We start from the raw sequence: 115,764 nt of genomic DNA, 5'->3' as shown, positions 1-115,764 counted from the left end.
CACTGACCCACCGCTCCTCTTTCCCGGTGCTGGTTCCTCGTCGTCTCTGAGTACTTTTGTGCCACAATGTATTTTGGTTTTGTACTAGATTTAAGTACGGAAAGGCTCATAAAGGGCACATCTTAAAATGTTAAAGAAAAAGCGCAGAGCCAGGACAGGAATGAAGTCCCGTGGGAGAGGAGGTGAGTGCCAACACTCCAGGACGGCGACCGAGGGGCACGCGCTATGCCCTAGGACGCCGTCCTTCGGAGACTCGCACACACCCGGGCAGTTTCACGTGTGTTCCTAAAGTGGACATGAAGATTGGAACCTCTAGATCTGCATGATTTTGTGGGGGTTTCTGGGTCCAGGGGACAGCGATCCATTTTCAGAGTTCACTTCGGGCCCGTACGGGAAGGGGACCAGTCACTTACTCTTAAGTGACAGTTTGGTTGAGCATATGACCTTTTTTCTGGGAAATGATTCCTGTAGAAAGACCTTTTTTTAAAAAAACACCAGGGGCGGGGCGCCTGGGTGGCTCAGTCGGTTGGGCCTCTGACTTCAGCTCAGGTCGTGATCTCATGGTCCGTGGGTTCGAGCCCTGCATCTGGCTCTGTGCTGACAGCTCGGAGCCTGGAGCCTGCTTCCGATTCTGTGTCTCCCTCTCTCTCTGCCTCTCCCCTGCTCATGCTCTGTCTCTGTCTCAAAAATTAAAAAAAAAAAACACACCACAAAAACCACACACCAGGGGGCACCTGGGTGGCTCAGTTGGTTGAGCGTCTGACTCTTGGTTTTGGCTCAGGTCATGATCTCACGGTTTGTGGGATCGAGCCCCGCGTCAGACTCTGTGCTGACAGCGTGGAGCCTGCTTGGGATTCTCTCTCTCTCCCTCCCTCTCTTCCCCCCCTGCTCGCACACTCTCTCTCTCAAAATAAATAAATAAACTTAAAAAAAACTCAAACACTCAGAAGACGGGAATATAGCCATAAGTTGCCCACGGGACACGTCTTGTACGTACGGTGACTGTGAACGAGGCTCAGATGAAGGTGTTTTGACCCACGGTAGAAACTTTACTCAGACTCACCCCAACAATAACGTTAAAATTTAAATCCAGCCCCTGTACAGAGTTCACAATTACACGAGAATGTGTCATTTTTAATCCAATGAGAGTTTATTTTTGCAAACGTTTTGAGTTATAACTTGTTAATTCCACTTCTTATAGTCTGAACTATTCGTACGATCAGACCGTTTGCAAAGCGTTTTTACAACTGCAAGTAGTTCCCTGGGCCCTTCAGCCCCTGGAGGCACCCGGACTGTGAGCATAAGTCTGCTAGTCCCTGGGGCCATCGTAGAAACCGCCAAGAGGCGCACCTGAACTGCCTCTTTGCTGCCGGGTCCCGGTGCGGTGCCCCATGGGCCCGGATTAGGTCCATGTAGCGTCATGACCAGTACGTAACCTGAGAGCTAAGTGTCGTTTGCCATTTTACAGATGAGGACACTGAGGTTTCCAGAGACTGAAATCAAACGGTCCAACGCCATACGGTTATTTAAGTGGCCGATGCGGCTTCCCACCGGGTCCTGTGTGACTCCAAGTCTGTGATTTTAGACACCCTGGTTTATAACTTTTCAGAGACTGAAGTCCTTTTTTTTAATGTTTATTATTTGAGAGAGAGAGAGAGAGACAGAGAGAGAGAGAGAGACAGAGAGACAGAGAGCAAGCAGGGGAGGGGCAGAGAGAGAGGGAGACACAGAATCCGAAGCAGGCTCCAGGCTCCGAGCTGTCAGCGCAGAGCCAGACGCGGGGCTCGAACCCACGGACCATGAGATCATGACCCGAGCTGAAGTCGGCCGCCCAACTGACTGAGGGCCACCCAGGCGCCCCTCAAAGACTGAAGTTCTTAAACACCAAATAGGCTTTATTTTAGAGGCAGGCTTTGGCCGGTGAAGTCAGGCTTGTTGAAAATTCCCTCGATTTTTTATTGCCCTGTTATCTTTTCAAAAAGACATTCTCAGACGGGCTGAAGATTCCTGACTTAGGTTGCTGGCGTTACCCGATCGCGTCCACCAGGATCTGTGCACGCCTCTGGCCGTCCTGAGGCCCGGCCGGTGTTGGGGGCACAGACTGACCGACCGCCCCATCTACTGGTCACATTCGGCCCACGTCCCCAGCATCACAGGCTGCTTCTCCAAAGACACACGTCCTAGAGGTGATGGAGTCACGGTGCGTGTGGCTTCTGAGAGCAGCTGTGTGGCTCAGCTCTGGGTCCCCTGCGCCCCGGGGAACAGCCAGGCTGTCATGTGGTTCAGCGAGTCTGTTAGTCCCCCCAGAGAGGCTCCCCCCGGATGCGCATGTGTCCCTGCCGGGACTGTTGAGGCCCTGCCGAGGGACACTGTGGCTTATAACCCTCTCGTGGGCGCCTGGGACTTCTGGTAGACCTCAACTGGGGTGGAGAATCTGCTCGTTAGTGGACACCTGTGCATTTGTGTCCACACAGAGAGCCAGATAAGCGGATTCCAGTCCTCACATGCTTCTAGGGGATGATGAAACCCTTCTTGAGGGTTTTTAGGGCATCAACCCCCCCCAAGGGTGCACTCGAGCGACCAGCAAAAGTGATTGCGATCCTGTGGGGACCCACAGAGTTACCGTTGTTGCTGTCTCTGCTCAGGCGTTCCCCCCCCCAGGCCTCCCCTCGCTCCAAGAGACCCACTCACTTCTGGCCAGAAGCATGAATTTCACGTCTTGTACTTCTGGCCGAGTGATCGGGACCCGAGCTGCCTTCCTGCCAGAAACAAGTATTTCTATTTCAGACACTTTAACAACGCACAGTCCAGGGCTGTGGTCCCTGAGGAAAAAGAAGCTCGTGAGGCCAGCCCCATTTGCCCTGAGTCTGTCTGGGGATTCCTTTTGGACTTGGTGTCATCAGGCTCTGAGCTGGGGAGGCAGAGGTCAGAGTTTTAGGCTGTTGGTGTGGCTTGAGTCCAAGGCTGAGCAGGGGACCGGAGAGGAGGCGGTGGGGGGCCATGGATGCTGTGGGACATAGAGGTCAAGGGGACAGCATGGACGGCTCAAAAGTAACCCCACATGTATGTGGTTAATTGATTTTTGACAAAGGGGCAGAGATAATTAAACGGGGAGAGTATGGCCTACTTCACTAGAATAAACCGGAGATCCATACGGGGAAAAAAAAAAAGCTTATGACCTTATTTCATAATACACACACAAAGTAACCCAAAATAGCTTGTGGGTTTAAATGTAAAAGGTAAAATCATAAAATTTACATAAAAAATATGGAAGAAAAACTTCTGAAACCTTGCATTAAGCAAAAAGCACAGAAAGCACAAAACAAAGAAAAAAGTGATGAATTGAATTTTGCATTAGAATTTCACTTTTTGAGAGACGCCATTAAGGTCCTCTGTCCCCCCTCTCTCTGCACCGCCCCCCACCCCCGCTCACGCTCCCTCTTAATCCAATGTAATATGACAAGCAACACAATTAAAATGGGCTGAAGACTTGGTTCGATGCTTCACAAAAGAAAATATACAAATGGCCCAAAAGCACACGAAAAGAAGCTCCTCATTAGTCATGAGACGATGCAGGCATTCCCAGGTATGCAGCACCTGGGGCTCCTGTACGTGGCTGGCAGGAACGTGAAATGGTATAACCACTTTGGAGAATGGTTTGGCAATTTTTTAGAAACGTAAACAGACATGAACCAAATGACCCAGCAGTTCTGTTTCTAGATATTTACCAAAGAGAATGAAAATCCATACTCGGAAAAAGACTTCACCGCGTGAATGGTCACAGTGGGCTCGTTGGTAGGAGTGGGGCCAGGGAACAAGCCAGATGTCTGTGAGGGGAAGGTTTGGACAACGAGTGGTGCTCGGCAGCAAGAAAGTGTCACCGATAGAAGCAGGAACGTGAATTTCAGCAACATCACGCTGAGCAAAAGAAGTTTGCAGACATGGAAGACACAGCAGCGTTCATGCTGTTGGGTTTCATGTCTCTGACACTAGAGCCTGTTAGTATAGGAAGTGGATCGGTGGTTGGCAGATGCTGGGCTGACCGGTGTGTGGGGGTAGGATGTGGCTGTGGTGGACCTGCCGGTGTTTATGAGAGTTTATGCATTTGTCAAAACCCAAACAACTTCCTGCTTAAGATGTGCGACGCCCTGAACGGCGCTGATTAAACGGGTAAAGTGTGCACAGCGGGGACAGCTTCTCACCTGCACGAGATACTCGCGTCTCTGAGTTCCCGTCTCTCTGTCTGCAAACTGGGACGATCACTGCATCGATTTCACAGGGGTGTTGGCACGGTTTAGTAAGATGCAACGTGCCGTCCTCTCAGGATCTGGCACGGAACTTATCATTAGTGGGGTTTTCCCAATGACATCATGCAGGGATGTGGTTCCTGGCTCGTTCACTGACCAAGAGCTGCCTCTGCAGACCTGGGGGTGGACAGGCACATCCGCCCACCAGCCATGGGTCACACACATCACACCCTGGACAAGCTCCTCCTTTTATGCCAGCTCTCAGCAGGGGAGTGACGTCACCTTCCTGCCCCAGCTGCACTGTGACATCTGCATACCTCAATCCAGAGAAGGCACCCAGCCCTGTGGGAAGAAGCGAACTTTCTTTGGGACGGTGGCTGCCCCGGTGAGACCCAGGCTGATGTGATTGCAGTGGACTCATCGGACCCAGCGACGTATCGGCACAACACGTGTCTCTGGGATCTGTGCGTGCTGTCCTCTGTCACTGAGCGTTGCTGCCCTCCTTGTCTGTGACTCCTGCCCGCCGTCTGCCCTGACACTCGCCTCAGGATTCCTACCCCATGACAACGCCCGTGTCACTGGCCCCTGCCTCCCCTGTGCACTCCCGCTACGTCACTCCTGAGCCATCTGCCCCGCCCCACTCTCCTGGAGTTGCCTCCAGACTCTAGTTCTCTGCCCACACCTGCGAGGAGCTGGACGGGTTTTGTTTTGTCTGTCTGTTTGTTTCTTTATTTTTGAGGGGGGAGGGGCAGAGAGAGTGAGACAGAGGATCCAAAGAGAGCTCTGCACTGACAGCGTCCCCCCCACCCCCACGCAGGACTCGAACTCACGAACCCGTGAGATCATGACCTGAGTGGAAGTCAGACGCTTAACTGGCTGAGCCCCCAGGCGGTCCTGGAGGGGCCGTTGACCTCAAGCCAAGCTGAACTCCTGACCTCAGGCATCCGAGCTGCCTCCCCTGCGGCCCACACGGGGTTTCGTCTAAGATGAGCGTGGAGGGCGCGTCACAGGGTGAGGGTGAGGCCCAGGGCGGGGTGCAGGGGTGAATAACGGGGTGAGGGTGAGGCCCGGGGCGCGAAGCCGGGTCTGGCACTTCGTTTGTCTTTGTGTCTCCTGTCCGAGGGAAGCCCTTCCGCGTGCGGCTTTCCTCTATTTTGACTCTTAATTCCCCTCCTGGGGTTCCGCCCAAGTTAACTTAAAAACACAGCAGGCCATGACAGCAGACGGAATGTCGTGCTCATTCCTTTGGGCAGTTTGCTGAGGCGCAGAGTGTGGCCTCAGGCAGGCATGGATCCGACCATCAGCTCTGCTGGATATCAGCTACACGACCTGGGGTGACATCTTCCACCAGCCGCCAGCCGCCCTGGGCTTTCTGCACCCAGGGCGCTGGGCTCACTTCTGCCCCAGGGTTTAGCATTTGCTGTTCCCTCTGCCCGGCCCGGCCCGGCCCGGCCCGTTCATCCCAGTCTGCTGAGGGCAGTTCCTTATTCAGATCTCACTTTAAATGCCATGCCTTCAGATGGAACTTTCTGGACCTCCATTTCTAAAACACTTACCTCATGTGTTCTCGACGGCGTCGTCTTAATTCCTTCCCAGCACATGTCCTACTTACTGGTTTATCATCTGTCACCCTCGGTGAGAGCGAGAGCATCCAGAGGTCAGGGCAGGGTGGCATCCGCCTGTCTCACCGCGATTTCCCCGGGGCCTAGGGTTGTCCTGGCACGTGTGGTTCTTAGTAGTTACTGAGTGGATCAGAGAGTCCGCGCCTCAAAGCTTTAGCTTCTCTGTCTGTGCGATCCTATACAGGATGTCGTACATCCCTGTAAAGTTGGCGAAAATTATATGAGAAAACGTGCACCTGAGTGGAGGTACAGAAGGGGTGAAGGGCAGCAGGGCAGTGAAGGGTCAGCGGCGTAGTGATTAAGAACACAGACTCTAGGGGCGCCTGGGTGGCTCAGTCGGTTGAGTGTCTGACCTCGGCTCAGGTCATGATCTTGTGGTTCATGAGTCCGAGCCCCGCATCGGGCTTTGTGCTGACAGCTCAGAGCCTCATCTGCCTGCTTCGGATTCTGTGTCCCCCTCTCTCTCTGTCCCACCCCTGCTTGTGCTCTGTCTCTCTCTGTCTTTCAAAAATGAATAAATGTAAAAAAAAAATTAAAAAAAACAACACACACAGACTCTAGGCTCAAATCCCAGCTTCTGCCACTCATCAGCTGGGACACTCCAGGCCAGTCACTTAACCTCTCTGGGCCTCAGCTTCCTCATTCATAAAATGAGGATAATAAAAGCACAGCCTCACGGCTACCGTGGCGATGAAAAGACTCCCAGCACACGGGGTTCTTAAAGTCACGCCTTCGCCTCAGTAAGCGGACCTCATTCCACACAGATGCGCCCCAGGAAGGTCTCGGCTGATATCAGAGATTCGGTAGTGTCTACTGAGTTAACCCGAAAAGCTGTATGTAAATTTATTTTTTTTTTGATAAATAAAAGCATATATTTTTTTAAGTTTTCTTTCTTTCCTTAAGTAATCTCCACACCCAATATGAGTCTCAAACTCACGACCCCGAGATTAAGCGTCGCATGGTTCCCTGATGGAGCTGGCCAGGGGCCCCAGAAGAAGCATATTTTAAAAAAATTTTTATTTCTGTTTATTTATTTTTGAGAGACAGAGAGAGACAGAGCATGAGCAGGGGAGGGGCAGAGAGAGAGGGAGACACAGAATCCGAAGCAGGCTGCAGGCTCTGAGCTGTCAGCACAGAGCCCGACGCAGGGCTTGAACTCTTGAACCACAAAATCATGACCTGAGCCGAAGTCGGACATCTAACCGACGGAAGCCACCCCGGTGCCCCGCCAGTATTCCAATATTCTAAGAGAGACCAGGAAGAAATGCATGCACACTTCTCACTGTGTGAGAAGTTCCTTTGCACCGGGGCCATGGAGGCCACGGCAGCCTCTGCAGATGGCCACGGGCTTCGTGTCGCCTTCTCAGTGGAAGCGTCTATTGTCTGCACGTTAGAGCTAGACGTCTCTTGCCCGTCCACCGTGAAGTCTCAACTTAACCTTCTGAAATGTATCTCATCAAGGAGATTTTCTTTATTTTCAAGCCCTGTTAGAATTATAGATACAGTTCTTCACGGATGCTGCCCCACGGGCAAGTGGCGTTCCAGCAGTGGGCTCGGTTCCGTGGATCTTCTGTCCCCTTCAACCCAAACCTCCTGTGGCCATGGGATTGGGAAAACGTGCAAAACATTGGCTGCTTAGGGGACTGAGCCACCCAGGCGCCCCAGAACATTGGCTGCTATGGACTAGTTGTGTCCCCTCAAAACTCACGTGTTGAAGCCTTAACCCACAGCGTGATGGCATTTGGAGGAGGGGCCTTTGGAAGATAATTACGCTTATGTGAGTCACGGGGGGTGGGGCCCCCGTACTGGGAACACCGCTGGCGGGCACCTTGGTCTTACACTTCCTGGCCTCCAGAACTGTGAAAAAATAAGTCCCTGTAGTTTCTGCCACCTGGTCCGTGATTTTCCGTTATGGAAGCAAGCTGACTACTGCGGTGGCTTTGACCACACGAGCTACAGACAGACCAAATCATTCATCGTCCACTCTTTTGTTCGCACGCTAACCCTGCACTAGCGTGTCCTGGGCCCCGTGTTAGGTAGTGAAGAGCCAGTAGTAAACAGGGATGCGTCCCTGCTCTACCGTTGGCGGTCCTGTGGGAGAGACACATTAACTGAATGACACTGGTGATGCAAACCAGTCTGAAGAGGCAGTGGTGACAGGTGAGGTCCTTGGGGCTATGCTGCAGCCTGTACTGGGGGCAACAGGGGGGCAAAGATGCTGTAGCTGGGTCTCAGAGTGGGAGGGGTCTGGGGAGGGGGGACAGACACTCAGGGCCTGGACGAGGCGTTAAGGAGGGGCTGGAAGCGGCCCGTCCCCCAGCCCACGTGGTAGCATGAAGGATGGCGGTTGGTGGTGTCCCTGGGGACACGGCGAGTGGACAGAGCTTGCGGCCAGAATGCGTGTCGGAGGCGAGGACAAGAACGTCGAGCATGGCTTGGGCGTGTCTGGCCTGAGAAAACGGATGAACACTCGTGCAGATACCGTAGAAGCCCGGGACTGCGGAGAGGGGCCATGGATTGGGTTTTAGACAAGTCGCACTTGCAATGCTTTGAGATGGCCAAGAGGACCGTCCAGCGGGAGCTGGACATGACTGGACGGGGTCCCCAGCCCGTTCAGTGCAACTTTCTGTGACGGTGGACGTATTCCGTACCTACGCGGTCTAGCATGGTAGTCACGACCCACACGGGGCCATGTACATTAAACTAATTAAAATTAGCAGTTTACACCTAAAACTAATCTAACGCTGTATGTTAAGCACACTGGCATTAGAACGTAAAAAGTTAGGATCTTAGCTTCTCGGCTGCACCGGCACATTCCATGGCTGTACGCGGTTTGGGACGTCGCGCTCGGCAGCGCATTTCTGGAGCCCAGAGAAACCTTCCAGGAAGAACACACAAAACTTCAATCCATGGGGAGGCAAGGTCAAGGTTGGTGAGGAAGAACGCCCTTCAGAGACAAAGAGAAGGAGCAGTCAGGGGAGGAGGAAGAAACCACCGGAGCGCTGTCCCAAAGTCAAGTGAAAAGTGTGTATCGCGAGGAGGGGACAGGCAACATCTCCGTGCTTCTGGAAGGCCAAGGAAGACGGAGACTGAACGTGTTTACTGCACCCGTGAGATGAGGGTCCCTGGTGACCTTGGCTGTTTCAGGGGAGGCCTGGGGCCGACAGGCCAGCTGCACAAGGGGAGGCGAGGTGCTGGAGAGAGAACTGAACGGAGCGTAAGACGTCGCGAGCTCCTTGCTCCATAAGTCGTCAGTCAGGCAGGGAATTATTTAAACAAATCAAGGGACGGCCAATGGCACAGACAGATGTCTTCGAAGCCCCGAGAGTGTCCTACAAAGTTACCAAGCTTGAGTCTTTTGTCAGGAACACAGGGAGGTGCACAACGCAGCTGGTCCTGCGGACCCTAACTCTCGGAGGCCAGGCACGAGCTAGCTCAGGCAGGGCCTCGGAGGCCACGTCAACAGCATGCTGCCCCAACAGCACTGGACAGCAACTGAAGGCTTTCATTCTTCTGTTTTGAAAACATCGTATTATCTTGGGGCGCCGGGGAGGCTCAGTCGCTTGAGCGTCTGACTCTTGATTTCGGCTCAGGTCGTGATCTCACTGTTGGTGAGTTCGAGCCCCTCATCGGGCTCCATGCTGGGCCAGGAGCCTGCTTTGGATTCTCTCTCTCCCTCTCTCTCTGCCCCTCCCCCTTGAACAGATAATAAAAACATTGTATTATCTAGAAGTTAGAGCAAACACAAGAAGACAGAAAAGTATAATAAACGTCCGAGCACGACCCCAGTGCCCTTCGACCCTCTATCCTGCCCATCACAGGCCCACCTGCCTCACTGAAGACTGTTAATTGTGGCAGTGACACCCTTCCACTTCTGCTAAAAAGGTCATTGTTGCTGCTAGAGCAGGGGTGGGGGGGGGGGCTTCCTCTTTAAGGAGCCAGATGGTACATATTTTAGGCTTTGCAGCCCACGCAACTGCCATCACGACTACTCAGTCCTGCCTGCCGCGGTAGATGATATGGAAACAGGTAAGAGCGGCTGTGTTCCAATAAAACTTTACTTAAGGACCCTGAAGTTTGAACCTGATTTTCGCTTGTCACAACATCTCCTTTCTTTGCTTCCTCCCCGCGACCCCGACGGTTGAAAAGTGTGGAAGCCATCTTTGCTCACAGGCAATACAAACACGGGCGGAGGGGCCAGATTTGGCCTAGAAGTTGCCAACCGCTCGGGTGAGACGACACACCCAGGAAGACCCTCCCCAGGCTCCTGCGGGAGCTGGGGACAAAACTGAACCAAATCCGCAGAGAGAAGCGAGAAGGTAAGCTTACGATGGTGCTATTTAGGTACCATCAATTCCACATTTATTGATGACCTACTATGCCCTAAGCGCAATGTTAGGGCTGAAGATAGACAAATAAATGAATAGCAAATGGTTTTTGCCATCGAGTCAATTTGGGGTGACAGGTGGCTTGTTTTCTATATCATGTTTTCTATATCATGTGGTAAGTCCCATGATAAATAAAAAAGCAAACTGTATACACGTGTACATATTCATATATCCATGCATATATATAAATGGCCACGGAATATGATGAGATCTGGATTAATTCTGCTTGAGAAACATCCAACATGACCTCCAGGGAAGGAAGGGCCTTCGGTTTAGGTAGGCACTTAAAGATGAGTCAAGGTACGGCAAGGGGGAAGGTATTTAAGGCAAGGGAAAAACATGGATAGATGTCGGGAGGCTTCGGACGGAAGCCTGGGCCCCATCTCACTCTTGAATCATGGTGGTCTCGAGGGGACTTCAGGACTAAGTCTGGAGGTGAGGCACCTGGAAAAATGGAGACTCTGACGCTTCAGGAGGGAGGGCATTTGGTGGAACCTTAAATGGTGTTACGTGGTCCAGGCCGGCTGCTTTCTCCACCTCTGATCTGACAACTCCCCTGCTCGGTCGCTCGGCTCCAGCCCCGCTGACCTTTTTGATGCTTAGGACGCCGCACACCCCTCCTCAGGCCCTTTGCCCTTACTCTTCCCACCACCTGAAGTCTGAATCCCCCCTCCTTTGTCCTCAGATGCCCTCTCTGACCACCCTGTCTTAAACAGATAACGTCCTCTCAGGTTTACCGGTCGCTTCCCCCCCCTTCTCTTACCGTCTAGCTCCCCACTAGAACACGAGCTTCATGACGTCAGAGTGTGTGTGCCCTTTGCCGTTGTATCTCTAGAGTGCAGACCAGTGCCTCGCAAAATACAGACATAAGAATGTCAGTGGGAAGAAAGTCTCGAAGGACACAGGAGGGTGGCCAGGAGTGCCAGGCCCGGGAGCTGGCCTTGCAGGGGCTAAGGAGGACCCTCACCTTCCGAGACAGGGCAGCAGTGAGTGCAAGGCTTGGACCTGCTGAGGGTGTTGGGCGCTCAGGCCCAGAAGGTAATTAGTCGCACTGGGGGCGAGGTGAGCTTGTGCTACACCACCCAGCCTGGGCTGATCTCTGGAGGCTGCGGACGGAATCCCAGAGCGGGGAGAAGCGGGGAGAGGCCCCGGACTGAGCAGGCAGGCGCGGGCGGGAGTAAACAAAGTGAAACTTGGAAGGGACAAAGCAACCCATCCGAGAGCCAGACACGAACTGCACGGCATTCGAGAGAATGAAAGGAAAGCAGAGACAAGATTTATTTGGTTTCACGCTTCTATGATTAAAAAAAACAAAAAAAGGAAAACAAACAAACAAAACCAAACCCTCAACACAGGCAGCAGGGAGTTCTCATCGCTGGGAGTGAGAGTGAGTTTCGGGACGAGGTGCCAGCTGCTGGCCCCGCCCCTGTGTCCTTCCCTCTGCGCCCTTGGCAAGGGCTTTTGTGACAACAGACAGTGGTAGGACCGCGCCATCTTATTACAGATTTCCTTTCCTTGCTTCTATTTCCATTTTGGTCATTTAATTAATAAGTCAGGACGGTCCATGCTCGTGCTAAATATAAGGTACTGTAGCATGTGACCTGCTGCCGGGGGATAGAGACAGCTTTTCCATTGTTGAGGACTGGAGGTTTAGGGACCAACGCCCAGAATTCTCTTTCTAGAAGACTGTGGATCCTGGTATCTTAGGCTGTTTCTGAGATTTCTTTGTGTGCAAGAAAATAACGAAAACCAGTGTAATAGGAGGTTGTTTTTTTTGTGTTTTATTTAGTGCTAAATGGTCCCTTTATGAGCTGCGGGCTGCCAGAAAAGACTCCCTGTGCGCAAACGTGCTGGCCTTCAGGGTGTGATGCCCACTCATGGGCTTCATCCCCCAAGATGAACACTTTGGACTTCTCCCTGCCTTCTTTCTCTCATATTCCGTGTCTAACCTGTCAGGAAATTCTATGGGGCTGGCCTTCAAAACACACCCCAACCTGACCCCCTTCAGCACGGCCAGGGGGTCCTGCCCCAGCCACTTCCCAAGAGCTTTGCGCAGGTTCGGAGACAGGAGTCAGGTCATCTGCTCCACACCTCCCCAGATCTCTCCATTTGGGCGGGCGCGAGGCCAAAGCCCTCAGGCTGGCCCACCGGTGCGAACGCCCGCGGCCCTTGGGTCACCCTGCTGTCCCCCTGTGGTCCCCGCAGCTGTCCCAGAACAGCCAGGTGGGCTCCTCGAGAGGCCTTCATGCTTGCCGGTCCCTCCTCCCGGAAGCCTTCCCTCCACTGCCAGGCTCAGGTGGCTCAGGTGGGGCTCAGGTGGCTCAGGCGGCCTGCCTGGTCACCATCTGTCAAACCGCAGCTGCTGGCTCCTCCCCTGACCCCCTTAATTCTGTCCTTATAATCGAACTGGTAATTCATGTAATCGTTGGCTATTGATCTACTTCGCTATTGGTTTTCCCGTCCATCCGAGTTCTGTTTGATGCGTCGGTGGCACTCGGGACATCTGCACTCAGAACACGTGGCCAAAGTTTCATAAATTCGTGCTGAAATGAACCACGCGGTGGAGTCTCTTTGCTGAACTCAGGACCATGAACCTCGGGTTTGGAGAAGTCTGCTTTCTAATGGCATTAGCACACTTCACTACTGCCAGGTGTGGAGGCCTGTGGGGGGTCGCCAGGTGTACGGCGTGGGGGAGGGGGGGGGGTGTGTGCGGTCCTGGAGGCCAGGCGCCGGCAGGTGCTCTCCGCACCCCACTTCTCAGGCTCTTGGAAGAGGCCGGGCTCCGCGGGAGCGCCCCGCACCGGGGTTACGCCATCCCCCACTCCGGGCTGCGCCCCCCCCAGGAGGTGACCCCAGCGGGACGGCACCCCCCTGGGGGCTGCACCATCCCCCACTCAGGGTTGCGCCCCCCAGGAGGTGCCCCCACCCACAGGGCTGCGCCCCCCCTCCAATCCGGGACTGCCCCCTATCCACGGAGCGTGACCCCCCCCCCCACCGGGGTTACGCTATCCCCCACTCCGGGCTGCGCCCCCCGAGGAGGTGACCCCACCGGGACTGCACCACCTTTCCGGACATCGCGCCTTCCCCCGGGGCTGCCCCCACCTGAGCATCCGTGAGCCCTGCAGCCCCCCACGGCCCGCCATCGGGGGCTGGGGTAGCGAGCCGAGTCCCCGACCCGCGTGAGCGGCAAAGAAGCGGCCCCTCCGAAGTCGCTCCACACACTTTTAGGCGTTTTGGAGGCTTGTTTATTGTGACTGCGATAAGAATACGCAGGCTCCACCCTGGGAGTCACTTTTAAGTGTATTCGTGTCTAACCTAAAGCCACGCAGACCTGAGTCCTACACTGGACGACGGGCGATGACCAGGGTGAAGGCGGGCAGCCGCGAGCCACCGCGGTGGGACGCGGAACCCCGCCGCTCTTGCGCAGGCGCGTCCTCCGCGCCCGGTCCCGCCCCGCCCTCACAAGACGTGCGGAGGTGGGTGGGGCGGGGGAGCGCGGGGGGCGGAGCGTGGAGGGCGCGCGGGGGGCGGGGCGGAGGGCGCGCGGGGCGGGGGGAGCGCGCGCGCTGGGCGCGGGGGGCGGAGCGCGGGCCGTCGTGGGCTCTGAGGAGACAAAGCCGCGTCGGGGCCGCGGGGGGTGGGCCCTGGGCTCGGTGGCGCCCCCGCCCGCGGGGAGGGCTGCGCCGACCGCCGACGCCGCGGCCGCCTCGCCTCGCAACAGGTCGGCCGCCTTCCGGGAGCCTCGCTCTGCGCCGCCGCCCCCCGCTCCCGAGACCCGGGCGCCCCGCTCGGCTCGGGCCGCGGCTCCCATGCGGTTCGGGTCCAACATGATGCCGGTAAGCGCGCGGGCCGGCGGCTAGTCCCCAGGCCGCGGCCCCCTCTCCCATCCCCCACCCGCCCCCTCCCCCCCATCCCCCCGACCCCTGCGGGCAGGGAGCCGCCGACGCGCAACCGCCCAAACTTTCCTGGCGCGTCCGCCTGCGTCCTCACCCCGTGCGGGTCTCGCGCGTCGAGACTTGGGGCCCCCGGCTGTCGGGTGCTTTGTCTTTTTAAAAACTTTTTGTTGGGAGTGAAGCGGAGCCTGCTGAGGTCCGATTGCCTGTCGCTCCTGGTGTGCGAGGGCGCCCGCGCGGGGTTGGGGGGGTCGTCAGGTCGCTGGAGACCCGAGTGCCCGCGGCGCGTTCGGCCCTCGGCCCCCACCCCCCCCGGAGGCCCCCCCCTCCCCCCCCCGGAGGCCCCCAACCCCCCCCCCCCAGCCCCCGGCTCCTCGAGCTTCTGAACCCCCCGAGCCCCAGGCCCCCCGCCCCTTGCTCCCCCTCCTCTGAGCCTCGAACCGGCGGGTTCCCTGATCCCGCCCCTCCCCCTCTCCCAGACCCTGGAGGCCCCCGGCGGCCGCAGGGCTGACGCAGGAGCGCCGAGGCGCTTCCCTTCGGCTCCCGCGGGTTGGGTGGGGGGGCTGGGCTGCGGGCTCGTGCACGCGCCCCCCACCCCCACCCCCACCCCCAGGAGGTTGTGGTCGCGCCTCTCCCAGGGTCCAGGGGTCCTTTTGCGGTCCGCGGTGTTTTCCTAGGGCTTCCCGTGTTCAGACAAAGGAGCGGGCAACTTTCCACCGTCTGCGGAACGGAGCGACGGCGCGTTTCGGTCGTTCGCAGTTACGGGTGCAGAGTAGAAAATTCTGTGCCCCGGCTGCCCACCTGGGTCCTCACTTTTCGCTGCCTCGGCCGACTTAGTTCATTGCGCTTGGTAATTGACTTTCGACGGCTTTGGGATGCTGTTTTGGCCCGCGAGGATTCAAGGAATTAGAGTGTGCGCGGTGTCCTGCACCCTATTTTAGTTTAGTACCGGCTTATGAAGTCAGGTTTGTGATGTGAATGGACCATGGGGGAGGGTGAAGGAATTTGCAATTAAAATTTGTATCCTGGGATTTACGTTTTCCTTTCTTTGGAAGGGACTTCTGCAGTTGTCTCTGAATTTTCCTACAAATTAAGGAGCAAGACCAGTACTGGTTGTTGCAGGTGATTTCTTAAGGATGGTTTCACGGTATCCTTTGGGCTTTTTTAAAACTTGGGAGAGTTTTGGGGCGTCTGGGGGGCCCAGTGGGGTACGCCTCCATCTCTTGATCTCAACTCAGGTCTTGATCTAGGGTGGTGAGTTCGAGCCCCGTGCTGGGCATGAAGCCTGCTTAAAAACAAAACAGGAGACTTTCCCTTGTCGCAGCCGGACACCGGCTGACCAGTTTGTAAAGAGCTGCTGGCCCTGGAGGCTGGTACGGTTCTTCCCATCCATGCACACCAGCCTGGAGCCAGAGCCTCGGTGTTTGCTCAGCCCCCTTTGTGACCAGAACTACCTTCTTGTTTTGAAAAGTGATTCGTCTCCCGGTCTCACCATCTGTAAAGTGGGGACGATGGTAACACCAGCTCTCAGGGTGGTTGTGAGGAGCGGGGTCCCTGTTTCTGAAGCCCCAGCTTGGGGTAGGTGCTAGATAAGAGCTCGTGCAGGATTTGCACGACTGGCCACCTCAGACGTTTGTGGCCTGTGTGTCACGTAACCACGTGAAGCAGGTGTTCATTCAGTAACACCACTCTCTCTGTGTCTTTATCCTGTAATAGTTGGGGTGCCTGAAAATGAGCCTATTTTCTTAAATATATTTCTCCTCTCTGGCTTTTAATATACAGCACTTGGATTTTAATTTTAGCATTGAGCGAAGTTTTGCATTTTATCACTTAACCAGTTATTAAAAATCTTAACCCAATTTATTAGGACAAGCGTTGGGATTCATATGAACAGATGGATCGGCGCAGGATGTAGACCGTTGTCTTGATGTGCTTTTTTTGGTTGTGGTTAAATGTACATAACAAAAATTGCCCTTTTAACCATTTTTAAGTGTGTAGCTCTGTGGCATTAAGAACACATTCCATGCATTGCCTTTAAAGACATTCTGAAAATAACAGCTGGCTACTTAGACAGTGTTATATTAAAAGTGTACAGATAAATGTGTTTGTGTATTTTCTCACCAAATGGTAGAGAATCAAGTGACTTTCATGTGGGACATGAAGCGATAATTGGACGCAAAACCAGAAGGGGAAGGTGCATTTTAGTAGGCTAACTAAAAATAAGTAGGCAAACGCTGAGAGGGTAGGGGTAATGATAGGGTACAGCAGAGCAGGCGAGATCATTAACACTCATTTCCAGATACCCACCACAGTGTCTCTGATTCTCTGATAATTTCTACAACTTGGTAAGAAGAAACGGATTAATGTTTCATCCTTGACACTTTATTTTCCCTCATTGAAGAACGAATTGTTCGCAGGTTGAATGTCACTTTTTTTAAGTGAGCCATCGTCGTTGTATTTGGTTATCAGATAAAGATAATTTAAAAGCAAAATTTCTCAGCTATTTAAAATTGTATCGGATATCTTTTTTATACTTTCATTTTGGAAAGCATTACATTCAAAGAAAGCATATATTCAGAAATATTTCTATGAGAGAGGTTAGCTAACTCTGAAAGCATTCAGATATGACTTGATAAACATTTGTACCTGCTACCAAAATGGTAGATTAAAAAGAGCAAAAACCGGGGCGCCTGGGTGGCTCCGTCGGTTTAGGGGCCGACTTCGGCTCAGGTCATGATCTCGCGGTCCGTGAGTTCGAGCCCCGCGTCGGGCACTGTGCTGACAGCTCAGAGCCTGGAGCCTGTTTCAGATTCTGTGTCTCCCTCTCTCTGACCCTCCCCCATTCATGCTCTGTCTCTCTCTGTCTGAAAAATAAATAAATATTTAAAAAAAAAATTAAAAAAAAAAAAAGAGCAAAAACCAAAACTACACACAGAACCGCACACAGTATTCTGCAGAACCACATGGAGGGCCGGAGGACTCGAATGTGTCTCTGGTAGATATCCTCTCTCGGGCATGGATGTCCCGTGTCCCTGTGGCCAGCATGGGGGCCACCAGCCACCTGCAGCTTCAGCACTTGGCATGCGACTAATGGGACTGAAATTTTAAAAAGATTATTTAGTTTAAATATATCTAGATAGCTGATGTGCCTGGTGGCCACTGTGTGGGCAGGGCAGTCTGACAAGGTAGCACAGAGAAGAACTTCACCCTTGAGTGATGTATTTGCAGCTTCACGTTCCCGTTAATGCTTTAAAACCAAATAGTGATGGCCTGTTTACCCCTAATGACTTGGAAAATGTGTTTTCCAACTATTTGGTGTTCTCTTTGAACAAATCTCATCATACAGCCCTGCTGCAGATAATGTTTTCAAGAAAATGATTGCTTATTTTAAAAAGCTCAATTGACCTGATCATGGTTTAAGTCTTTTTTTTTTTTTAAGTTTATTTATTTATTTTGAGAGAGAGAGAGCGCGCACAGGTGTACGGGTGTGAGTCGGGGAGGGGCAGAGAGAGGGAGTGAAAATCCCGAGTAGGCTCCACGCTGTCAGCACAGAGCCCTATGCGGGACTCAAACTCCTGAACCGAGATCGTGACTTGAGCGGACATCAAGAGTCGGAGGCTTCACTGAAAGCTACCCAGGCGCCCTGATGATGATTTAAGTTTTAAATTTGTGACATTTTACCTTCCAGTGCTGCAGAGGTGTCCTCATTATTTCTAGTTGTTCCATGATGCTGCTGTAAGATAATATCTGATGGTCTGAGCTTCTGGTTTGGGGAGTCTAGCAAAAAAAAAAAAAATGGGCATGGGGCACCTGGGCGGCTCAGTTGGTTAAGCGTCCAACTCATGATTTCAGTTCAGGTCGTGATCACACGCGGTTCGTGGGATCCAGCTCTGCATGGGGCTCTATGCTGACATTGTGGAACCTGCTTGGGATTTTCTCTTTCTCTCTCTCAAGGTAAATTAAAAAAAAAAAAAAGTGAGCCAACTTCAGAGTTAAAAAAAAAATGGGTTCTTACAGTATCTCCTTTAGGAGTCTGACACCTGCTCAGTAGGATTTCTGTATTTCTATAGGAGACTGCACCTGGGGCACCTCACAGACCAAAGGCATGACTTCTGCTCAAATGCTTGTATTATTTTCATGTAAAAAAAGTCTTATTTGCACATATTTCCAAACTGAAATTAGGTGTTGAGATTAGAAAGGTTTCAAGTTCTAGCATTAGAACGTTGTATATGATTATACCTTGTGGTGAAAGAATTTCTTGTTGTTGAGTAAGCAAGCTTAGGTTTTATTCCAGAGTAAAGTTTAAGGTAGGTTCTCTGTCTTTATAGGATTGTAATTCTCAAAGGCTCTTAAACACATCCTCTGTTTTAAAAAATGTGGCAAAAGCCTCACATTTTATGTGCTATAGTGAGATTTGTTGCCTTATGACTTCTGCTGTATTAATTAAAAGCTCAAAAGCATTAAAATTTTTTTTTTTGTATTTTTATGTTTCAGGGGAACGTTTTAGACTTTAAAAAGAAACTGAGCACGAGCATACACCTGCTTGTATTTTAACAGCTGCAGAGAATTTATTTATCTAGAAGGGACATTTATCTGCAGGACCCAAAAACAGAGGGTCATTTAGTCATGCACTGCTTCCAGGAAGAGCTGTTTTCTCTCCCTCTTTGTGTCACCGTCCCCCAAAGGTAGAAAGTAGCAGCAGTAAAACACGATCTCTCTCTTCTGAAGCCTGTAAGGAATGCCGAGACTTTTATCGTCCGGTGACCTGTCAGGGTGTGTGGCAGGCGTTCCCTGAGTCTGTCCAAAGCCGACCTCACGCATCCTCGGCCCTGCCGGTGGGGGGGTGCCATCCTGGGCTGTGAACCTCTCACCAACTCCCACTACGTTATCAAAGGATAAGGAGAGTGGGAGAGAGAGTTTAGGAATCCAGAGTGTTCTTTTCAGCTCATGCCACTTAGTCAAGTCAAACATTATTTAAATACTTGCTTTTTGATGGTGTGCTATGGACTGAAGAGAGCATTTTTCTTTAATGAGTTGTAATTGAGAAAAGAAAACACAGGTGATAGTTTCTGAAATATTTACTTACTTTGGAGTGCCGAGTGAGACATTAAAATTTTACATTCTGTTGGGGAGAGCCAAGGAGAGGTTGTGGTCAGGAGGGGATCCCCGCAGAAGTACTGGGCCACACGGAGGCATAACTCCAAAAACTTTCTGTGTAAGGTCTCAGCAAAAGAAAGTTATTTCAGCGGAGAAACGCAAATTGTAAACATAGATCATCTGTAGGAAAAGTAGCTTCCCACAACTTGTGGTCATTTTGATTTTTTTCTACATAAAATATATCCAAAATCGAGTGATTTATTGGGATGCTAATAGGACTAGACATTCGTTGAAAATATTTATTGAGCCAGTAAATACTGAACTTTTACTTCTGAAATGCCTACCTCACTGGTTTCTCTAGAAACAGGTTTTTAACTTAGTACTACTTTAAGTTTCCAACATTTCAAATAAAAGCGTGTAAGATGCAAGTTGAGAAAAGCAGTAGAAAACCATAATGCATGAATTGTTGCAGGATTCCAGTTTAAAGTGCTCTCCAGTCGGAGCTGGGTGGGACAGCAGCGGAGAGGACACTTCCTGAGTGACGTGTGTCCTGGGCTCCTGCTTTTTCCCCCGGGACGGGAAGCAGCCTCTCCTGAGACTGCACAGTGCCCGCTGGTGTAGGCTGGCAATCCTGTCTGGTTTCTGTGCGACCATGGGGGTCACTTTCTCTTCAGGGTTCTGTAGACAGGGCTCCAAGGCGATGATGCCGATGATGCGGGGAAGGAAGGAAGGGTCGGGAGTGGCAGGCGGAGGGACGGGGACCTCCCAGCGCCTGCGAGAGAAGGGTCCCGGGTGGCACAGCAGTGACCTGCCCGGCACGGTGTCACCAGGAAGCCGAGATGGGTGCCGAGTGAGCAAGGAAGAGCGATTCAGCCCGGTGATGTGAGTTTATCGGAAGTAAACAAGGGACTGAATTTAGATGGAATCCCCTTAAATCATGGTGCTTCATTCTTCCCCATTTACCCATTGGTTGTATTTGGATGGCCACTCTGGGCCAGCTCCTGGTGAGAAAATACTTAGTAACCGTCTGCTGTGTGTGTGGGGCACTGGTGGGTGCAGGAAAGGGTACCCCACTTGCTGGGAGCTCCCCTTCCCTGAGCTAGTTTCGGGGTGGAAAATACGGAAGAGAAGGTGAGGCTGGGATTTCAGCAGGATAAGGTGGCCGGGATGGTCACTCTAGACTGGACGCGGGTTGGGCCGGGCCTGCTGAGACGGAGTGGAACCTGTCACCTAGTCAGAACCGCAGGCCTATGGAGCCTGTCACCTAGTCAGAACTGTGGGCCGCGTGCATAGGCCGAGTGGCCTGCAGGGAATGCAGTGCCCCTGAGGGGGGACAGCAGGGAGGGGCCGGCATCTCCTCGATGAGCACAGACCCCTGCGCTGCTGTGTGGAGAGTAGGTTGTGGAGGTGCGGGGAGGGGGGAAGGGGAGGAGTGGGGGGTGGAAGGTCCATGGACAGCTGCCTGGAATGGGGAAGAGCCACACCTTGTCACCCCAAGGGCCCAGCGCATAGTGTGAACTGGGCGGGAACTTGTCAACCTTAGGTAAAACTGGCAGGAATGTGTTTATTTGGAAATAACAACAGAATTGCAGGTTGGGGACAGGCTGGCTTTGGGACAACCATAGGCAGGTCCAACAAAGAGGAGAGGAACGTTATTTTATGGACAAAAAGGAAGTTGGGAGGGGTTGTTTTGAACCAAAGTCCACTGGAGAAGCAGTGGGGTTGAGGGTGATGGTGGTTTCTCAGTGGCTGAGCTGTGGGGGGGCGGGGGGATGCCCACACATCTTCCCCATGGGGCCTGGAATTCAGGATGCTTTCCTGTTGGGTCTGTAATTGACAGTTCTTCCTGTGATTGACCTTGAGCGGTACAGCTCCCCCTTCCAGGCTCCCCTTCTGCATCCAGAATCCGCTTTAGGGATGTTTCTCTGTATTAATCTTCACAACACTCAATTGACACATCTTGTCACCTGCTTGAATAACTTGCTCGGGTGGTACAGATGCGGAGAAGTGTCAGGGTGAGAGTGGAGACAGGACGGCCTGCCTGGGGTGGGGAACAGGGCCGGATGTAGTAAGGGGAGACCTCTCCGAACCCACAGGCTCCTCCCTGCGGGACCGAGGGGAAACCAGACTTCGTAGAAGAAGAAAGTTCTAAAGAGCTCAAGACGAGCCTACGTCTCTGTGGTTCTGTGAAACCGAGCGGGGCCAATCCGGTTTCCTGAGGAAGCCCTAACCTTGAAAACGTTTGACCACGGGACCACACCACCTGGATGGCTTCTGATGGTTTCACCTAAAAGTTCCTTTACCAGTTGTTTTTAATTCCAAGATGCTTCGTTTTATTGCCAGAGATACGTGTAGCCTGACATCTGGGAGATTACAGTCCGAGTTGTCGTAGTTCTACAGGGTGTCCTGCCATTGCTTCTCTGAACCACAGCAAGATGTGGAGGGTTTGTGATACGTGGGTAATTGTTAGTAACTTGCTGATTTCCAGAAAAGGGGCACTATTTTGGGTCACTTTCATTTTAAAGGCAGAAAAGTCTTTCCCCAGTACCTGTGGCTTGCTGCTCTCAGCAGCTGGAGACCTGGGTGTTGTGGCCAGTTCTTTCTGCTTTTCCTGTTTTTTAATGTTTATTTTTGAGAGAGAGAGAGAGGCAGCGTGAGCAGGGGAGGGGCAGAGAGAGGGAGAGACAGAATCCGAAGCAGGCTCCAGGGTCAGAGCTGTCAGCACAGAGTGCAGTGCAGGGCTCGAACTCCTCAACTCGCTGAAGTTGGATGCCTAACTGACTGAGGCACCCAGGCGCCCCTTCTGCTTTTCCATCCGCCCCTCCCCCCCCCCCCCCCCCCCCCCCCCCCCGCCGCGCCACCTGTGTCATGGGCCCTCTCCTGCGCTGTCACTCCGCTGCCTAGGCCCTCTCCTTGCCATCTTCGTCCCCGCCCTGCTCTCTGCCCCTTTAGTCTGTTCCACGCACTTCCTCCGTGTGGTTTTTCCTGAACCGAAGTCTGCGTCTTCCTTCTCCAGCATGCTCCAAGACTGATTTCTGTTACGGCATATGGGAGAAGCTCCCTCTGCAGAGACGGAGTGTCCGTCATCCAGCCCAGTGGGTTTCGGCCCTTTGGTGTCATCCGGACACTTCGTTCCAGGGTGTCAGGCCTCGCAGAGGAAGTGGTAGAGTCAGAACACCGAACAAGGCCGTGTCGGTCGTGCCGCCGCTCGCTGGCCTGCCTTCGGAATTGTGTTGTCCTCCTAAGATCCGCTCACACCTGGGGTGTGCTCCCCGGGGGGTCTGCGTGAGGACCGTGGGCAGGGCCGAGGCCAGCGTTCCTCTTGTCACAGCAGGCATACGCCGTCGTACGTTTCTGCCCATGACGCTCTGCTCCCCGTGACCGTGACCGTGCTGTAGCTGTGTGCGCGTGTGAGATGAGGCCCGTGCGCCGGGGCGTCCGCAGCATGCCTGTGCCTCACGGGCCGAGCGGTGACCCGTCCCTGCCTGTCCGTCCAACCTCACTCTGCCTGCACGGCCCAGCAGCCCCGGAGTGCAGTCGTCACCGCACGCCGCTGTGCTTGTGTGCTGTCTCTGCCCGGATGTTCCTCTTCCTGCTCGGCTCACTCCTGTCGGTTCCAGTTCAGCGGCACGGTGACAGGGTGGCCTGTCTCTGTCCCAGGACGCTGTGCGCACCCCGCGGGCGGTTCTCCCGTGCGTCCGCCTGTCGGCCCTGCGTACACCTGTGCGTTTTGGCACCCGGAGCGTGCTGGACTCTTGTGGGGACTTGGTGCACATCGTTCCGGCGATTGTCCTTGGGGACGCTAGTTCTCGCCCGCTTCGTATATGTCCATCGTTGGCTTGGCTTTGAGCTTCCTCAGGGTTCCCAGAGCTGACGTCTCGGAGGACAGAGTCGGAGGCGCTGGGGGGAGAACTGGAAGCAGTGGGTTGCTCGTGCTCCCGGTGTCCTGGTGGATCAGGAAGATCGTGTGCTCGGTGCGGAAGAGCAAAGAACAGGACGAGGAAGTGCCTTTACGTGCAGTGGCTGCGGTGCCCAGTTTAGAGGAGAGCATTGGCAGCGGCAGGGAAGGAGGGGTTGCAGGTGCGGAATGACGCAGTTCAGAGTTTAGTCCTCTTACTTTATTTGTTGTTTATGACGGATGGTGAGTACAGAGCGGCCTGGAGCGAGTGTACTTGGGGTTTGAAGTCTAAGTCTGGCGTCGGGCACGGTTGAAAAGGAGGGAACAGATTTTCCTTCTTTATCATTTTTGTTTTTAACTTTAGAGACCACAAATGGGGAAGGGGTAGAGGGGGAGGGGGAGAGAGAGAGAATCTTAGGCAGGCTCCATGCTCAATGTGGAGCCCGATGCGGGCCTTGAACTCGTGAATGGCGAGATCATGACCTGAGTCGAAGTCAAGAATTCAACACTCAACAGACTGAGCCACCTAGGCGCCCCTGGAACAGATTCCTCAAGTTACCCTCAAATAAGCAGAGTGCTCTGTTTCTTCTTAGAGACGGCGTCTGGCTTTGAGAAAGCTCACAGAAGTTGCACCGTGTGTTCGGGTAGTAGCTCACTCTTTTTTTTTTCTTTTTAAATGTTTCTTTCTTTATTTTGACAGAGAACCCCAAGCAGGCTCTGCTCTCTTAGTGCACAGCCCAAAGCGGGTCTGCATCTCATGACCATAAGATCATGACCTGAGCTGAAATCGAGAGTCGGATACTTGACCGGCTGAGCCCCCCCAGGCGCCCCGGAGCTCACTCTGGGTCGTGTTTTGCTCTCCTGCTGACTGCCGTGTGCCGTGGAGCTTCGCCTCTCTGACCCACAGTGTCCGTGCAGCTCAGCGAGCATGTTTGCGGTTTGTGATACTAAGATAGCAAGGTAGTTCGGGGGTGGAGGAAACCTTAGGGCCAAAGCCTCCGGTCCTAAAGGAATGTGTAGACCAGTGAGGCAGATAAGACAGGATACAAACAAGTGCAGTGTGAGTAGATGTTGGACAAAGAGAGTTTTCTTCTGGCTGGAGGGTGTGTGTGTGCGTGCGTGTGAGTGTGTGTGCGCGTGGAGGAGGAGGAGGAGCTGGAGGCACTTTTAAGGTCTCTGAATTATCCTAGAAGGATGGGGTGGCTTAGACGGTAGGGAACAGGGTGTAGGGAACAGCTGAGCTAATCTAGGGAGGTGAGTGAGGAAAATTGTGGGTGTTTAGATTTCTAATTTGATGATTTGAGGCTGTCACTTAAACTACGTTCCGTGAAATTTGGACTGTGCAGAGGTAAATGCCAGGGCACATGGAGGTGGTGTTTCCATAGTGTTATCAGGTTAGCTCCTGGCGCCGTGATCGTTCCCGACTCAGCCCTCGTGTGCGGCGTCTTCCCCTGGAGCGTCCTCGCCCCTGCTGGCTGTGACAGAGGTCATTCAGCAGTTGGGACTGGGAGGGCTCAGAACCAGGAGCTTCTCCAGAGGGACTCACGTTGGGAGGAGGACCAAGTCCCGGAGGTGACTGCTCTGTCGCTGCGGGTACGAAGTGGGGGTGTGATCTAACACCCGAGACCAGCGTGCAGCGTTCTGAGACCCTCTTTCTGTATGTAGAGAACATTTCTCCACAATAAAGTAGCCACTTCTACTTGTTTTATCGTTTTTTTCTGGCAGGGTGATCATCTCAGACAGTGACGGCGCTCTGGATGACACTCAGTGGGTCCTGAGTGTTCAGTGATTGGTATCGAGACTTCATGTGTTGTTGATTTCTAGATTCTATTCACTGGCTGTAGTGACCAAAAGAGTAAAAAAAAGACACCCAGTGATGATTTTATGATTTTGCTTTAAATAAGTCAGATTTGGCCTTAGAAACTGATGGACTGATTTTGAAACACACCATAAGAAAAAGCAGTGCGCTTAGCGTAGGTCTCAGTGTCGCCGGCCCTTGGTGGAGCCTGGGACATGTAGCTCCTGGAAATTGGGAGGTTTTAAAAAGCAGCTTTAGGGCCTTGAGGGTAAACTGCAGGCAGGAGTCCTCGCGGCTTTCACGGCAGCGGTGCTGACTCTGAACACGCAGGATGGTGGCCGGTCCGGGGTGGCCAGCCTGGGAGGGGGCGGGGCGGAAAACCCCAGGAGCCAGGGAGGCCCTGAGTCTCATTTCTGCCTGGGCCCGGTGTCTGGGTGCGTTTGAGAGGTTGAAGAAGCTTTGGCTGATGTTCCTTGTCTTAATCGAGTCCCCTCTCTAAGTGATCGTGTGGAGGGAGGTGTTTGTCTTGACCAGGTTACGGGAGGCCTGGTGGCAGTCTCTTCTGGAGGGTACTCGGGGGCCCTCCTCCAGGAGGGGTAGCGCACAGTGTAGAAGTGAGGTGACGGTTTCCGTTTCTCTCTGCACAGCTGAATATTAAAGCCCAAGCCATGCAGACCCTTCCCTGATCCTCCAGCCGGGAAGTCCTTAGCTGGCTGTCCTTCCGGCGAGTTTCCTGTGCGTTGTAAGGTCTGGGGAGGATTCATATCACCCCTTTTATAGGTCGTTCATTTTTCTCGAAAGGACATTTTTTTTCCGCTCGTATTCTTTTTTCTCTTCGGTAGACCTGAGGGATCTCAGTTTTGAGAAGTCAAAACTCGAAGGTGTTGGTGCAAAGCTTTGTTGCCTTTCGGTGACCAGGAGCATCTTCCGCTGCTGGTTCCTTTTTCTTTCTGTGGAACTTGACGTCGCTCTTTAAATCCCAGGAATAAACTTTAGCCTCTGGCACAAAGTTAATTTCTTGTAAATGCCGTAGCCGGTTTTTTTGTATTTCCTCTTGGGAAAGTCTTCCAAATTTTAATCGGAGATAATGCCTCCTTGAAGATGAATCATTCTTATGTAAATAGCAGAACATTATAGTCACAGCGAATACAAGTTCTCTAAAAAGGGAGCTCTTAAAAATAAGTCTGTGACCCATTCTTTTTAAACGAAAATTGTCTGGGACTTTGGATTTTTGGAAGGGCAAGTCTCCTTCAGACGTGACTTGGGCACGAATGGCTGTGCAGAGTGTGGAGGGCTGGGCGCCACTTAGTGTGAGGAGTGCGTGTCTTCTCCGGAACCTTCTTTCCTTTCAGATGGAGCACCTGACGAAGTAGATGCAAATAATGGTCACGGTTGCATTTTTAATGAAGTGTTTTCACATTCTTTCATCACAGTGTATGTTAAGGGTACTTTTCAACTGAAATTACCGTGAAAATATATTAACGTTGAGATTGTAAAAATATTAAAGTGACATCTATCCCTTTTCTCCTAATCAGTGATTTTGTTTATTCCATACAAGCCAGTTTGTATGTATGTGTAATTTAAGTGCTTATAATCCACAACTTGACGTGTTTCTATTTGGTAACTTTATTTTCACCGCTGACCCCGTATTCATAGTAGTTGGTCGCTGGATCATAATCCTTCCAGCAAAGGTATTTAAACTTACTTTCTATGTCGCTGGATATTTAGTTTTCCAAATTACTGTTCATGGATCTAACACCGTAGGGAAAATCTTCAGGCATTTAGAACTTTTCTTCGTTTCAGTTATTTCTTTGGGATGCATTACCGGATGTAAGGTCGTGAGGTATACATAATTCTATGGCTTTTGACACATGACCATTTTACTTTCCAAAAGGGTTTTGACAGTGTATGTACAGTGCCATCATCATGTCAGGGGTGAACCGCTGTCCTACAGTCTCATCTCTGTCGGATCTTTTAATCAAATTATGAATTTAATGGTCGTAAGTGGTACTTCATTGTTGTAATTTATTTAAAACCATTATGTTCTCCCAGGGATTGCCATTCGTGTTACCTCATGTCCTCCGTCTGTTGTGTCCTCTGCTCTGATAGAGTTTATTGTTCATTGAATAATCTCTTTGTGGCTCATCTGATGAAAAGTGAAGTTCCTGATTGACGGGTTGGGCAGGTTGGGCAGGTTGGAAAGAAGTCAGCATGTCTCTGCCCCTGAGAGGGGCTGGTCTGGGGTTGGCTTCTCCCGTCTCCCACGTTGTCCACCGCGGCGGTTCACGGCCCTGGCGCTGTAAGGTGCATCTGCGAGGGCTCACGGGCCTCCTTGACCTGGTTGGTGCTGCACACTTCGTGATGAACGTGGGTCACCTCCGAGGCTCCAGGAGGTGCAGCTCCGCCTGTAGCTGGGGTTGGCCAGAGCGGTCAGGATGGGGGAGCGGCTTCTGAGGGCCCCATTTCTCTTGCTTCCCTGTGGGGAAGGGTGTGATGAAGTTATTTCCGTGTTCTTGAAAATACAGTGTTTTACCAACGTGTCGGGAAAAGATGGTATATTTGGAAGTAAGTTTACTATAGATTACTTTTTATTCTTATAATTTCCATTAATTTGTGCATCTGCTGAAACGTCAGTGTGTCTCCAGTCATGTTCAGTTTTTTAATTTCTGAATTTACATGTTACCTTCAGTCTCCTCCATCTAGCTTAGTAGTAAATTGCTGTCTCCTGTTTCCACGTGCAAATTTTGTCTCCCTTAGATTTTATATCTTACATAGTGTGAGAAATGAGCCCACCGACCCATTCAAGGGGGGGAAGCGGAGCCTCGGAGCACAGTGAAACGAGGCTTTAACGAAAGTTCTTGCAAGAGCAGGTGTCTGCCGCGGACAGGCACACCCAGGGCTGTTACAGCAGACAGTTTATCCCCGAGCGGGACGCTGCACCTCTGGCTCCTCATTGGCTGATACTGCAGAGGTTACAGCCTTCCCCGGAAGTCGCCTGTGCCCACGGAAGGCGAAAAGTAGTCTGATTGGGACAAGCGTACGTTCCTTGAGGTGACACAGAGACTTCAGTTCTTTGGCACATGCTCGTTGCAAAGCCTGTGAAAATAAGCCCAGGAAACGGAGGGGAAGAGCCAGGAAGTGAAGTTTCTAGGGGTTTGGGACTCCATTGTGGGGAGGGGGAGGGTGTCACACACATTTCCCATGGGTCGTAAACCTATTGTTTACTGGACAGCACAGCTTTTATTCGGTATTTCCGAAAATTAATCATCTCATTTCTCACAATCCTCTTTGCTAAGTTGATTCCCTTTTCATTTATAGGCTATTTTGGGCACAAGACACAGACATTTGTTTCTTAAGAGGAATCTTACGCCCGAGGGGTTTGCTGTGGTCAGAAGCTCCCACCCAGCATTGTTCTAGAATATGTGTGCTTTGTTTTATTTTTTCCCCCCACTCAGGGACCTCAGGGCCTAACCTTTTCCCTCTCTGCCTACTGAACTCCATCTTTTCTGTCATATTCCCCCCTTTGAACATGTGACTCCTAACTGCCATTAGGAATTGGGACAACCCACCTTAACTGCTTCCTGCTAGAAGGGGGGCGGTGACAGGGGTACGGCAGTCAGGGCAGGTTCAGAGGTCGATCCAGAGGTTCAAAATAACGGGAGGGCATCAGGAATGTCTGGGCTAGTAGAATTTTCTTATTTTTCTGGCGTATGCAGTGGCTTCTACAAATGACATGAAAAAAGAATATTAGACCAGCAAGCGTTACTATTCCAAATGCAATGCCTCCTAGGGAGGAGGTCACACCATGGGAAGTAGCCATCCAGAGAGTCCCTGACGTGTGTGGTCAGGTTTTTTTTGTTTTTTTTGTTTTAAATTTAACTAGCTTTTCCTCCCTCTTCCACATTTATTTGGATCTTTTGATATTATTGCTTAGAATAATTAAGCATTTGAACTAGTTTTTGGTTCTCGATCCTCAATCTTCCTTTGGCCATCCGGTTTCCATAGGAATAGCTCCACAAGGAGTATTTAACTTTACCTCGAGGAAAGATTGATCTTCGATATCCAGATTACTCTAAGTTCAGGCAGTTGTTTATCCGTCCTGGAGCTAGCAGCACTGTCGTCCCTAATTCAGTCAAGTGTCCCTTTCTAGCAAGGGAGTGGGGCTGTCTGACATTATCAAAAAGAATGTGGAAAAAAAAAATCTCTCCACATGCACCCTGGGGGCAGAGAGAAAAATTTAGTCATACGTTTTCTAGAAACGCGTCTAACTGTTAACGCTGTGTTTGGATGGTTGGCCTGGAGTGGAAAGGAGGACAGAAAAGGCGGCTCCAGAGTCAAGAAGGAACTCAATTCCTTCTATTTCCAGAGTTACCCGAGGCTCTGGGTTTCCAGTGGACAGTTGGTTCAGGGGAGCCACCATGATGAGCCCCCCAGGACCCATCCATTCCCTTCAGGGACACGGGTTATCTGAGCTCTGGCAGATTGAGATCCCCGAGGGCATGCAGATCTCCAGTGACTGTCTCCACACAAGGGGCACAGCTTACGGGGTTTCCACTTCTGTTGTCCCCTCTGAGAACATTCTTGTTTCCAGTGCCCTGAATGGCCACGTAAGTGGCACTTGGTGCCAGGACCTCGGTCGGGAAGTCTGATCTGACATAGTACGCAAGGTCGCGATGAAGGCCTTAGATTTTTCTTTTTAAGCCTCCTTTCCTGTTCCGGATTCTCCTCTTGATCTCGGTTGTAGTAGATCCACTTGTTAGCTCATAAGAGCTCCTCCAGGGTCCCTTCCGGGCCAACAGCCAATTTTTGCAGCTTCCTTCGAATATCTGGGGCTGGTTGAGTGACAGATCTGTCCATTAAAATCATCTCAGCTTCAGGGGGTCTCGGCTAAATATAGCCGTATTTTAACCTTTAACCTTTCCAGGAAGGCTCTCGTCCTGTGTCTGTAAAATAGCGACCGACTTAGCATAATTTAAGGGTTTCACCTCAGACGTCCTTTAATTTCTCCAACATACAAGCTTGGAAATGGTAGTGATACAGTTCCCCAGTGGGATTATCATAGTTCCAAATTAGGATGTTGGGGCAGAACTGCCTGAACCCCAGTAGGGAACTGGGAGTTCTTGAAGGACCTCCAGCCCCATGGTAATTAAGGAGCTCCTCGTCCCCATATCTCTCAGCAGCTGCCAGAACACCACACTTCCCTGTCTCATTAAGAGTCTGATTCAACAAAAGCATTGTATCTTTCCAGGTCAACTCAGGAACATAACTAATATTCTGAAAAGTCTCTATATACCTATGAGGGTCATCAGAAAACGTACCTATTCTTTTATCTGTCTTAAATCTTGCAATGAAGAAGGTACTTGTAATCTTATGGTGGTGCCTCCCTGTGTCCCCCACTTCCTGCACCCTAGCTTCTTGTAGGGGAAACACGCCTGTTACACTACGGGGAGGGCCTGGGTAAGGTGGGCAGCAGGGAGCAAAAGTGCACGGTTTTTAAGTCTGGATATGTAGATTGAGGACCTGAGCAGGGGGAGGTGGAGGTGGAAGTCTTCCCCTCTCCTGTCTCTGGTCTGCTGTGGGTGCAGCAAGGCGCCCTTAGTTCCCTCCTTTCATTGTTGTGAGCCCTTGGAAAGGGTTGCCAGTAGGCCGGGATCGACCTTGTACGTCCCTCGATTTTCTCTAAGGCTCCAAACACACTGAACCTAGGGACTTCTCCCTGTTTCCCTTCACGTTTGCAAAACAGGTCACACTGTAGGATAGCATTATAATTGATAACTTCCCCCTGGCGGCCAGGTTTCTTCCTCCAGTTTGTATCAGGGCCAGGCCTCGGTGCAAAAGAAAAGGAGTCCCTTTTTCTGTAGGGTTTGTGGATCAAAACCATGCCAGGTTTTCAGAATGCATCCTAAAGGGGTATTGGCCTTGGTTGGGGAATTGCCCATCTATAGGAAGGAGGAGGAAAAGGTGGCCTTCATCTCAGTTTCCTATAGCTGGCCAGGAGAGGCCTCATCTTTTGACCCTGTTGGCCAGGAGAAGCCTCATCTCCTGCCCCTGCGTTTTGGCTGTTTGACTGGTAACAGAAAGCCCTACTTTCTGTCAGTCTTGTGCAGAGAGCAGTGGCTCCTACCCAGGCTTGACTCTGCCTCCGAGAGCTGATCTGTCTTCCCCAGTTTCTCCTCCATGCTGTATCCCGCCTACAGGACGTTGGGGGTATGGACTGTGACCAAGCAAGACTCCCCTTGGTTGTAGGATGCACTGGTTTTCTTTTGGCCCGACAGTAATTTACATATCGATAGTTGGCTGTTGAGGAGGGGTTAAAAGGGCCAAGGTCTTTAAAAGGGCCAAGGTCTGTTCCCCTGCCTTTTTCAGCAGTGCCCTGGTAAACGTGTTCCAGCCATGTGGATATGCATTTTCGGCATACACTGGGCTAAGTGTAGCAAAATGGCCCCATGAATCCCAGTAAAAGCCCTTTGTCCGTCCCCCATGTCGTTCTAGTATGCTGGAGGAAAGGGATTATGCTCTCTGAGACTGAGGACATGTGGGATCTTCTTTAGTCCCCAAGGACTCTCCCTTGGGATGCCTTTTAACCCACTGGAATCCATTCAGATTGCAAGATCTAAAAACAAAACAAGATGAAACTGATCTTTTTTTGTAATACTGGCCTCAGTTCTCCTTAGGAGATGAGGAAAAATGGCCCATTAACGGGACACTGCATTTTAATACAAATCTCTTCTGTAAGAAGTAGGGCAAGTGGACTGAGGTACCTCGTGTCCAGGCTTTCTGGCCTTCAATAGGGCCCAGAACTGAGGGCCTTTTGCAGACTGTGTTTGCCCAAATGTGCTGGCCAGTAAACTCCTTCCTGATACTGGATGATTGTCTGAAAAGGCCTCCGAATAAACCCAGGTTGTCTCCGGAGGCCTCGCGGTGCTGTGTCTGCGTCCTCCGCTCGGGGTCTGTGGTCCGGTCCCTCTCTGCTTGTCCTCCCAGAGGCTCCAGAGTGCCACATGGGGGGGGGGGCTGCGGGGTCAGTTCTCAAGCTCTGAGTTCGTTGGGCTTCGTTTGAAACACTCTCTCGACTTGGTTGCTGGGCCTCACACTCCTTGGGGTAGTTTCTGTTTCCTTGGTGGCGCCTCAGTCCTTGGCGGAGCGCTTGCCCGCTGTCGGGGGTGGGTGTCTGCAGGTCACGGGGCCAGCTCCAGGCACAGCCCTCGGTGCTCCTCAGTGTCTGGCCCCTCAGGCCTCGTGTCCTCTCGCCCCAGGCAGGTGGTCGTGTGTGTGTGTGTGTGTGTGTGTGTGTGTGTGTGTGTGTGTGTGTGTGTTGCAGCCTCCTTGGCCAGTCCCTGTGTCTGGTAGGCAGCTCCCCTTTGACCCCGATGGTCCGGTCCGTGGGCGCTCCCCTGCCGGCCCCCTCCTCCCCTCCTTGAGGCTCTCCGGGTGCTGAGACCTCACATCCAGGCTCCCGCCCCTGCCCCGCGTTCACATCCCGCCCCTGCGCCGTGCCTCCTGGTGAGCACATCTCCTGGCCCAGCCTTCAGATCTGTCCGCGTCTAGCCGTTTTCACCACCCTTGCTGTTCCCTGCCGCTCGGGTCACCGTCCATTGCAGGTGCTGCGTGTCCCCTGTGTCTGTTCACATAGTAGCCAGAATGATTTAAGTGACGTCACTTCGCCTCCCTGTTGGGAATCCTCCGATGACCTCTTGTTAAAAAAGAGAAATGGAGATACAATTCACATACCGCCACTCTGAGTGTGCCCTGCAGGGGTTTCTTTCCACCTGTTGTGCAACTGGCACACTAATTCCAGAGCATTTTCGTCACGCCTAGAGAGGCCCTGTAGCTGTCAGTGGTCCCTCACCGCGACCCTGGCCACCACTGGCGCCTCTGCCTCCAGTGGGCTCTCCACTGGAGTCCACATTCCTTGCTCTGGCCTTTGAATGGTGGTTTCCAGTCACGCGCAGACCCTCGGCCCCCTGCCCGGTTCCACGCAGGCGCTGGGGGTGCAGCCCTGCAGCCCGTGGCGGACAGCCCTCTGTCCACACCCTGGCATGAGGACCAGCGGCCTCATTGGTTCCTCTGTCCTTTGCTCTCTCTACGCTGACCCTGCTCTGCCCTGGGTGTGACCCAGCCCTTCCTCCAGGCCCTTGGGCTCCCTTTCCCCTTAGATGGCTGCAGACTGGGACCGCGCAGATGCGTGTGGATTGGAGGATTGTGGTCCTGAGCCCCTCCAGGTTCACTCTGCGTCCTCCTTCCTGCCCTGTGCTCCCAGAGGTGGGGGTCCCTCTCCGCACGGCCCCCTCTGTTTTGAATTTTGTGCTATGTGCTGTGTTCGCTGTTTATTTTATTATTTTTTAAAATTTTTTTGTTTTTTAAAATTTACATCCAAATTAGCATATAGTGAAACAGTGATTTCAGGAGTAGATTCCTTAGTGCCCCTTACTCATTTAGCCCATCCCCCCTCCCAAAACCCCTCCAGCAACCCTCAGTTTGTTCTCCATATTTAAGAGTCTCTTCTGTTTTGTTCCCCTTCCTGTTTTTATATTATTTTTGTTTCCCTTCCCTTATGTTCATCTGTTTTCTTTCTTAAAGTCCTCCTATGAGTGAAATCATATGATTTTTGTCTTTCTCTGACTAATTTCACTTAGCATAATACCCTCCAATTCCATCCCCATAGTTGCAAGTGGCAAGGTTTCATTCTTTTTGATTGTCGAGTAATACTCCATTGTGTGTGTGTATATACACATATATACACACATATGTGTATACATATATACATGTATATACACACATGTGTATACATATATGTATACATGTATGTGTGTATATACATGTATATACCACATTTTCTTTATCCATTCATCCATCAATAGACATCTGGGCTCTTTCCATACTTTGGCTATTGTTGATAGTGCTGCTATAAAATGGGGGTGCCTTCAAAACGTGTCCCTTCGAAACAGCATACCTGTATCCCGTGGATAAATGCCTAGTAGTGCAATTGCTGGGTCGTAGGGTAGTTCTCTTTTTAGTTTTTTGAGGAATCTCCATACTGTTTTCCAGAGTGGCTGCACCAGCTTGCATTCCCACCAACAATGCAAAAGAGACCCTCTTTCTCCACATCCTCGCCAACATCTGTTGTTGCCTGAGTTGTTCATGTTAGCCATTCTGACAGGTGTCAGGTGGTATCTCATTGTGGTTTTGATCTGTATTTCCCTGATGGTGAGTAATGTTGAGCATTTTTTCATGTGTCGGTTGGCCATCAGGATGTCTTTGGAGAAGTGTCTATTCATGGCTTTTGCCCATTTCTTCACTGGGTTATTTGTTTTTGGGGTGTTGAGTTTGATAAGTTCTTTATAAATTTTGGATACTAACCCTTTATCTGATATGTCATCTGTAAATATCTTCTCCCATTCTGTCGGTTGCGTTTTAGTTTTGCTGATTGTTTCCTTCCCTGTGCAGAAGCTTTTTATTTTGATGAGGTCCCGGTAGTTCCTTTTTGTTTTTGTTTCCCTTGCCTCTGAGTGTTCGCTGTTTATTAAAGGTGGTTTCCACCTGAGGACTTAGTTTGTTCACTCGATGGCCTGTAAGTACTGAACGAATGGGAAGGATGTTGAAGACGTAAGCTGGCTGGCGTGGTGTACGCTATGGAGGTGACGGCGGATGGACACTCCCTCGTCTCCGTCCGGCATCGTGTCCAGCTGTGCTGTCCGAGGTGGCTCTGCGACATGCAGGACCAGCTCCAGGGTTCATCCGTTCATACGCCACTGCTGCGTGCTTGGTGCGCACCAGGCCCCGTGCAGGGTGCTGAGGGTGCAGCATTGACCGTCAGAATGCCGGCCCGTGTGGAGCTGACCCTCTGGAAGGGAAGATGGAGAGAGCAAAGTTAAGTAAATATAATGTGCGCTACGTTAGTGACTATGCCAAGGAGAGCACAAAGCAGGGAGTATGTGCGCGGGTGGTGTTGGGATTTTCTGGAAGGGTGGCCAGGGAAGGCCTCACTGGGAAAGCAACATTTGAGTGCAGACCTGAGGGGGGCGGAGGGGGGGCAGCTTGGTGGGCTGCAGACGGAAGGGCAGGTGCACAGGCCCCCAGGACCCGGCATGCGTGCTGCGTGGGAGGGTCACGGACACGGGGCAATGGGGGGTGCTGGAAAGGTAACGGGGGCAGCTGCTGGTGTGCGCAGGTCACAAGTCAGCTAATCCACACAAACTTCCCACCTGATGCAGCCACAGCCGCAAAGCCCTGCTTCCTCCTCCCGAATTTACTCTGTATCCACAGAGTTGGGGGGTTCACACGCAGCACTACACCCCCCCCCACCCCCCCATTTTGTCACCAGATCTGGTCCTGTCTACGGAATCTCTCCTTATGCACTGCCCTCATTCAGGCCCTCACTTGGTGCCTGAACTGCTACCTGCGGCTTGCAGGCTGCTGTAGAGAGCTGTCCTGAGCCGTTTGGGTGCCGGAGACTCTTACTTTGAAGGGGAGGACCGAGATTCAGTGATGTGATTTCCCTAAGGCGGTCTAACTAATTATTAACAGAGCTGGGGGTAGAGCCCAGACCTCCTGCCCAGGAGTCTGGAGCAGTGCCACCCGGTTCTCGGCCGAGGACTTCGGGACACCTGCTGTAGTCCGTACCCCAGAGGACCTCTTTGCACGTGGTAGGTAGACGTGGGGTTGGCCTCTGCACTCGCCCCTCACGCCAGGGCTGTGGCTCTTCGGGGTTGGTAACCTGCAACAGCCTCTCGTCATTCTTACTTGTGATCCTGCTTAAAGTAAACAAAGCTGTTGTTTCCCAGATAGTAAAGTTTGGGTGATGGCGCATAGAGCATTTCCCAGTTTTCCTGGTATTTTCCTGCCGTAGGCCGCAGCCTTAAGGGTAAGGCTGGATCGGAAGAGCAGAGTTGACTGTCATTTTAGTGGCCAGGCGGGTCCTTTCCGTGAGTCCTCTTTGTTTATGAAGAGAAAACAGTGCCTGCTCCGGCTCTCAGGGTTGACGTGAGTCTCTGAGGTCCCACAGGGGGACGCGGGCCGGGCCGGGCGCCGGGACCTGTCGCAGCCCCCGGTGTGCCTAGGGCACAGACTGCCCACAGAATGTTCCTGCAGTTTAACGGACACCTTAAGCCCGTTGTTTACGGTAAAAGCGTTCCTGTTTTCGAGGCGCTCAGGTTCAGGGAGAGCATTGGTGTGGGGAACGCTGCCGAGTGCCAGCTCCGTTACTGTCATCTGCCCCGGTGATTCTGTCTAGGCTGCGTGGGTGTGCGTTCACGGGCTGCCTTTCTGGCCGGGTGAGGCCTGGAACCATGTGTCTTTATTAATAGAGCTCGTTGGGGTGTGAAAACCGGATAGAGTTAGCTTGGAAGCTTCTCAGCTCATCCTGGGAGAGGGTGCAGGATTTTTCACGTCGTACGTATTGTTGCAACGGTGCCCACTGTTGGAACGTTTCTGGGTTACCTGCTCGTCCGCTCTGGTCTTCCGGGTTACTTTGCACGTGCACGTGCTCCTGTGCGTTGAGAGCTTGGACTGTCCGAAGGGGGGGACTGTGCCCTGCAGAGGACACGGGCGGGGCGAAGGAGGGGCTGCAGGGTGCCCGGGGAGTGCGTCCTGCCGTGCGTGTGCCCTGTCCCGACCCAGCCCTCGTGGCGTCCTGCGCTGCCTTCTTGCAGGGAAACGTGTGCTGCGGCTGTCGCATCCAGCCTGGGGGGCGAGGGGGTGTCCGGGCGGGGGCAGCCGGGTGCTGTGGGCGCCGGGACTGCCCCGTGATCTCGCGTGTCCTCGTGCACGCGGTGCGCGTCCTGCTCCTGCTGCTGCTGGGTGGCCTTACAGCCCGAGCTTCTCGCGGTGCTTAGTGGTGGTTAATTATGTTTACAGAAGGCGTGCTGGTCCACAGGTTGACGTGCCAACGACTCTGCCTTTCTCTTTGGGGAAGTATTTCCACAGGATGGATGCCCGCAGTTGGGCCCCTTTGAGGTGGTTCTTTATCCTGATGCCTGTCTACTGGCGTGGAGTAGGCACCCCCGGAGTTGAGGGTGCCAGGGTCGCTTGCCTGCGTGGCTGGGCTGGGAACGGACGACATTTTGGGGGGTAATCGAATGGGTGTGAGAGTTTGCACTCTTTGCTCTATCAGTGTTAAGATACAGCGTCTGCTCTTAGAAGGAGAGGCTTTGCTAATGGGGTTAGATTCCAGCCTCTGCTGCCCGAGTGTTTACGAGGTCAGCCAAGTGTTACCCTAAGAGTCGTTCTGCTCGTACCTCGTCGATGGAGACTTCGGGCTGTAACATAGGCATTTGATTTGATTAAAACGTTTTCGCCCCAAAAACACAATGGTTTGAGTAGGTGATACACGCGCGTGGTGTAAATACTAGATTTCCCTCCGTGTTCTGCCTCCTGCTTCCCTTCCCCACCTCTAGAGCGACATGTGTCACGTTCTAGGTCTCCCTCCAAAGAGCCTGCGCACGTCTGGTGGCCCGGCCGCTCTCGGGATTGGTGGGCAGCTCTGTTTCCAGGACGGGTGGGGCACACACCACGAACCGTATGAGTCTATGATAAACAGATGACAGACAGCTTCACGGAAAGACTCGGTTTGGCCTTTTGTGTGAGCCGTTTTGACCGAACGCCAGGGACCCCAGGGGCTCTGCAGGCTGTGTGCCGCGGGGGGCGTGGGGGGAGATGGCTGCCAGCACATACGCACTTGGACGGGGGCTCTGGGGACAGGAATGGACGCTGACAGCTGCTGTCTCTCTCTTGGCAGATGTTCCTCACCGTGTTCCTCAGCGACAACGAGCAGCACTTCACCGAGGTCCCCGTGACCCCCGAAACCACGTGCCGAGATGTGGTGGATCTGTGCAAAGAACCCGGCGAGAGCGAGTGCCACCTGGCTGAAGTGCGCTGCGGCTCTGGTACGAGGCGGGCACCCTGCGCGCCCCTTAGGCCGCGTTGTGTGGTTCCTGGATTGTAGACGTGGCGGCACACGTGCGTCGGGAGCGCGTCCGTCCAGCTGTGGTGGGACACAAAGCCTTTCTGCTCTTTCTTTCCCTGCGATACACTGAAGCCGCCATGGTGTGCGCGGTCAGAGGACAGGCAGGTGATGCACCGGTGGAAGCTTCCGGTAAACCGTACGGTGCTCACGAGGTGCTTTCTGGGTGCTTGGACTTGACTGAGTTAGAGATGTGAGGCGTCCCGAGTGTGTCGCCCTCTGCACGTGTTTGCAGGTTTTTAGGGAAGGCGGTCGGTGTGGCGTCACCGTGGTTGGGGGGGGGGGATTGAAGTCTTGGGTAGTGTTTTAAGCTTTGAGATCAATCCCTCACTCTAGTTCTTTGTATCTTTGTAGCTCTGAAGCGGGACAGCCTGCTCTTCTTGCCCCTGAGGAGTTTGTAGATGGAGTAATTTTCCGTCATTTGTGCCTCAGTCCTGTGCAGCCTGCATGAGCGCCCCCTGCCCCCCGGCCTCCTCCAGGGCTGCCCGGTGTCCCGGCGCCGGCCGCACACCGTGGGGACTGGGTCCACGCCGTTCCCGATGCTCCGGTGGCCCAGGCAAGACCTCCTGGTCACCTTTGGTCGACTCGCTTACGGGTGGGGGTCCTAGAGGTCTCGTGCCCTCTCCCTGGGTCACTTCCTCCCTTCCCCCCGCAGGGGAGCTAGAGTAGACCATTTGCTAGAGGGGCCCGAATGGTAGTCTGACTTTCCTCTTCTCAGTGACTTGCTTTCTGCTTAGAATCAGATCCACACTCTGATCTTGGACTGTGGCTGCCGGATACTGGCTCCTCCCCGTCCTCCTGCAGCTCTCTGGTGTTCCTGAATGATCCCCGCTCCTTCCCTCCTTAGGGCCACAGGCGCCGGCTCCTTTACTGCCTGTGTCGCTCTCCCTCCAGGTTTTGCCGCTGGACTTCAGCTGAAATGTTACCTCCTGCTGAAGTAGCTGTGATGTCACCCTGATCTGCCCCTCTGCTAAGACACGTCACGCTGGTTCTTGAGCGTTCATGTCTCTTGCCGCTTTAATCCCCGTGGCCCCACACAAGTGCACTTGAACGTCGCTCCCTGAGAGGAGAGGCCTTGCGTGTCCCTGTCATTGGTGTGCCCGGCTCAGGGGAGGGCCTGGGGTCTGGCGGTGCTCAGTGAGCACTTCCTGAGTGAATCCGCGCACTGCTGGATGCTTCTGGCAGCCTCCTTGCATCAGAAGTGACCTTGTTTATGGTTTACTAGGGGTTATCGGAAGCACCCATTGTGCGCCCCTCACCTTCTCTCCAGACCCACCTGCCCTTCCTCCCTTTTCCTAGAGGAAGAGGCATCCCTCTCTTTGTCGAGGCTCAGTGTCTCCTGGAAACTCTGATTCTACCTGTTCTTTCTTCTCTCGTGTCTTGCTCACTTGAGTTCCCTTTACTATGTGATGATGATGTTTAGAAGATTTTCTGTCTTCTAACTTATGTTTTAGTTTTTTAAAGTTATTTGGAGAAAGATAGAGCAGGTGGGGGAGGGGCAGAAAGGAGGAGACGAGTCCCAAGCAGGCTCCACACTGTCAGCGCAGAGCCTGACGTGGGGCTCGAATTCACAAACCTCGAGATCATGACCTGAGCCAAGATCAGTCAGAGGCTGAACCACCCAGGAGCCCCTCCTCTTCTAGTTTTTAAAATAAATGACAGCACCTGAACGTATTCTTTTTTGTAAAAGAGGAAATAATATAGACAGAATAGAAGCGCGTCCCTACTCCCATCCCTCAGTTCTCCACGTAATTGCTCCTTTTTAAAAATTATTACTATTTTTAATGTTTTATTTTACTTTTTGAGAGAGCGTGAGCTAGCGGGGGTGGTGCAGAGAGAGAGGGAGACACAGAATCCGAAGCAGCTCCAGGCTCCGCTCTGTCAGTGTAGAGCCCGAGGTGGGGCTCGAGCCCATGAGCTGAGAGGTCGTGAGCTGAGATCCAGAATAAATGCTGGGCCACCCGGCACCCCCCTGGGTTTCCATTTTCAGAGAATTGTTTCCCTGTAGCCATTGCTCAGGTTTCCCTTGGCTTTTTTGCCTCTTGATCTGTAGGCGTTAAAACCAAAACCAACTACTCTGCAGCCCGGGTCTCTCTGTGTGATTTACAAGGCTTCTTCTTTACTTCGAGGCTGTGAACCCGCTCTCCTGGTCCGTAAAGCTGGTTTTAGTGGTTTCTGTCCTTCCTCCATCAGTCTGTGACTCGTGAGAGTTAGGGGGCCGGTTCTTGTCTCCAGACAGAGAGTGAGTTGTTCTGAGTGCCCCTCCGATCGGTGCTCTCTTCCTTCCCGATGTGAGCCGTCTCTGTGTCCGTGGTAGATCTCGTGCCAGGTTCACTCCTGCCAGCTTCCGTCAGTCACTTGTGTCTTTTGTTCACAACAGAACCAAACTGTTCTAATTACTGTGTGGTTTTAGTGTGTGTTAGGGATCGGTGAGCCAGGTGTGCATTTCATTGTTCTGCTTTTTTTGTTTTTTCGAATATTTGTTTATTTCTGAGAGAGCGAATGTGTGTAGGCGTGAGAGAGGGGCAGAGAGAGAGACAGAATCCCAAGCAGGCTCTGCCCTGTCACGGGGCTCAAACTCACGAACTGTGAGATCATGGCCTGTGCCGAAATCAAGAGTCAGAGGCTTGACCGACTGAGCCTACCCCCCACCCCACCCCCAGGCACCCCTGTTTTTTCAAAGAATACCTGAGCTGTTCTATATATTTTTTTTCAGATACAATGTAGAAGGACCTTAAAAGGTTCCGGGAAAAATCCTATTGGGATTTGGATGGGTTATAGTGAACTCATAATTCATTAGAGGGTTGCTGGTGTGGTGCTGTGGTTAGGAGCAAGATCTTGGGTATCAAGTCCTGTCTCTGCCCTTTACTAGCCTTCTAACCTCACCGTCCTCCCCGGAATCCCTCCCTGGAATCCATGGCAGGCCCCGCTCACCTGGGGCAGGGGGTGTGGGCAGGGGGTCTGCAGAACCCGAAGCGTGCTCCTGCACTTGCGGTCAGTCCTCCCGGCCAGCGGGACCCCGGCTCCCAGACCTGCTGAGCAGTCCCCCCATGGGGACCGGGGTTTCTTCACTTTCTTGACTTGTCTCTTGGCTCCTGGAGCCTGGGGGTTTCACCTCATTTTTCTGAAAGCGCGCGCGCGCGTGTGTGCGCGCATGCGTGCGTGCCTATGTTGGGTGAGGAGGCAGAAGGTCTGCTCAGAAGTGCTTTTGGGGGTGTCTTTCTTGTCAGGGGTGTTCCTTTTGGGGGGTCTTAGAATTTCTGTGGCTTGTGGAAGAGACGGGACCTCTGAACTCCGCGTGTTGTTTTACCGTGACTGGAAGCACAACGGTACTTTGTTGGAGCTGACGGGACTGAGTTCAGGGTCAGTCCACAAAACGGGCTGCCTGTTCTCCGCCCTGTGGTCGCTGCAGGTGCTGGCGTCGTGGTCTCGGTTACCGGCAGGCGCGCCGAGTTCTCGCCGGCCGCTTCAACGTCCTCACGTTGAGTAAGTAGCACACTGACGTCACTGGAGCTGCTCCGATTGGGAGCAGTTGTGTCCGCGAGCAGTAGGTTTGGTGTTTATATCCAGATCCTGGAGATGACAAGGTATTTTGAGGGGAGCTTACAACCATGGTTTCTCCTGAGTTGCGCATTTATTAGAGTGTTTAGCTGTGTCCTTTTGTCTCTAGAAAAGTTTGACAGCTGTCATTCTCACCGGAAGAGGGGCCGAATAGACATGCAGCGAACGATGTGGGGGGTTGGGGTACCGGCCCCCCGGGGCACAGTCGAAAACCCGCATGTGACTTTCAGCTACCCCCAAACTGCTTACGGCCTGCTGTCGCCCGGGAAGTCCGGTAGCCCATGTTGTGTATGTCGTGTGTATTACACACTGTTCTTCAGTCAAGGAAGCTAGAGAGAAGATGCTAGTAAGGAAATCATAAGGAATGTGGAGCTCCTGGCAGTAAGTTAAGTGCTCAGTCAGTTAAGTGTCGTCTTCGGCTCAGGTCATGATCTCCCGGTTCCTGAGTTCGAGCCCCCGCATCAGGCTCTGCACTGACCGTGCAGACCCTGCTTGGGATTCTGTTTCTCCCTCTCTCTGCCCTCCCTGGCTCACATTCTCTCTCTCTCAAAGTAAAGAAACAGTAAAAAAACAAAAAACCATAAGGAATATTTACAGCACTGCCCTGTATTTATCAAAAAAATTCCCGCATAAGTGGACGTGGGCAGGTCATAGCTGTTACTCAAGGGTCTATTGTGTTTTCAGTGCAGTAAGCAGCCTTTTGTTAGGAAACGGGTATGTCTGATTTTTTTTTTTTTTAACATAGTTTATAGAATTATAACTTAAAAATAGCCTAATAGGAAGACTAGGCTGTTTGGAAAGTTATTTTTAATTTCTTGTTTGTGTGCTTAGAGAGCCCTAGAACATCCGAGTTAGAAAGGACCTCAGAGACCATCCTGTGTCACAGTTGACAGACTTCAGAAACCCCTCGAGGTCACCGGCGGCTAGTCCATCAGGCACTGAGCTAGAGTCCCGTGCTGCTGGCGGCCGGCCCTGACCGGTTCCTCTTTCCTGTGCCCCCCGGTTGGACACGGACTGTGTGGAGCATCTGTGACACTGTATTTCTAAGGGCTCTTTTATTTTACTTTCTAAAAATTTTTTTGAAGTTTATTCATTTTTGAGGGGGGTGGGGTGAGGGACAGAGAGAGAGGGAGACACAGGATCCGAAGCAACTCCAGGCTCCGAGCCATTAGCACAGAGCCCGACGTGGGGCTCGAATTCACAAACCACAAGATCGTGACCTGAACCCAAGTCTGACACTTAACCGACTGAGCCACCCAGGTGCCCCATCTAAGGGCTCTTTTAATGGGAAAAAAGTTATCTAAGACGCTAAGTGTTCCCATCAGCAGAATCTGCACGAAGGATGGGAGCAAATGCCCTTCGTTGGACCTGCAGGTCACATGATGTGTTTGTTTCCATAGAGCGTCCGGTTGCTGATAACGAGCGCATGTTTGAGGCTCTGCAGCGGTCTGGAAGTCAGAGGAACGAAGTTCGTTTCTTCCTTCGTCACGAACGGCCCCCCGGCAGGGACACAGGTGGGTAGCGTCATGTGAATCTGAACAGGGCTGTGGACTTTGCTTGCTTTGGAGGGGGTGGGGGGTGTCGGGAGCCTGGTGACTTGAGTGAGGGTGCAGGAGAGGGAGGGAGTGGAGGCCTGAGGACGGCCCAGCTGCCAAGACCTGACCGCCAGGGAGCCAAGGGTGTGGTTTGCTTTGATTTGTGGTGTTTGAAGAGGGGAGAATTGGGTGGAAAGGAGTCCCTAGAGCAGGAGGTGGAAATTTGGGGGCGGCGATGTGTGCTGGCGGGTCCCTGAGGAGCGGCGCCCTCAGCCCGAGAGACCTTCTCCTGGGTGCAGAGGGAGAGAGGACAGATGCGGTTGGCGGTGGTGTGGGGTTTGGAGGAAGGGCTTCTGGTCGTCTTCTCTGAGGTTGGGGAGGGGGGCACAGAGGCCCACGTGAGCCGTCACAGGGAACACAAGAGCGTCAGCTAGGGACTCGGGACACCGCGGATTCCAGACCCTGGGCTTTCCTTCTAGCCGGGCTCTGCAGTCTGGATGTTGGAAGAAGACGGTTAGATTGCCCCAGAGTTGGGGTTTTGCCGGCCCAATCGGGAGGAGGACACAGACGGCGTCTGAGCTGGTGGGAAGGGGTGGAGGGGAGCTGCAGGAAGAGGCTAGGCAGGGGAGGAGACTGCGGTCCCGGGTTCCTGAACAGGTGCAGTGACGGGAAGTTAGGGTCCGAACCCAGACCGTCTAAATTCAAGATCCCAGAGGGAGAGCACTTGTAGGGGATTTGGGCCAGGAGATGAGCCAGGGTTAGGGGCTGAGAGGCGGGCTTTGGACGGAGGCTGTGGGGGTCAGGTGGTCACAGCTGTGGGGATGAGGGTTCTCACCGGGGCGTGCAGATGAGGTAAGGAGGGAGAAGACGCCAGTGGAGGGACGCCGGGCCGACCATGGCTGGACCCTGAGGGTGGAGCCGTCCTGGGGACCCTGAGGGGCTCTGTTCCTGGGGGAAGCCCCCCGATAAGTGGGAGTACTAAGTATTTCTAAAAGTGTGAGAACCTTTAAAATGGGAACTTGAGGGTTTGTGATCTCAGGACATTACTCTCGTGAGTAGGAATGTAGGAAACAGGTGTTCGCTATCATGTAACATAACATCTCAAGTTTACTGCCTTAATCCAAGCGCCCGCGTGGTGCCCAGCCATTAGAAATGCTTACGTGTGGCGTGTGACGTAGTGTGGCCTCATCCCCACCGCAGGAGAGTGCGGGCACGCAGGTGACCTGCCCTGCCCGAGGCCACACGTCCGGGGCGGAGCCGGGAGCACAGCCGAGACCCCTCAGCCAGGCTGGCCATACGCTCTCCATCCTCACTGCTGTCTGTAGGTGTCCTTTAAACCCTCACTTATTTTGTTCCCGAGCCGCCTTTCTTGTAGTTGTAAATTGGCGTCTACAATCGCATTTTTGTTTTGTTCTTTACTTACGTTATCGCACACATCCTCTGGTAATAAGTTGAATTTTACCTTTTCACCCAACAGTTCCCATGTCTTCTGGGTAGGTCGTGGGTAAATTATTAAATAGGAGTGCAGTACACAGCCTCAGTGTGTCTGTAAGGTGAGAAGCCCAGTCCAGAGATCGAGGAGCCGTTCACATTGTCGCACACACCAGGGCCCCGCAGCTTTCGAACCGGGCCGCGGTCGCATCCGCCAGCGAGGTGCGAGCCTGGGTTAGGGGACGCCCGCCCTCTTCCCTGTGCCCTTGGCCCAGGACCTGGGCCTCTGACTCTGATTGAGTCCTGAACATGCTAACGAGACACTGGTTGCATGCCCTCTCGTTGAGGTGGTGAAGAAAGCAATTACTCTTAAGTGGCAGGTTTTTTTTCTTGTGGAAATATTGTGACAGATGACTTGAGCCGCGTTGTCAGAACTGAACAGTGTTTTAAAAATAAAGCTAGTGCGTTCGCGTTAGGTGTCCGCGTGGTACCTGGCTCTGAGGACAGACGTTTACTTAATGGGCGCGGGAATCTGTGCTGAGCTTCAAGTAGGTATAATAGACATTTAATTGAAAAGAAATTTTAATTTAAAATTTCTTGGGAGATCTGTGTTTTCTAATATACGGGAAGTACAGATATAGGCTTAATTTTCTATATTTAAAAAGCTGTTGATATTTCAAATTACAAATTTCTTACACTGTATCAGTTTAAATTTTTTTTAATTTTTATTTTGCAAGAGAGACTGAGCACCAGCGGGGGACGGTCAGAGAGAGAGGGAGACACAGAATCCAAAGCGGGCTTCAGGCCCCAGAAAAATTCTTTTTAGCCAGTAAAGCAGAATATACAGTGTTCTCTAGTTAGTATTTTCCCAAGTTAAGAAAATGGAAATTTTTTTACTGAAATAAATGGGGAAGTACTTCCTAGTACTTATGAACTACCATAAAATGTCCCCAGTAAACCAAAAATATTCAAGACGTCTCTTAACTCTGTTTTCAGTTGCTTCTTTTCAGTGGAAGTTACAAACACACCTGATGAGCACGGGGATGGATGGATTTAATTTTCACTTATTTCTTTCGGTGAAAGTTCTTGATCTCACAACCGACTAGCTAAGTGGAGAGCCAGGAGCAGCATTGTGAACAAATGACGGGAGGTGTTTTGTTTACGGCGTCCTTTCTGCTTCTGGTCTCCGGGAGCGATAGTGACAACCCCAAGGTGACCTGCTCCTTATGGCACCTGTCCGTTCTAGTGTTAATGCCTGGCTTTTGAATTTTGTGCTTAGTGAGTGGACCAAGGTCTCAGGATCCAAGTTTAAGAAGAAATGGTGTAAAAGTTCCTGGTGAACATCGAAGGAAGGAGAATGGCGTAAGTGATCGTTTTTTTGTTTTTATCCGTGCTGCACGCGTGCCAGTGATCTGCTGTTTTGACCTTCAACTCGCATTCATTATTACTTTGTTCTCCAATGGGTTACGAAGGATGGCCCTCTTCTGTAAAGGTTATTGTAAATTCATTTCATACAAAGGATTGATTTTAATGATCTCGGCATGGGTGACTGTCGAGAGCAGTTTTAGATGCTGGAAATGCCTCACATTCAGAACAAAACAAATGTTGAGCAAGTCACGAGTTTTAGTAAGTACCTTTGGGGGCACCTGGTAGACATTTTCTTTTCAGAGCTCAGAATTTGTAATACGGTTAGGGATTCGCCTCTTTATCTTTCCCCAGTCTATGGTAAATTTATGTGAGAATCCAGACCATTTGCTCCTCTTTCCCCAAATTCTCCTTGTTTCTCTTAGATCTTACACTTCTCTTACGGGGCTGGAAGGCTCACATAAAGATGACGAAAAACGGTCTTAGCCGTTAACAGGATTTGAGTGCATCTTGACACAGCGTATCTTCCCCCCTCACTGGGTTCTTCTTGAACAGCTTTATCGAACTATAGTTGACCCACATACAGTAAATTGCACATATTTCGAGTGCACAGTTTGGTAAGTTTTGACACGTGTACACACCTGTGAAACCGTCACCACAGTCAAGATAGTGACAGTGTCCGTCACGCTGGGTTTCCGCATGTCCTTCTGTAACCTTCCCTTCCTGCCTCCCTCCCCGTCCTCAAGGACCCCCTGTCTGCTTTCTGTCGCTGCAGATCACTTGTGTTTTCCAGAATTTTATGTGGATGGAATCCTCCAGTATATAGTCTTTTTGTCTGAATGTGCTCAGCATAGCTGTTTTCATCCCTTCCGTCCTGGAGGTCAGTGGTTGGTTCCTTTTCATCGCTGGGACGCACTCCACCCGCACAACATGCTGATCCACCTGTAGACGGACGTTGGGCTTATTGCCGGTTCTGGTTAGTCTGTATCCAGCCGTCATATTTGGGTCCTAGTCTGTGTACGGGCACGTCCTTTTAGTTCTCTTCGGCTACTAGGAGTGGGGTGCTGGGTCACGCGGCAGGGGCGTGTTCACTTTTTAAGAAGCTGCCAGACTGGTTGCCAAGGTGATTGTTTTATTTTCCTTTCCCATCCGAGAGTTCCGGTTGTGCTGTGTCCTCGCCCGCATCTGGTGTGGTCAGTCCTGGTAATTGTCGCTGGCTGGGGCCTCGCGGTCCCCCGAGGCTTCACCTTGTGTTTCTCTGACAGCTTGTGGTGCACACGCTTATTTGCCACCCGTGTGTCTTATTTGGTGACATATTTGTTCGCCTCTTTTGTTTATACTTTTCCTTGTTGGTTTGTTTGCTTTCTTAGTACTGAGTTTGAGAACTCTGTTCTGGATCCGAGTCTTTTATGAGGTATATGCTTTACAAATATTCTCCCTGGTCTGTGACGTGTTCCTAATTTTAATAAAGGATAGTTGCTCAATTGAGAAGTTTTGTCTTGTTCTTTTACATTTAATTTTATGACCCACTTTGAACACTTGGCTGTGGTACGAGGACTTGAGCTCGTGCTGTTGTGTACGTGGACGTCCAGGTGACCAAGCTGGATGCCTGTTGGAAGGGCCATACTTTCTCGCTCCAGGGCCTTGCACCTTCGTCTCGAGGCCGTTGCCCCGTACACGTGGGCGTCTGTCCGTGCTCTCCGTTCCTCTCTCTTGACCGTGCTGTGTCGGTCACCAGAGCATGGGGAAGTCTTCCGGTCAGGCCGTGTGACTTTTCTAAATTTATTCCTTTTCAGGTTGTTGTGGCTGTTCCAGATCCTGTGCCCTCCCTTATGGGAGTTTGGAATCTCCTTGTTCATTCACACACACACACACACACACACACACACACACACACACACAAGCCTACTGGAAGATGCCTGCATGGCTTAGTTGACTGGGTGTCTGACTCCTGATTTGGCTCAGGTCATGATCCCAGGCTAGTGGGATTGAGCCCCTCGTCGGGCTCTGCACTGAGCATGAAGCCCGCTTAGTATTCTCTCTCGCTCTTGCTCTCTCACCCCCCCACCCCTCTTCCCCACTCGTGTGCTCTCTCTTTCTCTAAAATAAAAAATAACCTTTAATCCCTTTTTAAGAATTAAAAAAAAGCCTGCTGGGAGTTCACTTTGCCAAGCATACAGGTCAGTTCGGGAAGCGTGGTCATCTTGCGGGCGTGAGCTTCTGATTCACGAGCATGTCACTTAGCCCAGCTTCATTCAGGCCTTTCTCTCAGCAGTTTGTGAGTTTTCAGGGTGCAGGTCTTGTGCATCGTGTTAAATTTATTCCTGAGTACTTCATGGTTTCTGTGCTACTGGAAATGGTCTTTAAAGATGCTTTTCTAGGGTACCTGGGTGGCGTCTGTTAAGCATCCGACTCTTTGTTTGGGTTCAGGTCATGATCTCACGGTTTGCGAGATTGAGGCCCGAGTTTGGATTCTCTCTCCCTCTCTGCCCCTCCCCATGCACGCGCTTGTGCACATGTGCCTTCTTTCTCAAAATAAGTAAACATGAAATTTTTCCTCAATTTCTGGTTGTCAGTATATATAAACACAGTTGATTTTTGCCTCCTGATCGTTTATCCTGCAATGTTGCAAACACCTCACTAGTTCTGGCGGCTCTTTTGTAGACTCTGTAGCATTTTCCTCACAGATCACGTTTTCTGTGAGTCAAGACAGTTTACTTTCTTCCTTTCCAAACTGGATACAACTTCCGGCCTTTTCTTTTCTGTTACCGTGGCTTGGAACTTCTAGGAGCGTGTTGAGTAGATGCTTTGAGAGTAGACATCTTGTTTGTCCCTCACAACTCAGTGTATCTTGAATATTTTTGATGCTAGTGTCATATTTAAAAAAACCTTTTTTTAAGTTTATTTATTTTGAGAGAGAGAGGGAGCATGGAAGGCAGGAGAGAGGGAAAGAGGGAATCCCAAGCAGACTCACACTCTGACAGCGTGGAGTCCGATGTGGGGCTCAAACTCCCGAACCATGAGATCATGACCTGAGCAGAAATCACGTCACTTAACTGACTGAGCCACCCGGGCGCGCCTCGCTAGTGTCATGTTTTTAAAGGTCATTGTGATGACTGTGTTCTAGGTTAGCCGCTGGTGCCCCAGTGTCATGTTTAGTGTGATCAAATGTTATTTTTCTAGTATAAATTAACTACAGAACAAGGTAATTCTAAGTAGTTCCATTTCGGCCACCAACTACTGAAACTTTACTTTTACATTTATAACTTGAAGAGCGCTGGTCTGTTGGTACATTTTATGTCTAAACATAATAAGACGTATCCCCTGTGGGGATGTGAACATGAAACTTAATGGTCTCGTTAATATTACGGGAGAAGAACGGCCGATTTTGGCGTGATGGGTTCAGGTGCGGCTTAAGCAGACCTTGGTGCAGGGTCTCTGTGATCATTTCGTGGTAGCCGGAGCACTTGTGGTTTCGTTTGCAGGCTGGCAGCCCCGGGATGGATCTGACTCTGGCCGAGCTTCAGGAGATGGCGTCCCGCCAGCAGCAGCAGATTGAGGCCCAGCAGCAGATGCTGGCCACTAAGGTAACGTCTCGTTGGAGGACGGGCGGGCCCGCCGTTGATGCGTGAGTGAGGCCGCTCACGCTGTGCGCCGTCGCCTCCCAGACACACGAGGAGACTGCAGCCCACGAGGTTCCTGCTTCCTGGCGCCTGCTTCTCTTTGCTGCAGCATTTTCTGGAAAGCCTTAGATCATCCCCCGTGTTCAGGATCGCTGGACCCCCGATCCTGAGCAAAATTATCCCTGTCCTGTATCGGTAACAGAGGAAGAGCATAAGGAATGCTTCCACTTGGCTGGTGGGAACCTCTCTGGACTGGCCTTGTCCTGACTGGTTGCTAAAGCGAGAGGGACTTTACAGTCAAGTCCTGCTAACTCTGTCCCCTTCTGCGTCATGACACTGATAACCGGCTGTTTGCCCTCTCCTGAGACATCCTGCCCCCACAGACTAATGCTCATCCTGGCCTCGAACAGGTGAAAAAACATAAGAAGCCTCCATTACCTTCCAGACCAGTCTCCCTGTTGCCTCTCCTGCCGGCCACAGGTTTCTGGTCTAAGTCCTCAGACTTCCTCCAGAGAGGCTGGGAGTCGGTATCTTGGGGTTTGCAGGCTAACGGTCTCAGCTCTATGGTTGTAGCACTAAAATGGCCGTGGACGCAAATGAATGGATGGCTGTGTCCCCCAAAAACTGGACTTCTAAAAACGGCAGGCTGGATTTCACCTGCCGTCCCTGGTCTGAACACTCAGTGTCTGCACCAGACCAGTTTTTTAGTGACTGTAAGTTCACTGGAGCTAGGGTACCAGTGGTGGTCTGGCGTGTGAGGTCCCCAGCGACATGCCCTGTGGCCCTCCTTGTCATAGTGCCAGGGCTCCCATGTATCCGTTTCTGTCTCTGATGCCAGGCACCAGCACCTTCAAAATCAGGTGTAGCATTGCTTCTCAAACTTCAGCCTGCATATGAATCACCTAGGGGTCTTGCTGAAAATGCATGTTCTGGGGGCGCCTGGGTGGCTCTGTCAGTTAAGTGTCTGACTCTTGATTTTGTCTCCGGTCATGATCTCACGGTTCGTGGGATCGAGCCCCATGTCGGGCTGTGCTCTGACAGAGTGGAACCTGCTTGGGATCTTCTCCCTCTCTCCTTGCCCCTCTTCTGCTCCTGCGCTCTCTCGCTCTCAAACATTTTAAAAAATGCATGTTCTGGGGCACCTGGTTGGCTCCGTTGATTAAGTGTCCGACTCCTGATTTCAGCTCAGGTCATGATCTCACAGTTCGTGAGATCAAGCTTTGCGTCAGGCTCTGTGCTGATAGATAAAAATAAGGTTGAGTAATAGAACAAATCTTTAATCTTGGGGACTTATTTCGAAACTATTTTGTGTTACTTCTGTTTCAGGCATATTAACTTGAGGTTACTCTTGATGATAAGTTGTGTGACTGTGTTACTCGATTTTAGTTAAAAATTTTAGTATGATAGAATGTTACGCTCTGGTTTTTTAGAGCGTTAAGTGGTTCTTCACCTCTTTCCTAAGTGCGTGTTGAGCGTGCGCTAGCTGTGCAAGGTGCTGTGTGAAGAGAGTCACATTTCACGGTTCGCTCCTTGCCGGTCGCCCCACTTTAGAGCTGAGGAAGGCGGTGAGGTTATGCGGTTTGCCCAGTCTTAGAGCCAGTAAGTGGCAGCACGCGGGGTGGGGAGTCCAAATCTGGCTCCAAAGCCGCCTTTGTAGCGAGCGCGTCTCTGTGTGAGCTTCTCCTAAACTTGTAGCCACGGCCCATGAGAACCAGTTCCGGATCGCTGTTCGCTCGCGGCATGAGAACCACGGGGAATAAAAGTGCTCGTTCCTGGGTCTTGTCCCCATGAGAATGGAGGGCTGGGGCCAGGAGCGGGTGCCTCGCGGGCTGGCCCGGGTTCGTTCCGGGCTGTGGCGCACCTGCTGGGAAGGGCGCGCTGACCGTGGCCTGTGTCTTCAGGAACAGCGCTTGAAGTTTTTGAAGCAGCAGGATGAGCGCCAGCAGCAGCAGGCTGCGGAGCAGGAGAAGCTGAAGAGGCTGAAGGAGATCGCGGAGAGCCAGGAGGCGAAGCTGAAGAAAGTGAGGGCGCTCAGGGGCCACGTGGAGCAGAAGAGGCTGAAGAACGGCCGGCTCGGTGAGCGGAGCCCGGGGGCGGCCGGTGTGGGTGCGGGGGCAGGGCGGGGGCTGGCGACAGGCGTTGCCAGGGGTGAGAGTGGGACGGGACCGTGTGCGCAGGGACCTCAGAGTTGTTGGAAAGCAGAATTCCCTGCAGCTTGGACACCCGTGAATAGGAGTTAGCTGCTGGGCGCCTTCGACAAGGTTCCTGACTCACCTTTGGAAAACGTCCTAGTGGTTTATTTGGGTTTTTTCCCCTCTAAATACTTTTTGACTGGAAATTTGACGAAGGATTTTTATTCATAGAATAGGTCTATTACAATACCACTTAATTAAAATTTTAGTGACTTAACGACTCCCTCTACCGCTTTTATAAAGCGCAGATTCAGAGTCCTAAATAAATTTTGTTGTTGCCCAAGTTTGCAGTTTAATACTCAAGATCCGGGTCCTGCCAAAGTCCCCTCCAGAGGGAGGCTCATTCAGAATGCGTCTGCCGATTCCAGCCGCCTGTGAAAGAGAAGGCTTCGGGGCCTTTCTGAAACGTCTGCGCTGTGTTCCGAGGCTCGTCGGAAAGCCCGGTTGCCTGGGAGCGCTCGTTCGTAGTTTTCTTTTCAGCCCTGGTTGCCTTTCTTCTTGTCCCTCCAGTGGAGGAGATCGAGCAGATGAACAGCCTGTTCCAGCAGAAGCAGAGGGAGCTGGTTCTGGCCGTGTCCAAGGTGGAGGAGCTGGGCAGGCAGCTGGAGGTGCTCAAGAACGGCCGGCTGGACGGGCGGCACGACGGCAGGTGCGCCGCGGCCGAGCTCGACCGCCTCTACAAGGAGCTGCAGGTGAGCCGGGGGCGCTTCACCCCGAGGTCCGGGACGCACGTCCGAGCGCCCCACGTGGGAAGTCGGGAGCCTCCCTCCAGCCGCAGCCGTGGGCCGACGTTCACTTTACACCAGGAGGTGGGGGGTGGGGGTGGGGCGGGGGCCTTGCGGTTTGGGAAAGTATGGAAGAGGGAAGCATGCGATTGTCTGGGAAATTTTCTTCCTGCTCCCTGCCGCGCCCCCCCCCCCCCCCATGCAGTTGCGAAACAAATTGAATCAGGAGCAGAATGCCAAGCTGCAGCAGCAGCGGGAGTGTCTGAACAAGCGCAATTCCGAGGTGGCAGTCATGGACAAGCGCGTGAACGAGCTGCGGGACCGGCTGTGGAAGAAGAAGGCGGCGCTGCAGCACAAGGAGGGTCCCCCGGTAGGTGGGGTAGGTGGGGCGCCGGCCGCCTGCAGGGTTCCGGGGGGAATGCAGAGCGGGGCCACAGCTCCCTGCCGGGCGGACGGAAGCACAGGCCTGCAGACGTGAGGGAGGTGTCCCGGCCTGCTCTGAGTTCGGTGCCGTCTGGGTCGTCACGCTGAAGGACCTGTGCCTCTTCCCCAGGTTGACGGAACCCCGCCCCCGCAGGGGCTGCCGGCACCCAGCCGCGTGGCCGCGGTGGGCCCCTACATCCAGTCGTCCACGATGCCCCGCGTCCCCTCGAGGCCGGAACTGGTGGTGAAGCCCGCTCTGCCGGACGGCCCCGGGGCCCTGCAGGCTTCGGAGGGGGCGCTCAGAGTACACACGCTGCCCAGCACGCGGTCTGCGGCTGCCGCCCAGGCCAGAGGTGACTCGGTCCCCCCGGCCCTCCGCGGCTCGCCCTCCTGGCCTCATTGTCCTTCCCCCGGGTTGGGGGTTTTACAAACGGTCTTCCTGTTCCTCGTTCGGGTGCAAATTTTAAGAACCTCCCTGTGATTTTTGCCAGTGCAGTGATAAGTTTCTTAACCCTAAATGATACGGTTCTGTCTGGGAAATAAAACGTAGTATTATTTTTGGAGTGAAAATTGTTCTCGGTTCCTTCTCGTTAATAAGGAGATTTTGATCTGCTGTCTGTAACTTGACAGCTTTTCTTTTTGTGTAAAACCCCGTATGTGGGCAGCGGTGCCGTGTTTTCAGAGGGCGGGGTCGTGAGTGCGTTCTGCTGAGAGGTGTGTGTGCTGTTCACACGTGCTTGTGCATGAGAATCTGCTTGCTAGCAGTTTGTGCGATGAAAGTAAGCATACTGGAAGCTTACGGTGAACCGACAGAGGCTGCTTGTGTCCGTGACCTTGGCGTTTGGTGCAGTCCTCGGGTGCGTGTGGAGGTGCAGGCCGGAGTCTCGTGGCGGGAGGAGCAGACGGAGGGAGGGCTGTAGGAAAAGCAGGGTAAAGACGACCTTTACAGGCCTCGTTCAGACCCCTGCAGGCAGGGAGCAGCCGGCTCCGTCTGACCGCTGTCACGTGCGGGAGACAGCCAGCTTCACGGTCACTATTGTTTGCCCGCGTGAAACATTAGAGCTGCCCTAGAGCTGCCCGGTCCGGGTGTTACTGTGGAAAGAACTGCTTTAGTTTTGCCTCTGTGAGGACAGAGCTGTGGCCTTGATGCTTCCTTGTCTGTGGGGAGAGAACCTGAGGGCACCGGTCTGTGAAAGACTGATCGATGTCCACAGTTTTGCCTTTTTTGTTGTGTGTGCGTCATGGGTGTGTGAGCTACACCCGGAGTCCTGGGGCCGCCAAGTTGGAAAGTGTTTTCTCAGTGCGATGGTGACCGAGGGGTAGCGTGTCCTCGCTGTTTCCAGCAGATTTTCTGTTTACTGTGATTACTTTTACAGAGTTCGAGTACATTTAACTTAGAAATATAAAGTCCAGTATTTTTCTAAGGAAGTTTAGTGGGATTGTTTTAAGTCTGAAATATGAAGTTGGTTTTATTTTATTGTTACATCTTAAGTTTTTTGTAATGTTTGTTTATTTTGAGAGAGAGAAAGAGAGAGAGAGAGACAGAGCCTGAGCAGGGGAGGGGCAGAGAGAGAGGGAGACACAGTATCTGAAGCAGGCTCCAGGCTCTGAGCTGTCAGCACAGAGCCCGATGCGGAGCTCAAACTTACGGACCCATGAGATCCTGACCTGAGCCAAAGTCAGATGCCCAACTGACTGAGCCACCCAGGTGCCCCTTGAAGCTGTTTTTAGAGATTAAACCCTGTGGCAAAAGGAGCCATTGGAGGTGCCTTTCCAGCGCCGGCTTACCCGTGTTGCTTTTCTGCATCCTAGGCTCTAAAATCCATCCACTCAGCCCTGACTGGAGCCCCCCAAGTGCAGACGTCACCGTGAGCCAGCCCTCCGGGCCTGTACCCACCAGCTCTGGGCGGGCCCTGGACCAAGGTGGGGACCAAGGTGGGGTTCGCATGTGCTGTCCGCAGCGCTCTAGTCTCTAGCTAGTTTTCTCGTGTGTCGGCACTGGGGACGGTGTTTACTTCCAGACCACCTTCTTTCGTCTGGGGATTAAAGTACCAGCACGGGAGCATCTAGGTTATTCTGTAGTCGACTTAATTTAAAAATAAGAGAGCATTTAGTGGCTACAGAGTTTCAAAGACTTTGAAGAGAGAGAAACTTCCGTGTGAAAAAGAAATTGTACTACAAACAGCTTGAATATCCATGTGATTTTTTCTCTGTCTCCAGTCGACGATGGAGAGGTTCCCCTGAGAGAGAAGGAGAAGAAAGTTCGCCCCTTTTCGATGTTGGACTCGGTGGACCAGTCGGCTGGCCCTGCCCCCTGTGGGGGTCTGAGGAAAAACCAGAGCAGTGAGGACATCTTGCGGGACGCTCAGGTGCGTTGGGATAGCTCGGTGTTAACACCCGCCGCCCGTTCCGTACATGCCCCTCAGAAGAGAGACTATTGTATGAGGGAGAGCAGGAAAACAAGCGAAAATATATCTGCAAGATGAGAAAACGGAACAGAATTTGGTGATTTTAAATTCTGCGGCTTAAGTGTATTTGTGGTCTCACCCTGTGTTGGAGAGCGGCTCCTTTGCCCGCTGCTGGTTCATGTTTCGCGTGATTCTCTAAAAAACTGAGGGTGCGTTGAAGAACAATCGTATTTGTGTCCTTCCGTTACCTCGTTTCTTCAAAACTGGGAGCTGAGTTTATGTCTGTGACGATTTTGTGTGTTAGAACCGCGGCCTTGGACGGCGTGTTGCCCGAGGCGGTGGCCTGGTTTGTGTCCATTCTGATGAGTGCAGAGGATGTTCGGTTTGGGGGCCGCCTGAGTACATAAGGTGGCAGTTAAGGTTTCCGAGCGGGCACCCAAGGGTTCCTACGTAGGAAGTGGCAGCAAGGAGTCATTCGGGGCAGGGATGGTGTTGCATTACTGAGCTTCCTTATTTAATGTGGTTAAGTTCAGAGATTTAAAACTTTTTAGTGATTTAAAAACGTAGAGCTAGTGTTTTTAGCGTGACTTATATTGGCGAAATGAGGTTGTCTAGACATCCCGCGGACCCATTGAGGCAGTGTTTTGACTGGCTTTGTACGTGTGTGTGTTACAGGCTGCAAATAAAAATGTGTCTAAAGTACCGCCTCCCGTTCCGTCAAAACCAAAACAGATTAATTTGCCTTATTTTGGGCAAACGAATCCGTCACCCTCAGACGTTAAGCCGGATGGAAGCCCTCAGCAGTTATCAACAGCGGCTGCCTCCGTGGGAAATAAACCCAAGACGGCAGGGCAGCAGCGGGGTCTGCTGTCCCCCGGCGCACCTTCCGTCGGCCAGGGCCCGGCCCTCGCTCCAGCTTGTAAGCAAGAAAGTCCCCCTGCGGCCGCCGTCCGGCCCTTCACTCCGCAGCCTTCCAAAGACGCCCCTCCTCCGCCCTTCAGAAAGCCCCAGACGGTGGCCACGAGCTCCATATACTCCATGTACACGCAGCACCAGGCGCCCGGGAAGAACTTCCAGCAGGCCGTGCAGAGCGCGTTGACCAAGACGCATTCCAGAGGCCCGCACTTCTCAAGCGGTGAGCTTCTGGGCCCGGTTTTCCCCGGCGCGGGTGGCCGCGGGTGACGTGGTCATGTCCTCCCCAGAGCTGTCCTCACTCGGTACACAGCGAGATGGCTTTGTTCTCAGAGTTTTGTTTAATTTGCCTTCTGTTCTCAGGAACCTTAAACAGGTGAAACGTCCGTTAAACGTCCGCCCACTGCAGTAGGCGCTGGGGACCGTAGGTGATAGATGACTAGAACCCATGGCAGACATGGCTGTTGGCACGGTGGCGACCCCGTGCACTTGTTCCCTGCTCCCGGTGGGCGAGGCGCACACAGGCGGTCCCCGCGCACCGGGCCACGTCCTCGCTGCGGGTCAGACCGCACACATGCCCTTGGTGCGAGGAGGCCTGGATAGCTGCCCCTGCGTGCTTTTCAGAAGAGTGCTCCTTCCTCTGTTTCAAGCCGTTCTGATGAGCACAGAGCTGCTAAACATAAAAGCATAAAAAGATACACAGTCTGTTAATTTGTTGGGTTCTGAGAGTCATTAGTTTATAAAACTAGAATAGAGTTCACTCTCTTTTACTGAATGAAATTGGCTTTCTAGTCGTGAAATCAGCGTGCAGTTGTGGCCTGAAGTGTCCCGAAAGTGATCAGACGACAGACACGTCCCGCACGTGCCACAGCGGACTCGTCCTTAGTGAGGCCTGCTGACACAGTGATTTGGGAATTGGATAGCTCTGACCTAATCAAAACGATAAGGGGAAGGGTTTGGGCAACTAGAAGTGGTTCTTGAGAACTCAGGAAGCCAAATATGATTTTCCACGTGGGTTTGCTTTTGAAAAGTGTGAAAGAGAGGGTGGTGCGTGATTCCTTTTAATCTGGACTCAGGAGAGGATTACCAGCCCCCTTGGCTTTTATGCTGTTTTCACGGTTTGGCATTTTAAGTTTGTGTGCAACAGACAGTGATTGCTTAACAGTTACAAGGGCAGCGTTTTCTTACCGGCACATAAAATAATGGCGTGTTACAGTCAGCGAGGGTTTTCATTCTGTCAGAAGTTCACTGTGCCGCGATGGAAGCCATGCTTTGTCCTTCGTTGGGTGTAAAAATCGGTTGTGGTGCAGGGTGCTGGGTGACGACTGGAAAGTTAAAAGACGTTTTAATTATCGTCAGCTGGGTCTGTGACCTGCCGGCTTTATTGAATACTGATCGGGGCTTTGTTTCCATTTTCCAATCAGTCTACGGCAAGCCTGTGCTCGCTGCTTCCCAGACCCAGCAGCAGCATCCGGAGAACGTCTATTCCAGCAGCCAGGGCGAGCCCGGCAGTCCCGAACCTGACCCGGAGCCCGTGGCGCCCGCTCAGGAGAACCACGAGAACGAAAGAATTCCTCGACCGCTCAGCCCGACCAAATTGCTGCCTTTCTTGTCCAATCCCTACCGGAACCAGAGTGACGCTGACTTAGAAGCCCTGCGGAAGAAACTGTCCAATGCCCCACGGCCGCTGAAAAAACGGAGCTCCATTACAGAGCCAGAGGGGCCCAATGGGCCAAATATCCAGAAACTCTTGTACCAGAGGACCACCATCGCTGCCATGGAGACCATCTCTGTCCCCTCGTATCCGTCCAAGCCGACTCCAGGCACGGCCGACTCAGAAGGCCCAGGAGAAATCCAGAATCCGTACTCTGTGGAGCCAGAGAAGGAGACGGTCTCTCTGGTTCCCGAATCGGTGTCCCTGGAGGAAGTGGGGAGCACCGGTGCGGAGAACGGCGACATTCCAGCTGCTTCACCAGGCCTCGACTGTGTGCCCGAAGGAGTCCCAGACGCCAGCCCACGTTTCCAGAGTAGTGTGGAGGAACCGAGAGCAGAGACTCCGCACCTGCTCGAGGCGTACCTGGAGGAGTACCCCCCGTACCCGCCCCCGCCGTACCCGACCGGGGAGCCAGAAGGGCCAGGAGAGGACTCTGGGAGCCTGCGTCCCCCCGAGATCACGGGGCAGGTCTCTCTGCCTCCTGTAAGTAATGTGGCGTGTCACCTGGTCCCTTCAGGAGCCCCCCCCCCGTCTGGTCACAGTGTCCCAGGTGGTCGACTGGCAGAGCTCCGGGAACCACCTCTGAGTTCGCAGGGTCGTTTGCCCAGGGCGGCAAACGTGTCTGCAGCCCACCTTTTGTTTCACAGCCCCCTCAGTGCGCAGTGCGTCTCGTAAGTGTCCTAAAAATCCATTACATTCAGAATACCTTTACTTTTTCGTTACTTCTTTTAATATTTATTTTTGAGAGAGCGTGAGTGGGGGAGAGGCAGAGAGAGAGAGACACACACACACAGAATGTGAAGGAGGCTCCAGGCTGTCAGCACAGAGCCTGACACGGGACTCGAACCCGTGAACCATGAGATCGTGACCCGAGTCGAAGTCGGACGCTCAACCGACTGAGCCCCCCAGGCGCCCCAAGAACAACCTTAGTTTTTAAGGAAGAGCCCTTTTCTCTGTGGAGAATCAGAGTTCGGTTCTTTGCGATACAAACCACACTTGTTTCTTCGACTGCGGTCGGAGGTTAACCTTGAGCCCACGCTGTGCCCAGCCTGGTGTGCGGTTCCCTGCAGCTGGTGTTAAACACGCGGAAAGGAAAGACGTCTCGCACCTGGTTTGGCCGTTCCCCCCACCCCGCCGGCCGTCCAGTCAAAATGATGTGTCCTCTCAGGGACGGAGGAGACCGCCGTTAGTGACCGCGTCGTGCTTTCTGCTCAGGAGTCTGTGACCGTTGTCCCGGGAGAGCCATCCCCTTCTTGCTTGGGTTCGAGTGACCCAGGGCAGCTTGTGTCTGCTTGTTCGCGAGCGGGCGCGGGGCCCCTGCCCCACGCGGCCCCTGCGCCGCGCGTCACGGTCACGTAACGTTCACGCTTCCCTTTTCCAAGAGACGACATTTTAGTCCTCACGCGTCAGTGGAGTGATGGCCGCACGTTTTCCGCAGCGCCGTGGTTGTCCACCCCGAAACCGCGCTGCGTGTGTGCAGCACGGCGCACCTCCGCGAAGTCGCCGCTTTGCGGGCTGTGTGCGAGGCGCTTACTGTATGCGGTGTTAGGGCTGGTCTTCGCGAGCTCGCCGTATGTTTTTTAAGTCTGGCTTATTAACGGTCGAAGGGCTTGAGTAGCTTACTCGTGTATCTCGGAGCGTAGTTAGACTTTGAGTAGACGGCAGTGACGGCGTTTTAAGACCGGAAGGTTTCTTCACAGTGTATCTAAGGCAGATGATCATATTTCTTATTTCCTTAATTCTGTCCACTCTCCCCCGAAGCAGGCGTTTGTTGTTACGAAAAGGTTGAGAGGGAGGGAGTTGAAGAAGCCACATCACTTGGATTTAAATTCCAGCCCTGATGTTTACTGGCCGTGTGCCTTGTTTCCTGATCTGTAAAAGGGGGTAATGGGATTCTCGTGAGGAGTTCACGAACGGTCATTCGTTAAATGTCCGCCCAGAGAACTGTGTGCCCAGTCTGTGGGGTCTGTCGCACTAAATAGAAGGGGAACCCAAAGACCAGTTCTCGACCCAGCGGCAAAGCAGCCTTCTCGCCATCGCACGTCACACCCTTAGCTCCAGCCGTGGTGTCTTGGGTCACCCGAACGGGACACGGTTCAGTTCTTCCCTCTTCGTTCATTAAGCTGTATGTTACGATTCACGTCCGTGTCTGGATGATGTTACATGTCTACAAAATGTGCCAAGTGTGTGTTTGTGAAGCCCCTTTCGCTCCCCCCTTCCCTCGGTCTCCGCGCTGAGACCAGGGCCCTGACTTCACACCTTTTTTCTGCAGGGCAAAAGGACAAACTTACGTAAAACTGGCTCTGACAGGATCGCCCATGGCATGAGGGTGAAGTTCAACCCCCTGGCCCTGCTCCTGGACTCCTCTCTGGAGGGGGAGTTTGACCTCGTGCAGAGAATTATCTATGAGGTACCGCCTAATGATACGACCTTCTGTCCCATTCGGACCTCCGATCTGAGAGAGAGGAATTGCATCTTTAAATCGTGGGGGTCGGGGCGAGGTGTCGAAGGGGGGCGGCGAGCACGCCCCGGGACGGGCTGTGCCGGTGGAAGGTGTGACATAAAGTTGGGGGCCCTCTGGGGTCTGGTCTTTCTCCGGGAGATCTCCACCCTCTTGTACAGTTGTGCCTGCGTGGGTCCGGACCGTGCAGCGTTAAACTGCAGGTGTGGGCCTTATTTCAGAAGCCTGCTATTTAAAATATTTTTAGTTGGCCTGTTTTCCTTTCCATGGCAAGTGCACCTTGTCCTTAGACACTAATTTGTGGTGGGAGTCGGAGGGTAAGTAAACATCAGTGACTCTGAGGGTAGAGTTTCCGGCCCCTCTTCATGGGTAAGAGCCTTTTTATAGTGAGCGCCTACTTTGGCTTCCCCGCCGCCCTCATTTCTGGACTTGCTCTTGGTAGAATTTTCCTGGCTCCTGAGGTTTAATTAGGATGGAAAATAACCCCAAGAGCCTGCGTCTGTTCTCTTGATCCTGGACAGCTGGTGGATTGTGATCTGAACGGTGACAGAAGTGTGAGTGACAGTCACCCTTCTTCTCGATGTCACAGGTTGATGACCCAAGCCTGCCGAATGATGAGGGCATCACCGCCCTTCACAATGCCGTGTGTGCGGGCCATACAGAAATCGTGAAGTTCCTGGTGCAGTTTGGTGTGAACGTAAATGCCGCAGACAGTGACGGATGGTAAGGACCTCGCTGACCCCCGCCCTGGCTTCAGGGTGTCACCGTGAGGGCCCTGCCGGGTGGTGAGAGCATCTGCGTGCGTCCTGCCGCGGCTCGTGCCCAGACTCCCCTCTCGCTCCCGTTCTGGGGCACGTGGAGTGTTGGAGTTTAGTAGTTAAGTAATAAAAACAGGAAATGTCACAGCCGCACACAGTTAGTAGACTCGAGCGAGTTTGAGAAATGCTGATTTAAGCAAGGTCCCTTCACCCATGAAACCTCTGTTTTTAATATACTGCTGTCCATTGCACGTCTGCACGAGGGAGTCGGGTTTGTAGATTTTCCCAAATACACGTGACCGTGGAATCCATTTTTTGTGGAGCATTTTGTGAAATGGTTTTATGTGCATAAAGCATAGGAGGGACTGTTATAAGTGGTGAGTGTTCCTCATGCGATAATGGATTGTTACATAACGAGTTAAAGGTCTTGATAAGATATTGTCAGCCCGGTAACAGTAATAGAATGGAGAGTAAATTTTGTAATTTTTCTTTCTTTCTTTTTGGAAAAAGAAAATTTTAAATTATGATAGGCTCTTTTTTGGAAGAAGACTTGTTTTTTTCCGTATAGGATTTTTAAAAACCTGGAATCACATGAAGATATTTATGCAGGTATTTTTATAGCTTATTTTTCTGTTAATGTGGTAAGTGGCTGTACGGTGACGTCGGCTTTACCTCGTGCACAGGTGTATGTCACGTGCGTGCACACAGGTGCAGAATAGAATAGCTCTACATTGCGAGGAGTGACTCTCTCTCTTGTTCGACACTTAGATCTTCCCCCAGGTGTTTGTTCCAAAGCATTTTGGTTACAGTTTTTAAAAATTACATTTATAAAAGTAACGTGTATGTGCTGTGGAAAATGTGTGTAAAAGGAAATGAGAAGAGGAGATCAGCCATTCGTACCCCACAACGTAGAGAGATCAGCATCAGTGGTTCTTAAGTATATTCCTTTAAAGCTTACGTACGCGTATGTATTTTAGCCTAATTTTTTGGTTTAACTTTACGCCGTAAGCAAAACAAATTTTTTACGTAATCGCTGTGCTCACCGTGGGGCTTGACCTCACGACCTGAGAACAAGAGTCTCACATTCCTCGGAGCCAGCTGGCCCCCGCCCCAAAACAAGTTCTTAATGTGTCATAACGTCTTCGTTTCCCTTTTATTAGGAATTTATGTATAGTTGTTTCATTTTTTAAAACCACGCACTTAACAAACCTGCAGTAATACCAAAGTGAGCGGTGGGGGCAATACGTGATCTTAGAGACTGTGCCCTCGAGAGGAATAAAAAGAGGGGAGAGAGGAAACAGGTGAAAGCATGAAACCTGTGTAATTCGGGGCCTGGTCCACATCCTCCAGTTCACGCTTGAGCTGGGCCGCAGCGCCGGGTCCCCTTCCTCTTCCGTGGGTCTGGATCACTTGGCGCTCGCTGCAGACATCCGAGGTGCTGGAGGGGACTCCCCGTATGGTGTCCGCGAGTCCCTGCCGGCCAGCTGCCGAACAGACTGAAACGTGTGCGGTTGACAGTCCCTGTTCTCGTCTGCATTGAACTACCAAGGTGGTTTTTTTTTTTTTTTTACCAATTAAAGTTCAACTTGGATTTTAACAGCCGTTAAGGAAAGGTAGTTTTCTGCGTGCACCTTAATTTCTTCAGAAGCGGTAACGACAAGGGAACACGTAAAGGCCCATGTTTCGAGTGCAGGCCTATACCGCAGAGACGGTCGTGCCCTCCGGTCTGGCACGGCCGGGCGCTAAGGCTGGCACTAACTAGGCGGGCGCTCCAGAACACATCCGACCCTTTCTGAGACGACTGCACGGATTTCCTGTCCTTCACTCATTTCCTTGATTCCCCTGGCCCTCCGTGCTGCCCTGCTGGGCGCCCGGTGTGGCCTGTGTGCAACATGTCCCTTTGTGGCTGTCGGTCTTCGGCGGGTTCATGTGTCCATGTGTAACTGATACTGTTTTTAAGTTTATTTGAGAGAGAGAGAGAGAGAGAGAGAGAGCGCACAAGAGGGAGAGGGGCAGAGGGAGACAGAGAGAGAGAGAGAGAGAGAGAGCGCACAAGAGGGAGAGGGGCAGAGGGAGACAGGATCCCAAGCAGGCTCCACGCTGACAGCACAGAGCCCGACACAGGGCCCAAAGCCACGAACTGTGAGATCGTGACCTGAGCCGAAATCAAGAGTCGGACGCTTGACCAAGTGACTCCCCCGCCACACACACACAGACACACACACACACACACACACACACACACACACACACACAGACACACTCACACACTCACACACTGAGGCGTCCCCGTGTGTAACATTTCTAAAACCGTGTGTAAGAGGTTTTAGGAGAAAGGCCCAGACCGAGGAGTCCGGAACGCTGTGGGCAGACGGCCCAGCCCGTGGGCGTGGTGTGCACCGGCAGGTCCCCCAGCCCCGTTTGCCTCGTGTCCCCCCAGGACCCCGCTGCACTGCGCGGCCTCTTGCAACAACGTGCAGGTGTGTAAGTTCCTGGTGGAGTCCGGAGCCGCCGTGTTCGCCACCACCTACAGCGACACGCAGACCGCCGCCGACAAGTGCGAGGAGGTGGAGGAGGGCTACGCCCAGTGCTCACAGTTCCTTTACGGTTCGCGACAGCTGGCTGAGTGTGGGGTTACTGCCTCCCTTTGCCCGGGGTTTCTAGGGTGCAGTTGCCAAGTAGCTTTAGCATCCGGGGAAACGTTTGTGTGTCGCGCGCGGTCCTGGCCGTTGAGCACAGGGCGGCCTCGGAGGCAGGGACGGATGCGGCTTCTGTGCTTGCTCCAGTGGGGACGGCGTGAGCCGACCCCACGATGGGGCGGTTTGACCCCGCGGGGGCCTCTCCCGAGACTCGGAGAAGGGAGGCTCCGGGTGTGGGCCCGGCGGCCCAGGCGTGTCCGCGCAGTCAGACGCGGGGGCTCCGCGCCTGGGGCGCCGGGGACGGGAGGTGCCGGGGGGCGGGGGGCGCGTCGGGCGTCGGGCCCTGATCCGCTGGCTCCCCCGTGGTTTCAGGAGTGCAGGAGAAGATGGGCATCATGAACAAAGGGGTCCTGTACGCGCTGTGGGACTACGAGCCTCAGCACGGCGACGAGCTGCCTCTGCGAGAGGGGGACTGCCTGGCCGTGCTGCGGCGGGAGGACGAGGAGGAGACCGAGTGGTGGTGGGCGCGCCTGCAGGACCAGGAGGGCTACGTGCCCCGCAACTTGCTGGGGGTGAGTGTGTCCTCTGTCCGCGCGACGGCGAATCCTCACGCGTTTGGACGGTGGCGGGTTCACGCGTCCAGCCACATTTTCTGTGTTGGCGAGCCACCGGGCACGGTCAGGGTCCCGTGCTCTCGGAGGTCCTGCGCTCCTCACGGGACCCGGGGCTGGACCGGGGAGGGCACTGCGGGCAGGAGTCACCTTCTGTCCTGGATTTAGGTGGAGGGGGCTCTCGGGAGCGTTTGCAGGGAGGAGGCCGGGAGAGCGGGCGAGAGAAGGGAGGGGGCGTAGCACTTTCCAGACGCTGCATTGCCGACCCGAGTGCCGTGGGCGCCAGGGCGGGACCGATAACGGAGAGCGAGGAGAGGACCGACGTGGGAAGGTGGAAGAGCCCGGCCGGGGAGGTGACGACGGTCAGCGGCGCGGCTCCGCGCACTCCCCCTGCACCTGGGCGTGGCGGGAGGGACCGGAGGGCACCACCGCCTGAGATTGTTGAGGCGTCCGATGGGCAGCGAGGGGGAGAGGTTTTTATGGGGGTTTCATCAGGTCGGACCCACGCGGGCTGAGCGGCACGGAGCCGCTCCGGTGTCTGGGTCTCTAGCCAGGGCTCTGGGTGCGGGCGCTCCGCCGCCCCGTGTTACTCCGCCGGGTGACCGTGGTGTCGGAACCTGGCTGCCTGGATTCCGACCCGCGCCCCCTCCTGACTCTTCTTGTCCGCTCCCGTGTGCCGTGTGGGTGACCTCGTGTGTCCCGACTGCTGCCCCTGCTCACAACGTTTATCATTAAGTAAACCTTGGAGCCTGGATCATATTCACACATGTGATTCTGACGTAAATTACAAGGAATTGATGAGAGTTAAAGTAAATTTGGCCATGGAGCCCTTTATTTATTTATTTTTTATTTATTTTTAATTTTTTTTTGAGAGCGAGACTGAGCGTGAGTGGGGGAGGGGCAGAGAGAGGGAGAGACCCAGAATCCGAAGCCGGCTCTAGGCTCCAAGCTGTTAGCACAGAGCCTTATGCGGGGCTCGAACTCCCAGACCGTGAGATCATGACCTGAGTCTCAGTCAGATGCTTAACTGAGGTGCCCGGGCCACGGAGCCCTTTAAACGAGCTTTCCAGTGACCCGACCAGAGTCCTGTCCAGCCCGACGGAGTCTCTGCAGCCGCCTCCCTGCCGAACATGAGCAGCAAATACTAGTTCTACCTTTTGACGTTTCCTGCCTCTGAAAACCTCTCGGAACTAGTTGCTTATTGGAACCTTTTGTTGTGATTTTCCAAGCGGTCCTGTGACTCCTGAACAGAGGAGGCCGCGTGGCCCAGGTGCTCGGCCCTCGGGAGGCCCGCGTCAGGCTGGGTCGGAGACGTTCGTGTTCACCCCAGCCTTTTGGAGGTCTCCCCGGGGTACACGTTGCCTCTAAGTAACGTTTCTTTGGTTTCTTTTGAGTTTAAAAGAAAAAAGGAACTCACGTAAATGTGGAGTTTTTAATCAGCGGTTCAAATTTGAGTCTAGAAAATTGTATTGACCAGTTGTTTTCTCGGAAAAATCATCTTTTGTGTGGTGTTGATCACCCATTTTTCAGTTTTGGCTGGAGTCTGACTCCACTTTCTTTCAGCAAACCCTTTTTCCCGTTGTGTAGGCGGGAGGAGGGGGTTGTTTACTGCGCCAGCTGGATGACTCGTTGGACTCACCCGTGGCTTCAGGACCTTCCATTCTTCTCTCCGGCTCTTGTTCTAGAAAACACAAAACCACAAAGATCCCCACACAAAAACCTCCACTTATCCTCCCTGAAATCGGCAGACTTTTAGTCTGTGGCATCCTGTCGCTCAGTCTCCTGTCACGGAGTTGGGTCTGTTGTCAGTGAGGTTACAGGAGACCCTGATCTGTCCCGTCCGCTCGGGAAGCTGCAGGCCGCGCGGGTGGGGCCGGCGCTCGGCGCCACCTGCATTTTTACGTGGGACCCCCTGTGACTTCGCCGGGGAGGTGCCGAGTGTGAATCTTGTGTCCTGGGGCGGCGCTGGGTGCCTCACGTGCAGAAAGAGTCCTTTCCTTCGTTTCTTTCCGGTGACACCAGACCCCCATACTCGAGGTTTTGTCCCTGCAGCATGTAAATCATTTCTCCGTTCTCTTGCAGCTGTACCCCAGAATTAAACCCAGACAAAGGAGCTTGGCCTGAAACTACGGAGTTTTAGTTTCTGAAGAACTCATCTGTTATCAGTAAGGAGAAGTGACGTGATTGTTTGTGGCGGACGTTTCACAAGACTGCTGACGACGTCACTGGAAGGCATCTGGAATGGGCTCTGGAGGGAGGTGAAGGATTTGGGGAGTTGGCTCTCCGAGGGGGACCTCGGCGTGATAAACTGGCCTTGCTGTGCTGGGGAAGCATGTTCCGCGGAGCAGAGGACAGACGGTGACGTCCTGTTTGTCTGAGAGAGAGAAGTGGGGCCGCTCCGTGGGCTCCGTGTCCCACCTGCTTGCTGTTGGTCGGCGCGTCCCCTGCACCCGCCCCACCGGGAAGGACCAGAGCCGTGGAGTGGGCCCCGGGACCTTGGGACACAGGCCACACGCTCAGAAACACGTGTTGGCGGGTGTGGGCGGTCCTTCGTGTAGGAGTTTGTAGCGTCTTCGGAGTCACGTGTGGAAGGAATCCTGGGACCGAGCCACAGCACAGCTACCTGAATGTGGAATCTGGTTTTTAGGGGGATTTGAATCTATATTTATTGTCTTTTGTATCCTGGAAATTGGAGACTCACTATATAGACTTAACCATGAAATTTATCAAGATCGTTGCTGACTTTAAAAACAATTGTAATAAAATTAAACTTTTTGACTCTAAGCTTTTTACTGGTTTCTGTTCTTTGTGTCATGAAAAGCCTTGTTGAAGCTCCCACGCTGTTGGGAGAGTAGCGGTTTCTTCCCCGGCCGTGTGGCTGCAGTGAGGAGTGAGGTTCTTACAGACGGCTGGGTTTTGAAATTGGCGAGCTCTGCGGTGGCCCTGATTGGGAGCCACGGGGACAGCCGGTGGCCCCGTCCCCACGCCTCTGCGAGAGGAAGGGTCTGGTGTTCGTGGTGCTGTTTGCAGGGATTCATCGGACAAGAACTCAGACTGAGTCTGCATTGTTTGTGATCTGTTACCCGGTTTGTGAGTCGTTGCGGAGCCGGTGGATCCGTGTGGCGGCGTCACCGAGTAGGAGCCACGCGGGAAGGACCGGCCGTGCGCAATCCCGGCATGTCTGTGGGCAGCTCGGTTCCAGCAAGAAGGCGGGGGAAGAGCTAACAGGCCACGCTCTGCGGGTAACAGAGAAGGCGGTGACCCCGAGGGCTGGACACCAGAGGACCACCCTGCTGCTGCCCCCAGCCTGGCAGGGTTTGGAGGTGGGGCTCACGTGAGGTCACCAGGTTAAGTTCCCCCTCCCTAAGGCATTTGCGTCCTTGGAGGAGGAAGGGACCACCTCCCCTCCCCACGTGAGGTCACCACGAGGGGGTGGCTACACACGTGCCACGAAGGGTCCCGCACCCCAGCTTCGGACCCCCCAGCTCCCCAGAACAGTGATGGGGTGTGGGGTGGGCCCCTGCTGGGCGCTGCGGTAACGGGACAGCATGGATCGCTGACCTTGGACAGAGTGGCTTCCCCAGGGGCTGCCGCTGGGTCCGGCTGCAAGGAGGGGGGTGCTGGTCCTGGAGCCGCAGGGGGATACCTGCTAGGGGACAGTTTTAAGTGATCTCCACGACCCCGAGATGACCCGCTGCGCCGGGCCCCCGGGGATGGGTGATTTTAAGCGCATAAAGCGACAGGAAGCGAGCGCGACACCTGGGTTGGTGGTTCCTGGCCACCAAGCGACCGTGACCCGGCCGTGCCCTCCACAGAGGCCTCTGCGTGTACCTGCTGGTGAACTGTGATCATCCATTGTCCCCTCAGCCCTATACCCACGACGTGTTTTCTCTTCTGGTTTTTACTTGTTTATGTCTTACCCGAGGTCTGCGTGGGAAGGTTTGCAGGTACAGAGAAGGGTCTGGGGTCGGGGGGGCGCAGACGCTTCTGGTCTGGCTGTGGTGTCTGTCGTGCTGTGGGCGCGGGGCCGCCACGGGAAGGACCCCGGGGTCGGATGGGGTGGCCCCGTGAGGCATCTTCACGGCCGCAGCTTAGGTTTTTGTAGAAGGAACAGGGCAGCTGGGCGGCGGGCCCCGCGGAAGTGGGGCTTTTAAAGGGGGCGGGGGCACGTCTACCTTCTCCCCGTGAGGGAGGCGATGACCAGTGCTCCCCTGTTTGGGGGACCCAGGTGCTTGGTCGTCGTCCCCAGTCCTTTTCTAAATGGGTTGAGCTAAGCGGAGCGTAGCCCTTGGCTGTTTCGTGTCTCTGTTTCCTCTGCTGTGACAACGAACCAGGGAGCAGGGCAGGTGGTGGCGAGCCGGGGGCCTTGCGGGCGGCCCCCGGCACAGAAGCGGTTTGTAGGCCTCTGCGACCTGGGAAGGCACCTCCCTCCCCTTCCTGTGTGCCCGGCCCCCACTGGACGAGGCTGGGAGATGCGCTTGCTGGCCCGGCCCGGCCCGCCCCACACCTCTCCTGGGTCGTAGGGCTCCCGCAGGGGCACCACTGGCAGGCCCGTGACTGACGCGCCTGTCCTGTCTGCCTCTCTCGTCCCCACACCCGAGGGACCTGCCTGGGCCTCCTCGGGGGAGGCCAGGGGCCGCAGAGGAGAGCCGCACCTACTTTGTGGGCACTTGAGAGCCTCTGAATTGGATTAAGAAACTGCGTAGTTCCAAGCTGCCTTCAACTCTCAAGAGGGGAAATGAGAGGTGACCTTGTCGGAGCGGGAACAGGCCGAGACCCGGGCGCACCGCCCGCCGCGGGGCCCCCGAAGGACAGGGCGGCACGCCGGACCGCTTGGGTCACTCTTTATTAACAGCACGTTCAGCAGGAAGTAAGGCAACAAGGCGGTAGGTGTGTAAGGCGGCTCGCGTCTTCCAGGGTGAAGCAGGGCTCAAGCTCTCCCACCCGTGTCCCTCCCGGCTCCACGCACAAGCGCGGGGGTGCTGACGTCCTGGCCACGAACGGCTCATCCTGTCCTTTCCCGTAATCGTCTCGGACACCAGGCACCTTTCGCGCACGCTTCGGTTAGCGGGCCGAAGGCCGCGTGGCTTCAGCATCTTCTGCGACACACGGGTCACCAGGCCGTTCTACAGAAAACCTGGCTCTCTCTGCAACCACGTGACGGAGGTGTGCGTGCTGGCCCGGCCTGTCACTCTTCGATGCTTCCTGTTTTCCGTTTCACTCCAGGGACGCGCACTGCTGTTTGGCAAATGCCACAGCTGCATTGTTAATCGGGAATTTACTTTCAATGTTCCCAGCAAGGACCTCGTGTCCTTGGAGACTGACTTCGTGTTTGGTCAGCGGTTAAAAATACCTCCCTGTGTTTTTCTCCGATTGGATATTGCCATAAACGGGCAAGTGGGTAAAAGTAAAGCGTGGACCTGTTTATAGATGGAAGGTTTTCTCCGAGCTAACCCAGGATTGAGTGAGTCACCTGCATGTAATACCAGGATACGCAGATCTTTTTTACTGTGAAACGTGAGACCTGTCTCAAAAAGTATCTTTATTTTCAGCTCTAGTCATTCATCGGTTAGGTAAATGTTCCCGTCATTTTGGGGTCCAGATAAAAAGTTTCTCTGGGGGGGCTTCGTCCTCGGCTGGCTGTCTTCAGGCAGATCAGTTAGGACTTCAGAGGACTGAAAAGCAGAGCCACTGTGAGGAGGAAGACAGCCGGTCAGCTCAGACACCTTGTGCGGAACTAACGGTCATTCTGGAAGAACGACTTGGAGCAGACAGGGATCGGGGCACAGACTCGCGGGTTCTCCTCCCCACTTCTACAGCCTGGCCCGGCCCAGGTCAGGGGCACGACCCGGCTCACAGGCCGATGGCCACGAGACAGACCGGACCACGCGGCATTTCCTGCCGCCCCCCCCCCCCCCCCCCCAGGTCGGGTGAACATTCTTAGTTCGGCTGTCCCCAAAACCAGTGCTTTCGACCTCGGTCAAGCGGGGGTCAAGTGGGGGCTCTGGGTCACACTCTGCTCCAGTCGGTCCGGGACCCGGGCCCGGGGCCCCGGCTTCTGCAAAGCTGCCCTTGGTGCGTCGTGCAGCCGGGGCCGAGACTGAGACTGCAGCCTCGTTCTAGAAGTTACCTAGTGTCATCTGTAGCCAGCTAAAATGTATTCTCAGTTGGCTGAAGGTCCTTTATAATGCATCATAGCAGGTGCAAAGCTGCTTCATTCTGGCTTCCCCCAGGTCAGAGTTCAAGGACAGGAGTCCCTAGTCCCTTACACCTGTCCCCTTGTCACTTGGCTCCTGGCTGGAGCACGGGACCGTGTCGCTCCCCTGTGGCACCGGCCCCTGACCGGCCCCCGCCAGCCTGTGCTGCTCCAAGCTCAGCTCCCCTGACGGCAAACGTGAGGCCACGACCGGGAGGGCGTGCCCTTCCTCCTGGAGGGGAGAACGTTCTGGCACCAGGGTGACCGACAACATTTTGCACTTTGCTTTTCTCGGGACCGGTCGGCCTGCTGCGTTGGGACTGACGGTCCCCTGGGCCTTGCTGGGGCTCCGGACCAGGAGCTCGGGACCTCTCTACGGCAAGTTTATGTATTTTCGATTGAATTTTTAACCGGGGCGGGGGGGTGGGGGAATAAGGTCATCTGCCCAGGAAGTATTTGAAGTAGATCTGGCCTAAGGACACATCTTCCCCAAACCCACTTGAATTTCATGCGGGAGAATTTTCTTACGTGACCACCATCTCTCGTGCAGGTGAACAAGCACTTCGTTTTCCCCTCATCGTTTTCCCGCGTGTGCGCTCGGCAAATTGCGTGGGAGGAGGAACCGGGAGTGTCTCCCGGGCCGAGGGTCGGCGGGGGGATGCGGGGAAGGGTGTGCACGTTTGTGGTGGGACCTCACAGCCGTTCACAGGCCCGCCTCCCACGGCCACAACACTTGCAAGGTGGAGCTTTTTAAGCCAACGGCCACGGGTCCCTGTCCCGCCCCCCCCCCACCCCCCCAACCCGTGACCGCTCCCGGTGCCTTGTGAGCGGCTGACTTACAGAGATGAGGTCGAGCTCGATGGTCCCAGTGTTCTCGGGATCCAGCTGCTTAAATATCCCTGAGGGAGGGGGGTGGGGGGTGGGAGGAGGGCCGCCCGGTGAGCACTCCTCCTCCTCCCCCCCCTCCTCCCCCCTTCCCTCTCCTCCTCCCCTCTCCTCCTCTCCTCCCCCTCCTCCCCCTCCTCCTCCCCCTCCTCCTCCCCCCTCCTCCTCCCCCCTCCTCCTCCCTCCACCTCCTCCTCCTCGCTCAGTCACCAGCTCCTCCCTCCACCCACAAGGGTCTGCACAGTCAACCGCGCACACACGCCCTTCCAGGCGGCCTCCCCTGCGCCAAGCACAGAACTGGGACGGGCCTCTCCCCAAGCGGCCACTCACTGAACAGCGTCTCCAGCCGGACCAGACACCGAACGAAGTTATCGAAGTCAATGATGAGGTCGTCGTCCGCAAAGCGCGCGACGACGACCTGGTGGAGCTGACACGGCAGCTTGAAGCCTGAAGTCGGGGGAAGAGGGCGCGGCCTCAGGGAGTGCGTCACACGGCGCCCGTGCCACAGACGTGGCCCTCACGTCACCGCCGCCCCATCCCCTGGTGCTCGCCTGGGGACCCGCCGCTCCCACCCTTGCTCCCGACTCTGACCGCTCACCTGGCTCTGCCTGTCCCCGCAGGCTGCCATGAGGCTTCTCTCTCCCGTCCCCGTCCCTGTCCCTGTGGCCCGTCCCCACCCCCATGGCCCATCCCCGACCCTGTGGCCCGTCCCTGTCCCCGTGGCCCGTCCTCGTCCCTGTGGCCTACCCCCACCCCTGTGGCCCGTCCCCGTGGCCACCTCTCCCTGTGCTTCCTCTCCCGGCTGTTTAGCTCTGAATCCCCTGGAGACTAACTTCCTGGATGCACATGGCAGAGACCGTCTGTCCTAGATTAGCGGTAACTTCTGTTCCCGTGGCAGGATTTCCACTGGGCCACGGCTGCCTGAGATCAGGACCACGTTTCCTGCCTCCCCTGCAGCACACTGAGGGCTCGTGACTCAGTCCTGCCAGGGGGTCGTGTGCCTGACGGCGGGGGGAGCCCATCTCTCCCTCCTTTTGTCCACCCGTTGCCAGAACACGGCCGTGGTGCCTTGCCGTCCTAGTCCGGAAGGCCCGGCAGCGGGGGGCACCTCCCCTCGCACTGGGACCGCGTGGGGGGAGGTGGATCTCGCTGAATCCAGGTATCTGGGGTCTCTGTGTCGGGATTTTATGTTGCCCGCGGGGGACTCACCCCAGGGGGGAGCAGAGACCCTCGTGTCAGCCCTGCACCTGGCAAGAGCCGGGGGCCCGCTCGCCCCGCCAGCCTCTCGGAGGAAATGTAGATTCCGGAAGGTATGGCGGGCAGAGCGTTTTACCGGGGAGCTTTTAAAAGGGGAACGGAAAGGACGTGTTTGTACCAAACCAGCACCCGCTTTGTCTCACGGTCACCGACCTCCACAGGGTGCGGAGCACAGTCTCCCGTACCCCAGAGCCGGGACGGAGCCAGCGCTCGCGTATCCCGCAGCCGGACGGAAGGGAGAAAACAGCCACGAGGCGTTACCTGCTTCCTCCAGTGCTTTCCGCATCTCGTAGGAGTTCATGGTGCCAGACCTGTCCACGTCGATTTCCCGGTAAATTTTCTGGAACGAGCAAAATAGTTCCAAGAACCATGACCCAAAGCGAGGCAGGCAGCGAGTTGGCTCGCGCCGAGTGCCGCGCGCGGACGCGGGTTTCCCAGCTTTGCCTCCGGTGGCCTTGGAAGAGTCGCCCACCTTTCTGCCTTAATTAGCTAATAGTGTTGGCCTCTCTCGTGAGCCGGTTTGTCAATACGCCCGTCAGCCAACCAGCCAGCCACCACGGCTCACGTTATCTTATCCGACTGTCGTGCTTGAGCTGCTAAAAACCCATGTTACAAAAGGCGACGTGGCTTCTCCAGGACGCTTTTGGGAGCAGCTGTTAGGGGACCCCATTTCCGGTCGGCGCCAGGCGAGGGCAGGAGGCGGGCTCATCTTTGCTGTCTGCGTGTGGCCAGCCTGTCTCTGTGGGTCCAGTCGCCACCCTGGGGATGTCCCTCCCACCTGGCAAAGGGTTGTACGGGCACCGCACGACCCCGACACAGCCCCCCGCCCCCCGGCGGCCCCCGGGCGCTCACCTGGTACTTCTGAATCTTTGTCCAAAGAACGTAGAACTCCTTCAGCCCCAGCTTGCCACTGCCATCTGACTGCCCGCGGTTAAGGAGAGCCCGGCCGTGGGTGCGTCCCCTCCACCGGGTGGCGCTGACGCCCACAGCGTATCTGCAGACGGCTCCTGCTGTAGGACCCGGCCTGCCTCTGAGGCTGGTGGAGGGCCCAGAAGGAGGCCTCTGGCGACCCTGACCTTTGCTGGTTGGTCTGGGGATGCGGGGGGCCCCGGCCCCGGTGAGAACGAGCTGTCACATGACCTGCAGAGGCCTCCCCCCCCCCCCCCCCCCGCTAAGTTCTGCAGTGCTTCTAAGGCCTCTTGTGAGGCAACCACTGTGAGCCCACGAGAGGAAACTTCGAGCAGCACAGAGCATCCGTGCCCAGGACTTGTCCCTGAGCCACGAGTGGAGGCTTCGGGCGGCCGGGGAAGGAGCTGCCCACGGCGGGCGGGCCCCGCGCCCGCAGATCGGGAAAACCCACAACCAGAGGAGACTGGTCTGTGGGGTATTTTCCACGGCCGCTTGGGCACAGCTGAGCGGCCGCCTCCCGTGCGGGGACCTGGGACACGGCCCTCGGCTTCCCCTCGTCTGCAGCTCCTCAACTCCCCTTCGGGGCCCCCGGACGGGCGGGGCGCGGTGTCAGAGCCCCCAGGGCGGGGGTCTCAGACGCCGTGTCTGGGCTCTGCCGCCCGGAAGGATACGTCCAGCATGTCCACCATGATCTTACAGGTCTCGATGCTGAAGCCATCCGACTTGATGTCCTGGCCTGTAAGACAAAGTCCCAGTGACGGTTACGTCCCACAGAGCCGCGCTGTCCCCGGGATCCCCCTCGAGGAAGTGCTCATCCGTCCCTCCAGGGCCACAGCAGCCCGGTGGCTGTCGGAGGGGCCGGGGGAGGGGGGCGTCCGCCTGTGATTCGCCACACGAGCGCGTGCCCCGAGGACCAGAACCTGTCCCGAGTGGCCGCGGCGGGTGGCTGGCGGCCTGCAGGAGACCCTCATCACAAGTAGGAGCCTGGTCCCTCCCGGACTCCATGAGGGGTCCCCCTCTTGTCCTGTCCTTGTAAAGGCTGCCACTTAACTCGAAGCTGCCCCGGTGGGCACAGACCCCTCCCCGGCCGGGGCAGAGGCAGGGGTCAGCGGGCAGCCGGGGGCAGGGAGGCTGAGCCCCGGCGCGGCCCGGCTCTTTCCGCCTCCGTCTGCGCGGGAACAAGGAGGCTTTGACGGCCACACGCCTCAGCAGCCCTGTGACCTCACTCGTGCCTGGCGGCCTCCGGGACGCGCACCATCTTCTTGTCCGCGCCTGGCCTGCCCGGGGAGGAACCGGTTACGCGCGGATCCCTCCCCACATCCTCCGCGGTGGATGGGCGGCCGGCCAGGCTCTTCTCTGGCCGTGAGGGAATTTGCCATGGGTTAGGCCGGCTGCTGGTGGCGCCCGGGGCTGCTGCCCAGGACACGGCGACGTCCAGGCTCGCGGGGTCTGACCTCGCACAGACCCGCGCGGGGACGGCGGTCTCTTTGAGGGCCGTGCGGCTCTTGTGATAATTTGCGGGGGAGGAAATGTGTCCCCGGGGCTGGCCTGTCCTGTTTCTGACTCGGACACGGTTCCAGGTGTTCCGGGCCCTCCTCAGGCCCCTCTGGGCCTCACCCCTTCTTCCAGGAGCCTGCCAGCCGCCTCTGGGCCCTCAGGTCCCTGGCCTGGCTCATCAGTTCAAGGGAAACCATGTCTCTCCGAGTAAAGAGCCAGTCGGCCGAGGCTCCTGACACGCACGCTGGGAGATGCTTTGCACACCGTTCGGTGGTTCCAGAGGCCCGTTTACCCTTCCACCCCGGCTACTCAGTGAGGTGGTGTCACTCCATCCACGGCTCCGCCCCCCTTCCAGCTGACCGTCGGAGGGGCTGCCACACGGAGCTCGCGCTCTGCTCAGGCAGCTTCGCAGGGCACCCGCTGGAGGCTCCCCACCCTCCGGGGTTAGGTAGTGACGCTCCTGCTTTCCAGGTGCAGCAAGAGAGCCCGAGGGTCTCCGCGCACGGGCTTCCAGCAAGAGCCAGCCAGTGGTGGTCTCGACCCGGGGCCCTCTGATCCTGAGTGACCAGGGCACACAGAGCCTCCTCTGCCCAGTTCCTCAGGGGGCCGGGGGCTGGCGGGTGTTTACGTGCGGGCGGGGAGGGGACCGGCGGCCGGGAGGGGACCGGGGCCCCACCAGGAGGGCACTTACGCTTGGCCAGCACCCTCCTCAGGATGGTCTGCAGCTCGAAGGCCGAGATCTCCGCGTCCTGTGGACACGAAGCAGAGCGTGGTCACCGCCCGGCGGCCGCCGGACGTGGGAGGCTCCGCCCACGTCAGGTGCACTGGGCGGGGCCTGTGATGTGCGGGCCCAGCGCCCCCTGCAGGCCGCACGTCTCGGCGGACTGCAGGCCCCGTGGACACAGTTGAGAACCCTCCGCTCCACCCACGCGTGCGGTCCCACTCGACGCCCTTCTGATCCCAGTCCTCCGCCCGTCGCCCCTTCCTCCCCTTTGAAACCCGGGTCTGGCTCCTTGCAAAGCTGGTGAGGGCCCGGCTGTCTCCCCGCCGCTCTGCCTCTGAGGCCCCAGCTCTCGGGGCGGGTCTGGTGCCTACACACGCCCTCGTGTCGGGGGACAGGGGAGGAGGGGCGGGGGACGAGCCCAAGTCGCAAGACCACCATGGGCCACAGTCCCTTCTCCTAGGGGTGGGGGCGGGGCCCATGTGCCGCGGACCAGCGGGAACAGGTGTCTGTGACATGAGGCCAGAGACCTGGTGGCCCCAGAGCTCTGTTTGGATTGGCTGGGCAGACAGGGCCAGACGGTGGCAGGAGTGGGGGGGGGGGGGGCCTGAAGGAACTGTGCCCTGAGCCGTGCTCTTGAAATGTGCGACCCTTCTGTCCCTTGAGCGTCTCTGTGGACATCAGGGACATCCCAGCTGGACGCAGAGGACAGGAAGCAGCCGGAACCCTAAGGCCAGAGGGAGTCGCCAAGCGGCAGCCCCACCGTGTGGGCAGGAGCCCCAGTCCCCCTGCGACGCCTCTTGCTTCTACTCTTGCCTCTGCCCCTTTGGAGTCGCGTCGGGGACGGGACTGTCCCTCCGAATGGACCACAGCGCAGGGCAGAGGCCGCGTGTGCAGACACCCACCTCGCCTGCCAGCTGTGCAAACAGCCTTCTGAAGCCGTCGTCAATGTCATCCTCGCTGGCATCGTTCTGGAAGGGGGGATACGGGAGCAGGTCAGAGCCAAGGAGGCGCCTCCCGCGGGCTTGAGACCAAGGGCAGTGTGAGGAATTAAGGGCGGATGAGAGAGGGATGTTAAGCCTGAGGGAGGGGTTAACAAGTCCTCACGGAGGCGTCTCCTCTAGCCCTCAACCAGGACGCCCTTCCTGATCTACACTAGTGGGGATCCAGAAGCAGAGCCCAGCCGGAATGTTCTAGAAGGTCTTTGACAGTGGCCCTCTGGACTATTCACTCTCTCCCTGGGGACAGGGGACAGAGGAAGGGCCTTCCGTCATGTTGGCTGTGGTCGCCTTCCTGGACTTGGGATTTGTGGTGGTCAGGCCTGCCCTGGGACCCCCAAGCCCTCAGGATTCACCACTATTTGAACAGAGACCCTTGGTGTTACCCTCGGGAGCCTCAGAAATCTTGTCACCCAGCATTTTCATTCTACAGATGAGGAAACTGAGGCCCAGGAAAGGTGGCGACAAGAAGCCCGTGGTCCCGTGGCGGGGGGGGGTGTGGTCAAGGGCCACGCACTGGCCGGTGCAGGTGCAGGGGGCGACCCTAGTTTCAAGCTGCGGGCACGAGGTCCTGGGGCCCCCTAGCGATTAGGGGGGCCCCTCTGGGTCCTGGGCAGTCAGGGGCAGAGCGGGCGAGTCCGGAGGTCACACACACCTCATCAAGGTCAGCCTCAATCTCGTCGTCAACCACCCTGGAAACAGAGGGAGGCTGTGTTACCGGAAGGGAGGTGGGGGTGGGAAGCACGTGGTGCCAAAATCAAGACCGATGGCACGTGTGACTGTTAGGGCAGCGCAGGGCGGGGCGGGCAGGGTCACTGGACCACAGCCCTGCACGGAGGAGGCCGAGGCGGGCAGGGACTTCCTTGCTCCTCGAGAAGCACGTTTGGGGACAGCAGACCCCGGCACCCGTTCTCCGATTCTGTGGGAATCTCTGTCACAGAAACCTTCCACCCCCGGGATCCTGCAAGGTCCCTGCTGCCTACGTGTCCTGCTCGGAGGCCGGGGTGTGGTCTCAGCTGAATCTCGGGCAGCTCGGGCGGTGCCCTGTGCTGTGTGCGGCACTGGGCCCTTCTTGGGCCCCGGGACCCTCCACTGGTCCACCGAGGGCCCCGGCCGCCGTGTCCGCGGCTGGCCTGAGCCGGCCCATCAGACACACTGTCCTGGGTCTGATGGGAGCCCGTGGCACGAGGTAGAGGCCACACAGCACGTGCCGTGTGCCCTGCTTCCCATCTGTTCAAAGCCCCCGTGTTTCTCCGTAAATCTCCTTTTGCTTAAGCCGCCGAGGAGGATTATGTCTCCTGCAATCAGGTGCCCAACCGAATAGATGCGGCTGAGGCAGCGGCCAACGGGGCAAGAGCCATTGGGAACCGAGCCATCCTGACAAGGGGCCCTGGACCGCTGGGCCCAGTGACCACCGAGGCCGTCACTCGAGGGCTGCTGGACGGAAAGGATTATACGGTGCGGCCCGGCTTCTCCCCGTGAGGTGCCCGGGTTCAGCCGTCCAACCCGTGTCGTTACGGCGAATGTGACAGCCCGCTCTGTCGGAGACGCAGCTGCCACAGCAGATTCTGCGCGAGGCTCCACAGCCGCCCTTTCTAACCGCGAATACCCCGCGTGGCTCATTTCTTTGCTCGCGGAATGTAACGCTGAGGTCCTTCCAGCTGCGCCCTGGAAGCGGGCGGGTGTCGCGGAGCAGAAACCCGGAGGGAGGACGCCGCGCTCCAGGGGACGGGGATGGGGACGGGGAGGAGGGCAGGAGCACCTACTGGTAGTCGGCCTTCTTCTCGGAAAAGACCCGGACGCAGAAGTCCCCGTCCTTGTTGGGCTCGAAGGTGGACGGCACCAGGATGTACTCCCCAGGCGGCAGCTTGAACCGGTTCAGCACCTCCCGCAGGTTGATGAAGGTGTCGGACCGCTCCCTCGCCCGGTGCGTCAGGAAGAAGTTTCTGCTGAGGTGGATGTTAGTCTGTCCAGTCATCTGAGGGACAAACAGAAACAGAAGGGAGTAGACGGCAGAGAGAGCCCCAAAGCCGCATTGTTTTCGCTCGCGGAGAAGGCGACGGTGCCCGTCGTTCCAGATCAAACGCAAACTTCCCGCCCACGAGAACAGATGCCCACGGAGGGGCTCAGGGCACGTGCGGCGGGGCTCCCGCGTGCACCCAGCTCTGCAGAGACCCCATCTGCACACGGAGGGGCTCGGCCGTGAGGCCCCCCGCAGGAGTCGGATCAGTGCTGTGTGGTGTGTGACACGTGAACAAAAGTCGGGACGGGGCCGGGCCAGGAAGGCAGGTGTGGTCGGGCTGGCCGCCGCGAGGCCGGAACTCACCAGAGCGATCCGGAGAAGCCCAGCTTGCCCCCGACGGCACTGCCCGGCCCGACAGTGTGGACCACTGGGGTGGAGGGGGGCACCCCGCGTGGCCACTGGATCAGCCGCAGCCTTTATGGACCCACACGGCTGCTGTACTTCCCATCAGTCCTGCTAATGCCAGCTGTGAGCCTACTACGCGCTCTCACGCCATTCACCTCATCGCTATGGTCCCTCCAGGTGGGTGGTGGACCAAGTTTTATTGAAAAAGAAACGGAGAGGGACACCTGGGGGGCTCAGTCGGTTAAGCGTCCGACTTCGGCTCAGGTCGTGATCTCACTGTGCATGAATTCGAGCCCCGCGTCGGGCTCTGTGCTGACAGCTCAGAGCCTGGAGCCTGCTCGGGACTCTGTGCCTCCCTCTCTCTCTGCTTCCCCTGCTCATGCTCTCTTTTTCAGAAATAAATAATAAAACATTTAAAACATTAAAAAAAAAAAAAAAGAAAAAGAAACTGAGGTCCAGAGAGGACCCATAACTTGTTTGAGGTCACACGGCCTGCAAATGGCAGGGCTGGGGAGTGGATCCAGGCCCCTGGGCTCCCACATCATCTTAGGCACAGTCCTGGGGCTCACCTTTCCCTTCAGGCTTGTTTTAGGGGGAACTGCAGGCCTCCGCGGGGAGCCTCCTGCGTCCCAGACCACACGTCGTCCACCCAGAGCTGACCCGTGCCCCGCAGGGACTCCCCAGAGACCTGGCCCTGAGCTCGGCCCAGCAGGCCCTGGGACCTGAGCAACCTCCCCAGGGTGCCCCCAGCCACCAGCCCTGCCCAGGCCTCCCGGGACCCCCCAGGCCAGCAGTCGGGGCCTCGTGCCTGGTGGTGAACACGAGCCAGCGTCTCCCAGACGTACCTCCTCCGGCACCTGCAGGCACAAAGGAGAGCACACTTCAGATTCCCGGAAGCTGTACGAGGTCACCCCCGTGATGGGCCGAGGCCCCCCGTCCCCTGCAGCTCTAGCAACGTGAAGTGACTCAGCACGGTAATTATTTTCCAAGGGGCCCCAACCGTTCCCACACGGAGGACAAACCTCGTGACCCAGCAACAATGTGGCTGAGCCCTTAGCGCCATTGCTAATTTATGGAGCATAAAACCGGGGCACGGAGCCGTGAAACGCCTGGCTGAGGTCGCCCCGCCCCCAACTCGAGGGTGCCCGCCGGGCTGGGAGCCAGCAGGCGTCACACCCAGCCCGTGTGTCCTTGGGCAAGTCAGCTCCCTCTGTTGCCAAAGTTTCCTTGTCTCTAAAGGGGACCAAGTGACCCCCCGTGCTCCCCAGCTCCAGAGCCCAGGACCGGCTTTGCACCCCCATGAGGCGGGGGGTGGGCTCCGTGTCACGTCCCGTTGGCATTTTCTCTGGGGTCGCTTTGTCCCAGAATGGAAGTCCTCAGCTCCCGTTTCAGAGGCCGAGGGGCTCAGAGTTCATGTGCACGCCTGCAACGATGGCAGGTGACCCACTCTACAGGCGGGGTCCTGTTACGGGCGCCACGTTGCCAGCGATGAGTGAGCGTCTGACCTATGACCTCTACCAGCGGCATCTGCCCTCCCCACCACGGCGGTTTCCCTGAATGTGGGGACCGCCCCTCCTCATCCGAGCAGCTCTGGGCCGTGCTGCAGGGAGGAGTGGGGCGGGCATGGTGGGAGGCAGAGCCCGGCCTTGCTTTGACTTGGTTGGAAATGAAGCCCCTGCGGGCAGCACAGAGCTCGCGTTCCCGGTCCTGAGCTGGTCCCAGCCGGACGCTGGAGCGGTTCCTGCCCGAGGTGTCCCCTGTGGGGGCTCTGTTCTAGGCCTGGAGGTCGGCGGGCCAAGCAGAGCACCAGGCCTAGTTGGCGGGGGGGTGTCTCAGAAGAGGCGGGAGGCCTCTAAAAAGAGTAGACTGTCCCCAAAGCGGCTGTGGGGCCTAGGCAAGCCCTAGGCACCTCCGGGGACACGGACCAGCTGCAGGGACCTCGGGGCGTCTCCGCGCGCCGGCCCGGCCCGGCCGCCACGTCTCGTACACAGAGTTTTGCTGTAAAAGCCCTGCTTTCCCTGGCCCGGCCTCCCGGCGGGGCCCCGGGGCCCACCGTGCCCGTGGGGAGGGCCGTCCCCCGAGGCTGAGAGCAGGGAAGGGGGCGGCCCGTGCTGCCCCCACCTCATAGATGCCGAAGCCGATGGTGTGCATGTCCTCCCCCATCTTCCTCTGTCGCCGCCGGTGCTTCTGGATGAGGCCCACCAGGAAGGTGCACCCGCTCTCGCCGTCCTCCTGGTCCTCGTCCTCCTCCTCCAGCTTGATCAGGTACTGAGGGTTCATCCAGAACGTGTCTGCGGCCAGAGAGGGGCCGGGTCACTGAGGACTCGGGGCCGCCCCTGCCCCCGCAGGTGCGCACGGGGAGGGGGAGGGAGCCCCATAAAGACGGGTGGGCAGGTGGGCGGGTGCTGGGGGGCTATGGAGAGAGCCGGCCGGCACGTGCCTGGGGACCACGGGGACCCACGTCAGAAACTCCCTCGCACGGTTCTCTCACCCGCCCTCAGGCTGGCTCGTCTTTGTCACTCGGGAACAGGGCGTTAGGGCTGAGCCCCTGCGGCCCCTGTCCCGCCCCAGGCCCAGCTGGCCGGGCTGGGGCGCTGTGGGGCACACGCTCCCGCACGCCCTCTGTGAACCCCGAGGCAGGAACATCCTGTGCACAATTCCTGCCTCTTCTTCTGTGTCCCGTTGTCCACCCCAGGGTGTGTCTGCCTCCCCCCCCACCCCCCAGTTCCAAAGTCCACTTATGGAAGGCCTGGAGACTCGTTCACGTCTGAGAACAACTCCCCTTGCCCACCTAACAGGATAAACACTTTGTTGGGGAAATAAAGGCATCATCTGGTGCAGGGGTCAGCAAACTACAGCTCGGAGGGCCCCTGGCCGCCTGTTTTTGTAAATAAAGCTTTATGACAACACGGCCATGTTGTTGAAGGCCTGGTGGCCTTCGGGTGACAGCGGCGGAGCTGACGGAAAAGCGGTAGAAACTGACGCTCACCAAGCCCCAGATGTTTCCCATCTGGCCCCTGAGAGATTTGCCGGCCCCGCATCCAGCGAGCGGCTTGTCGGGGCAGACGGCCTCCCCAGCACCTCTGGAACCGCCACTTGGTGGCTGGAGGCTGGAGGGGAAGGACTGAAAGCACCAGAACTCGAGGTCCCACCACCTGTCCGTGGCCCGGGATGCCACGGGAGCCCAGTCTCCCCATCAGTGGAGAATCGGCACACGACCATCACGTGGCCTCCACGGTCAGACTGCCTGCGTCACGTCCCCGTGAGGGGTACCGTGAGGTCACTTAACCTCTCCAAGCGGCGGTCCCCTCGTCTTGAAGATGAAGAGGACAGGGGCGCCTGGGTGGCGCAGTCGGTTAAGCGTCCGACTTCAGCCAGGTCACGATCTCACGGTCCGTGAGTTCGAGCCCCGCGTCAGGCTCTGGGCTGATGGCTCAGAGCCTGGAGCCTGTTTCCGATTCTGTGTCTCCCTCTCTCTCTGTCCCTCCCCCGTTCATGCTCTGTCTCTCTCTGTCCCAAAAAATAAGATAAACATTGAAAAAAAAAAAAAAAATTAAAAAAAAAAAAAAAAAAAAAAAAAGAAGATGAAGAGGACAGCAGTGTGCCTGCCGTGGAAGCTCGTGAAGACAGACGGGGTCAAATGCACATACACCACTTGGGACGGTCCCCAGGCCCGATGTGTCATATCACACCGACTCAATTTCTGCGGCTTGGGGGGAGGGGAGCCCTGGGCCACAAGGCAGAAGGTCAGGGGTCAACGAGGGAGGGACCGGGGACCCCGTCTGAGCCGGGCCCGAGTGCGCAAGAGGGCTGCGGGCGACGGTTGGGGCCCGGGTGTGCAGCGGCCCCGTGGGTGAGGTCCCTGCAGGGCGGGGCTGCCTGGGCTTCACGTGGACGAAGTGGCCCGTGGGCCTGAGCTGGGACCACGCTCGGCCTCACGGGGTGTGGTGGGGGCCACGGCCCAGGGGAACCTAGGGCTGGGGAGGCCGCGTGTGGGGTGTGGCCGGGCAGGGGCCAGGTGAGCGCAGACGAGGGCCCGGCGGGCGGCCTTACTCGGGTAGTTCCTGCAGCCTCCCGCGGTGGAGCCCCGCCTCCAGGTCCCGTCCACCTTGGTGAGCTTCCACTTCTTGTAGGACTCACTGGTGAGGGTGTCGGGGGTCAGGTTGCAAATCTCCAGGCGAGAATAGTGCCTCAGAAAGTCACCGAACGACATCCTGGCGGAGGCAGGGGGAGGGCGCCCCGGTCACGGGAGGGCACGCTGCCGAACCCTGACCTTCCGCCCAAGGCCAGCCCAGGAGCCGGTGAGGGCCGGCAGAGCGGCCAGCAGGCGCGGATTCCAGCTCTTTCCCGCTGGGCCGCGTTGGGCACTGCCCAGCGGTGAACCCGCGGGCCCAGCCCTGCTCTCGAAAGGCCTGGTTCTCGAGTGTGGGGACAACTCGGAACTGGTTGGGAGAACGGCCCCGTCCTTCGGGTTTCTGTCGGGATCTGGACACGCCTGCAGGACTCCCTCCTGCTTTCTGAGGGGTTGTGCCACCCCCTTGTTGAGAGGGACGAATGGCTCCATTCAGGGTCTTACGGTGAATTTGAAACGATGGGAGCAGATTCCACGGCCCCCGTGTCCCTAATGTCCCGCTACAGCCCACCGGCAGACCCCTCCAGCAAGCTTACCAGAACTCCCCGTCTTCGTGCCGTCTGGTCAGCCTCTCCCTCACCTCTGGGTCGACGCTGTTCCAGTTGGGGCAGCTGGAAAACCATGTGACGGGAGGGCGTTAGCACCAGTGCCGGCGAGGATGTGTCCCCAGGACCCCAGTGGAGGCCCTGGGGACACACTCGAGGGCCAGGAGCCGCAGGGACAGAGGGGGTGAGGCCAGATGTCGCCCTGGACGGTGGTGGGAAGGAGACAGCCAATCCGGGGGGAGACGGGGCGGCATTGGCAGCCAGGACCACACAGCCCCGTTTTAACGGGAACAGAAAATCCAAGGTGTCGCTGACCTGCAGGCACCTGGCCTGACCTGGCCGCAGCCCCGCTGTGGCGCCTGCCCGGGAACCTGTGTTCTCCCCCGGGGCCCGCCAGCGGGGACGCTGAGCCAGGGAGGCGTGGACCTCGAGCTCACGGCAGGAGCGCCGGCTTGGACGAGGGCGCCAGTCCGCTGGGATGTGCTGGTGGCCCCTAGAGGGGCACCTGCCTGAGGGTGCACGGCCCTGTGACCCCGGGGCCCCGCTCCTGCACAGCCGCCTGCCTCCGGCCTCCCCCTGCCCGCAGCCTCCTCTCCTCACTTGTCATTCCACCGGCCCGTCCACTCCACCTCTCCCCAGGGGTTTCGGATGCGGATCAGCTTCTGCAGGCTCCCCCCACTCTCTACCTGCAGAAGGGGCACAGGGAGGGGCAGGGGGGACACTGAGCTCCAGCCGGGCCTGGACGCGCTCGGGCCCAAGGCCCCTTCTCCACGAGCCAGGAGGGGTGGGGTCCATGTTACAAGGGAGTCAGAAAAGGGAGAAGGGCTGGACCCCAGACCCCTCCAGGGGCCGGCTGTGGGAGGACCCGGGTCTTTGACCCCGAACCTCAGCTTCACTGTGCTGTGGTCTCGGGAGCCCCCGGTGCCTCCCGACCTTTTGCAGAAACAAGGTGCTGAGAAGCAGGTGCGCCGCCTGGATCTCCAGTGAATCCCGGGGGGGGGGGGGGGGTGTGTTTCTACAAAGGGTGTTTTGTAGCAGCTGGGAACACGTAACATGAACCCTGTGTCAGATGCCGCTGCCGGGTGGATGTTTATTTTCGTTGGCGTGGGAACGGAGATGGCATTACGTGACAGAGTGTCCTCACTCGTGGGAGGTGGCCGTGGAAGTATTCGGGGGCAAAGCGTGATGGCGTCTGACACTTCCTTCCATGCGGCTCGGAAAGCAGCACAGGGAGGGAGGACGTGTGCAGAACCCTAGGTGTCGAGTCTGGGGAAACCGCACTGGGGCGGGCATCACACTGTTCTTGCAACTTTTCCACAGACTTGAGCTTTTTCAAAATAAAACAACGGATGCGTGGGGGGGGGGGGGGGTGGATGGAGAATAGAATAAAAGTCCCGGGTTTAAAAGAAACGGAGCCCCGGACAAGTCAGACGACATGGGGTTTGTACGTGGCAGTGGGGCTGTCCTGTTTCTAGTGACGCTGCGTGGGCAGATGGGGACTGCGGGCAGACGGGGACCCGGGCAGTGGGGGCCCACGGTCAGACGCGGGACCACGGGCAGCGGGCGTCAGTGGGTAGACGGGGACCCGGGCAGTGGGGGCCCGTGGGCAGACGGGGGACCATGGGCAGCGGGGGTCGGTGGGCAGACGGGGACCACGGGCAGACGGGGACCCGGGCAGTGGGGGCCACGGGCAGATGGGGGACCGTGGGCAGCGGAGGTCGGTGGGCAGACGGGGACCACGGGCAGACGGGGGTCGGTGGGCAGATGGGGACCGCAGGCAGGGGCACAGCCCTATGGTGTGTGTCATCACGGCCTCCAGCTTGGGGTTACGGAGGGGTGGGGGTTTAGGAGAAGTTGCCCAGGCCTCTGGCCAGAGGCCGTCCAATCTGAACAGGAAGTTGGGCGCTAACATTGTTGTGAGGTCAGACGCAAAAGCACTCTGAAGGGTCTACGCCACTCTGTGCGTGCAGTAGCCGGTCCCAGGGGCAAAGTGAGTCTAAACAAGCACAGCGGGAGGGCGGGACCCGGCCGAGAGGGGACACCAGCCAGCCGCCCCGCCCAGGCTCCCTCGGCTTCAGGGATCTGAGGCCTGGCGGCTGGGCCGCGGGAATGAGGCCGCCCCCCCTCCTCCTGGTGACCACCCGCCCAGCCAGGCCAACCGCTGCGTCAGGGACACGACGTCCCCGAAAACCCCGGCCGCCTCACCTCCTCCGCCCCGGTGACTGAGTACGCGTGCCCCTTCACCAGCTTCTGGAAGGTGATGGCCTCCGAGTCCGCCATGCTGGTGATCTGGAGACAGGGGAGGAATCAGGTGGATGCAGCGGCCTCGCCCTCACCCCTGCTCCCTCCAGTCCCTCCACCAAACCCCCGGCCCCCGGGCCTGGGGGAGGACAACCTCCCGGCTGCCCGTGGACGGAGCAGGCCTGGGGAGCCCAGCGGAGGGGCGCTCACAGCCCTCTGCAGGGGGCACGGGAGAGGGCACGCCCTCAGGGTGCTGGAGGCCCTGGTGGCCCAGCCCGCTGCTCCCAGGAGGACAGCTGTTTGCCGTGGCTGCTGATGTGCCCTGTTGTGTTAGCACCTCCTCAGCCCCCCAACCTCAACCACTGGGCGGAAAGGGGGCTGCTGTGTTGGTGATTAGGCAGAGGGGCCGAGAGGAGGGTCTTCTGCCCCAACACGGTGTGCGGGCGAAGTCAGGGTCCCTTCCACTTGGTGCAGCTCCGCGGACGCCTCCCTCCCCCGCCCCCCCCCCCCCGCCCCCCCCGGCTGGATGGGGAGACGCCTGATTCACGAACCGCTTAGTGAGGCCAATTAGGTCTTCAAATTTGCTGGGTAGGAGTTTGTTTTCTAGCAAGTTGCCCAGGGACTTGGGCCCCGAGAGTGGGGGCTTCTCACGTCTGTCCCCGCAGGGAACAAGCCCGCGGCAGCACCGGGCTCCAGAGTGGGCTCGGCCTGGAAGAGGCCTGGGGACGGGACGCAGGGCGACCCTGCCTTCCTCTGGGGGGCCGTGCGGCAAGGCCGCCATGAGATGTCCCCCCCCCGATGCCTCCTGCAGCAACCCCCCCAGGCCCCTGGGCCCCGAGGCAGCGCAGGGGAGGCTGCGGGGGGCAGGAGTCTGGACATGGTCCGGCCCCTGGGACCTGCCGAGGGGTGGGGGCCTCGGGGAACCTGTGGTCCAGGCTGGCCACGCCCTCGCCCACCAGCGGCCCGCAGACAGCCTGGCGGTGGCCACCCATCCAGGTGATGCGCACGCCGTGCTGAAGGGGCTGGGCTCCCAACGGCCAGAGCAGGCAGGGAGGGGCCCGGACTCACGTCGATGGAGCAGCCCAGGAGGGAGCCTTTCTGCAGAGCCTTCTGGATGATCTTGAACAGGTTGGGAGGGGCCTTCCTCAGCTCGTACCACTCGGCGATGCCCCCGGTGAAGTCCTCGAAGCCCTCCGTGGTGGCGCCGCCCGAGAGCGCCTCATAGCAGCCGTTGACCCTGAGGGGAGACGGAAGCCGCTGCGCCTGTGTCCCCGGCTGCCCCAGGCCTCCCTTGCGGGCAGCTCCAGGGACCCTCCGCTCGGATTCCCCCCCACGTGGCCGCCCGAAAATCTCCTAGAACCTCGGGGGTGGAAGGTCCGACCTCCCACACGGACTGTCTGTCCTGACGGCGAGGACAGCCTGCTCAGGGGCTGTTGGGCATCTACAGCTCAACACAGGCCACAGGGCAGTGACGAGAGCACCTCTACGCGCAGAGCGCCCCACGCTGCACCTGACCGCCCTGTGGTGGCCCGCGGCTTCCGGCTGCGCCGTCTGGACCCGCGACTGAGAAGCGGTTCCTCCAGCCGACCGTGGGGACCCCGGCCCTCCTCCCCACAGGGGCCACAGGGGACGGGTCCCTCGTCCGTGGACTCCGCACCCTTGTGTCCTGCCTGCGGCGGGTACACACCGGCAGAAGCCGTGCTGCCCCGGGCTGATGAAAATGTGACATGACCCGGCAGTGACCCGCGAGGGAAGCGGGTCCTTCCCGAGCCAGCCCTGGGCGCCACAGCCCGTCCCAGCGCACAGCGTCGGGAAGGGCCATCACCGTCGGGTATCGGGGCGCGGTGTGGCCGGCAGCCCGCGAGCCCAGTTCTGGCCAAAGCGGTCCTTGTGTAGAACGCGACTCCTGCTCGAGGTGGTCCTTGAACACCACCTGCTCTCCCCAGAAGCCGGGGCGGTCGGGGGGCAGGGTTGCTCACTTGGCATAGGCCTTCTCCAGCAGGGCGCTCCAGAACTCGCTGCCCTCTGCCGAGTGCACGAACAGCAGCTCCCCGTCCTTGGTGGGCAGCCTGTCGTCCACGACCACGTCCACCCACTCGCCGTACTGCCAGAACTGCGGGCGCACAGACACGGGGGTGCTGGAGGGGGTGCTGGGGGGACCAGCACGGGGACCCCGGGCCTCGGCGGCCCCTCGGCACAGGCTCCGCCAGCCCATCCCGGGAGGCGGGTCCTCGCTGAGGAACAGAGGGCACGGCCCACGTCCTTCCCTCTGAGCCCGCCCCCCCATTCTTCCCCACCTCGTGCTCTCCTTCACCAGCATCGAAGGAGCACGGCAAGCAGCACCTCGCCATTGTGTCCCTTTTCTAGAACTTGGGGATTCCTTCCTGAGCACCCTGCTTTACCTCCCTCCGCAGAAGTCCCTAGAGGTTCCCCGCTGCTATCCTCTCTGGGTCCCCGTCAGGGGCAGGCCAGGGAGTTCCTGCAGTCTCTCAAAATCCTTTGTAGAACAGCGTGTCCTAGGAGTCACCAAACACTGGGGTCTGATAAACTTGACCAAGCCAGGGGATCTGTTCCAGCATCCAGGACCTGTTCCTAGCCCCCAGCACTTGTCTTTAGACACCAGGACCCATTCCTGGCCCCCAGCACCTGCCCTTAGCCCCCAGGACCTGTCCTTAGTCCCTAGGATCCATTCCTGTCCCCCAGCACCTGTCCTTAGCCCCCAGGACCTGTCCTTAGCCCCCAGCACCTGCCCTTAGCCCCTAGGACCTGCCATTAGTCCTTAGGACCCATTCCTGGCCCCCAGCACCTGTCCTTAGCCCCCAGGACCTGTCCTTAGCCCCCAGCACCTGCCATTAGTCCTTAGGATCCATTCCTGGCCCCCAGGACCTGTCCTTAGTCCCCAGGACCTGTCCTTAGTCCCCAGGACCCATTCCTGGCCCCCAGCACCTGTCCTTAGCCCCCAGGACCCATTCCTGGCCCCCAGGACCTGTCTTTAGTCCCCAGCACTGTCCTTAGCCCCCAGGACCTGTCCTTAGTCCCTAGGACCCATTCCTGGCCCCCAGCACCTGTCCTTAGCCCCCAGGACCCATTCCTGGCCCCCAGCACCTGTCCTTAGTCCCCAGGACCTGTCCTTAGCCCCCAGCACCTGCCCTTAGCTCCCAGGACCTGCCATTAGTCCTTAGGACCCATTCCTGGCCCCCAGGACCTGTCCTTAGTCCCCAGGACCCATTCCTGGCCCCCAGCACCTGTCCTTAGCCCCCAGGACCCATTCCTGGCCCCCAGCACCTGTCCTTAGCCCCCAGAACCCATTCCTGGCCCCCAGGACTGTCCTTAGTCCCCAGGACTGTCCTTAGCCCCCCAGGACCTGTCCTTAGTCCCCAGCACTGTCCTTAGCCCCCAGCACCTGCTGAGAGAACCTTGAGCCACCTGCTAAGTCACCTGGAAGTGGAAGATCCCAGCATAGTTTTCCTGGAAACTCTGGTTTAGGGGGACAACTCGGGCCAGGATCTCTTCGTTCAAGGTGAGGGAAGCGATGGCCGCCAGCAGCCAGCAGTCACCTGTGAACACAGCACAGAGCTCCAAGCAGGGGTCTCAGTACCAGGAGGACATCAGACACCATGTGCCCCCTCTGGGAGCTTGAAGCCCAGGATGGGCTGGTGTGGACAGTCCCCACTGAGGGGCAGTTTGGAGGGGGAAGCCCTCCCAGCCCGGCCCCCCGCCCCGGCCCCCTCTGGTGTGAGGACGCAGACGCTTGTGGGAGCGCGGGACTCACCGCTGGGCTTGGGCAGCAGAGGACAGGGTAGAGGGGGGAGACAGAGGGACGGGGTCGGGTGGGGAGGCGGGGCTGGCAGGTCATGAGTGGGGCAGGTGTGGGAGCCTGGCTGGAGTGGGCGCGGGGGCCGAGGGCACATGGCAGTCACTTCTGGGGTGTGGGAGGGCACCGTGCGGGACACAAGAGTGGGGACGGTGGGACGGGCCCCTCCCGTGGCCCACGGGTGACCGAGGCATCACGGGAGCACATGCGCGAGCTGCCACACACCCGACACCCATGGCAGGTGCTCGGCACACAAGCACCGCGACCGTCCTACGTGGTCGGCTGTGACAGTGCATGGTGGGGGCTCACATTCTCCCCCCAAAGGCCGCGGCCGGCTGACCCTCCTCCTATAGGCGTGGGCGTGCTCCTGCCCCCTCCCAGGACAGTGACAGGAACAGCCTGGGGGGGGGGGGTCCGGGCTGGACAGTGACAGGAGCAGCCCGTCGAGAATGCGCCCTGACAGTTCTTCGACGAGACTCTCCCGCTGGCGCTCGGAAGTGACGGCGTGCCAGCGGCTCTGCAGGGAGTGTCCGCCACCAACGGGAGGCAAATGCATCCTCTTGCTCCTTCGGCTGGGGGTGTGGGGGTGCTGGGGACCTCGTGGCCACCGCTCTCCTCCTGGGAGCCCGCGTCCCTCTGAGACTCCAGCTGCCCTGCACGCTCAGTCTGCGAGGTGTTGGCAGTGCAGACCCTGCCCCGATTCCAGGAGGCGGCCCGGCTGAGGGGGTCGGCTCGGGAAACGTGCCTTGACCTTCACTGGTGCGTCGGCGAGAGTGGACAGGTGCCCCGTGAGTCTGCTCGGTGACGTACAGTCCGCTGCTGCTGTGGGACGGGCAGTCCGAGAACCAGGCCAACTCGGAGGAAGAGGGGCCGGGGATGGAAAGTCCTGCCACCAGCCCTGCAGACCCTGGATCAAGCCGTACCTGCAGCCCGACCTGCCTTGGACTTTCCTGGCACATGAGTTGATCACCCCCGTTTCCCTGAGCACCAGGGCAGCTGAGACCCTCCTATGTGCCGGCCACTCCCCAGGAGCCGCAGGGCCATTGCCACATCTGTGGCAGCCTGGACGTGCCTGTGACTCTCACTCTTCTGGAGCGAGTGTGAGATTTTCTGGGACTCTCCGCGGTGCTTGAATTGGGTCTGTCGACACGTGGAGGCAGACGGGCTCGTGGACAGCAGGGGCCCACGTGTGGGGAGCCCAGGGACCGAAGCCAGAGCTCGCACATTTCCTGCACAGCCCCCTCGAGTCCCTGAGCCCCCTTAGACGAGCCGCCGGGTCTGTGGGACTGGGGACTCAGGGTGGCCACCGGGCCCCGAGGGGCAGGGCCGCTCAGAGGTCCCGGCTGACGGCGCTCTGTTCTGGGACGTGACTGGGTGCGGGGAGGACTGGCTCCAGGTGACCGTGCTGCCTTTTGGTGTCTGGAGCCTGACATCTAGGTCAGTGCTGACCGCACACCCAGCTCAGATTACCGCTCGCCACCAGACCCGGAGGCTCTTGCCACATCCCGGGAATCAGTGGCCGTGTTCCGTGGCTTCCGGTTTTCTTCCTCCAGGTCTCCCCTGGCCACCCTGGGGGGGGGGGTGGGGAGCAAGGCCCCAGTGCCCCCTGCCCTCTGGAGACAGCGCTCTTATGCCGGGCTATTCCGATGTAGCTGGTCTCCTCCGGAAGGGCGTGTCAACCCAGAGTGTTTTCTGGACGGCAGACCTGCGGCTTTGAGAGGTCGACTTCCTTGCTTCGGGTCACACGTCTGGAAGGTCCCAGAAGATCCCACAAGGGGCAGAGAGGCTCCCCTGAACAGCAGTGAGCAGCGAGCGCAGTCAGCATTCTGGATCAGTGTAGTTTACGGAGAACTCGCTGCACCGTTTCTGTGTAAGTCTTACGGGGCGATTACCCACGTTAGCGTCACCTTTTGGGGATGAAAAACCGAAGCTCGGGGGCCTGTATACCAGGCAGCCAGCCGGTCTCGGAAGCAAATCCTCTAAATCAAATCCCAGGTTTTGTTTAAAACCCGAGCCTTGCCAGAGATTTCTTTTGGTTAAGAGGGTCTGATTCCTTTAATGCAGCAGAGACCACAATAGGAATACCCAACCGCAGCCTAAACTTAAGACTATGGGGTAACAAGCCAGCAGCTCCCTGAAATCCTACATCGTATCTTAACACCTGACACCATGCGCCCGTGAGATCCTGAAACGCGTCGCCTGCCCGCTGCAGCGTAAGTCACGGAGGCCACGGGACGGTGGCCTGTCATGGCACCCTGCAGACAACAGCACCAGGAGCACAGCAAACAGGAGGAAACAGGTCAGAGCATTTCACAGCCGAAGACCCGAAACGCCTCTCATCAGGGGCCCCACTAGGGGACCCACGTGGGACCGGGACAGCGGAGTGGCCATCCAAAACATAAAAATCAAGTTCTAGCTCATCTTGTCACAGGAATAAATTCTAAATGAAATAATGTTCACATTGTAAGTATGTATTTTAACACGTTATTGACGTAGTTGACATGTCAATATGGTAAATCGAGCATTTGTTTTAAGGTTTATTTATTTTTGAGAGAGAGACAGAGAGAGACAGAGCGTGAGAGGCGGAGGGGCAGAGAGAGAAGGAGTCACGGAATCCGAAGCAGGCTCCAGGCTCCGCGCTGTCAGCACAGAGCCCGACGCGGGGCTCGAACTCACGAACTGTGAATCATGACCTGAGCTGAAGTCGATGCTCAACCGACTGAGCCACCCAGGCACCCAAACGAGCCATTTGTTTTATTTATATATTTATTGCCTATGTATTTATACCATATATTTAAAAAAAAAAATTTTTAACATTTGTTCATTTTTGAGTGAGACAGAGCGTCAGCGGGGAGGGGCAGAGAGAGAGGGAGACACAGAATCTGAAGCAGGCTCCAGGCTCTGACTGCCAGCACAGAGCCCGACATGGGGCTCGAACTCACAAACCTCGAGATCATGACCTGAGCTGAAGTAAGATGCTCAACCAACTGAACCACCCAGGCGCCCCTACAAATACGATATTTTTATAAATCCATTGACATTCTGGAAAAGACAACAGGAGAATTCCAGTGAAGACATGTTATCGACTTGTAACCTGGAAGCCATAAGCTTTTTTCTTTAAAGAGTTTTTTATTTTTTTAAGTAATCTCCACCTCCAACGTGGGGCTTGGACTCATGAACAAGAGCCATGCGCTCCAACAGAGCCAGCAGGCGCCCCTGAAGCCATAAACTTTTTATATGACACATGTAACGACGCTAAAGTAAAAAGAAAAAAGTCTACATGGTAAAAATATCATGATCAAGTCAAACTAAGAAAGTAACAAGGAAAAATATCTATTATTCAGATCCAAGACGAGACGTTATATAGAAAGATTTCTAGGGGCGCCTGGGTGGCTCAGTCGGTTGGGCGTCCGACTTTGGCTCAGGTCACGATCTCGCGGTGTGTGGGTTCAAGCCCCGCGTCGGGCTCTGGGCTGACTGCTCGGAGCCTGGAGCCTGTTTCGGATTCTGTGTCTCCCTCTCTCTCTGACCCTCCCCCGTTCATGCTCTGTCTCTCTCTGTCTCAAAAATAAATAAATGTTAAAAAAAAAAAAAAAAGAAAGATTTCTAGTAAATGACGAAATGAAATCTCCATAGAAAAATGGACAAAGATATAAGCAGTTGACGGAGAAAGGAAAAACCAGTGTCTCGGCCATATTCAGGGCGCCTGGCCGGCTCAGTTGGTGGAGCAGTGGCTGTTCATTTTGGGGTCGTGAGTTCGAGCCCCACACTGGGCACAGAGATCATTTAAAAAAATTAAAAAACCCTGAATGTTGAAGGGTGCTCCCGTCACTCGTCATAAAAGAAATATAAAGGGAAGTTCCCCTGAACCACTTCCACCTGTCAGATCGCACAGTAAGGTCGTGTGGTCCCGGAGGGGCCGGGGGAGACCCACTCGTGCCTGTCCATGAGCAGTCACACCACGTGGAGTGCGTGCCCCCGAAATCCCAGGTGCAGGAGTCGTCCACGGACACGCTCACGTGAACCAAGGACGGTGATAAGTCATTTCCTAGAGCCCTGGTCATCCGTCCACAGAGCGGAGCGACGATGTTCTCCGGCGACACAGACCCGCCTCCGAGAGGTCGTGTAAACCAGAGCAGGGCACAGAACATGCGTAGGACACGCCAGGAAAGGGAAAAAGACAGGTGGGAGAGAAGGTGGGGAGCGCCGTGGGTCCCTCTGTAAGTCCTGTCTTCACAAACTGAAGGTATTTCTGGATGACTGTTGTATGTGTCCTTTGACATAAACGCTAGGGACGTTTTGACGCCCTCAACGGATTAGCTGGTCATGTCATCCCTTAGAGTAAGGAGAAAAATAGCTTACTATCGTTCTTCTAAATGAAAATTATTTCCGGTCGAGGCCTCCCGTAAGAACTGGTCAACCGTCGGCAAGAACAGCTAATCAGTTCGCCTCCTCCTGGGCCCCCAACGTGTATCCTGTTGAGAAGTTACGAGGTATTCCTTGAGAAAGGGTTCCTGCGGTCAAGTGCATTTCCACAGGACGGGCAAAGCTAACCAGGTCAAGAGTGGAGGCTGCTTAGAGCTTTCCGGTAATTCTGTGGGGTCAGGGGAGAGGGGTGCAATGCATTTCCCACGTCTCCGACCCCGGAACCTTCTGGCTTGCTTGGGGAGGGCGCGTCGGCTGCCGGCCCACCCGGGCAGGGTCCCTGGACCGGGCCCCTCAGAACCAGCTCCTCCTGGGGGTCCGGCGAGGCTCCCCCGTGGCAGTCTGGCATCGGCCCGAAAGGCAGGGGCCTCCTCCGGCAGCTAAGGTCCTTCTGACACGACCTGCGTCTCCTCTCTGGATGGTGACACCAACTTCTTTCCAGATCGTCCGTTCTTCACTGTTTTTCTCTACGGGGTTTACCGTGTGCACTACGGGGAGGGGTTGGGCCCCACTGAGGCGAGGCATGTGCAAATGCTGGCACATTCCGTCCACTTGGCCTAAAGCTGTGACTCACCCTCTCATCCTGGGAGCCCGACGCCTGCCCCGGTCTGTGCAGCGCCCCGGCCGTGGGCAGGGACAAGTGTCAGAGCCGGGTCACTACGGGTCCTTGAACACGCTGGCTGCCGGCCACATCCATCGTTAATGGAGCAGACAAGGCCGTGCCCGGAGGGCTAGACAGACTAGCCCTTCCCACATCCAGGTTCCCGCCCCCCCACACCCAGCTGCACCCCTGCCCGGCCTGTTCTGTCCTGGGAGACACTCGACTGGTACAGGCCTGAGAGGCCTCTCTGGCCCGCTTCCTGCCCTAGAAGCCCACCCAGGTGCCCCAACAGCCCGGGCTCAGTCAGGCAGCAGCTGCCCACAGGCGCCTGCACCCTCTTCCTGAACACAGCATAAGACAGTCCTTGCTCTGCTCGGAGACCGGACCTGAGTAGTGCCCTGGAGAGCAAGGGGGTCCGAGGCCGGGCCAGGGGCAGCTAGAAGGCCAGCATTCTAGAAATCACCGGGGCAGGGTTCAGGGCCTCAAGGCTGACTTGTCCTTCACTTAGGTGGACAGAGACCCTCCCCTCCCCAGCAGGGACCTCTGGGTCCCTGCACAGGTGTGTGTGCTCCAGGCTGTGTGCGCACCTGTTCCCTCAAGCAGCTGACCTCACTGGAACCTTCTGTCACCTCCCATCGCCTGCCTTCACTGGAACCTTCCGTCACCTTCCGTCACTGGAACTTCCCTCACCTGCCCTCACTGGAACCTTCCTTCACCTTCCCTCACCTGCGCTCTCCGGATCCTTCCCTCACCTCTGTCACCCCTGGAGGTACCTGGGCAGACTCCACCCTCCCCGGTTCCCGTCTGGTTCTGGTTCTGGCTCTCGGCTGCCCTGTCTGCCCACTCTGCCTGGGTGTGTCCTTCCAGCATGGCCCCCGCACACCCTGTTCCACGCTGGGCCTTCAGGAACCCCCGACGGCCGGGGTGGGGGGCGGGGACCCAGGTGGGACGAGCACAGGCTGCGGGCTAAGAAGACCGGATTTGAAGCCCGCCCCGCTCGTGGTGTATGAACCCGGGGACATGTCTCCCTTTCTCTGACCCCAGGTTTTCTTGGCCATGCAGGCGGATAGGGAAGCCGAGGTCCATGGGGGGGGGGGCTTCAGAGATGAACCCCAAATGCTCTGCGTGAAGGTGAAATGTGACCACACGCCTTCTTCTGGCGGAAGGACCGCAAACGGGAGATGTCTCCGAGGCCGGGGTCTGTGGCCCCGGAAGGGGTGACAGCTGACAATGGGGGTGGGCTTGGGGGGGCCCCTTACAGAACACAACCGCCCCTGCCCCTGCGGGTGGATGACCACGTTCTCCCCATGTGACTTGCCGTGGGTTTTCAGAGGGATTTTTACCCACGAATTTTGTGCCTAAGGCAGAGAGACTTCCTGTACTCATTTATTCACGTGTCTGAGGACTATTTGGTGACCGTCTCTCTGGCCCACCCTCAGGCACCTGCTCCTGGGCTCCAGGGAACCCCTCCCTCCTAACTTGCCTGGGAAAAGTGGGACTGGTTGTGTCTCTGGGTCCTTGGGCACAGCCGCCTCGCCCTCTGGACCCCGACAAAGGCTTGACTGTGTCCAGGGGGGCTCACCCGCCTCCAGGCACCCCCCCATTCCCCACACAGGCCGCGCCCAGGACACGGCCTCCCCAGCCGCCTTATGAATGGGTCCTTCAAGGCCCTTCTGAAAAGGTGAATTCAGACACAGCCGTGTCAGTACATTTCCAGGGCTGTGCTCCCCGGGCCTTCGCCCTCGTCCTGAAGGGCAGCTTGGTGCACGACCGAGGTCACCTGGGGCCCCCTGCGGGGCACGGACAGAGGTTACTAACACCTGCGGCTGCCGGGAGTTTCTCCCAGCGGGGAGCACGGTGATACGTCTGGGTGCTCCCTCTCTGCCCCTGCCATCAGCCCTTCCCTCCGCAAGCAGGAAGCTGAGGCACAGAGTCCAGGAGACGCTGGGCTTTTGTCCCCCGTCCCAGCTGTGGGTCCTCACGTCCCAGCACGGCTGCTGTGGCCTGTCCCCAGAGAACAGAAGATTCGTGAGGGCAGGGCCTGTGTCACCGTGAGCACATATGTGTCTGTGTCCATGATGCACACATGCGGCACATGCACACACGCACACACGCGCACACACACACACACACACACACGCACACACCAAAAACGAAGACCGAGGAAGCTCTTCATCTCCGACAGAGCAGACAGCCCAAGGCCAGCCCGCTGCCTCCAGGAAGCCCTCCCAGCCTCAGCACGCCCCACGGTTGCTTCTCTCAGGGCCTGTGGGACCTGCCTATATGGTTCACCCCCAGGGGCGTGGTCACCAACTCCCCTCCCCCACCCCAGGGAATCCGTCTGGATGCATTTCTGACTGTCAGCTTTGGGTGGGGGGCTGGCGCATCTAGTGGGTGGTGGCACAGCCCCCACGAGCACCCGGCCCCCACCGTCCACGGCCCTGAGGCCGGGGAGCCCTGCCCTGCCTCCCGTCCTGCTTGACCCGGGGCTCACTGCCTCGGTGTTTTTCCTTTGCTTTCCGTGGTGACGGCGACGTAAACACCAAACAGACCAAGATGCCGAGGCTGCTTCCGCCCACACTTGACCCTGCAGACACACCTGTGGTTAACAGTGTCCAGCAGCTGGGAGACCCCGCCCCCAGGTCACCCCGGAGCTTCTCCACAGGACGTGCACACCCTGCCAGGGGCCCAGGCCTTGAGATGGTGGCTGATGAGTCACTGGGGGCGTCCCTTCCGTGACGGTTTCATGCCGAGAGCAGCCCAGAAGAGGGAAGAGGGTAGCCACAAACTGGAATTCCCCCCCCCCCAGACGACACTCAATCACTTCTCATTTACATCAACGGCTGTGGGGAGGGGATACCCCTCGGGTCCCCTCTTACTCCCACCTGTCAGCCTTGGTTAACCAGCTGGCAGCCAGCAGCCAGTGACCCCTCCCTTCCCCTGCTGGAGCAGGGCCCTAAAAGGAGGCTGGGGGGTGGGGAGAGCTGAAGACACAGCCCTGAGGTTCCCAGCCTCACTCTGCACTTGCCTGGATCAGGGACGCTCGGAAGGGAGGCCCTGCCGCCCAGACCAGGAGGAAGAAGCCACCAGGTGCCTGTTTCCTCTGAGGTCCCAGCTCGTGGACCCACGCCCCTCCTCCCCCGTCCCTGCTGCCCCCATGGCCCACAGCAGGGAGCCCCTCACCTCCGGAGCCCCTGCGGGCCCTCGCAGCACAGAACGGGGACAGAGCCTCCGGTGGGGGGGGGGGGCGGCCAGGTCACATGACAAAGCGGCCCACGAAGCACGGGTCCTTCCCTCTGATGCGGCCCCCCGGCCAGATGGAGAAACCGAGTCGCACAGCTACACGCGCCGCCCCCAGCCTCACCTGAGCTGCTCGTCCCCGAAGACAACCTCCAACCTGCAGCTTCTAAGGCCCATGCCACGCGCCCGTCGGCATTGCCTAGTGTCATCTCAGCCCCTTGGCGTTCGCGGATGAGGACAACAGAGGCCTGAAGACCCCAGGATTCGCCCAAAGCGAGAGCCGAGTGGCCGAGCCGAGGCCACGCTCTGCCTGACGCACATGCACGTGCTCACTCCTGACCCCGCTAGTCACGCCTGTTGCGTGGCTCTGGGGGGGACGCACAGGCCTGCGGGGACCGTCCTGCCCGAGGGCAAGGGACGGGAGGCTGGACCCCGACACGGCCCGCTGCGCCACCCCCTGGGTAGCTGCGACGCACACGAGGCTCCTGGCAGTTACACTTGGAAAATTAAACCCAGCTCCTCGCCTGCATTAGTCCCTCCTCAGGGGCTCCCAAGTGGCTCACGGCACAGAGTGCAGACACGGACCCCGTCCTTCAGCGTTGGAGTGCACCCGCTGGCCAGGCGCCGGGCGCCGTGTGGACCACCCTCAGCCCGGGGCTCCCTCGCCCGCACTGCCGCTGCGTGGACACTGGTGGGGTGATCCGAGCCAGGCTCCTGGGACCGCGGAGCAGGGACGTTACTGTCACGGACACAGGCTGAGCCCCGTGGCGGGTGTGGGAGGGACTGGGGTCCGCCAGCAGAGGGTAGCATCCTCTCAGTGTCACAAGTAGCGGGACCTCAGGAAAACGGATCCAAGGGAGCACCCCACAAAGGCCCAGTCACTGTGCCGGCAGGGGGCAGGGGAACCCCATAAAGTCCTCTTGGGCACTCTGGGGCCTCCGCTGCAAGCGTGTGCAGCGAGGGGGCGGGAGATCAGGAGCCCTGCTGTGTGGTGGGCCCGGCTGGGCAGCCAGGGCAGGACAGGGACCCCCCCCACCGGTCCTGCCGAACAGCAGGCCTAGTGCTCCAGACTTCCCGGCGGCAGGAAGGGATCTGGGAGCACACGGGAAGCAAGGCCCTGACGGAGCGTTTACAGCTGGCAGGGGGGCGGTGGGAGGAAATGACTCACGGGCGCCTCACATTTGCTCCGAGAGCGAGAGCGGAGGGGCCCCGTGGGGCGGAGGACGCGCCAGCCGAGAAGCACAAGGGAAGGCACTTACTTTCTCCATGAAAGCAGCTGACACTTAGTTCTTAGTCCTTTTTTCTTTTTTTTTTGAGAGAGAGAGAGAGCTCGGGTGTGGGGGAGAGGCAGAGAGAGAGGGAGAGAGAGGGAGGGAGGGACGGAGGGAGACAGACAGAGGGCATCCCAAGCAGGTTCCATGCTGTCAGCATGGAGCCCGACTTGGGGCTCGAACCCATGAACCCTGAGATCACGACCTGAGCCAAAATCAAGACTCGGACACTTAACCGACTGAGCCCCCCCAGGAGCCCCAGTCCCAGTCCTTTTTGTTTTTAAACTACACGCATTAGTTTTTAAAAAGGCACCTGCAAATTCCATACAGGGCGTCCTGCGACACCCTACAGCCCCCTACAACGTCCTGCAACATCCATGCAAAGCAAGGAGAATCTGAACCTGCCACCTGAAGAGCCAAGCTGACGTGAGTCGACACGTCACGCGGTCGCTGAATGGGATCCCGGCTCAGAGTCAGGACGTGAATCTAAAGAAAGTACAGACTTTGCTTAACGATGACAGATATTGACGTAACAAGCGCAGGGACCGTGAGGTGGGGGTGGGGGGAATGGAATTCTCTACTATCTTCCCAATTCTTCTGTGAATCTACAACTGCACTGAAAAATAAAGCCTATTACGTTTCTTAAAAGGCACCTATCATACGAATGACTTTTGAAAACTATCATTTAAATCATCTAGGGGCGCCTGGGTGGCTCGGTCGGTTGGGCGTCCGACTTCGGCTCAGGTCACGATCTCGCGGTGCGTGGGTTCGAGCCCCGCGTCGGGCTCTGTGCTGACGGCTCGGGGCCTGGAGCCTGCTTCTGATTCTGTGTCCCCCTCTCTCTCTGTTCTTCCCCTGCTTGTGCTCTGTCCCTCTCTCTCTCTCTCTCAAAAATAAACATTAACAAAATTTATCTAAAACTGCTTTCCGATACTTACTAGTGGTCAAGTTTGGGGGGGGGGTTGCATGTGTGTCTTCATCTCAGGGCATCTCTGAGGCCACACCATTTGCCCCGTTTCCCCCCATTTTTAGAAGACACGGAGGTTCCGAGTGACAACGCGCCTACGATCTAAGACGGGAGCCCTGGCTGCCACCTCTGTTCGTGTGACCAGGTGCCGCTGCCACAGCGCCCCCTTCCAGATGCTTCCGAGCCTGCTGGCACTTGGCGACAGTGACCACCCCGTGCCCAGAGTCAGGGCGAGAGCTCCGTCAACCACATGTCACAGATGGTCATCGATCCAGGAGCCTCCGAGAGGAAGGCTAAGACAGCCAGACGGCGACACGGCGTGAGACAGCTCAGGAAGGACACGCCAGCAGGGGCGTTCTAAGCGGGCTTATCACGCGCAGTTTTGTTTCCGTTCGATCCACTCCAGGGCCTTCACCCCAGGAACGTGAGCTCCGCCGGCTCCTTTCCAGAAGCCCGGTGCTATTTAAACGAGGTTTAAATCCTGCAACTGTTACAATTTGGCCCTTAAGGTGTCCTAACACTCCGCGGGCCAGTGTGGGGTGCGGGCCGGTGTGGAGGGTGGCCGGTGTGGAGTGCGGGCCAGGTGTGGAGCGAGGGCCAGCTGCGTGTGACAGGCCAGGTGTGACAGCTGCCATGTATGGGATCTCCCAAACCCCAGGGTTGGCCAAGGCTTCTGCCAACTTGCGGGCCTGTTACGTCCCATCGCTCGAGGAGAGGCTTCTATCTTCTGGCGGGGGGGGAGGGGGTGGAAAGGAACGAGGGGGGAGGATGGGGGAGGATTCCTGCAGGTAAGAATGTGCTCGGGCATCTCAGGCATCTGCACACACGCACAGGCCAGGCTCAGACTGGCTGGCCGGGTTCTCGAAGAGGCATTTCCCGTGGGGCTCCTGGGGCGCCCAGCCTGACGATTCACACAGCTGCCCTGACCCCCGGCAGGGCCCGGAACTTTCCAGGCCCTCTTGCACAAGTCTAGCCCAGGGCCTAATGCGACGGCCCCGGGGTCAGACCGTCTGCGCCCGTGGGCCAGACCCCCAGCTCCCCGGGCCTCAACGTCCTCGCCTATACACCGGGAATAATCACAGGGCCGTGGGGACTTTGCTGTCACAGCTCAGCGTCTGGCACCCGGTACTCACTCGGGACACATGGCTGCTCCTGCTTTGGGCACCAGGGCCTGTGCCAAGCGGGCCAGGAGAGGAGGTGCAGTTCAGGTCAGTTTTGCTCCCGACGGAGCCGCGTAGGGGGCAGGCTGAAGACGGTAGGGGACACAGGTCTACGGGAGCGGACATCCGCCATTTACCACGAGCGGATTCTGTGAGCATCTTAGACAACTGTCCAGACCCCTCCACAGACTCGGGAGTTTCCCACCGACGCGGGACGCGGCGAGCCCTCCGCCTCAGACCCGCGCCCACCTGCCTGCTGTACGTGCACATCACACCCACCAAGGCCGCCTCCCGCTGTCGTGATGCCACAGCGAGCGGAGGACGCCCTGGGGCCTGAACTTCCTGCAGCAGACGGCGTCCTCTTCCCTCGCACTGAGTCCCCATCCAGGTCCCTGAGCCCGGAGACCAGAGTCGTCCCCTGGCCCTCAGCCCGCAGCCCGCCATGTCACAGGCCGCGAGCAAGGCAGTCCCCAGGGGGTGGAGGCCAACACCCCAACAGCAGCCCAGAGCAGGGGGCACAGGGGGCCTCGGGGCACACTGGCGCATCTGTGAGCCTCGGCGTGGACCCCTGGGCGGGGGGAGGGGGAGAAATTCCAGGAAGCTTCTGGAAATGGAAATCACCGGGCTTCCTGAGAGGGGAGGGAAGGTGGGGCCTCGCAGACAGGACCCCGCAGCCCCTTCAGATGCCTCACTTACCCAGGGCTCCTTGGCAGATGTCTGTGCGGGTGGCTCCTCCAACAATAAACTCGGGGTCGTCGCAGATCTCCTGGGAACGAGACCCACAAGGTGCCATCAAGCCACCAGCACACGCTTTTGCGGTCAGGACACCTCGGTTCCCGGTGGGCGCAGCAGGCGCCTTCCCCCCTTCCGCTCCCCCCTCGGAGAAGTTCTGCAGTTATAGACAGACCACCCTGGGTCCTTATCATTCCCCTGCTCCGTGGAACCCCAGCGCTCGTGTCGCCACGCCCGGGGCCACGATGCCACCTCTCTGCCACGTGTGGAGTCCCTTCAGCCTCCGGAGCTGCCCCGCCAGCCACACCAGCCCCCCTCCTCTGTCCCTGCACCTCTCCCCGCCCAACTCTCTGTTTCGCCTCAGACCACATTTCATGACTCACTGCCGCCTCCTCCAGGAAGCCCTCCTTCACCGCCCAGCCCTGGCTCATCTCCGGGATTCTGGGCCCCAGCGCACTTGTACTCTGCGGTTTGGTGTTTAGTTGTGCCCTGTCTGGTGGTGCTGCTGGGTATGTGCAGGGGAACTTTCTAGCCTTCTGAATTCATTCACGGGGCCAGGACACTTGCAGCATCCACGTCCTGTGAACCTGCCGTAGAGCAGGGCTGCGTGTGGCGCTTTATCTCACGGAGCCCCTCCAGGAACACAGACGGGCGCGTCCCCATTCTGCGGGTGAGGACGCAGGCGAAGGAGATAAAACCACGGAGAACAATGTGTGGGAAGTTACAGCGAGCGCTCTGTGACAGAGGGCACCGGGATTTGAACTCACGGGCACACAACCAGCTCGTTCTGCTCCGGAGCTCCTCTAACTGATTAGCAACAAGTCTCTGAGGGCGTTCAGGCCTCGGGATTGTCCCGCAAGTGGCCTGGTGGGAGCCACTGTTGAACCGTTCTGGCCCCTCCTGCCGCCCTCCCTCGGTGTTTCCGGATTCTGAAGCCCTCACCCCACCCCAGAGCCACAGAGGAAGCCGGGGCATAAATCAGGGTTCTCATCAGCTCCGGCAAACCCGGTTTGCAAGGGCTCCACCCCACGGCCCCCGGAGCGCCCCTCCGGTCAAGCAGGAGCCTTTCCCGGGTGTGCCCCAGTCCGGCCCCCGCCCTGCAGCCGAAATCTATAGCAAAGCACATTCCTTTCGTGCCCAGGTCGGTCTGTTTCGGGGGACGGACAGTGAGAACGAGCTTCTGCCGAGGCGAGCTCCCCGCCAGCCGAGCACCCCTGCAGCAGACTAACCTGCACACGGGGCTCCCGCCGCTGTTCCTCCGTGTGCCGGGTGCCTAACCCCGATGGATTTTTCCAGGGGGCTGCAGGGGCAGCCCTGTCAAAGAAGGCTCCAGGGGTGCTTAGAAAACTGACCTTGTGCCCAGCATGGGGGCACTGGATTCAACACGGCTGTGACAGTCCCAGGGGGGCGGCCGAGGGTGTGGGGTCTGGATTTACACCACCGGGGCCGGAACCCAGGCCCTGCCACTTTCGTGGGTTCTAGGACTCTGGCAAGTTCCTTCCCCTCCTTCGGCCTCAGTTTCCTCATCCGTAAAATGGGGACGGTGTGACAAGTATGCTGAGACGCCTCTGTAAGCGCTCCACAGACATCACCTGTTATTATTATCAGGGGAGGACAAGGTGCTGATCCTCCCGGAGCCCAGAGGCAGGAGAAGCAGGTTTGAGGCGGTGTAAGCGAGTCCTGAACCTCTCAGGGAGGTTTGTGCTCAGGGAACAATGGGACTCACGCCGGTCCTAGCTGTGGTTTCCTGCCTGCGTTAACTGCAGCCCCCTCCCCAGCCCGTGAGCTCCAGGCCTGGGAAGGAGCACACCCTCTGCCCTCCTGCGCCGACCCCTCCCCGCTCTCCCTTCCTGGGGACCCTGTTCCCCCACCTCCTCCTCGCTGCCTGTCTCCCGTCCCTTCCTCCTCCTTGACTCAGCACAGAGGTCGTTCTCACCTGCCACAGCCTCTCAACCCCCAAATCCGGCCCTGCCCACCACTAACCTGTCCCTTCCACAGACACCCTCAGAATGTAGCTGGGACACCCCCCCCTTGGAGGCCATAGCAGCCAGGCGCTGCACCCCTTCCCACGGCACTTGCCCTGTTAAAGTCACCAATGACCTTGCTCGTGTCCAAATCCGGGGGCCATTTTGTCTCCCCTGCTTGACCCCAACCACAGCGGTGCTGGAGAAGTTAGGGCGGAGGCAGAGGGCAGTTGCAAGCCGAGGGCTCTGCACACCCACAGACTGGACAGCCTCCTGGTTCCACCCCGGACACCCGTGAGAGCACATATTAACTTCTGCAGGCCCCCATTTCTTCAACCACAGAATGGGACCGTAACAGCCTCCCCTAAGCAGGGGTCCTGAAATGGCTCCAGGCCTCTTTCCTGTCTGGAAGCCCTACAGGCATTTCCACCTGCCCCTAAAGTCGAAAGAGGCAGAAACTATATGCACTGTGCCTGGTACACAGTAGGTACTCAGTTAATGCTTACGGAATGAACGCAGGAGTTAAGTGAAGGAGTGCGTAAACGCACTTTGTAAACTGTGAGTGAAGCGCTATGCTAATGCCAGGGGAATGCGCTCTCTTCTCGACCACTTCCACAACTATAATTTCAGAGGAAGCTCGTTACACTCCTGCATTCATTCACTCACTCATTCCGCGAAGAATCGCCATCTCCCTGTTCACGGACATATTCCAAACACTGGAGACAGAGCCCGGCATTGAATATGTGCTCCGTAAATATTGCTGGATGGGTGAATGGATGTTGCAAAGAGCATTAGCCCTGCTGGGCTCTGGGGTGTATCGGTGAATGATACACATGCTGGCCCCCTGGTCCCCCCAGTTCAGTAGGAAGGACCATAATATGCAACTGTCTCTCTAAATTGTGAAAATACCTGAGGGAAGTCCACAGGGCTCAGTGATGAATAACAAAAGATAAAGAGAGATAAATAAAGAGAAAAACATTTAGGCAACATGTTTCCTTTTAGATGAAGAAATGGAGGCGGAGAGGGTAAATGGTTCAGGCAGGGTCACCCCTCAGGTGACAGAGAATGAACTCAGGGTCCGGGGCATTCCTACAGCACTTGCGGCCTATGGGGGGCGGGGGGTTTGGGGTACCAGGAGGTGACCTGGGAGGTACAGAGGAGTGGTCGCAGGGCAGCAACCTTACTCTCCAGTCAGGAATCTAGAGGCTGGATCCTTGTTTGGGTCTGGTGGGGGAAGCCCATGAAGTCTGCAGAGGTGCAGGTGGCAGGGAATCCAAGGCCAGCTGGGGTTGGGGGGGCGGGGGGGGGGGGCGCGACCACATCAGAGGGCAAGCTGTCCCAAGGCCTGCCAGGGCAGGAGGTACAGGACAAGGGAGCTTAGAGGGGCCCCGAGCTTCCCCAGGGACGATTGTGGGCCAGGCAATGAGGAGGAACATTTGGCCCTTGCTGCACCACCCCAGCCCTTCCTTAATCATCAGGGTAAATATTTGGCCGAGGTCTGGCCAGCTCCCATCTGGAAAACTAAACAGGGAACTCTGATTGGACACATGTAACCACCACGCATGAGACAGTCCTCACTCACAAAGGCCCCAGGCTGTGGATCCCGCCCTCCCCGAAGCAGACCGAAGCAGACCGAAGCAGACCGAAGCAGAGTTGGAGCCCCCCTTTTCCTGGTCACATACTGCCTGCCTCCCAGCTCCCTCCTTTCCCCGCAGCCCCTCCTCCCGCCATCTCCCCACGGGACTCCGATTAGTTTCCTCGGGACCCCCTGACGTCACCGCGACTTTCCGTGGAGTCCGAAGGCGGCTCCCCGGTTGGGCCTGCTAACCGCGCTGGAGGGCAGGGCGCGCCGGACCGGCCGGGGCAGCGCCGGGGCGGGGAGGGGCCGGGCCGCGGGGCGGACGCGCGGGCGCCGAGTAACGGGGAGGGGCGCGCTCCCGGCGGCCGGCGCAGGCCCTCGGCCGGAGGCCTGGACCCCGCACCCCGGACCCCCTGTCCCGCCCCCCGGACTCCTCTCCGGACTCCCTGCCCCCTCGGACTCCTCCCCGGACCCGCGCACCCCTCCCATGCCCCCGAGTTCCCCCCACCGCGCACCCCGCCGCGCCGCCTACCGTGGGCCGCTTCCACACGATGCCCTGCGTCTTGCTGGAGTAGGGTCCCAGCTCCTTGAAGCCCAGGGAAGAAGGGATGGCCGGGAAGGAGGGGTCCTGGAAGAGCGTCCCGGCCTCCAGGCACTCGTCCCGCAGCGCCTCGTAGTCCTGGTTGAGGTACTTGATGGCCTTTTCGTGCGAGCCCAGCCCGTCGGCCGCCTCTCGGTCCTTCGCCAGCTTGGCCGCGATGCCGGCCATGGTGGGGGTCTGGGCAGGGGCGCGGCGAGCGAGGGCCGGTTCTGCAGGGGCGCGGCGAGCGAGGGCGAGCCTGTGTCTGCAGGGGCGCGGCCGGGCCCGGTGCGCTGCGGCTGGACTGCGGTCTGCAGCTCTGCAGGCTGTGATTCCCCCAGCGGGAGGCGCCCCCTCCCGGCGGGGTGTGGCCTCGGCGCCGCGGGGTGTGGCCTCCGGGAGGGGTGTGGCCTCGGCGCCGCGGGGTGTGGCCTCCGGGCGGGAGTGTGGCCTCGGCGCCGGCGCCGTGGGCGGGGGTGTGGCCTTCAGGAGGGATGTGGCCTCGGCGCCGCGGGGCGTGGCCTCCCGGTGGGGGTGTGGCCTCCCGGCGCGGAGCACGGTTGGGGCGGGGGTGCCTCCCCGCGGGGGTGACCTCGGCGCCGTGGGTGGGGTCCGCCACCTGCTGCCGGACCTATAGCTCACTCCGCACCCCCAGGGCAGTAAGGAGGGGGGGGACTAGATTCGCTGCCATCAGTTAGTCCCCGACTTTGTGCCAGACACTGTCCCAGCGGCTGTGCAGAGGTCACCTCGTGGGAGCCTCGCAGCGACGCCCTGGTCTCACAGGTGCGAGCGCCCGGCCCACCCACTACCACTGTCGCACACCTGGCCACCGGCAGCACCGGGTTCCAAGGCCTCCAGGCCTGTGATGATCACGGGCAGGGCTGCCGGGCTGGCAAATACAGACATCTTCGCAGGTGAATTCGAATTTCAGGTTAACACCAGTGTTTTTTTAGTTTAAGTGTGCCCCAGATACTGCAGGGACGTACTTACACTAAAAGGCTCAGTCGGTGGAGCGTGGGGGCTCTTGATCTTGGGGTCATGAGTTCGAGCTCCACGTGGAGAGTTGGTGATACAGATTACTAAAACACAGGTAATGGTTGTTTGTTGAAACTCACACTGAATGGGGGGCTTGTGTCAATACTGGCGGAGTGTTCGGAGAACAGTGTAGGGTGACCGGTCCTGGGACAGAGCTGGGACGGCGCGGGGTGTCCGGTCCTGGGACAGAGCACGGACAGCGCCGGGTGACCGGTCAGGGACAAGCGTGGATTGGCAGCTCCCCCGGGGGGACTGGGTGGCCCAGGCCTGCATGTCCTGCATCTCCCTGGCACTGATAGGCAGGTGTCTGTGTGTCAGTGGGAAAAGGGGTGGATTAGCCCTCAGTTACCCTGTCCACCCTATCCTACGGGCCATGTGACCTTGTCTGGAAGACATTTTATTTGTTTGTTTGTTTTAATTTCATTATTTTTTTAAAGCTTATTTATTTATTTTGACAGAGACTGAGTGAGCCTGAGAACAGGGGAGGGCAGAGAGAGAGGGAGAGAGAGAATCTCAAGCAGGTCAGCACAGAGCCCGACGCGGGGCTCGAACTCACAAATCGTAAGACTATGACCTGAGCTGAAATCAAGAGTCGGACGCTTCACCGACTGAGCCACCAGGCGCCCCTCAATCCTGCATTCCTAACTGGCTTCTCTTTTAGTTTCTCCTTTGAACTATTAAAAAACAAAAAACAAAAAACACCTACTAGTTCCCTCCTTCTTTAATGAGTTAAATAAAATCTTGGACATATGTTCATCTTATATTTTCATGGGAGTCATTATTTTATTTTAAGAAAGTATCTTTTAACACACTTGTGCGCAGGCCTCAGTGTTAACTTCCTGTTTACAGGAGTAAACATGGGGAGTAGGGGGCGTCTTCATTCCGTGTCCTCCACAGAGGGAACAGGGACCAGCAGGGCTTAATGGGGTGCAGGTTTTAATTTAACATAAAAAAGCCTGCACACTGGCCCGCACCGGTGAACGGACTGCCTTGTGACCCTGGGTACAGCCGCACTGGGGTGCTCCCAGGGTGGGGGGGGGTCCCCGACTTTGCGGCACATCGGAACCACATGAAAGCATGTGGTTACAAATGCAGACTCCAGGCCTGCCACCCCCAGATGCTGATTCCATAGGAAGTGCTAAGGCTTTGATGGTTGAGGACCAGCAAGGTGGGGCTGTGGGGTCAAGGACAGGCCACCCCAGAATGTGCCCCTGTGGCAGAGTGATTATTCCAGAGAAACACCGGGCCCAAGGGCCTTCAGACCCTCCTCCTTTCAGTGGAAACAAACCCCCACGTGAAAAATACCCTTCCTGCTGTAACAAGTGAAAAGACACACCCTCATCACCAGAGATGGGGCCTTGATCGCCGAGAAAGCGGTGGAAACAAACCTGCTGACTTTCTTACTCGTCCATGACCTCAGCCCAAACTGCAGAGAATTCCATACTGGTTAAAGCTCACAAACCCCTGTTTTCCTTAACCTGTCAATTCCTCACAAACTTCTCGTCTCTTTGTCTACACCGTGTAAAATCTGCCTGACTTGGTCATCTCTTGGGTCCCAGTTTCATTACCGGGCCTCTGTGCGTGTGTTCTGTGCGTGTGTGAAGCAGCTTTGGGCCTTTCCTCTGTTGATCCGTTCCGTGTAAATTGAATTCCTTTTTTTTTTTAATGTTTAATTTTTTAGAGAGAAAGAGAGACAGATTGTGAGAGGGGGAAGAGGCGGAGAGAGAGGGAGTCACAGAATCCGAAGCAGGCTCCAGGCTCCGAGCTGTCAGCACAGAGCCTGATGCTGGGCGGGCTCGAACTCACAGACTGTGAGATCGAGACCTGAGCTGAAGTCAGATGCGTAACCGACTGAGCCACCCAGGTGCCCCTCAGGGAGATTAGTATCTAAATGCAAAAATCTTCCCATAAGGAGGGTAAGTATCAACCATTTGCCATGTGAGCAGTGAAACTTACCAAACACCTTTCTTTCTCCCTTCTTCTCCTTCTCCTTCTCCTTCTCCTTCTCCTTCTCCTTCTCCTTCTCCTTCTTCTTTTTAGTGTTTATTTTTGAGAGAGAGCGAGCGCATGAGCAGGGGAGGAGCAGAAAGTGAGGGAGACACAGAATCCGAAGCAGGCTCCAGGCTCCGAGCTGTCAGCGCAGAGCCTGACGCGGGGCTCGAACTCACGGACTGTGAGATCATGGGCTGAAGTCAGATATTTAACTGACTGAGCAACAATCCCAGTGCCCCCATGTAAATTGATTTCTTAGTCCAGCTGAGGACTTGGAGGGAGGAGGAATTCCCCCTCCCCAAAAGGCCCCTGCCGCTGGGGGAGGGGGTGCTGCCACTGGGTGGGGGCCCTGCTGCTGGGGGGCAGGTGACCTCTGAAACCCTTTCTAGCCAAACACCGCATGGCCTGAGGGCTCGCTGGCAGGTGGCCTGACCCAGCCTGGAGGTTTATTTCCAGCATCATCAGGTACTGGTTTCTTCTTGTCGTCAAAGCCAGCGCTGGCTTGTTCTCGAGGCTGTTTCCGTAGGGAGTGGCTGCATTCTGAAGGAACTCTCTCTGCCCCTCAACATCTTTTGGAGACTGCCTGTTGCTTTTCACTTACTAAATTTCCCCGGAGAGGCGGGAGCCTAGGATTTGGGAATCGCATTTTGCCACCTGGAGTATTTATTCAGATTCAAGAACTGAGCCCTTGGGGTGCCCGGCGGGCGGGCTTAGTCAGGGGAGCTAACTCTTGATCTCAGGGTGGGGAGTTGGAGCCTCACACTGGGTGTAGAGGTGACTTTAAAAATATGGCCTTAAAAAAAAAAAGGAAAGAAAAGAAAAAGAACTTAGCCCTTTGCACCAAACGCTTTAGGAGCGGAGTCACCGGGCACCCCTTTCTATGGAGTGACCCTACATTTGAGGGTTTGGGTTTGTATTCGCCAGTATCGTCCCTGTCCCCCATCGATGGCCAGGTGCTGCTGCCTGCCTTGGATGACACGGGGCCACCGGTGTTGGCTTCCAGCTCGTAGGTTTAAGGAGAACATAGGAAGCTGTTAACTTGCTTACCGTCTGACTTCTGATTTCCCCTGGGCTCCCCGGATTTCCTCCTGGCCCCGGGCTCTTGGGAGAAGACCTGTCCACCTGGCCAGTGTGACAGAGCAACCAGGGGCACTCCTGCCAGACTCCTGGAGGCCAGCTGAGCCCCAGGGGATGCGGTTCCTCCCGGCCTGGCCTGCACTGCTCGTCCTCTACCCGACCCAGGACCCGGACCCAGGACCCAGGACCCGGACCCAGGACCCAGACCCAGGACTCAGGACCTGGACCCAGGACCCAGGACCCGGACCCAGGACCCAGACCCAGGACTCAGGACCTGGACCCAGGACCCAGGACCACCAGCTGGCCGCCCATCAGCCTCCAGGCCTCTGCACACAGGGCTGTCCTCACAGAAGACCTTCGCTGTCCTGAGGGACTCAGATTTATTTCAGACACGCACAACAATTACTGCCCCCCCCACTGGACAAGCGACAGTTTTTAAAACCTGAACCAACAGCATTCTTTATATTTTCGGAGCCTCTCACACGACGCTGTCTCACCGGATCCGGCAAAATCCCATCTCTTTCGGACCATACAATCCCTCGCACAGGAACACACACACCCTAGGGCCTCGCCCTGGAGAACCTTCCTGCCATGACTCACCCAGGCCTGGGCAGTGGGTGAGTCACAGAGGCTGGGATCACCCCAAGCGGGTGGGGCCCCGGCTTTGAGGGCCAGCCGTGTGTGTGTGTGTGTGTGTGTGTGTGTGTGTGTGAGTGTGAGAGACACACAGAGACACGGAGAGAAATGGAGACCGTGTGTGTGTATCAGAGACAGAGACAGGGAGAGACGTGTATTTGGAAGGGGACACATTCTTCCCCACAATCACGGGCAGGGAAGGGGTCGGTGGGGTGTGGTCTTCTAGGCCAGCCTATCGGGGCCTCTCTGCTCCGGCGACTGGAATGTTCTGGTCCTTGCGAAACACCATCACCGATGCCTCAGGAAGACGTGATAAGGAGGAAGTGCGCCGGGTTTCAGTTAGCGCGGGGGAAGGGGTCTTGTGTATTTGTGGGTTTGTCTGCTGGGGTCTGTGGTTGAGCAGAGGGCTGGCTCACACACACACACACACACACACACACACACACACACACGCACCCCACCCGCCATCCACTCACCTGCTGGCGGACTCTGGGGCTGCCTCCACATCCCGACTGTTGTAAAGAATGTGGCCGAGAGCACGGGGGGGGGGGGGGGAGCAGGTGTCTTTCTGGGTTAGCGTTTTCCTTTTCCTTCCCTGGGCAAACCCTCACAACAACCCTATGACACAGGTCTTGTTACGTTTTCCACATTTGCAGATGAGGAAACTGAGGCACCCAGCGGTTCAGTGCCTTCCCCGGGGGCACCGGGCGGGTGCTGAGTGTCGCCTTCGGGAACCTCGGCCCTGAACGCGGGCGTGTGGTGTGCTGGGCCAGTGCAGGGTGGGGGGGAGGACGAACCCTCTTGGCTGCCACCCTCCGCACTGTGCAAGCCGCAGTGGCCACGGTCAGCCATGGGGTCCCCGACCCTAGGTCCAACCCCGGCTTCTCACTGTCCCTCTCCAGCCCGGCTCAGCCTGCGTCCTGTGTACATGATCGGGCGCTTCCTGCCTCGCAGCCCACCCGGCCTGCACCTCCTGCTCCCAGCCTCCCACCTCCCATCACCGCCGAGTGTAAACGCAGTCAGTGCTCGCCCAGAATAGCCAGGTACTTCCCCTGGCCCTGGCCCCGGCCGAGGCCTCTGTCTCCTCTGGAGGCTAGTCCCCCCCTCCCTCTGTCTCTCCCACCCACCCCCCCACCCCCCGCACCTTACACACACAGATTTATTGTTTATTTATTTTTTATTTTTTACTTTTTTTATTTAAAAAAAAATTGTTTTTAACGTTTATTTATTTTTGAGACAGGGAGAGACACGGGGGAGGGTCAGAGAGAGAGGGAGACACAGAATCTGAAACAGGCTCCAGGCTCTGAGCTGTCAGCACAGAGCCTGACGCGGGGCTCGAACTCAAGGACCGCAAGATCATGACCTGAGCCCAAGTCGGATGCTTAACCGACTAAGCCACCCAGGCGCCCCAGATTTATTGTTTAGAATACTAATGTGAGTTTCCAGGCACAGCTAGTGGTGCCCAAGTCAGTCTCCACACGATTTATGATTTAATCTCGGTGGGGTTTAAAGCCTGGAAAGCCGTTTCTTTGCGTCGGTCCCTCGTACCGATTGGGTCAGCGCCAGGGCCCAGCCCAGGCGGTCACTGCCTGAGTGTCGGGCTCTTCCTTGGCCCCGAGAGAGGCTCTGCCCAGCAGTTCCCGGGAGAGAACACGAGACCCTGCCCGGGGCCAAATAAGGGAATATTACAAAAGGGGCCTCCCCGTCGAGTCTGGGTGTGAGTCACTTCTGAGCCATGTGGCCACACAGTGTCTGACTCAGAGATTCTCCAGCTCTTAGCAGAGGTGGAGGAGGAGGGCTGGACCATCTCCTTGTCCAACCCCCGCGGATGGGGAGCCGAGGCCAGAGCAGAAGGTCCGGCAGCCCCAGGGGAGCGCGCGGGCCTGGGTCCGGACACACAGAGCGGCTACGCCCAGCCTCTGTCCCTGTGCCTCTGACCCAGCTGGGGACACCTCTGCTTCCTGACTCACACTCAGAGGGGAGTGTCTGGGAGGGATTTCCTTCCGCCCCAGCAGTCCAGAAACTGCTCCAAAATGCAAGTCACGGCAAGACAGGGATGCTCCCTAAGCAAGACGGGGGTGCTCCCTAATGCAAATTCTGTGGTGTGGATTTACTATAAATCCAAAAGCACAATAAGGAACAATTAGAACTATAACCTCTGCACTTTCTGTGACTTCTCTGCTCCCGCCTGCCACACGTGTCTGTGAGTCCGATTCCCTGCTGGCCTGAAAGTGCCCCAACTGGACGGACTTTCTTTGTGGCCTCGTGGTCCTGGCGTAGCGCCTGACCGTGGGCCCCAGGATCCCCGAGGCAGAGCCCGCTGGTGTGTTCAGGGTTCGCGTCCTTGGCCCAGGGTGGGGGAGGTGCAGCTTGGGGCCCCGCGTCCCGTTGAAGGGTCTCCCAGTTGACAGCCTTGAGGAGCTCTGATTGAATGCCCACCACGAATGTTCCCGCCCTCTGTGTTTAGGGTGAGGTGTGCACCCTCTTCCTCAGAGAACCGGAAGATCTGTCCCCTAGGGTGGGGTGACCTGTGCTCGGGACAAAGGTGAGACAAGGCCCTGCTAGCATTTCCTGCCGCCTTCCTCCTCCTCCTCTGTCAGCGTCAGCGGCTGGGCTGGCGGGCCCTTCCTTCAGGCGCTGGTACAGGGCTGGGGAGTCTGCTCAGGATGCACAGCACCCCCCCCCCCCGCCCACTTCTACCCCAGGATCATTTCCAAGCCAACAGAGTAACTCAGGGACTCCCCAGGCCTGTTGGGAATTCATGAGTGGGGTTGGGGAGGGGGTGAGGATCGTGCTGGTGTGAGGGGCCAGGGGAGGACAGACGTGAAGCCTGGAGGTAGGGACAGACTGCGTCCCCTAGGGCTTGTAAGAGCAGTGAGGGAGTCAAAGGAGGGTTGGCGGGGGAGGCTCCTCGTCGACGGAGGGGTGGGGGTGGCTCCTGGCTGCAGGGGGCAGGGGTCTGGGCAGAGATGCATCCCCGCCCTGCAGGAATGCTGCACCGAAGGCCCCTTCCTGGAAGCAGAGCTCTGGGCAGGGACTGTGGCCCCCCAGCCCTCCTTCCCGGGTCCTGCTGGAATAGGACTGATGGGCTGGAAGACAGCTGTCCCCACGGATCCTACCCCCCCCCCCCCCCCCGGCTGTCCTCACAACGGATCCCAGGCTACGGGCTCCCTGGTGAGGAGATACCCCCTCCCCACCCTTTTGGGCAGCCGGATGGTTGCTTGGAGCCTCAGAGTCCTAACAGCCCTGGAGATGTCCCGAACGACAAACCTGAGCCTGGGGTGACCCTTCACACCCAGGAGCTGCTCTCCTTCCCGGCCTGCGGGGCGTAACCACCTGGCCGGGGCGTCCTCGGCGCCTCGTCGGCTCCACCGTGCGGCCGAGCGCAGCATTGTGGCTTCAGAGCCGGAGAAACCCCAGTTGAGCAGCGAAAGGCTTTGGATACGTTTCAGTATAAACAACTGAAATGGAGAAAGTGGCGGGGTGGGGGTGGGGGGGCCACAGAGGCAGATTGTAAAGCTCTCTGGTGGGATCCCGCCCCGCCCCTTTGTCTCCTCTCTAATCTGTCTGTGTCTGTGTCTGTCTCTGTCTGCCTATCTATCCAGATATCTGTTAGCTACTATCTATCATCTATCATCTGTGTATCCATCTATCTATATAATCTACTATCTATCTGTCTATCATCCATCTGCCTCTATCCATCTTCTATCTATCCATCTATCTATCGATCGATCTATCTTTCATCCATCCGTCTTCCTCTCTCTCTTCTATCTACCCGACCATCACCTACCACCTGTCTACCGATCCGTTGATCTGACCATCCATCCACCTGTCTGTGTAATGTGTGGTCACGTGCAGCTCTGGGCTTCAGCCGTGAACAGGACTCAGGCCTGGGCTCACAGAGGATCTAGGTGGCCGTGATTAGCCCTGATCATTGCTGTGGTGGGAAGTGCCTACTGAGGACCCTCACTCAGACTTGGGGAGACTTGGAAGGTTCCAGTGAGGAAGTCATAACCAAGCAGAGGCCCAGAGCTGGCTCAGCACCTGTGAGGTGGGCGGGCGACGGGAGAGGCCGCCGAGGAGAGTGGAGATGTCTGGACAAGTCCAGACCGCGAGAACAGGGCTTCAGCCAACACTTTTAACTTGAGTGTGGCAATCGGCTTTTGGGGCAGGAGGGCTGGGTGCCCGCCAGCCCGGTGGTGGACACATCTGTGTGCTCCCCAGCTCACCCGAGGATTTCTGTTTTTGTTTATTTATTTATTTATTTATTTATTTATTTATTTTAACATTTTATTTATTTTTGAGACAGAGAGAGACAGAGCATGAACAGGGGACGGTGAGAGAGAGAGGGAGACACAGAATCCGAAACAGGCTCCAGGCTCTGAGCTGTCAGCACAGAGCCCGACGCAGGGCTCAAACTCACGGACTGCGAGATCATGACCTGAGCGGAAGTTGGACGCTTAACCAACTGAGCCACCCAGGCACCCCAGGATTTCTGTTTTTAAATGATAGTTTTGTTCATTCATTTATTCACTCATAAGTAATCTCTATGCCCAACGTGGGGCTCGAACTCACAACCCCAAGATCCAGAGTCGCATGTTCTACTGACTGAGCCAGCCAGGCACCCCGGATTTTCTTATCCTTTAGGAAAATGTAATTTTGTTTGACTTGTTATACACC

General features: G+C 56.6%; 2 protein-coding genes across 4 annotated transcripts; one reads left to right on the top strand and one right to left on the bottom strand.

Moving 5' to 3' along the window:
- Positions 1-13,881: 13,881 nt before the first annotated feature.
- TP53BP2 (tumor protein p53 binding protein 2) lies at positions 13,882-67,046 on the top strand. Of its 3 annotated transcripts, none has more exons than XM_042976866.1 (18): positions 13,882-14,093; positions 37,680-37,827; positions 42,866-42,979; positions 45,711-45,793; positions 49,282-49,383; positions 51,321-51,495; positions 52,122-52,303; positions 52,542-52,706; positions 52,890-53,112; positions 54,572-54,694; positions 54,980-55,128; positions 55,900-56,302; positions 57,504-58,276; positions 60,066-60,203; positions 60,844-60,977; positions 63,453-63,619; positions 64,024-64,223; positions 66,345-67,046. In XM_042976866.1, the coding sequence occupies exons 1-18, from the start codon at positions 14,067-14,069 to the stop codon at positions 66,384-66,386; spliced, it is 3,348 nt and encodes a 1,115-aa protein (XP_042832800.1). In that variant the 5' UTR covers positions 13,882-14,066; the 3' UTR covers positions 66,387-67,046. The 3 variants fall into 3 exon arrangements, with proteins under 3 accessions (XP_042832800.1, XP_042832798.1, XP_042832799.1); XM_042976864.1 differs by having other exon boundaries at positions 55,843-56,302; XM_042976865.1 differs by having other exon boundaries at positions 13,883-14,093; positions 54,572-54,682; positions 55,843-56,302.
- A 2,049-nt stretch (positions 67,047-69,095) lies between these two features.
- Positions 69,096-106,692, bottom strand: CAPN2 (calpain 2). The gene is made up of 21 exons (XM_042976867.1): positions 106,297-106,692; positions 102,186-102,255; positions 89,450-89,568; positions 87,991-88,124; positions 87,080-87,248; positions 85,976-86,059; positions 84,371-84,456; positions 83,762-83,836; positions 83,147-83,307; positions 81,215-81,384; positions 79,939-79,950; positions 78,492-78,703; positions 77,381-77,417; positions 76,633-76,698; positions 75,698-75,755; positions 74,181-74,245; positions 73,453-73,521; positions 72,862-72,940; positions 71,674-71,790; positions 71,299-71,357; positions 69,096-69,953 (listed from the first exon to the last, which is right to left on the bottom strand). Exons 1-21 carry the CDS (start codon positions 106,531-106,533, stop codon positions 69,930-69,932), a joined length of 2,103 nt encoding a protein of 700 aa, XP_042832801.1. The 5' UTR covers positions 106,534-106,692; the 3' UTR covers positions 69,096-69,929.
- Positions 106,693-115,764: the final 9,072 nt, after the last annotated feature.

This window comes from Panthera tigris, chromosome F3, assembly GCF_018350195.1.
Source record: "Panthera tigris isolate Pti1 chromosome F3, P.tigris_Pti1_mat1.1, whole genome shotgun sequence".
NCBI classification, from domain to species: domain Eukaryota; kingdom Metazoa; phylum Chordata; class Mammalia; order Carnivora; family Felidae; genus Panthera; species Panthera tigris.
Note: the sequence above shows the minus strand (reverse complement) of the source record. Positions and strands in the feature narration are given on the sequence as shown.

Coding starts and splice junctions, on each gene's coding strand:
- CAPN2 (XM_042976867.1), bottom strand. CDS start 106,533: ATGGCCGGCATCGCGGCCAAGCTGGCGAAGGACCGAGAGGCGGCCGAC. Junction 102,256..106,296: donor TCGTGTGGAAGCGGCCCACG/GTAGGCGGCGCG, acceptor TCTCGTTCCCAG/GAGATCTGCGACGACCCCGA. Junction 76,699..77,380: donor TTGAGGCTGACCTTGATGAG/GTGTGTGTGACC, acceptor CCCCCCTTCCAG/AACGATGCCAGCGAGGATGA.
- TP53BP2 (XM_042976864.1), top strand. CDS start 14,067: ATGCGGTTCGGGTCCAACATGATGCCG. Junction 45,794..49,281: donor ATCGAAGGAAGGAGAATGGC/GTAAGTGATCGT, acceptor TTTCGTTTGCAG/GCTGGCAGCCCCGGGATGGA. Junction 52,707..52,889: donor AGCACAAGGAGGGTCCCCCG/GTAGGTGGGGTA, acceptor CCTCTTCCCCAG/GTTGACGGAACCCCGCCCCC.